Consider the following 144,179-nt stretch of genomic DNA (forward strand, 5'->3'; position numbering starts at 1 on the left):
CAACAGGATAGTATTTCCTAAATGCAGACCTACATGTATATTATACTTAAAGCAACAATGAATATGTTGCACAGTAAAAAAAACCCAAACAATTATATGAAACATTGAATATTCTGAAGAAACCCCCAAAACATTTATTTTCATTCACATACACACGAGTACACCAGATCTGTATTTCCCAGACAAACAGAAATTACCGAAGACCTTAGCATCACAATGAAAATAATTGATAGTCATTCACTACAGGTGGAAACTCCTCCTACAGTAACAAAAGAATTAATCGGTTTTGATGATACATGATTAGCCAAAAGGAAAAACACCCTAAACCTCTGAAAAATCTGTATTTCTCTCATCTGTATTTTCATGTATTCAGAGTATTAAGCTCACAACTGGTTCTCGTTCAAAATATCTAACCGTTCCTCTGCTTTCTTCACTGAAAAGCAGGCATCTTTTATTCCAATCAATGAAGGACTTATACAGTAGCATGTATCTGGCGGTGAAATAAACCTCTCCAAATTGGAAATTCATTAACGGGTACTATATAACACTACAGAATCTGAGCTACTGGTTTTCCAGGCTGATTTTTTTTGTTCTATTTCTGCTATCATGGTCAATTACATGTAAATACTGTACGAATGTTACAGTACGTATTGTTTAAATTGGCTAACTTACTAAGAGTTGATTATCTTAAATCTGTGAAGTAAACAAGAAGAGTGGATATTAAAGACAGTAGCTCCGCATAAAAATGTGATACGCCCTTGAACTTCTAACACTGCAGTAAGCAATTACCTTAAAGAAGCCACCCACACAACAGAACTATGGCTTTGTTCCTTATCTTCAAAGAACAAGCCACTTGCATCTGGATCAAATCCTTTAAACAATACATGAACACTCAACATCAAAGCACTTTCATTTTCCTCAGTTATTTAATTTAATTAGAGCTAATACAGACATGAATTTAGACACTGATTGCTGTGTAGAAAATCCCCAGAAAACATGTTCAAGAAATTAATCAATTTGGTTTTAATTTTATAAAGATTCTTCCCCCAGTACCTGACAGGAGCGCCTCTGCTCTGTGCAGGTTTCAGCAAGACTGTCACAGTGCTGTCAGTTTGATTCAAAGGTGTTTCAAGTTCATATGGTGGCATAGAGGGTGCTAGAATAAGAAAAGAAAAGAGGCAAAATAATCATTATTCCTGTATTTTTTCTTTCAAGAGCTGTAGCTTTATTTGAATAGGTAATTTTAAAAACTTCAAATATAAAGACCATATTATAGGTCTAAGATGCTTTCTGTTACAACACAAGTGTGAGACAACTGTTAAATAACTTCAGCAAGAAAACAAAACAAAACAAAACAAAACAAAGAAATCCCAGCTCACTGCCAATTTCAAGACAGGAAACAGATACCAGGAGGAGGAAGTTTGCAGAAAGTATTGAGAATCCATGACTTGGAAATTAAAAGTTATCTCAAGAAGAGCATCTGCAAAGATGCATGCTGAAGTGCCTACAGGTTTTGAAACTGAGCCCAGCTTTCGCAGTATGTCAGGGGTATTAGGATGCCCTCGCAGAATTTGTCATTCCTGGAATTTGAACTTGTGCTGTAACTGTCCTGGGTCTTTAGTCCACCACAGGCATAATTTACAATAGTGAAGCAGGATTATCACCACAAGAGCTTATCTTAGTTTGAAGCCACACTCCATAGCACTTTTGCAAATTGTGTCTTCATTGAGGAATTACAGTTGTGATTAAAACAAACGATGCCTCAGTTATTGCCTTTGACTATTGCTACTTTTTTCAGTGATATCATCCAGCTCCATTTTTATGATTATACTGGATGGAACGCTGCTCAGTTAATTGGTTGTTTAGCAGTCTGTTGTATCCTTATTGTCCAGTAGTTAATGATGATACATCATTAACAGATTTGAAGGCTACAGAAGCAAAAAGTGGTCACTGCAATGATCTTTTCTGACCACAGGAATAATGCAGGGCAGTGAACTCCCCTAAACTAATTCCTGCTTCAAAAAGAAAATACATTTGGTGGGGGAGAAGATCTTTTCTTTAGCAGGTTCTTCCAATGGCTAATTACACTTCACTTTGAACACGGAGACCTATTTGGCATGCCATTTGTTTAGCTTCATCTTCCAGCCACTGGGTATTTTGTCTACTATACTGACGAAGTTACTCACAGTATATTACAAACAAACTAAATAGCTCCAACAACGTCTTTCTTTAAAGTGCATTTTCCAATCCTTTTCACCTTCCCAGTAGCAGCTGCATCTACTTGAAAGGTATATGAACGTCTCTACTTATCTATATTGCCCTATATAGCCAAGTAAGGATTGCATTAACACTTTTGTCCGCAACTCTTCAGTCTGCTGTGAAAATACTAATGATATCTTCATCGCTTTTCATTGATACTCACCAGTTTCGAAATGCTTTACAAATAAAAAAAAAAATAATCTTCAAAAACCTCCTTGTATGCTGGGAGGCTTTTATTCCATTTACAAATCTGGATGAGGCACAAACATTTAGACTAATCATTTTAAATAATTTGCGAACCCACTTTGAGAAGCTTAAAGGCATAAAATTCCACACCACTTTAAAGATGCAGAGACAATTTTCACATATTTCAGGTTTTCATCCAGAACTTGTTCCCATAATGCCCCATTCTCAAGCTGACCATCCTGAAAATAAGGGAAGCACGGAGTAACTGCATCTCCAAAAAGCTGTATTAATTCCGAACGCTTTTGGAACACTGTGTCATTTCTTGCCCTTGGCCTCCTGCCCACATCTTAACAAGTCTTGTAATTTTCCTAACCTATAAGTCCTAGGTCCCTATTTGCACTCTTTACTGATCTTAGTCTTCCTTCACCAAAATGGTTTTCCTGTCCAGGATATGAGTTTGGTTCTCTCAGTCCCACCTTTTGGTCCTGGCTCCTTTTTCTCTTCTCCGCAGATACCGGGACATTATCTATTCTTACGCTTTTCTCCTGTCTAGGTTAGGACTCTTCCTCCTCCACGCTGCCCACATGTAAAGAAGGAGCTTATCAATACACAGAGGAAACAGGAGCTATTCTTCCTGTTCACAGTTTTTGCAACTGCACACCCTGGTCTTCAGCAGCAGAAAGCTCAGATGCACTAAAAGCTAAGGCCCTTACAGGCTCTATCTGTGTTGGGCCACACTGAGTTGATGAACACTCAGGCAAGGCTCTAAAAGCTTGGAGAACTTAAATCTATTTAGTGAGGGTGTCATCTGTGGTGACGTTCGCTGCTCAGTTCTGTCAAGTTTCCACCATTTGTGTGCAAACTGCAACATTTACAAATTGCCCAAATCTGGACAGATTTTCAGAGTGATGACTCAGAGTAATGTCTCTCTTCTTGCTAAATATTTAAATCCCTGTTTGAAAGCACTTCAGTAATGTATCGGTCACCAGAATTTTCTATGATGTCAGCCACGTTCCTGAAGTGGATGAAATTCTTCTTAATATGAAAGGCAGCATACAAAATTTCAGCCCACACAGCTGACTTTTCACGAAGTTATATGCAACAGAAAACACTCTTCTGATAGAGTGCCCATCAGTTTTGACAGCAGGCCCTGTTACGAGCTCTGCTTTTGGTAATACGTATTTACATACAGATCACTTTACCCATCAGTGCCAATCACACAACTGTAGAATAAAACATGGCAACTATTTACAATACAGAATATCACCCTTAAAAGCGTAAGACAGGAAATTAAGAGTATTTTATTCAAATGAAAATGCAGTCTAGAGTCAGACAAATTAAAATGCAATGACTCAATTCAGAAATTGGTCAGAACGCACTGTTGCCACCTCATCTGTTCTAAAAAATAGTGAAACCTTTTATGCATAAACGTTCAGCATTTTCATTTCACACCTCTCCAAAATGGAGAGCAGTGGGCACATCAAGAGCATCAAAACCTTACAGTGAGACAATGAGATGACAAGCCAATAGCACTGCAAAGAGGGTGCCATATTCAAAAGCTAAAACTTCAGTTGTGATTTTTCAATGGTCCTAAGAAATGTATGCATTCTGCTTTTATTTTAAATTCATCCAGAGATTGGCTTTAACTACCCAAAGACAAGTCATAAACATTCCCTGTTAGTGCAGTAACTAACATGAAGTAATGAGAGAGGGGGCCGCAGACAAGACAGCTTGTAGAACTTCGCCACATGGTAGCTTGGAGGTTAGTCTCATCCCCAAGCATGCCTGCAATATCTGCTCAATGAGTTTTAGTTGGTAGTTGGTGACATATCTACTTTAGAAAAGAATGACAACTTAAGATCCAGCCCTATTCCCAAATGCCCAGAATCTCCTCTGCTTTCAATAGTCTCCTTCCTTCCTCATTCTAATAAGAGCTGATTCTACCATCCTAACTCATATCAAGTCTTGCTACGTCAGAAGTTGATCTCTGACAGAAGAAAGTTTCTGCTCAGTACAGGAAATGGGACGGAAAATGAACCTCATAATTTCTGAAGAGTGTTAATTATGTTTAGACTTTCTATAAAGAAGAATTTTCTAACTTGAAAATTAACAACTCTTTTTTTCTCTACAAACACCTGTATTGGCAATAATTTCCACCTTGCATTAACTGCATTTTCCTATAAAAAGAAAAAAAGAAATTGCTCTATTTCTGATTAATACTTGTGGGGTTTTTTTTTTCATTCCAGTGAGGACAGAAAATGAGTGATGGGGAAAAGTACAAAGAATAAGAGTAAAAGAGAAAGAATATTTTGTACCCAAACGCCTCCCTTTATCATTTCTGAAAAGCAAAGTTGACCACAAATAGCTAAGGTAATTTTCTGTAAATATTATCAAGGGGCCATAGTTCAATTCCCAAGAAGATTGTAGGGAAGTGAAGAGTAAAGGGATTTCAACTGTAACTTTGCAAAACATTTTGTCACCAATTACGTAAGCATTTTCGAGTATGTAATAGTATCGCACCCCATCAGCTAGAGAAATGAAGTGTTCCTCTCTGCCTCTGGGAGGGCTTTAAAATACTGTTCATGGATCTGCAGAAGTGACAGAGTCATGCTGCTGTTATCTGAAAACCACTAGTCCTGATGTTCTTGTCTAATACAGTTTCATATCCACTTCAGTCCACACGCCTGCTAGGAACATACGCGGGCTGGCAGTTAGTTACACTTTCTAAGCGAGTGCTCGACATATAGTATTTCTGCTCTACTCTCAATTGTTCATGGCTCATTAAAGAGATTTTCCAGCACCGTTACTGTACTAATTTAGAATCATGTCAAGGCTGACTAAGCTCTGAATGGAACCCTCATCCTCATGTCCAAAAAGCCCTATGCTAAATGTTGCAATAGCAGCTGGCACTGACTGCAGGCACATAATTCATGGGGTTTCTTGGGGGATAAGTTACAGTTGTGAATAGGAATTTCAAAGTACGAGCTGATACTTAAGCACTTGGAAGTTTTTCAGACGCGTTAATGTACGTCACTTTGACATCTTCAGGGATAAATGTGTATTTTACTTTTTCAATTTACTGATTGTTAAATCCTAAAGAAGAAGTAAACAAGAAAAGAAATACCCATGTCATTATCATAAGCAAAGAACAGTATTCTTTAATCAAGTACCTGATATTTTAGTGGTGAACTGATTTGTGATTGGAGGTCCAAAGCCTTTAGCTGTGCTGGCTCTTATGGTAAAAGAGTAGGTAGTGCCAGGATACAGTCCAAAAAAGAGATAGTGCGTCTCATTTCCTAGCTTTGAGACTCGTCCACTTTGATTGGATAAATCTATTTCTGGGTCAAAGGAACTGACTGCTTTGTAGGTGATCTGCAAAAGAATAAGAAAGTTATAAACTGCCTTGAGCAGATGGACAGAGATTGCATCTTTATCCAGTAAACCCTTCTGATGTATGCGCTGTCAGACATTTTATGATAAGCTATCTTACTCTCATATACTCTTCAAATCCCGAATCCCATGAAGGGACACAGAAACTCAGCCATAACTGGTATGAGTTATTACTTTTATAGATACAGAGACTTAGAGGCAGCTAGATTACAACTCTAAAAGATGGGTTCAGGCTTACATTAATTCTTTCAAGATGCTGGTTTTACCAGTGTCATTTTTTGAATTCATCGTACTGTTGGTTTTGATCAGCAACAATAACAAAACCAAAACAACCAGGTAAAAACAGACAAGCGAATAACAGAAGATGGAGCCCCCAGTTCCAGCTGACTTCACTAAAATTACACTTTGCTCTGAATAAGATTATCCATAAAAGATGATAAGGGCAGCTTAAGGCAAATTTTTCAGAAAGTGGGTAAAGCTCGTATTTTAGTCTGAAGCTTAGCTATTGTAATTGCTAATTTGGAAATTTTCAGGTTGTTATATTGTACCTAGGTCAGATTCTTATTTGGAGGAAAGGAGAGATAAAATGTTAAGTAATATATGCAGACTATATATTGTATCCTCAGTTCCTTTTTTGATCCAAACAGTATTTTTAGTTTTCATTAGAAATGTTAATATAAGTTCACAGTAAAACTTGATCCAGATTTCTTCTATTAATTACTAATTTCCATGCACTGTAATGAGAATTTAAAAATAAGAAATCCATTAAAAAAATGAAAAGTAAAAATGATTCATCCCTCCTTTTTACTTTTAAAGTTTCATTTGTATGCGAATAATTCCAACACTTATTATATAAAGTGATAACTGACATTCTTTTTGCTTTATTTATTCCATATCATTATAATTAAGAAGGCACATAAAACAATACATAGAAACATCTAAGTGTGGGCATTACACATTACCTTAAACACTTGCAATTTCCTAAAACCCCTGACTTAATGAAAATTGATTTTTGTATGACCCATCTAATATAACATCAATAATGTGCTGAAAATTAGTAATAAAAACTTTGATACCATCTAGATAAACACCGAATTTATTGCAGTAGATACAGGCAGATCCTCTACAACTCCTCATATATAAATTGAACTGAAAGTGCTTTAAAAACTGCTCAACCAACTCTCTCCTAATTGTAACAGAAGACGATTACGCTACCAAATACTTGAACTTTTTTCAGTAAAGAAATTAAGGTTACATATTGCCCAAAAGAACCTCCCTTCCTGACAGTAAGTGTTGTTATGTCTGCTTGTGGAAGAGTGGGTCAGAACTTTTTTTGGAAATTTTAAAAGACAGGTTAGACAACTACATCCTAACTATGTTTTATACACAGCTGATCCTGTTTTGCTGCAGATATGTGAATTAAATGACCTCTTGCAGCTCCCTTTAACTCTGTTTTCTACATTTCTATGATTCGTAACTAGGTTTTCCAAAATCTCATAGAATCATAGAATGGTTTAGGTTGGAAAGGACATTGAAGATCATCGAGTTCCAACCCCCCTGCCATAGACAGGGACACCTCCCACTAGACCAGGTTGCCCAAGGCCACGTCCAGCCTGGCCTTGAACACCTCCAGAAATGGGGCCTCAACAACCTCTCTGGGCAACCTGTGCCAGTGCCTCACCACCCTCCAAGTGAAAATTTTCTTCCTAATGTTCAATCTGAACCTGCCCTCTTCTAGTTTAAAGCCATTAAATCTTATTATCTGAAAGCCACATAAATCTTATTGAAAATAATACCAGGCTATTGGAGACGCTGCAGTCGATGTTAAGAGTCTTAAAATTTGGGGGCAGTGTTTAGTTATTAGAAGCTAAGTAGCTGATGTTCTGTAATGAAATAAGTTCTTCCATGGATCATGCAGAACACGTGGAAAAAAAGAAGGGTTTTGCCTGGTTAAAATGAACTTGCACTGTTTCTGTATTTCCCTCCTACCTTTTTTTTTTTTTTTTAAATGATTTCTTATGTCCACCACTGCTAACACCAGTTCAGCTTTACAGTGAATGACAAAAAAAGGGCACGAAGGTCATTTTCTTACTGGATGTTGACTATTTTTATCAAATTTAGATGAAACCTCGCCCAAAGGACTAATCTCTATTCCTACAACTGTGGACCTGTACTGGTTACAGAGGAGCAAAATGGTATAATTTGTCATTATGTCATTTCTTCATCTAAAGGCTTTTTTTCTTTAAATATTGGTAAAATAACTGGATTTGCACTTAATTTGACAATAGCAATACTTGATACTTTAATACTTGATACTTCAACACAGTTTTCCCAGCACATTAAAAGATTGTCTCCTTCAGGCACTAAAAACAAATGCCTGGCCCCTGAAAACAGACCAAGTTACAAGATTTTTAACAACACAGAAAGTTAGGTACTCAGAGCAAGAAATGTTAGACACAGAGGCGACATTGAGCTTTCCCTCTGGGTGCAGGTATGCAGACTCAGGGCTGAACATTAAGTTTATCTGCCTGCTGGGATCATGACCCTGGGACCTCCTGCTGAAAGAAGGTGTCTGCTGTTGTAGTCTTCAGGCTGCCCCTATAAAAAACGTCTATCAGCTGAACTGGAAGGAGCAACCTTGCTCCTAGATCTGACTCAGGCTTACACGCTTGCAGTTTTGCCTCACCTAAGCTGTGTATCTTCAACTCTAGACTAAAGTACCAGCACTGTCATACACACTTTCCTTCTGGCACTACAATTCTTTCACCCCTGGTTGTGTACAGCCCACACTGTAGCAGTACAGTACCCACTGTAGGTGGGTGACTGGTGAACAGAAGGAACATTCAGCCTTTGTTGCGCCTCTGCGCCTGAGTCACTCGCTTGCAGGCAGACCATCATGAACTGGGGAATCCCCCAGGCTGAAATATCCCCTACCTACGCCTGCCCCTTACTAGGTTAGAGCTCATCTGCTAGGCCATTCTCTGTAAGCTGAGTGCTATGAGCACCATAGGTTTCATGAACATACCAAATACGGCATATGTTTGTATAGAAGCAGCTTTAACAGCTATTCTTTTTAGATCAGAATTGTTGACGTACACACAGCCAAGGCTTAGATGCCTCTTTGTCTTAGCTTTTGGCTTGCAACAAGGCATAGGCAGGAGCTAGACACCTCACTTCTCAAGCTTGGGTGATTTGGAGCTGTGCTGGATGCATTACCTTGACCACACAATGATCAGCCAGGGAGGCGCTTACTGAGACATCAGGGATAGTCTAAATCAACCAATAAAACACAGGCACCTAAATTTCATCGAACTTGTCTGGATCTTATCCTGTGAGCTAGTTCAGTTAGCTACAATATACCTGAATTATACTTTCATGTTTCACCTGAAGTACATATTTAAAACAGGCAAAACGTGCCTGTAATTGACTGTGTATATTTGTTGGCCTCCAGGTATTTTACCAGTCATATTTATAAAAACTTTGTGATACATTTTAGGCTTATAAGCAAAGATCAGGGCAGAAAAAGTATTGACAAACACGCTTTCAAGCAACTATGTGTCTGTTCCTATTCAGCCACCTGACTGGACTGGGTTGGCATCTTTAAAACAAGGAATGGTTTGATTGCATCAGTCTGTTGGTATCTTTTATTTAAAAATTAATTAAATCAAGTTTCTGATTTAACTGATTGCCTTGCTGCCTCCATCTCTGCTTTGAGGTGTATTAGACAAACAGTATAAGGAGATATCAGTATTTTCTTTTCTTTTCTTTTCAATATTCTCTTCACTGTTGGAACATTAGGATCTTTTGATGTTCAGAGACTCGCGCAGTCCTGACTACCTTAGAAAGTCTGGCCAACTTATTCTTTTCCATCTCTGAATACATCTGCAAAACTCCCATTACAGCTGATGGAATTTAAGAATGAATGGCATGTATACAGTTGCCGTGGTTTCAGCTGGGATAGAGTGGACTTTCTTACTAGCAGCTGGTATAGTGCTATGTCTTGGATTTGCAAGGAAAATAGTGTTGGTAAAACACTGATGTCTTTGGTTGTTGCTGAGCAGTCGAGGTCTTTTCTGCTCCTCACACCGCCCCTCCAGCGAGTAGGCTGGGGGTGCACAAACAGTTGGGAGGAGACACAGGCGGGACAGCTGTCCCCAACCAGCCAAAGGGCTATTTTATACCATATGATGTCATGCTCAGTCTATAAACATGGGGGAAGAAGAAGGAAGCAGGGGACGTTCGGAGTTATGGCGTTTGTCTTCCCAAGTAGCCATGACACACGACGGAGCCCTGCTTTCCGGGAGATGGCTGAACACCTGCCTGCTGCTGGGAAACAGTGATGAATTCCCTGTTTTGTTTTGCTTGTGTGCACGGCTTTTGTTTTACTTGTTAAACTGTCTTCATCTCAACTGATGAGTTCTTCCTCACTTTTACTCTTCCGATTCTCGCCCTCATCCCAGCTGGGGAGAGCAAGTGGCTGTGTGGTCCTAGTTGCTGGCTGGTGGTAAACCATCGCAACAGTGCATATACTCCTCAGAAATGTAATTAGACATGCATGCATGTTTGTAAGTAGGAAGATGATTCACCACTGTGTGTTCCTATGTACATAAAGCCTAACATCAATAAAAACATTAACATATTAACTAAAACATTCTGATCCCTGAAGATAAGCAACTGTTGAACTAGCTGAAAAGTAGTTAGCTTTATAAAAAACTCAATTCATACTTTTTCATAACATTTTATCCTCTTACAATAAAATAGTTTTCAAAACAGTATCAATAGGTTACCATACAATTTAACTTTTATTTTACACCATGTCTCGTTTAGGTGTGTTTTTTTTTTTTTAAAAAAGAATTTCAATACCAATTTTGTAGTAAGGTCAGGTAAGAAGCTTAACAGTGATTACTGTCTGACAGCTTAATCTGTGCAGTCTTTTGTCAATTTTTCTAAAAGGTATTCAGGCAGAGGTTCCACATGACGAAAAGCAGTGATTTTTAGACGTCTAACAACATACAATTTTATTGAATTTGCATTTAAAAAATGCTAGATTTTTTTTAATTATGCCTGCTTGTTTCTATTACAATAGGCTTCTTGTAATGAGTCTTATCTAAATGTGATGTTGACTGTCACCACTGTGTTATGTCTCCTATTTTTTAAAAAATTCATTAGGATCTGTCTTTTAATCTTTTAAATATTTGATCCACATTACTAGATAGAATGCTATATCACATGGTTCCAAAAATAGCAGTTTTCTTAAATCTGATAACACAGGGACATTTTGGGTCCTGCATTAATTCAATCCTACATTACATATTTGACTTTATTACTTTGCAAGTGCTACTATCTTCAAAAAGAAGATTGTAGCATAAACATAAACTAGAAAAGAAAATTAATTTTCTTGCTAATTATGTGCTTTTAGAAATCAAAACTATACATAAAAATTAAAACATGGCAAAATGCTAGGTACCTCATACAAAGTAATCACACCATATGTTTGCGCTGGCTCTCTCCATTGAAGAAAAATCTTCTCTTCAAAGGTGCTCCCTTGAATGGATTCAAGTGGCACAGCACTTGGGACTAATGGGTAAAAAAAGGGAAAAATGCTGTTTTGAGAAACATTTCAGAAGGAGACACTCACTTAATATTTGCGCTGTTGAGGCATAAAAACCATCCCACTATTATTTCCCCAAGACTGAAGCAAAGGCCAGGGTAGCTCAGGAGGAGAATGGTTTATTTAACGAGATGGTGCCATTAAAGAAACATATATGTCACCTTTGGTGTAAGAAAGAATTAGTAAGCATCGCACTTTTCCCATAAAACACTACTGATGAAAATAAAGGACAAATCAGCTTTTTATAAAGAGTTAGGCAACATCTCAAAGATAAATTCTTGTAAATAAAACCTACTTGTGACACCTACTTATCAATAGTGTTACTGTGCCATAGTGAAAAACATATTAAACATTCATATATGAAAATGGACAATCATTCAATTAAGAAGGTATAGTTTCAACAAACAGAACTACAACTGTTAGCTTGAAGAGATAAGCCACTTGTTGCATAGAACAGCGATGCTCACTGACATTAGGCCTGAAGACCTACAACAGGTTGAGCATAAGGAAATTATGAAGTAGCCAAACTGAAAATACGACATTATTCATTTTTCTTAAAGTCTCTTAATTTATGAGAATGACCTCTGAAGAGCCAGGGATGACAGAAGGTTCTCACAAAAGTATGTCAACCGCTCTCAGGTATCTACTTCTGTTTTCTGTTTGTTCTGCAACAACCACCTTATCCCCAAGCCAACCTCAACGCAGTTTTCAGAGAAGTAAGTATTTAAACAGCACATGGATGTGTATCTGCAATTTTATTTTTGTAACAACACTCGCAATGGAATGTGAAAAGAAAATCCTGAAAAATGCACACAGGACTGTTGTGAGGAAACAGGGGTTGATGGGTTAGCACTCTTCTACAAACCACATGTGAAAATTCAGTAAGAAGATACACTTAATATTTTCCACATGCTAGATAAAGAAGGTGGAAACTACTTGCTGCAGTGGTTGAAATAACTTCTCAGACTCCTTACTGAGATTTACCAGAACGGTTAAAGAATAGGAAGAATTTCAAGCGAGACATCTGGTGACTCCTTCCCATTGCTAGGGCTGGTAGAGCGCTATCCTCCTCCTACTGCTCCATGCTGTTGGTCTGGAACTTTACACAGTTTGAGACTTTCATAATCACCTCTCCATAGCTCTCTGCGGAGTCCATTGCTTTACCAAGGGGAAGCTCCAAGGACACAGGAGATGGTTTCTGAACTGGCTTACCAGTCTTGTATGAACCAGTAAGATTACGCCTTTAGGACAAACTTAAGTTTGGGCACTAAACTTCGTTTCCAAGTAGGAGAGAACTGGCAAAACTCATTTGGAATCATTGGGGTTAATGATTTATGTGTAAAGGGAGAGGAATTAAATATAGTGTAATAAAATGGAAGTATAGCAAAATACTGTGGTAACTCTCTAAAATTATCTGAAGGCCATAAACTGAGCAGTTACGCCATGAGGGAGGTCAAACACTGGCAGAAGTTACCTAGAGAGGTTGTAAGATATCCGTCTTTGGAGATACTCAAAACTCAACTGTCTAAAACCTTGAGCAATCTGCTCTCACTCGATCTGTTCTGAGCAAAAGGTTGGACTAAATGAGCTCTGGAGGTCCTTTGCAACCTACATGACTGTGTGAATTGAAAAATTATGATGGGTCAGTATAATCTGTTGTGATACATCCAGATTTATGCACCTTACTGAAAGGGTATGGTGTACTACAAAATTGTAATTTTTGTCCAAGGTATTCTCTCAACCACTTACGCTGTGTTTTTAATAGATCTTGGAACAATATAAAGTTCCAGAGGGCCAGGAATTTAACTACATAAAATTTTAGATAAAATACATAAACAGCCCAGATAACAACAAGGTCTTTAGCTTTGTCATTCTATAATTGAAATGAATCAAAATTAGAGGATAACAGCAAAATTAATTCTAATTAAACAATTTTTTTGTTAGCTATGCTTTGTCAAATCTGTTGCATTAGCAACTGTATATTCCTAAATTGTTTAATTTACTCCCTCATATATTTTGATTAGATATTAGTACTACACAAAGCAAATACAGCATATAGTCAATTATTTAATAGGTTTAAATGACAGGCTTCAAGTATGTATTATAAGTGGAACTCATCATTGCTGAAGTTTTTTCTAGAAATTTTTCCAACATGTTTGCAGTAAAGCTATCATTGATCTGGAAGAAAATAGAAAGCCATTCCTGTTCAGATTGCAGATGATAAAAATGGGAGGAGGACAGATCTGTTATATAAGGCAATGCCAATCATTTGATATGGTTTCTTTGAACAGTATGCATTTTAAAATGCCTAAAAGCAAGGTTAAAAAAACTAAGGCGCACTTGTAGAGGGCACTAAGGGGCTACACCTCAGCACAGAGTGTTCTGGAAAGATGAAACGGATGCCTGGTTCACGACCAATTCAACAAGGAAGTCCCATTTTGGTATCGTAGGTAACAGAGCTCCAGTAAACTCTCTGCATGTATAATCACAATAACATCATAGAGGACTTAGGAGGATGGTATAACCTTTTCATGCACTACTGTTAGAGCATTATGGAGACACAGCAGCCAATTCTGCTGTCCGTGCTTCAAAAAAGAGACTCACAAGTTACATTAGTGCTCAAAATAAACAAATGAGATCTGAAAACCCCACATTAGCTGAAAATTAATAAAAGGAAGGGAATGTCTATGCATTTCAATGTCTGTATATGGAATATATTGTTCGAATAAGCAACTAACAATGTCCAATGGTTGGAAAGCCAAAGCTAGAGAGATAGAAACTGCAAATCAAGAACAAATATTTAATGTTGAGAATATCACTCAATAGAAAAGCTTCAGGAGGATACTGCGGACAGTCACGTGAAATTTCTTCAAACTGATACTGGAACTTTTAAGAGGAAGAACATAGTTCAAGCACAAGTTATGAGTTTAATGAAGAAATGATTAAATGATGTGTGATGTTATAGGTTATGTAAAAGGTCATTATAACATTTTTAACCAACCCTTTACTGCCTTAAAATTGGTGAAGTTGATGGAAAATCTGTTACAGATTTTAGTGAAAGTAGAACATGCACTTATTTAGGAAAGTGTATTGAGTATCAGGTAGTATGCATGTACAATGTATACGTACATGTAAATACAAAAACTCACCATCTTCATCAGTTTGTACTACAAGTTCTTGGCTTTCTTTTCGTCCTTCGGGATTCATTAGTACTAATTTGATGCTGACATTTGTGTATGGTGATAGATTAGTAATTGTATGCTGAGGATGTGAACTTTCTGTATCCCAGCTTACTTCTTCTCTCACTTGCTCTTGTCCTCCAGCCTGGTAACGGTAATGGACTGTGAGGTTGTATCGATGGCAACGCGTGACATTATATCCAAATGGTTCCCAGCAAATAGTGATTTGTCTAGATTTGATCTCCACAACCTCTAGTTTTCGTGGTCCACGCATTGGATCTGCAAAATTACCAACATAATTCTGGTATGATTATTTATTCATATTATAATAGTAAGTAACATGAGAAACAAGAAGTTATACAGTTCTATAAATATGACATATAAGCAGAAACAGAAATTCATTGTTTTATCTCTTGTAGTGCAAATGACTACAAAAGTATAGGTCTCAAAAATCAGGAAAAAAAGAGTGTGAAAAGGAGAGAGAAGTGTCTTCGATGAAAAATGAAGAGCAAACAAAATACCAGAAGGTTTTTATCCTTAAACTTGAAGTGCATGATACAGTTTAAATGATGCTAATTTTTTTAACTATCTGTTGCTTGCAAAAAATATTTTTTTTTTTTACAAATTAACTTGTGTTAACACTTTTAGAGCAAAAAACTTCACAAAACTAGTATCTAAAAAGAAAAGGTAATTTTAGGAAAAAATTGCAAATACATGGTGATTTTCTCCCAGGACTGTTTATACAAAGAAAAAGTGTCAGGTGGTTCTTCAGCTATTTCTTATTCATTTGTTTTTAAGTTAGACTGAATGCAATTACTCAATCTCTATTTGGCCAGGACATAAAGTTAATACTCCAATTCCTTTAAAATAGTCCATAGGGTTCTTTTCCTAGAAACATTAGTTGCTCATAGCTTCTTTCTTTTTTTTTTTTTCTTTTTTTTTTTTTTTTTAACCACCTCTGAAATAAACAGTCCAAATACCTTATTTTGTAACAGTGGTTTAGCAAAGAATCAAAAGAAACAGACAGGAGGCACATCAGCCTATATCCTACTGCATCTGTGCTTTCCTAGAGATCTCCCAGTTGATAACCAGCCATAAATCCCATCTAATAAAATCATACCCGAGAACTTACGGCTCTATATACCAGAACCAAAGGCTGTGGTTGACGAAGTTAAATTTTCCTACTGGTCCCAGCAATTAAAATAGAAAAGTGAACCTAAATTTCCAACGTACTACAGCAAAACCACTGAGTTGACACACACCCCACATTTTCAAACTAATGTCATTAACAGAGCTATTATACATATTTAGCAATAATCTGGGTTTCTTTCATATTGGAGCCCTCAACAAGATTAAAAACAATGTCTGGTTTTATCCACTGCTTCACTAGTTAAACGCTTAGAAGACTTTTAATGAGCTAGAAGCCTCTTATACGTAAACAAATTAATATGCATCTTCCCTCTTTTATGTTTATTAATCAACATGTCTTCACTAGGAATGTTCTAAACAATTTACAGAGGATTTCATCTTTTTACTTTTTAATAAAATCCCTGCATGCTTGAAATATTTGTTCAAAGATGTTATTCATCTTAACTCCTTGAAGAGAAGGTGTTAAGAAATTGCTTGTTCTCTCTAATGTCTACAAAGCAGGATATTTTTTCCCCTTTCTAATCCTCTAGCTTCTTTTTTTTTTTTTAATTAATTGCCACTACCCAACAGTGTTGATCACCAATATAGAATATTTGCCAATTGGTGACAAAATGGCAATGCAAAACAAATTCATTAACAGATCGAATCCTGGACTCCCTTCTAGTGATTAGACTGGTAAAAATGTCCTCACCGAGGATAAATCGCTATAAACCCATTTACCTGCTTCCACACCCAAATACCCCAGCTAAGAACCATGGTGTTTGGGGTGTTTCAGATATTTTCTATTGCTACAACAATTAAGACTAATGAGAAACAAACCTCAAAGACTGGCAAGTCCTAAGAGGTCCAGGTCTTCCTTAAGCATTTACTTCTATATAATTCAGACATAAATTTAATGAAAATGGAGTTTTCCTTTTTTTTTTTTTTTTTTTTTTTTTGTTCCATACCAGCTTCTAAGCATTTTTTCATTTAGGTGAGACCATGAATAGCAAAGGACATTTGATAGGTATTGTGTAACTGTAATGCTATCTGAATGGGCTAAATAGGACTAGAGAATCAACAAAATTGAGGTGGCCCTGACACACAACATTAAGTAGCTGAACAAAGTTCCCCGCTGCAAGAACATGGAACATCCTGCTTAGTTCTGTAGTAAGCACATCAGAAAATTCACAGGGGAGCTGAGAAATCATTTTATTAGAGACATAAAACTAATTCGTAGCATTTTCAAACTGAAATTGAGTGGCTGTACAAAAAAAAACTGGATCAAAACCTATCCAAGATTTCTGCCCTGGAGGGAGATTTTCTTATGTCATGTTACCTTAATAAAAAGTACAAGTTAGGCCTCTAGTTAAATCTTGAAGTCATTGCTATGAGAATGACAGATACATTTTCACTTCTAACAAAACAGACCAGGGAAAAAAGAGATTAGATTGTAAAAGATGGAGACAAAACAGCTTTTGTTGATATTCACAGAATAAAGCTCATCAGACAAGGCAAATACCCTGGTCGCTTTGGTTCCTGACTTGATTCTGTAATCTACAGTACCAGTCAGCTACGCAGCTCATATCTGGTTTTCTTACCATTCATTCAGAGATTATGCAACTGATAGGGCCCTAATGACCCCTTCCTGGGATAAGTGTAGTATGTCAACCAGTCAACGTGTCAACCAGTCAACGACAATGCTTAGTGAAAAGAAAGGGAGAGGTAGGATATAAAAAACCCTGGGACACAACAAAGACATAGAGAAAAATAAAGCAAGAGCTTATGTGATGCACTAGGTGGGATAACCACTGGTTTACGGGGGATGTCCACTGAGGGATGTCCACTGAGACAGTGAGGTTGAATATTCCAAAGAGGTTCGTCCATGAAATACTCTGAAGATACAGGCCTGTACTCCAAAGAATTTACCCACTTCGTGTCCACAACCTCACTTTAAAATTCTCAACATACACATGGTTATTGGAATAGATGACTCTCATTATTTCTTTCATCAAATAAACCTAATTCCTGAAGTACCACTACTTTTATTTGCTCTATTTTTCTCTCCAATAACACAATTCTTTCATTTACCAGACATAACTTCATTAGAGACCTGAGGATATCACTTCTCATCTGCTCTATATAGTTGAGTTCTCAGTCATAACAGACCTATACGCTTCAAGTACATGACACTTTTTTGGTTAAACTCCGTTAATTCATACAGTAAGCAGGAAAGAGATGACGGGAAACAATGGAATTTTTGGATTAAAAAAAACATGTGGCTCAAAACAGCCATGAAAAATAGCAGTTATTGCAACAAAAGATAGAAAAAGAATTTTCCATTTGATCAAGCTAGCACTGAGCTTCTCTGGAGGTATTGCTCTATACCCCAGAGGAAATATTTAATGTGATATGGTTCTGAGAGCACAGTACATTGCTTTCAATACACTGGAAAGCATATGCTCTTCATCATGAAGGACGCAGGATACTCGGGGAAGAAAACTGTTAACCAACACAAAAAGAATGATAGTTGATGACCATGGTTTAAAAGCGAAAGCTGAATTAATTACCACAGCATGATGACTTCATTTAGTTGATTTTATTTTCTATAGGATCTTTTTATGACTTTCCCAGGGTAAGCTCCCAACTTCAAGTGAAAAAGCAAGCATTCTATAGAGATGCTGCTGTTGTGCTCATGAGACTCGCACAAACTGTTCCCGCAGTACTCGGAGGTCGTCATCCTAGCAATGGTCTGCTGTCGTTACCTTGCATCAGGTAAGTGACAGCCACATAGAGAAGTGTTATTTCACAGTGCTAATCACAACTGAAATCATGTTTTTCAGAGAAGAAGATGATTAAGGAGATTAATATGCCATAACGATTATATTATATGCACCATATACACCTCATACCTCAACATCTATTTGCCGAACCTTTGTTTTTTCCTTACTTGGTGAAGGCCCACCTGCAGAGAGGTTATAGAGCCAGACCTCCCCGCTCACTCTGCAGCGCCCTAGATGAACCGAGCCTCTGCTGTTCCTCTATTCCAGCTATTTTCTTATGCCTCACTGGTACAAATCATGAGGCGAATGGGAGAAATAAGGCCCACCAATTCTTAAGAGAAGAAGTTGTTCCTCCCAAAGGTGCGCGCTGCCTGTCATGCCTGAAGCTTAGCCAGGTAGTTCTTACTAATTCCCCTTGCGGGTTCATGCTGCTCTCCTTCTGCCAGCTTCAGCAGGGTAGCAAGCAGTGAAGCCTGACAGTTGCAGCTCTGACCTGAGGGACCAGCAAGCCCGGTTCTAGCCCCTGGCACTTTAGCATCCCATTTAATCGGTGATCTTGGCTCCTTCTCTGCTCCGCTCTGTTTTCCTGAGAATATGGAGCAGAGACTGACAGGCAGGATCAATTTCCATTGCAGCTGCAATTCACAGCTCATTTCTCTGGAACTTCACACTTTACCTCTTACCACAAGTACAATGCTTTTTCAGAAACTCAATTTCAGAATCACAGAGACATTTAGGGGTATTTTTAGCATCCTGCCATTGATCATCAAAACTTGGGTTTAGAATGAAAACTCAGACTGGAAGTTTTGTCTTTTCTCCACAGACTGCACAGACCTACTGAAATAAGAGATGAAGAAAGGAACGGCACGGTGATTTTCAGCCACTCCATGATACGGCAGGAGCTGCAGACATCTGGCATGTGTTAGGTACCATTTGAAAGACATCTGAACAATAGGAAGGAAGGATGTACTTCTTGTCTAGGCAAACTGTTAGTGTGGTTTAGCTCTGTAATCACAATTTTTCTGATTTAAATTCCAGATTGGACTCTATTGTCCTTCCACAGGAAGCAAAGGACAAACAGAACAAGAAAATGTAAAAATTTAAGATGAAACCAGAATCAACTGAGATTTAAGATATTACCCACTACAGTTCTTTTAAACATAAAATTTAACCAATGATAATTAATGTGCAGGCTTTTCACAGATTGCCTAAGCAGTCTCGTTCAAATTACTTAACATCTTCTCATATCAACTGCCTCTGAGCACAGTGGGAGCCATAGTACTTTCGCATCAGTGTAAGAGGGTGTTGCATATACTTTCATGAACACCTGCAAGGAACTTGCATACTACAGTGAGGGAGACCAAAAGCACATACAAACTTTAGACTTGATTCCACACACTAAATCAGGGCCATATCTGATTCAGCAGACAATTTAAGACATGAGCTTTGTTTCAAGCAAGGCTACTTCTTTGAAAATGTGCTTTAAGAGTTCACCAGCACTGGTAAAAGTGATCAGGCTGTCGGGGCACTTTACTGAATCAGAACTACCTTCCAGGAAAGAACAAAACAGAACAGCTGATGAGAAGACACGGGAAGTTCACTTTTCCCTACTGTCCTGGTTTGAGGTAAAACAGAACCAATTTTGTTCAGTAACTTCGCTTCTTAGCTGGGCCTCTTCTAACTACTGAAATTAACTGCATATTGTGCAGACAGTGTTCACTCTCTCAGAGTGATAAGACGGATGTTTACAGCTGATGCCCAGGCATGGTGTGCAGAGAGGCTCCTGCTTATACCTATTGCTATAACAGCCAAAGGCAACCAACTTTGTCATTTGCCCCATTAGAGGGTTGGAAGCGGAAAAGCATAGTGGGGTCCCACCTGCAGGGAGGAGCAGACAGGACAGGTGACCCAAAATTGACCAACGGGGTATTCCATCCCATCTGCCTCATGCTCAGTACAAAAGCTGAGGGATCAAAGGGTCAGCTCTCTCTTTCTTCAATGGCCAACGTCTGTGGAGGACTCTGTTCATCTGCCTGTGATCCTGATCCTGAATCCAGATCCGGAATCCAGTTCCCGTCCGTCACTGAGTGCAGCCTGGGACTGCCCCAGTGCCAGCTGGTGTCATAACTGTCATCTCAGGAGCTTGATACGGTTTTGTATATATTTCATTTTTTTAAAAATTTTATTATTAATATTAAAGTAGTTCGGTTCCTTCTAAACTCCTAAGTCTCTTTTTCCTCCTCTGCCTCTCTCTTTGAAGAGGGGTGGAGGGGAGCATCTGTTGGTCCCATCTGGGGTCCCCCAGGTCCCCAGGAGCCGATTAGGCCTAAACCACGACACCTACAGAGAAACAACAACATGGAACACTTAAACATTAACAATGGAGACAACAACTCTTAACTGTAAAGACATATATTTACGCACACCCTATTTCATCTGTGTTTCTCCTTACTTGGTAAAACCCCACCTGCAGAGGTTATAAAGCCAGACTTCTCTACTCACTCAACAGTTCTCCAGCTAAACAGATACTCTGCTGCTCCTCAGTAGTCCAGATATTATGTTATACCTCAGGGGCACAGATCATGAGGTAATGAAATATCATTTCATCTATAGGGGGGAAATATAATTTCATGTAATGGGGAACAGACTATATGCCTCGTGAGCCAGCTGCTATCAAAGTAACAATGTTTTGTTTTTAGAAAACAAATCTCAAGATTTGTACATCTATAGTCAATCCCAAACAAGAAAGTAGGTAAAATATTTTACTTATTTGGCTTGTCCTTATTTGATTTGATATCCAGTCTATACATGACTGCAAACAATTTGAGGTTGTTTGCAGACATGGTCAGACAGTTTTGTGAAAGAACACGTTCAACTGTAATGGAGTGATTTTTATACTGTAATTACTCTTCATCTGAGTTCTTCAACAACAGATTGAAGTTCAAAAAGAGCTCCTCTTTGCTCAAAATACCCCAAGATTTATCAAATCTGGTAATACATCAGGGTTTTCTGAATTCCAGTTTACCAAAAAACTGCAGAGAGTAGTGAGGAAAGAAACGATGGGTGGTGTAATTTCACAGCTTTTTAACACATTTTTATTTTGGTCAATAGAAACACCTTGGTTTTACACAGCTGCATCTAAAATCCAAAGGAGCAGTAAAATTTGTTAATATAAAGAACTGCTTTGTAGTTAGGACTAGAAGAAGAAAAGGGGCACTTTACTCTCATGATTTTTCATCCTGTCCATTATTTGGGTTATAAAAAAAAGGAATCAAACAAAGAGAAGGCAAGCAAAGAAACAAAGGGACAAATGACTAATAAATGAGCAAAATCAAAATCCTAATATGATATTGCTGATGTCATTGTCCTGCTGAGTCCACTCATTTTAAAGTGAAACCAAAGACTAAGCTACCAGTGTGCACAAAGCTGTCAAAGATCCAGAAACAACCCTTGGAGTAAAGAGGCGCACATTAGAGGTTGGTCATCTTACATATCTAAGAACACAGCGTGAAGAACACAGCGTGTTGTGGCAGCAAGCAAAAATATTAAAAGTAGCAAAGAACAACAGTAAATCTGTAAAAAACTTGAAACACTGGTTTCATCTGGGATATCTCTACTTCCTTTCATGAACCAGCCATGGAAATTGATAGCAACAGTTACTAAGATTATTTAGATAAAAGTAAATGACCACAGAAGATACCCAGCACCACCTGGAAAGATTTCAAGTGATGGTATTTAAAATTCTTACCGATCTTTCACTGTTACTTGCTAATAGCGTTTCCAAAAGAACATGTCCCTCCTTCTGCAAAAATAGATGCCTCCCACAGAAAAGCAGCACTTCTATCAGTCTTCTAAACGTATTCCCTGACACTTTAAAAAATGTTGGGATGCAAGCCCTGCAGAGCTTCAGTGCTAACGAGAGAAAGAACTATGAGACAGCAAAACTGAAATGATAGTCAATCCAAAAGAGGAAGGAATAATCATTTTTTTAGATATATATACTCATATGCTGAAAACTCGACGATGTCATTTTTTCTTTGAGCAAATTCTGGAAAAATGTATTCTTTTTAATTATATCCTTTTTATTTTTTTAATTATTATTTAGAATTATATTCCTTTAATTATATTCATGTGTCTTCCACAGTCAAAATGCCAGTGAAGGAAGATGAATTCAAGGGCGTAGGCACCCTGAAGTGATCAGGAAGCTACCTTTGAGCAGTACCCTGTGGGGATCCCTTCTGCATCCTTCCAAGTTATTGGAGACTTAAGAGCACTGAGAGGGCAGGAATAAGCTTTCTGCGTACGTTTCCCCCAGCACCTTTCTAACATGATCAGCATCCACAGTGTCACAATGGAGAGAAGGTGTCAACAGGACAAAACTTAAGCATAAAGAAAACACATCTCAGGGCAACCTCACCACAGATAGTTTTCTGTCTCTGGACTAAACCACGTCCCAGCATCTGAGAACTGGAAGACTCTCACTTACAGCATGTGCTCATACTCAGCCTCTTTTTCCTGCCAGAGATGCCAGCAGTCTACCAGGAAAAACAGAAAAGCCAGCATCTCCCAGACTATCCTGTTGTCAGTAAGATTATAGGTAACACCATTGTTCTTCAGCGTGGAACCAGTTGCAAGATCGTGCTTCCGCTGATTTTGTTTTGCCATATACTTCAGAAGTATTGTGTAATTAAACCTTGTGTATCTGTATGAGGTATGACAATAGCATTTTTCCTAGTTTATATGCAAAGAAGCTGAAGCTCAAAAGAAATGAATTATCTGCTGAAGGTTACACAGCATCAGCAAAAGCCGTGGAATCCTTATTCTCAGTCTCATTTCTAACACAGTAGAACATAGCACTCAACAGGTTTTTCTGTACTTTGTGGCCAGAACTGGGTAGTTCCAAAATGTCAGAGCTCAGAAAACAATAAAATACATACTCATAGCACACAGCAGTAAAATGAGCAGGCCAAGTTCTTAAAACAAGCTATTTCGAATCCTCATTCGCTTCTCAAATTCAAATATAAGATATAGCAGAGGTCTACTTTTTCCAGGAAGGATCATAAGTACTAATACCAGCTTATGACTAGGAGAATACTTTTTGTGATATTTCTAGCTGAAACACAAGCTAAGAATATTGTAATTCTTGGGAAAGAACCATGATATTTAGCCAAATATAGAAGATTCATTGAAAGTATATTCTAACAGGCATCCAAAGCATCAGCTCACCGCTTACAAAAAATTAGTGTAGCTGTTGCTTGAAACCAGACGAGGAATTGGATTTAAGCTTTTAGTAACATATTGTTACAAGCACTGGACACGGAAACATGAATGAGTGATATAATCCTGCACGAGACAGCTTCCTTAACTTTTTCATCTCCTGTTCTCCAGTTCATGGCTACACATATCGCATGAGGCCTATGTCTTCAGACTGACATTCACAGTTGCAAAATATATTGGTCTAATCATCAATAACACCCTTTTAATCATCAATAACACCTTTTCAAAGTTAGTAGTATTTTTAACGTATTAGTTTCTATATGTTTTCTTTCATGAGAGAGCTGATAAGAACTTTTCACTTTATAGTAAAATTTAAATCTGAACCAATGCAAATTGAATCTAATATTTATGTTGTTGTCATTTTATAGGTACACTCTGAATGGTGAGTCATTTAAATTCTAATACATTTAAATAAGGAATGAAAGAAAAACAACATTTGATATATTTTTGTCAAATTACCTACATTACATGATTACTCCTCTACAATCAAAATCAGATTTTAAGTATGAATGATACAAACAAGATTACACTCTGAATCTGCAACAGAGATTTTAGCTGCTTGTTTAAAATGACATACCTAGCTATTCAGTAATCACTTTATAATAACCCCTTTCATTTCTAAATCTACTTAGCCATCAGCCACTGGTGAGGAAAATGCTGGCAGTGGTTTTTACAACTACATATTAGTTTTACATTTCGTGACAAGCTAATTCTAGAGACTTCGAAAGACAGACAAGCATGTGTTCTTACGCTTTTCTTTCTTTTGCATGAAGGAAGCACACATCTAACTGAGAAATGAAAAATAAAGAGTGCAGACATATATTTTTCACTTCACACATATGGCAGAGACAGTTTATCCCAACTTCACCCCAGGAACCTCCATGAATATGCAAATCAGCAAGAAATAAAAGGTTGTAGAAAATACCTCTCAGAAGAATTACTGTGGTGAGATGGCAAATAAAGTGGCTATTTCTGGTGGATGCTACCTTTTGGTAGATCTACTTTTGGTAGATACTTGGATCGGAATGATCTTTGAGGAAAAGACGTATGTCACAAATATTGTCTCTCTCAGCGGAATCTATCACAGGTGTTTAACCCTTTTTCTGAGTTGATCACAGGTCTGGTTTACAGTGTCATTATTGTCCCTTCCTATCACATGTCCACCGTACATTAAGAAAGCAGATGCCATTATCTCCCGATCTAATACACAGGCGCATTTAACCAGACATGTACCTCCACACCTGTAGCCCCTTCAGAAGCTGGCACAGGCAGCAGACTTCTAGACCAATTTATACAGCCTGCAGCCCGGATGCCGCTCGTATTTGAGAAGCCTCAGGCAACCCAAAGGAAGCTGGAGGTCTGAGGAATTGCTCTTGTGGCCACCTGAAATACCTCCTTCACACAGTTACCACGCAACAGTATTGTCTTCACCGAACACGAAACCACCTGGTAATACTGGGTCAATACAGAAACTTTCAGATATACTAAGAGATGGTGCACGCGGCTGTGTCATAATTAAGTATATTCATGAGAACAACGGACAGAATTTGACAATGCACCATGAACAGGGGAAACGGCATTAACATAACATACACTTTTCTACTCAGTGGTCAAAAAATGGGACGCCAGGAGAAGAGTATAAACATTTAGAAGTTCTGGTGTGAGGGAAAAATCTTTTTTCTACCGCATTTTCCAGGAAATGGCTGGAATACATCTATGACACTGTAGTATGGCAAACTGTTCTCTTTATAAACTAATACAGTACAGGTATTTTTGTACAGTAAGTGCCCCAGTCACCTTCTAATTGTGACTAATATTAATGGCAAAGTATGCACTGTTTGCTCTGTTGTGTGGCACGTTAGTGTGTTTGAACTCATTAATTTTTATGGTATACCTTCTCGAGTTGCCCCTGAAGTCAACTGGAGAAAAGATAAACCATTGTGTAAATTAGCGAAGGTTTCAGTTGTTCAATACCTGCGACGAAATTAAAAGCCCAGAGACTGTTTATTATGTTGCGCAAAAGAATAAATGGGCAATGTTGTTTCATAGATCAGTCAGAATAAGATGTAGCGACGTGCTCTGCTTATCACCGTGGCCTATTGCTACTGACAAATCACATTAATTCAGAGCTGTTAGGTACAGTGGTGTTAGCTAGATTGGGGATTGAGAACAGGCCTTTATTGAACCTAGATGACAGGACAACATGGTCAATATAAATCTACGTAAAAGAGAAAATGCCACCAATCAATGTTACTCGTCTACAAAGAATATTTACTATTCTTTCTAATCTGACATGTGCAATCAACCTTAACCAAACGATATAGAGTGAGATCGGTTTTGACAAATAACTCTCAAATGCATAAACCCGATATAAATGAATGAGATTCTCTGTAACAACTGGTAAAGGAAACTTTGAACTTACATACATGTCAAAAGGGAAAAGAATATTCCGCCTTCCTACTACACGATCACACGCTAACTCATATTAACACATTAGTACAGTATTAAATGAGAGGCAAGTACTGTAAAGTTGAGAAGATCATCTGTTTAATTTGTGACAAGAGCCTCTTCCCAAAAGAACCTCCTACACAATTCCCAGTCAGTCTGCATACAGCCTTTAACTTTCCTCAGGTTAGGCCCATCCTCAGGATTTTTCCAGGAGCTTCGCACAAGCCTGAGGAGTTACTAGCTACTGAGTAAATGAGGGTGCTTTTTCACTCACCAATCTGAACTACCATCTTTGTCTTTGTACGCTGTCAGTAACTAATAAATTGGGCCTCAATATCAGTTGCATCATTGAACGCTCTGATTCCTGTGTCAAGGTAGCCCAAACGAGAGCAGAACTTTACTCAGACTTTCTTAAAAGAAGGAAAATACAAACTTCTCCCATGCTATCCATGTAACTCATCAAGTTTTGGATGTTTTAATTTAGAATGATATAAGAACTGACACAAATGATATAGGTAAGGTAATTTTTGTTTTCCTGTGTATTGGGCCACCTTATATGAAAGGAATTTCCTGCTGATTATCTTTCCTGTTCAATAACTATACATAACGTCTTTATGCATTAAAGTACTTGAAAAGTACCTACATTAAGAGTATACACTGTTGACTTTGTTGGTTGAATATATTCAGACTATTTTTAATGCTATATCTAGAAAATTTCTTGAAGAACTCCCCCAGATTGCTGCTTCTCTGGCAGATTTCTTTGAATTTTCCTGTGACGGCTGAAGAAGTAATTTGCCACCACTGTTCTCTGCTATACTATTCCCTGTAAAAAGCAAACATAAGAAAATGTGCTTGCTGATGAAGCAAATTTATTCTGTTATACTGTATTATGAAATACAGAGGAAACCAGCCCGTCTCTGCTTCTGACACATTTGTAACAAGGAAAGAAACTTCCATTGGAGGAGGAAGGAGAAGAGCTGGGGAAAAGGGGTGGAGTGGATGGTGAATTGCTTCGAAGTTAATTCTCTTTTCCCTCATAAGATTTAACAGGATCATAAGGTTCCCACAATAATGCATATACCTGGGACTTTGATGTCTGCCTCAGATGCAGAAATATCTGACACTACTGACAAAAAAGGGAGACAAAAGAATAGACAAAAGAATACAAGCACAGAATAAAGGAGAAAATATGAAAATAAACATGCCTCTGTGTAACACGTATCGCAGCTTAGTTAAGTCTGCGTTATTTCCGTTAAGCCACGCTTTATTTCCACACATGGTTTTGAGCCTGCGTTGTTTATTTCCTTTCTCTAGTCATAAAGATTAATCATTTATCAGGACTACATTTCCCTATGTTGCCTGCAGCATCCCCTGCTTTAATAGCTACAGGTCACTTTGCATTTGGTTACGTCCTTCTGCTTCCTTCCCCTCTTCTAAATTTGGTCCTGTCAAATGGATTAAAGAACGCGTTCATTTATGTCAGAACCATAACTGACATGGAAGAACACAAAGCAGCCATCAAATATTCAGGAAAGTGGAGGTTATGGGAGGTTGCTAAAGTACCTGTGATCCTGAGTGAAGGAGAAGGGCCAGGACTAGCTTATAGTTTCACTGGCCAAAGACAGGCAGTTGCTTTACTGTCAAGACATAAGACAGTTCCACAGGTCACTCTGGAGCCCTGGATCACAGTTTTACCACGCAGCTCAAGGAAAACACAGAAGAGGCGGCTGGTAAAAGTCCACCAGAAACGAGCTGGTGTGACAAATTATGGAGCTGCATATGACAGCACTTACATAAATCTGAAAACTGTCTAATTCTATCACCAGTGACCCAGGGCTCAAAGTCCATTAAGCATTGTTTTTTCCAATTGAACTGAACTAATGGAAAATAATTGCTACTCTGAAAAAGGTCATCCTAAAGTAATAAAAACCCAAGTGCTATCCAGTCACTATTTATATGTTGCTCTAATTTGAATTTATAAATTGCTGACATATGCTATAAATCACGCAGTTTTCTTCCAAGTACAGAAGTTTCTCATCGCAGGCTTTCCCCTGTCTCTATCACAAATATGAAAGTAAAAAAATCAGGAGAATAATTTACACGGAGTTTGCAGATATTCACCTTTAAAGGTGCTCTTCACTAACAAAACTGGTACGAGAGTAAAAAGGAAACAAAACTCCCCCCAAAACAAAGGAACAAGAGCCTGTAAGAGCTCAAAATCAGCAGCTCCTAGAGCTTCCAGTCATAGAATAGCCATAGAGGTGCCCTTATTTAAAAATTAAAATAAAGTTTTAAAATATTTTAATTTTAAAAAATAGGAAATATTCAGAAAGATATAAATCACACATTTTAAATACCAAAATTTGCATTTGCTTGATAGGAAATGTAAACTCTTATTTGTAACCCAGAATTGAACCAAACACGAAGTAGAAGAGCTGCTGCTTTTACATTTGCAGAAATGTTTAGGGGTCACCTGTTATAATCTTGAATTATGATGATGCTTATTTTTTTTGTCAGCAATCTACACGCACATAAAAATGGTTTGCTGGATTTACTATACATATGCACACAAAATCCAGAAATATTCATATCATGTATAACCAACTTAAGCTAGCAGTTTCTTGACAAGTGAGCATCTGCTTTGTGCTTAGGTAAGCCTGCCAGCAGCAGAACTGCATTTTAAACTACATTATATTTGTAGGAACAAATAATTTCATTGACTTGTAAATGGAATCGTGATATTCGGAACTCCATTTCCAATACTTAATCTGAAAAACCAGAACACAGCCATTAATAAGATGTTATAAACATGAATTGCTCTTGTTTTACTAGATGGTGCAAACACTCCTGTCAGGTCTTCCTGGCTGGATCTCAAAGGTCAACCATATAGACAAATTGGAAAAAAAAATGACAGAAAGACAGCATGACAAAGACTTGAAGAAAACAAAAGCTCATTTGCTCACTTGCCCCATCCAACCCATCAGCTGAAGTCTGTGTGAATCGGTATTCGCACAGGTGATAGGGCTTAGTGGAAAGATCCCTGTACTGGGGAATTTGAAACCTCAGCTCAATTTCTGGCTTAGGCACTTGTCACTGGAAGATCGTAAAAGTCCCGCTCAACACCTCAGATTTGAATAACTAAATCCTCTGTTTGTAAAGCACTTTGATATTTATGGCTCAGAGGTGTTACATCAAAAGAAGATATGATTTTTTCAGTATGCTCTGAAAGTTGAAAGGAAAGCAACTTGAAAGTCAGGGCGTCTCTAGCTATTCCACTGCTGAGGACACTCACCAGTTCACACAGTGGCGCTGAAGCTGAATGTATGCGGTGGTCTGCTTCACTAATAGATGACTTCAGAAATGCCGACTAACTGATGGCCAGGGAGGGCAAGCGCTTAATTCGAGACAAACAGGTAAGTGAGGATGGTGCATGGGGTGCAGCTGCCCTGGTGCTGGCTCTGTGAGGAGAGGCCGGGGCAGCCCCGTGCCAGACATGGCTGTCTCCAACCAACTCACCGCAGGGCATGGATGTGAAGAGGGGGCATTTTGTTGTTTCGTTTTGTCTTTGTTTCTCCTACCCAAACCTACTTCAACTGTCAATAAATTAAATTAATTTTCCCCGAGTTAGAATCGTTATGGCTGGAAAAGACCTTTAAGATCATCAAGTCCAATTGTTACCTAACTCTATCAGACCCACTGCTAAAACATGTCCCTGAGCACCATTTCGAGACGGCTTTTAAATGCATCCAAGGATGGTGATTCAGCCACTTCCCTGGGCAGCCTGTTCCAGTCTTTGATAACCCTTTCAGTGTAGAGGTTTTTCCCAATGTCTAACCTAAACCTCCCCTGGCGCAACTTGACACCATTTCCTCTTGTCCTATCAGTTGTAACTTGTGAGAAGAGACCAATGCCCACCTCTCTACAACCTCCTTTCAGGTGGTTGTAGACAGCAATAAGGTCTCCCCTCAGCCTCCTTCTCTTCAGACTAAGCAACCTGAAGTACCTCAGCCGCTCCTCATACGACTTGTTCTCAAGACCCTTCACCAGCTTTGTTGCCCTTCTCTGGAAGTTGAGTCTGTTTTGCCTGTGACAGTAATTGGTAAGTGATCTCCCTCTCTTTACCTTGACCCACGAGCTTCTCCATCTTATTTTGTCCCCCTGTCCTGTTGTGGAGGGGGAGTGAGAGAGCAGCTGGGTAGGCATCTGGCAGCCAGAGCCAGCGGAAGTCAACCCACCACAGATGGGTTTGGTGTTTTGAATATTTAGGTCAGATCCAGGTACAAGTGAGCATTTCCTGAATGAAGAATACAGTATCAAGACTTCAATAAACAGCACACTAAAATAGACAAGAAATTTTGCACTATATAATTTTTTTTTGTTTAATTTTTGATGAATTCACAGTGTATTAAGTACTGGAGCAGAAATCAATTGTTTTAAATTGTATCAGCACTAGCAGCATGTAACCATGGTAATTAAAAAAAATATTATTTTTAAAAATTACAGAAGACTACTCAAGACATATAAACATAGTATCCGAGAAAGAACATCTTTCTTCTGATAACCCCATTTCTTAAAGTCTGCAAAATTATTAAAGACACAGACATTTTTTACTCCTGCTAAATAGTCAGTTAGATATGCTACAGAATAATGATCTTAATTAAGAATCAAATTAAACAGGGAGTTTGCATGGACAAAACTTTCAAGAAGTCTTAAAGCACATTACTATTAGACCTCTGAGAGAATATTTTGACCAGGATTTTCCTACTCTTTATTTATATGGAGATTTCACTACCTTCGTTTACAAGTATTCTAATACAGGAGCAGTTCCCAAACGAAAAAAAAAGAACCACCACCAAAACCATAAAAAATTAGTCCTTTTAAAAGTTAAAGCAGAAGGTGTTCACATCACAGACCAGAAGCATTTAAGTCCACTGCAGGCCTTTCACTGAACACTGCATCCAATACTACCTTTAAGAATGTTAGAGAATAGGGGCTGGAGGGACTGGTCCCTCACGATGTCCTTGCTTATGACAGAAGAAAAATCTCAGTAGACAACAGCATGGAACTGCTTAAGTGGTAATTTATATAATAATGTTTAGCATGGTACAAGTGTGTTCTTGATTTAACTTCACTGATCTGAGGCTTCTTCTAACACCCGCTTGTGACAGTAACAAAAAAGATACCACTCCTGGATGTATTACAGATGTTCAATATGGCCACACAACTATCCCTGGAAAAACTCTGCTTTAAATTGTGAGCTAAAATGAGAGAAGAGAAATCCTTCTACAAGCCCAAGAGTAGTTGTTTTCTCTCTGAATTCACGGGTGAATTCAGCCACTCCATAGCCCTACGTGTGGCTGTCACAGCAAATCTTCTGTAGCCCAGTACACTGAGGAAAGACTTGCAAATTCAGAAGACACGTGTCCTTTGCTCTCTCTAGTACGCTGCTGCACAGCAATTCCCCACAGAGTCCTATGGTGCACAGGATCCCTGTAGTGGCTTTCCACCCACAGCAATGGTACCTTAAAAGCTCCCAGCCATACCTAGAGCCCATGCATGAAAGCAGGCTAGGAAAGGCAAGTTTTGCCTTAACAGAACAGGAACGTGGATGAAATACTACTGTAGGTGAATGAGGTAAGACAGACAAGTCTCACGCAGTCTCAACTTTCCCATCAAATATGAAATTGTCACCCAAAGTCAAAATATAACCCTGTTACTAACACCAGGAGATCGGGGCTTATAGGGTTAACCTCCTATCATATTCAGGGAACTTCTCATTCTTCCCGCTTAGGGTTGTGTTTGAACACGCAAATCCCCCAGAAGAGATGGTCACCACAGGACTATCCTGCACCCCTGGGCATGTGCCCAGTATTGCAATTGACATGAAGTCCTATGCTCTGGAAGCATCCCAAGAATTTCCAGCCTTGCTGTCTTCTTTCCTGAGTGACAGGTGTAGTAAAAGCTGCTGGCTCACACAAACAGGAAAACACAGTTTTGGTTTTCTTCACTTCTCTCCATTGCCCTTGGCAAAACTCAGCAAGAAGTGGAGAGCGGAACAAGGCTCCAGCTATTCTCAGCTGCCTCCGGGAACCGTGGGGGGACCCACCACAGAGAGACATGAAACGGGATAATGAGGGAGCTCAAGGATGCTGGAAATAACCAAATAAATAACCAAAGGTTATTCCTACGGCCATGCAGAGATGCTTAGTGAATGCTTCAAGTTAACCAGACTGCCTGATAAGAAGCAAAAGTGCCAAACGTCTCGTTAGAAAGCCTCTTCTTGGTACTAGTTGACAGTTTAATTCAGCAGATTCAGGGCATATGAAAAAACAGCTGAATAAAGACAAGGGCTGTTTATTTAAATTAGGCTTTGGTTCAGAATGCCACCTGTCACTAGAGGGAAGCACTATATGCCAGTGCTACAGGTGAAAGACCAAAACAGGTAGTGTTTATGTGTGTTGCGCAATGCCATGTTAAATATTTGTAAGAGGGCTTTAAAAGGACAAACAAAATGATTGAAAAGCTGAACCTATTATTATGGAGTTTCTGCCTTCCAGTGGAAGAAAGTCTAAAGCTTGGCCATGGCATCTATTTTACAAGTTTATGCCAAATCACCTATGCAAATTTTCCCTAGATAAATTTGCAGTAACAAGTTTAAAAACACATAGAAGAAGTTATTACAAATGGCAGAACAAACCCTAGGAGGCTTCTGGCAGCTTCATAGGCATTAATCACGATCCATATTTAAAAGTACTCCCCATGAATTCACATAAAATAAGGCAATAATTCCATCTACGGTTTCCAATGACATGAACAAATGACTCAAGATTCAATCCTGTTGTTTATGATGTTGCGAGAATCTCTTGATAAAAGTAAAACCTAAAGTTTATAACTATAGACAGATTATTCTTTACAGTATGTTCAGCAGACCATACGATTACCCACATGACTGTATGTCGTTGAAACAATTTTACTCTCAGTACAACTGAAAACCTATTTAAAACTACGATAAATAAACTCACTTGCTTCAGCAGAATTTGCAACTCATTTAAAATTTTTAAAATAAAAATAGTTATCCTAATCTTAATGTAGAGCTATCTCTGAAGTGAAGAGGGGGAAACATATGGACAACAAAATGAATATAGCAATATGATGGAGACAAAAGAAATAGGCGAATTAAGGCTGTTCTCTATATACATGAAAATATTTCATTCTTGCCTAAGGTACTGTCTGGAATGTCCTGGAAGAAAATTCCTATTAGCTGGTCTGAGCCTTCTCCATTTCCTTTAATGAAGAATGAAGGAAGAGTATCTGAAACATTCTGAAGGCAATCTACCAAAACCACTGACTAATACAGAACTCTCTGTATAACACCCAGTAATAATTACAAAGATCACTGTACACAGAAAAATGTCATTACAAAAACATAACCAACAGTTAGAAAAATGCCAGATAGTATCACAGACATCACTGAAAATCCCGAGTTCCTTTTTTTAGTCACAAAAATTAAACAATTTTATTGTTTCTCAATAAAGCTACAGAAGTGCACAAACAATGCTGGTGTTAATCTAAGTGCTCTTGTGGTTATCCTGTGTATGCCTTTAGTAGTACATTTAGAGGTAGGTATAGCTGTTTGTCTTACTAGGAGAGAAATTCAGCAGTGATCTGCAGATATCTCACTCCCATGTAAATATATTTTTATATGCACTTAAGTCTGGCAGTCCATATGGCAACACTAATGATTGCTGTTTCAATGTAAAATACATCTACATACCCAAAATTTAAGTAAGGCAATGTCAGTACATTTTTTTTTCATCTTGAACTCTATTGTTAGGCAATATAAAAAAAGCCATATTTAAAAAATTAATATCATTGGCTGCTTTCCTGAAAATAGACAAAATAGTTCATAAATAGCTTGCTCTTCAGTTGAAATAGAACTGGATCATTATAGTTATGGGAAGAAAGTAAAGAAGAATGACACATTGCATGGAGATGCAAACCAAAAAGCAAAGAAGGACTACTATCAGGACTTAGGTTAGCACAGCAAAAGTCTCTCTTTATTAAAAGCACAATCTCTCAAAACACAGGATTTGGGTTCTTGACTCCCATCAAGTTTACGGCTACCATCTCATACGAGATGTTTACCGGTAAGCACGTGTGGTGAAAAATATTGGGCTGTTCATGTGACAGCTGATCTCTAGAACTGTTGTAAGCCATTGCGGACTGCAGATCACAGCCAGCTTGGTGGTCCAGGCACGACTGCTCAGAACAGCTGCAATAGCGGTAAGATACGTTCCCAAACACTGGGGAGGAAAGGGCGGCTTACGCTACATTGAGCACTTAGAGGTGAGCATCCTTGCTATTGAGCAGAATTTAAATAGTAGCAAAGACAAGGCTGAATTTCAAGGAACGGAAGCTGCCAGCCCGGTTCCAGAGGAGAAAGAAAAGAAACATTTTCTTTACAGAAGGACCATTAAAAAGGAGAAGACAAAGGAAAGAAGAAAAATCTTTAATTACTGACTTTACTTAGCAACTGTTCCAATCGGAGAAGTATATGGATAGCACAATCTATACACTTGCTATGCTGTGAATAGTCATTGCTTTCCACTTTGAGTTTATTTCTGTAAATAAAGTATTTTTTCAGCAATATTGTGGAAGTAGAAAACTTAACTTTTATAATGAAGTATCTGAAGTTGAAGAAGATCGGAAGTCCTTCATATAAATCAAACAGTTATGGCTTGAGGCATACGGCAAAATAAAGCTGGTAATTCTTAAGGTTTCCTTTCCTTTTGCAACTGACTCTGCTTTCTAAAACGTGCGTGTTTCACTTGCATCCAAAATAAAAACAACTTAATCAGATGGCAAATGGCTCACCTTGTGACCACAGGCTAACATCTCAATCTTGTATTATAGTAAAAAACACACTCTGTCATTTTGGTTCAGGCAACCTGATACCTAATATACACATCCAGGGGCAGAATTCAGCCATGTGAGTGCAAAAGAAATAAATCTATCCTTTTGACAAAAGACAAATTACAACCTTAGAAAGCTAAGCCAAGCACATTGCCTAGGGTATCTGCAAAGTGCTTTCAAACTGTTCACCTACTAGTTGTAAAGTAAGAAGACAAAGGACTAGAGGCCTTTGTATCTACAGTAGTACAGTGGACCTGAGGCCCTCGAATCTTCAAAAAAGCAGTACATTCGAAATATTTTGCAGTTCATTTCTCTTTTTTGTTAAGTGCATATTTTCACTTTATGGTTTTCTCTTGCTCTACATGACGGTTCTTTAATCTTTCATACCAATTTCTAGTGTGATAAAACAGTCAGCATCCACTTTCATTAAATATTTGATGATTACTTGGCTCTCACAAGGTGAAAAGTTTCTATGATTTTTATTGTAGGTTTTGAATGTTTTGTAAAATCCTAAAAGTACACCACGGAGTGTTTACGACTTAAAACTTAGCTAGGTATATGCTGTGACACAGAACTGCAATTCTGCATTATATCTGAGAAATGCTTTCATTCAAAATAATGCACGAGCATTTAATATGTGGCAATAGAGTACAGGTTTATCCATTCATTTCAATATCTTCAGGAGTAATACAACCTGACTATGTTATTATGCATCATTGGTTTATTTTATTAACAAAAGTTATGAAGGTATTCCCTATCAAATGAAAGCATTTGCTAGAGTGCCTGTCTCTAGGAATAGTAAGAAGCCTCTGTGAATCTACCCTCCCTTTATTTAAGAAATAACGTTGGCAGTCATTAGTCTGTAAACTCGATCTGGAGACATCTCTGCCTGGGAAAACATTCTCTCCAGTCCTCACAAGCTCTGTTGTCTTTGCTTCTTTGGCAACATAGCCCTGCAAGTTTGTGACTCCTAGCAAATGGATTCGTAGTAGGTTTGGTGATAATGATATTCTGGTCCTGTATATGCTCCCATGTAATCTTTTGATAAGTTTTTTCAGGAAACCACTGTAACCTCAGGGTTTGGGATGGGTGCAGCACAAACCTCAAAAGTTTCTTATGAAGACAGGCTGAGAGAGTTGGGGTTGTTCAGCCTGGACAAGAGAAGGCGCCAGGGGCACCCTATTGCGGCCTTTCAGTACTTAAAGGGGGCTTATAAGAAAGATGGGGACAAACTTTTCAGTAGGGCCTGCAACAACAGGATAAGGGGTAATGGTTTTAAACTAAAAAAGGGTAGATTTAGACCATATACAAGGAAGAATTTTTTTACGATGAGGGTGGTAAGACACCAGAAAGAGATTGCCCAGAGAGGTGGTAGATGCCCCATCCCTGGAAACATTGAAGGCCAGGTTGGATGGGACTCTGAGCAACCTGATCTAGCTGAAGACGTCCCTGTTTATTGCAGGGGGGTTGGACTAGATGACCTTAAAGGTCCCTTCCAACCCAAACTATTCTATGACTCTATAATATGACAACTAGATTGTTGTGATTGTCAAGCAATGAGACTGTCCTACCAGACTGATGACAAATTTAGTCTTGCAATCTGTAATGACATTTTCTGAGAGCAGTTCAATGTCTGTGAACGAGCCAGTTTTGCTTGGTCGTTCTCCTGCAAGGCAGAAGGCCGGCAACTTCCTTTACCAATGAGAAGAACATTTGTTCAGCTCTTAATACGCACTCTGAGATGAAATATCAGATTCGTATTTATCCACTGGGCAAAAGATTTAATCTATGTGAATCATATGGCTTCCACATGTGATAATAGACAAGACATTGAGTTTACAGTTCACCCTACTGGAAAATGAAACAACAACGAACAAAGAATGTTGAAGCCCGAGATTTCATGAGGATTGTCAAGGTTCTCGAGTGAGTCCAAAACCCTAACTGGAGTATCGAAAGGACATTATCACCGCTTGAAGCTAATGTCATAAAGCCACAATAATTGAACCCGGTGTTCATTCCCTATGTGCAATCTTTGCTTTGCTTTCCAGGCATCCAGGAAAATACCATTTCTGGAATACACTGATTTCTTTTTCTAGAAGGCATGGAAATAGAAGTATATACCCTCTGTTCAGTTCATTGTAAACGCTTCCTCAGCAATTCACTGATCAGCTAATGATACCTAGACATATAAGGTGAGAATTGCTTAAAAGACTCATGGCTTTATTTTCAGATGCCTAAGGTACTATTATGAAACAAGGTGAACTGGGTGCCTAATTGGAGGACTGTACCAAAGACACAGCATCTTTAGCAAAAGCTCCTCATTTATTAGCAGTTTTGATGAGGAAAGCAGGCAATAGTTTCAGGTTCATTTAAAAGACAGGTATACCATATCTCCTGCTCCCACACCAGTTCTTTTTCTCAGGTGACGTAGGGTCTCTGGGAGGGAGCAGCTCTGCACGTATTTCATGTGTTTTGCAATAAGAATTGTGCTACAATATCCAGACTTTGTGGTTTAGTCACCATGAAGGTATAATTAGAATTAAAGGTCAAGTATGTCTGCTGCAAAGCACTGCAAGTGTACAGACATGTCAGGTGTAAGCTGGGAGCATGTGACTGACACCTTCTAACTGTTCACAGAGGAACAGCACGATACCATTCTGTTGATATTTCCCACAGTTTGGAGATGGGAGTTGTAGCAGCTGCTGATGCATTTGGCGATACCGGGGGAGCTGGTAGTGACAGAGTGGCTACGGTACATTCCGTTATCACACGAGGAGAGAGGAAGTGAGACTTGTCAAATGATGAAAGAATAGCTCCAAAGATGATAAACTCCCAGCATAACATGACCGGTTGATCTAAAATCACCACCGTTACCTGGTGCCAGATCTGAACTCTCCGCACTACTACAGCTGCAAAGCTTGGAAAGACACTTTTCCGAAATGATGCCATTAGCATAACTATAAACAGTATTTTTCATCAGCCAGTGTGCTTTCAGCATATTATCTAAACTGTTTCCTAAGTATAGGAGTATAACTAATAGCAAAGACATGTTCTATTCAGCCTCTTCCTTTCTGTTAAAATGCCTCCTGGTAGATAGGTAAAATTGCATCAGTACAGAAAAACAGACCGCAGAATCAGAGCTTTCTGACACACTGGAGAAAAGCTTCATATTTCTTAATTTAATACAGCACTCATTTTCATCTTTGATTACAAAACACATTTTTAGAAGAACTTTTATTTTTCTGTTAGTGCTTGTAGATCTGATGAAGAAACGTGTTGGTATTTATCCTCTCTATGTTCTCTTCCTCTGTCCCTCAATGTTTTTTCAATCCTGTATCTGCTTAGAGTTTGCATGACCACATAGCTTTGGTTCTCTTCTGAGCAGGAACTGTTAGGAACACTGAAGCACACTGCACTGCTTTCCTCATGCCATAATTAAACAAAATCAGCTCTCAGAACATAATACTGGGAGACTGACTGAGATAGAGAGCGTGTATTTTGTATTTTGAATTGCAGCTTGAAAGAAAAGAGAGGGAGAAGGGATGTGAGATAAAAACAAGAATAGATGAACGTATTATTGAAGAACTCACGCTCACAAGCGAGAACCAGTGTTTCTAACATTTTCATTAGTTCCTCACATACTGTTTTTGACAGAATTACTGCTATACTTGCTGATGCAATCCGCTGGCCTCCAAACATCATGACAATAATATCCCTGTAAAACCTGACACCTGTTCTTCATTTCCAGACATTGATTCTCCACCTTATAGCCAATGTATTTCATAAGAATAAACTGTTATCATTACCAGGAAATATTGATTAGACTGAAATCCCTACCTGTAAATTTATAGCCTTAATCTCCAGAAGGTTTCATCTGTTACCTCCAAGCAGATGAAGATGTAAGGGAGTCATTAACATGTGTCAAGCAAAATGTTAGCTAGTCTCTCATGTATTTATTAAAGTTTAACAAAAACAACAAATAAATAATTACTTCTATATAATTGGAGAGAAAAAAAAAGAAGACCGAGCACCCGTTTAAGGTCAGACAACAGAAACCCAGAATTACAAGCCACAGACCTTGTTGCTAAGTAATAACATGGGCAGAGGTCTACAAGGAAAGAGTACAACTCTTGCAGTTGCAGAGCAAGAAAGAGGTCAAAGCTCCCACATCAACTCCCTTTAAAATCCCTGTACCTTCAGCCTATTACCAAGGCCAGTTCTCTCTGTCCCCATGGTATTATCAAAACCCAGCTTGCCTTCAGTCCCTGGGTTTCTGAAAGCCTCCATGCCTGAGTGCTATCCTGGATAAACGAAGTCCTCTCTGGCTGCCATATTTCTTGTATTCAACCCGAAACAGCAGAACCGCCTACTGCCATTTGTTGCTTTACCCTGGTATATGTGCTGTTTTCAGTTTGCCATGCATTGCTTTATTATATTTAACCTCCTCATCATGGGGAGATATTAATTTTCCCTACATATTTCCACAATCAAGATCCTCCTAATTCCCTCAGCTTGTACCAGTTATTTTCTTCGTCTTGATTCCTTGCCGTTGGCCCTCGACTGTTCTTTGTGTGGATCAATGTTTTCTCTCCTCTAAGTCTTTTTTGCCACCATTTTCATGTTCTGCCCCCAGCTCTTTTTCCTGTTATTCCTCAGGGCCATGATGCCAGTTAGCTACTGTAGGAAAACTTCACAACACCCTCTTGTAAAATCACTGTGCTTTATCGTTTCAGCAGGTGCCTTATTTTATATGTGCAAGTTGAAAACTTGGACCTGTAACCTTATGATCATTGCAGAGTAGGGTCAGGATTAGCTTCTTAAAATGCAGAGCGCTTTGCCAAAGCAGCCTATGAATAAAAGCTCTTCCAAGTCTTAGACACACACGAGGACACTTTCCACCACACAGAGCACCTCCGAGATGAACATCACCTCTGGGAGATCAAGGGTACTCTTGTTTTCTCACTATCCTTAAAAAAATCATGTTTTGCTCCTTCAGTTACAGATCATCACCATCGGTACATCTGAAGAACAAATGGGGCATTTTCAGCAGGAGCAAAAGGTAAACTGTATTTCTAGAAGTTACACTGTTCTAATTGACTCAAAATACACTTAAGTGACTAAGGATCAGAAGTTTGACTTCTTTTTCACAACAAACCTCTGTTTTTTACTAATTATAGCTGAACAAAAATGCACATAAATGTACACGTTAGTCATGTGAACCTTGTCAGTTGTAAACATGGACAAGTGGACTTATAAGTGGAAATTTATAATGACTCGTAAAGTTATTTTTGTCAAACATATATTCCAGTAGAATCTGCAGTCTCAGTGCCTCATACATGCCAACATTACAAAGGCTCCATTTACTTAGAGGAATACTTTTCTGACAATGTAAACCTAGAAACCTCTTTCTCTGTCTCCTCCCTATAACATGCAATTCCTCTCTTTCTTCTCAATTATTCCTTAAATAAATAAATTATTTTACTTACTCAAAAGAAAAAAAAAACCACTTAAAATTTTTATATCGAAAACATCAATCTAAAATAAATTTATAGAATCTATTTAACAAACTTGTGCTGCTTTCAGTTGCACTGATAATGCTACAGCTAGGAATGAAAATCCCGTATTTTCACACCGCACTTTTCATATTGTAAATAGAATAACTCATTTTTCATTCACTAACCCCATGTTATGACTCACAAGTGTGAAAGAGACAAAATAACTATAAGAAAATAATGCTAAATCTTGGCTATTCATTTTTTTCTAGCTGTACAATATCCTGGAACTCTTTTACCTGGACAGACACAAAAATCTTTGGAACTCAACAGATAATGGTTAGATGACATTTATGTGCTGGAACAGCAAACAGCATAAAATTCAGGAACTATACAGGTTCCTAAGGAAACAAATATATATTTTTTTTTCAAATGGTATGCAAGTAATTTACACTGCTAATGTTGATACGCATTTCAGTGAGAGAAAAATGCACGGTGTTCATTGTGACTGACAGAGTTGTGCCTAAAACCAGGGAGGCAGGTCATTACTCCTTCAATTTACAGTGCATAATACAAATTCTGCAACCTCTAAAAACATTATGCTCTGTTGTGTTCTGCTGTGCTGGTAAAGTAGCTTATGGTTGGTCCGACTGACATTTTTCTTTTGAATAATGCAGAGAATCAATACTCTAATACAGAAGGGGGGGGGAGGATGGATGCAGTGGGGGACTTGCCGAAAAACTGTACTTGGCCTGTGCATATTAAACAAGTCCCAAGAGTCCACAGAATAATACAGGTACCTAAGCAACGAGGCCCAAATCTGCTACGAACTCTTCTATACAGAGACTGGCCAGGGCTGGGGGGTGGGGTGTTGCATTTCTTTCTTTTGTAACCTATGAAATTCTCATAGGCCTCTAAATTTTGAAAAGGAGATTTCATATTCTTTGGAGCAAAGATGATGATCGTTAAGGAGTTACAAAAGTTGTTGCCTGGACATTAATTTTGTCCATCAGAAAATGTGAGAAACTCAAGTGGAAAATTCTCTGTACTTTCAAACCTTACATACAAGAAGGAAGCATATGACAAAATTGGTCAAATCACTAAGTACAGATGCCTGGCCACAAAGACACAAACAGTTCTTCTGCACCCTACTGATTAACTAGCACAGAAGCTGTGGTAAAAAGAATACCAGAGAGACAATTGGTTTGCTATTGAATAAAAAGGAAAAGTATTCAGTATGGACATCGAGGCAACTGAAGTATGTAATGCCCTTTTTGTATTAGTCTCCACTAAAAAAAAAATCAACTATGACCTACTGGTTATCAAAAATACAAATTCAAGGGGTAAAGATCCTAGCCTACAGTAGGGAACAGGCATGCTGAAGGGTACTCAGATACGTTACATATTTTCAGACCTCTAAGCCTGTTGCTCACCCTGTTTACTTGAAAATTGACTGGTGGTATCTTCAATATATTACCATTTATTCTGGGAAAATTGTATACAAGACCTCAAAAAGGCAAAAATAATGCTGTTTGGTTTTTTAAAGGCTATTTCTAAAAACCCTAAAGGAAGATAAATGAAGAATTACAGGCCTATAGAACAACTAAACAGACTACATGCAAGACACAGACCCCCTCTTCACCCCTGCCAAATTAATAGAAAACAGCATAGACTTGCTAAGAACACATCACAGAAAATTACAAATGTTTTCTATGACAAGGCAAAACTACTTTGTTTCCCGAGTTTGGAAACAAAGTAGTAGATACCTATGTCTTCACTTTGCTAAAGCTTTTGATACTCTTTTAGATCACTTTTCCATAGCGTAAAGAATCTAAGGAGAATTAGCCTAAATGAAGTTAATATAATGTGGAGTCAAAAAAAGAACCCACTGGAAGACTGCACTGAAAATTTAGTGATCTGGTACCCCACCAAAGCAAAATGTGGCTAACAGGGATCTGTCTAAGACCTGGTGGTATTCAGAATTTTCACTAATGCTGTGTGCAGCAGCAAAGCTGAGAAGATCTTGGCCATCAAATCTGAAAAAAAAAAAAAAACAAACCAAAAACCAAACCAGAAACAACCCCACCCCACCAACAACCATCAGGACAGTATTCATAATTTAAAATCGCAAGATGTTACAGTGAGGCAGCAACAATGAATTGCACAAACTTTAGACAGGGAATCAGTTCTTTAGCTGAGTTTCTGTAGAAGATGGTCTTGGAGTCAGTATGGTGTTTGCACCGGTAGAGTCAAAGGGAATTGTTCAACATTTTAAAGTCTAACTGATGGCTGGTTAGAAATGGTACTCCTTGGAGGATGATACTGGAGTTGACATTGTTCAGTATATTCACTGAAGATCTGAAGAAAGGGATGGAATGTACCCCCAAGCTTAGAGATGACAAAATTAGGGGAACACTTGCTATGTGGGAAGGCATGACAACATATCAGAGGGATCTCAACCAGCTGAACCTGCAGGAATTGCCCAACTTCATTAAGTTCAACAGAAAGAGACACAAAGTCTTGCACTGAAGACGGAACAACCTCATGTGTCAGGACCAGCTGGGGACCAACGGGCTAGACAGCAGCCCTTCAAACCTAGAGATCCTGCTGCATGGAAAGTCAAACGTGAGACAGGAAATGTGCCCTTGCTAACTACATATGGGACTGCCATAGCATGCCCACATCAAGTAGGTGAAGGACAGTGATTATTCCCCTGTATCAATCACTGATGAGGCTATATGTATGTGTACATGTTGTGGTTCATGAGATTTGACAACAAACTGGAATGGCTCAGAGGGTGAATAAAGTGGCTGGAACGCATTGAACAATGAGGAGAAGCTGAGGGAACGGGGCTTGCTCAGTCAAAGAAGCATTTCTAATTGCTGTATTCCTGTACATGAAGGAAAATTGCAGAGAACAAAGTCTCAGACTCTTGGATGTGCAAAACAAAAGGATGAGAGACAACTCTCATCTTGGAAATTCCAACTTGCTATGAAGAAAAAAATTCTTCTCAGTGGTCAAGCACTGTAACAGCCTGCCCAGAGAGGCTGTGGAATCTCCGTCTTTGGACTTACGACTGAAAAAGCTCTGAGCAAGCTAACCCAGCCTTTTAAGGACTGCTTGGAGATGGAGATTGGACTGGATGACCTCCCCAGACAAAGCCTTGGGATGATTCTTTGATTTTATAATTTAGCAATATCACATGTGAAAAGAACAACGCTGCTGGGACTACTTAGGACCCAACTAGAATACCACGTTCAGGAAGGGAATAACCTTTTGTCTGTGTCTACAGCTGAAAAATAACAGGTTTGTACTGCAGCAAAGATAACTGAGCTTAGAGATTAGGAAAATTTCTAACAGCATCAGCTGCTGGAATAGGTGGGATGAAGAAATTACAAAATTTCATTCCTTTGAGATCTTTCAGAAAGCTAGACAAAAAGATGTCACAAACAAGAGAAATACAGCCTGTATGGCATATAGCATATTTTGGGACAGGAAAGTAACAGAAGGCCTCTAGAGAATCTTTCCATTCTAGGAACCCATGAAAAGCAAACCATGGTGACACACAGAACTGGAAAAAAATACTAAACAATTTATTTACGGGTTTGGGTTTTTTTTGGTTATAGCTTTTACTAAGAAATATTCAAATATTACTATTGCACCATTATTTTGAAACATAGCTCTCAGTTACTAATGTGGTTTGCTTTGGGCGAGCCCCTAGGAAACTCAATTCAACATTGTTCCCTTGAAGAAAGTTTCTTAGTAAAAACCATGAGAAATTCCAAAAAGAAAACAGAGATAGCTGCTTTCTTTCTAAGCAGAAGTTTGCCATTAATTGTTCCCTCCCTTTTGAAATGTAGTGCTATGTATGGACTAAGAATCTGGAGCTTCCAGAAATCTAGACAAAGGAAATCGTAGCTTGCCCACTGGCAATACTCAACATCAGCATTAGAAAGAAAATGTTATGGACTCCTTCAGACTGCAGTACATGATGAATGGAGAAAACGAGAGCTCCAGGCTGACAGCTGGAGTGCAGCAGTTTCTTGTATATTTTGTGACTGTAGCTTCAGAATTCTACCTATAGTCCTGTGCTCCAGAAATCAAGTTTTAATTTTAGCTGTAAAAAAAAAATAAATCCAAATCCACACCATCTTGCATTTGAAGCTTTGAAAACAATCACAATGATGACAATAGCCTGTATACTACACGGTCTTCTTTAATCTGCCAGTAATTTAAAACAATAGCTTCAGGAGACCTAAAAATCCAACTCTGATGTCAATAAATCCTTAATTCTAAAACCTGTCCACTCATCAACATTATTTAAACTCCTTGATCTTGCTGACTGGTTATTCTCCCTTCTTCCCAAGGTGAGGCTGGTGACCACTCTGATGTCAAAATTTGTGATTCAATCTTTCTGAGGGCTTGTGTGTGTGTGCAGGAGAATGCACACAGAGGTGCATGAACTTGGGTGATCATTTACAAATTAGCACTTCTCTCTGCTAAAAGGAGGTAGTTCACTTAGATATTAAACGGCATCCTAGATTTCTCAAGCTGGTATTTTCTTCATCTTCTAAAGAATCTTAAATGGGATGATGTCATGCCAATAAAAGTTTTATTTCTTTTGATAAGTAGGCCAAAGTAGCAGATGTCGAGTTTAGCCTAGAGGAAAAGACATTTAATGGTGTGTGACAAATAGGAAGAAATTAAAAAACAAGCAACATTTCTTCAATAGTACCTACTTTAAAAATGTTACTTTCCTCTATTATTTAGGTTGCACATCCCTACTTACATTGCATTAGAATGATAGTAATAATTTCCCAGTCAAGATGGTATTAAAAACCACCACAGTGACCTTTAACAGGCTTAACAGCTAACTCTTGATTTTATTAAAGTCTTGACCCACTACTCATCTCCTGAATGGCCATCTACCAAGAGTGAAGGAGGATAATGGAGATAAATACAAGGAATCAATTGTATCATTCCTTTCAAGCCCTCCACACACATACTTTGCCAAATCCAGTCGATTCACTTGACCGGTTTAAAATGCAACATTGGTTTCCCAGAGAGGATAAGGGACTAGTGTATAAACAGAGAAGAGGAAAAAAAAAAAAAAAAAAAAAAAGGCAACTCAAGTGACAGAAACCTTCAAGGGAAAAAAAAAATCATCATCTTTTGAAAGGGAACAGACACTTTAGGTACTATATGAATATAGTTTTCAACAGCAGCCTACTATCAAAAACATGACACTTCAAATAATAATTAAAAATAATAACATTATATCATTAAATGATCAACAAACAGACAATAGTCTCCCAGTAGTGCCTAATCAAACACCAATAATAATAACCACTTACATTACCAGTGGGCCTAGAATATATAATTATTTGATATTCCATTGATCTAGGAGCTTAATACATACAAAAATAAATGACAGCACCTGTCCCCTGTTTACAGTCTCAGTAAAATGGAAGATAAAATCAGAGACCACAGAACAGATTCAGATACAGGGATGGCAGAGAAAAAGTGAAAAATCAGATAATATTAGTTACGTATACAACATATACTCTATGCCAGGAAGGAAAAAATCCTACAGTCTATAGCTCTACATATCTCAGACAAATCTCTTGGATAACTGTATCTTATCTGGTACTCATTTATTTTGACGTAGTGGATAAAGGACATACGGATTTAGATATGGAGAGATTCTGATCATCTTGTTTTTCATTCTGGATAGTCCATTAAAAATACTTAGTATTATAAAGAATACAGTTAAAACATATTTCTCACATATTATTGTTTTTCAAATAAAAATTCCCCAGTATGGCTGACTGGACTCTTTAATTCACTTTAATCGAAAAAAGTCGCTGTGCTACTTAGGCAGGGCTCTGGCATATGCTGTGATCTCAGAACAACAGAAGGGAATAGGACACTAGCACAGGCCTGGAAGTGACAATGCTCAGCACCAAATCCTGCCCTCATCAGTCTGTACGTAGGCTACTTTCCCTTTTCATGGGGTATAACATTTAACAAACCTAAATGTGTTTTTCCTACTTTTCACCAAAAGTCAAACAAAATTAGTCTTTCACTGCTCAAATCTTGGCAGGTTTTTACATTTCACAAAAATTCATACTCCAGGTAGATAATTTTGCAAAAATATTCCAGAACTGTACTGAAATTCTGTCTCTTTTCTGAACATTAGAAAGATGTTTGACAGCATTAAAATTAAAATGCTTTCTTTTCTTACAAAATTCAAACTCCAGAAGTCCCTTTGGAGAGCAAGGTAGAAAAGGGGAGATCTTCATTTAGGATGCTCCAGAAGAATCTTTAAGAAATAAGGTTACTCTCCTTTTCTGTTAAGAACGAAATAAGGAAAATAGTAGCAGGTTTTGTGAATAACCTGCTACTCATAATACATTATTTTGACTAGTATGTGTTGTGAATGTTGTGTAAGGCATTCTTTGAAAGCAGTGATTGGGGTCTCTATAGAAAGAACCGTACACGTTGTACTTGTTATTACATACACATTTTATGCCCTTTCATACTGTGATTTAGTCTGCAGTGGACGCTCTAAATAACATGTGTAATTGTAGATTTATTGAAAGGAGACAATTTCAGCAGTTCAGTGAGCTTATCAGAACGACTTTTGCAGATGAAACTGCACAACATTCTCAGAAATGAAACGTGAAGGACAGAGATGAGCAAAGCCCTTTTCTTCAAGGCTCTGGCTGGCTACCAGAGCGTGCAAGTGGATATTGACAATTTTTCTCTGGATTCATAGCAATGCATTACTGGGATGCAACGTAAATGCTGAACAGCCACAGGGAAGGGTGTATATTTTCCACAGTAGAAGGTGGGGTTTTTTTGACAAGATCTACAGACTCGCCTGACTGTAGACTCACACTCCTCATATCTAAAAAGAGTTCCTCACTCAGAACCTACAAGCAAGGAACGGGTTCCCTTCTGTCAAGCTCTCGCCTACTTTTCACATTTCACTTAGCAGTAAACAACTGAGGCATAATGTACCCGTAAGAGGCAATTATCCTCACAGTTCTAATTGCTATGTAATACTTCTGCACTTTAGAGTAATAGAATACAAATGTTTGCCTTCTGCAGAAGGCAATATGAGGATGAAGATGCTACTGCACTAATCTATCAAGATTTCACCCACGCCAGTAACTAGCAAAATCTGAAAATATAAATGCATGCACAACAAATACATCCCCACAATTTATTTGAGCATGACTCAATACAGCGCTTTTGGGTGCAGTTTAGTTGCCTAAACATAGGTGCCTACTGCTACCTGAAACATTCTAGCGTATCTGACTGATCTGTACAAGGACTTCAGATAAGACAGACTCTGTGGGAGACCCCCTGCCCTCCTGGACTGGCAGAGAGACCAGGAGGGACATTACAAGGGATCTCCAAAGATACTCACTAGTTGCTTGTGTTTAGGGAACCGAACCAATCCTTGTGACTTAAGGTAAATAAAGTAAACATGATTAGTTAGTACTTTTTAAATAATCATGCATGAAAAGAACTAAAAGCAACAAGAAAAATATTCAATTAATTATATGTTTGACTGCCCCAGACTGGTATTTCTATTACAACCCAATATATTATCTTTTCTTTTTTAATACTACATGTATCATGGGAATAAAAAATAAAAATAGGAAATTATTATACCAACTGCACACATCAACCTAACACATTGTCATCTGAATAACATTAGTTTTACTTGAGCAAATATATCTGTGGTCTAGCTTGACTAAGTGGACTGAAAGGAGTAGACAAAATGAAGCAAGAGAATCAGGGAAGCAACTCAGATGAAGCAACAAGAGAATCCAGGTTTATTCCTTGGTTTGTGACTGCCTTCTGTATCTACTACTGCTTTATTTCTTTCTTCCATTCTTCATGAGGTCATGAAGGTTAGCTAAGAAAACTAACTACACAATGATGGAAAAGAATTGCTTTAAGTGCTAGTTTTGTTTCAGCCAAGTACAATGCTACATGTCTGTGGCAAGAAAAAAATTCAAGGTGCGAATGTGAAATAAATGCACATGAATTAAGGCACACACTAGCAGAAGTTAGCTTTATATTCCAAAAGTGACAGCGAATTAAGACAAGTGAAAGTAGTAATCAAATTATGTGGCTCTTTCTCAGTCTTCTGTGTAATTAAAAACTGCATTTTACACTGATATCATCAGTATTAAGCTTTGTAAGCAAAGAATAATTTTGATTCCCATCACAATATGTGATTCCACACTGCTGGAGGAAATGCGTTAGGGAACATGCATATTGCCCTTTGCAGGTTATTAACGTGCTTGCCTGCTTGAAAAGCAAAGCTAGAATGACTTACCAAAACATACCTTGCTGCTGTAGCTGTGGGTTTTTTCATCATCATCCCTTTAGCCATTTCCAACAGCATTTAATATGAACCAATAGCTTCTTAATTTTGCTTTTTGGATGCTGATGTTGATACGGTATGAGGCCAAAGGACAAAAGTCTGCTGTCAACTTTCCATGGTGGAGCTTAGAAATGTTGCTCTAGCTGAACGTGCAGGACTCATCTCTGAGTCATCATGCCTCCTTTGGCCCCATGTGTCTGGGCAACACAAGCTGAGGGTCAAGCTTCACAAACTGAACCTGAGAGCACCATCTGCTTTCAGAGCCACATACCTTCATGCAGGCAAAACCAATTTCTACATTCAAGTTTTTCAAGCTTTTGGGCAACATAAAGCCATGAATAGGTACATTAGCAGTTTTGTACAGTGGAACAAGCAGAGAAAGTTCTCCTTGTTTGTCTTAAGGGTAACACCCATTTCCAAAGAAAGGAGTGAAGCTATGAAAAGATCAAGAAGCTATTTTTGTTACTATTACTCCATGGAAAAGACAGCCATCCACTTTGGAAAAGAAAATCATGTGCTTTCTTAAACACCTCATAGAAGGATAGTTAAAAAAAAAAATTGTTTCTCAACACATTCACAATGCAGTATGAAGAGGATTTTCTTTTTCTTTATGGATCTGTTCTAAAAAAATATATACAGACAAAAAGAAAAGGTTTTTTTCCCTCAAAAAAAACTATTTTAAGCTTAACAATGAAACATTTCACCACCTTTCTTCCTCACCCATTAATTTTCCCATAGTGTGTCAGCAGCTGTTTATTGATTTTTTTGACATCTATTTTGCATTGTACAGGACTTCGCTGTCAACCTCCTACTGTACACATCTGAGAGTCTGCAATTTCCATGATATGTAGGAGGACGATCTGATATTGGTAGTTAACATGGCAGCAACATTAGCACCTCGCTAAGTTGGAGAAGACATCTTAGGTAATGTTCCTCTGCTAATTTACCACATATTGAAATCGTAACAGGCTGAAAACTATTCAACTTCATTTTACAGCTCATCTCCATACCAAAATACTTACCGATCCTCTGCAGGGGCCTGTCAGGGCATATGCCATCTTAAAAGTTTGCAATCTGCGTAGCCAGGCATGGATGGTAGATAATTTTGCAAAAATATTCCAGAACTGTACTGAAATTCTGTCTCTTTTCTGAACATTACAAAGATGTTTGACAGCATTAAAATTAAAATGCTTTCTTTTCTTACAAAATTTGCATCACACTTGAGTTAGTATTATTGAGGTTCATCCAAGTAAGGATTTTAGTTTGTTAATATGCCCTAGAGTCACAGCATGCCCCTATTAGTTCAGAAACTATAAAAATTAAAATGCTTTTGGGCATTATCTGACTTTGCCCTTCAACATAACTACTGTAGTTTGTGCATGCAGAACATAATGAATACAGAAATCAGTTTTATTTTCATTTCGTACCCTTCTTGGTTTCTTAACCAAGCACCTCCAGACTGGAGGTAAATCTGACAACGTGATGGAAGAGGTACCGAACAGGCACACAGTTAAATAATACATCTGGTTCTATGGCACTAAATCTGGCAATCCAAAAGCTTCTGCTCAGACCCCTAGAGCAGAAGCTATAATCCTGACACACCGGACCACCATTTAGAGCCTACTCCTCAGGAGGAGAGATATTTGCCAAAGCTCTTTTTTAAACCAAAGAAACCATTTTTGAGAACGGAAAATGTGTGAATATGGCTCTTCCTCAGGACAACAAGCTTTTACAGCTTGAAACAACCCTAGGGACTTGCTCCTTTCTTTGCAGGACTAAATTCAAACCAATGAGTAGGATTTCACAGCTCTCACATGAAACCATGTAAAACCTTAGATTTTGTTTCACTACATTATAAAAGGTTTAACGGAATTAAAATTCAAGTTAGATAGGCCATATTCAAGTGTCCACAGGCATAATGTTCCACCGAACCACCTCAGACTAAGGTTGCGGAAACTACCCCAGGTTACATTTTCTTCTCACAACGGCTGGCTAAGAAGGCAAGAAACATGCCCACCAGCAGCTGGAAAAGACTGGAGCAGTTATACTCGTGATTTCTGAGAAGAAAAAATCCTCACTATAAATAGAGGACTGGCAAGATGCAAACCTTCATTAGTTTGGATAAAACACTCTAGCCCTTTGTCGAAATTTGCTTGAGAATGGCTTGTTTAGCCTAAACCAGTTCCTAGTTACCTTAACATTATCTGAAAATTCTGAGGGCGCACACAGATTTTACTCAGGTTACACCAGGCTCATATATAAAACTGAAATAAGAGCATCTTCTAAGGCACTTCTGTTAAATGTTATGCTAGGCTAACAAAGCTGCACAGCATCTAGACATTGTCTGATTAGCATTTGGCCAACTAGTAGCTCATGACTCAAAAACCAGTCTAAGGCCAGAACTCCAATTAAACTAGTACAGCCTTACAGGCATGTCATAGGCTATAGTGCCAGTCACGTTTGCATGGCTGCGAGCAACTAAAATGAAGATACGATCAATTATCCATTGTTTGGAATAGTGGTGAGATAACTGAGAAAGAACAAAAACTCTCCAGGTGATGCAAAACATTTGTATAAATCAGGCCACTGCAAAGTTGAAATGGAAACGTGCAATACGGGTGTAACGGAGAAAAGACAGACTGTGGAGAACAGGCTCAGGAGGCAATGCCAATTCAGCCTGAGGGCCCCAATGCACAACCTCATTCAAACTCGGCCATGCAGCTTCCAGACCCCAGTTAGCTCAATGGCAGCCAGCTCTGGTCTACATTCATGGCACAACCTACGGTGAAGCTGGATAATCTACCAACGGATAACTGTAAGCTGAGTGCAGCTCAGTTTCGTAGCAAAGTACTTTGTGATGGCAGATCATTGTATACAATTGGAATTGTTGTTGCTAGAAAAATACTAGCTGAGAAATAAGCAACTCACAGCATTAAATACAAAATAAATATTTGGCACTGTGGGCTTCACCTGGAATTCCTTCCTAACCTACATCTCACATAGCATCATACACTTCCTTCAACTTATATAATACAGATACTAATTGTATGTGATACAGCTATAATATAAAGCTAAAAGTATAGTATTAGGTAATAATATAGATAAATATAATATTATAGCAAATATATTTTGTATAATATAGCTACTACTTTAATAATCCATACAAGTACTGTTCAGGGATAATACTACCTTTAGAAACTTGTTTCCTTCCTTAGACTTTGCACTGAATTATTGGTTAATGGGATACTTATGGGATTTAGTTTTGAAGGGTAGTGGGGGGGAACCAACAAACAAAAAACCAAACAAAAAAAAGAAAGATTAGGAAATCATCACATGTCATTTTCTCTACCTGAATTTCTGAAGTTGTGCTATATCTGTAAAGAGTGTCTGAACTCAAGAGGGTTCTGCTTACATAAAAGAATCTGAACCCTTCCAGCACAGGCTTGATGTTTATTGAAAAACTGGAATAGAATAGAATACCACATCCCTAATTAGAATCTTTTAAACTATAAATTATTTGTCTAGAAAGAACAAATTAACAGGGTAAGATACTGGTACACACAAGCATAAGCAAAGCTTTACCTGGGTTCATTATTCAGGAACATAAGTATTCTAGAAAAAGCTGGCTGTACAAGTTTGTAGGACGACTGTATTCCAAGAACTTGAATCTTCAAAAGTTAATGTCTAATTGTCTACAAGTATTGTGAAAGCACCGAGCATTTTCAGGATCCATTCCTTCTACTACAGCAACATTATTCAGCCAGTAAACTTTACGAAGCACGAACACAGTAAAAGTGCATTTTCCAAATTCTCACCTGTTTTTCACAGGTAGTTTCTCTTTTTCCTTGACTAAGTTTTTTGCAGGTTTTTTTCCTTTCTTAAAAGTATTCACAGTAAGTTATCTGATATTCTTTATTGATACCTAGAAACAAGGTATACATTACATTTCATCTTTGAGAACACCTCTTTCTGCTGTCACTAAAAAAACCCCTAGCTTAAAACTGTAAATAAATAAAGCACACCAACAATAATGACATTTCCTTATTCTATCCACAATGTAACCTCTGTTTTGGTATGGTCCAAATTGCATGAAGAATAACCAAAAACATCACAGTGTGAGTACATCTGGATGCTTGTTGCTAATCAAGCTCTACCATATAGAACGTATTTTTTGTGTGCTGAATAATGAATATCAATTATTACCAGCAATTATGGCATACGCTGTTTATCTGAAGTTTAGAAAACTCTTACAACATCCAGATGAGGCAACTTTTTATGTCGAGCTATTTTAGGTACAATAAATTTACTATTATAAATGCTTTACAGTAAATGGAGTAAATATGGCCTAATGTTTGTATCACTATTACCGCAAATCTCTGATCTTAACGACAGTGTCTCGAAACTGAGGCCCTCAGATGAAAAGCCCCGGTCTCTGGTCTCATGCCTTCGTGGGCATGGTTGGGTTTCCCATTACTGGGTGTGAGGTGTCAGCAGACCAGTCTGAGCTTTGAGATCTCCTACGCTTCACCTGAGGTGCTATGATGAAAGTGCAATACAGCACGGCAGCATAGCTTTTCCAAAAAAACACACCGTGTTTTCTAACCTCAGTAACAGAAAAAAGGTGAAGAGGAGTTTTAGCCCAGCTCACAGCCTATAGGCATTTCTCTCTTAGGAACACCTATGAGACCTAATTTGGGTTAACAAAATCCTATCTATCCCCTCTACTCCTAGAACAATGTAATTCCATTTTCTCTGTCTCCCATTATTCTTTAGTCAGCACATGCCTTTAACCCACGCTGTTTAGAATCGAGCATTTGGAGATGGTCAAATGAAAAAGTCTAAGGAGTCTTGTGTCGTACTAAGAAGCTACAAGTGTGGAGAGATATCAGCATTGCTTCCTTTTTATACAGAATTTAGCCCAGGTCTGAACCATCTGTTGGAAAACACACCCTAAGCAACTGAGTAACAATCACACGGATTTACAAAACTTGTTACTCCCAAAATGACACTATCCAATTTAGTCTAGATGACAGTTTACCATAAACACTTCTACAAATCACCAGGATCGGTGTTTCTCAGTTGAGACTTCTGGGGCTCCATCAATTACTTCTTTGTGATCCTCAGCCGGTAACTGAGCAGACCTCTAGTCAATAGGCTTACATGCATTATACAGAGTGCTGTACACAGTAAGGGCACAGCTGTATGGCTGTTAAAATTTTTATGTAGGTCTGCAAATCAAAGGCGGGAGGCGAGGGGGGAATCACTCTACTCTGCTTTACCCAAACAGATGAGTGAATCATTAAACTTTTTGCTTTTTTCCCATTATTTAATCATTCTAAACCTATCTGATTTACCGACACAAAGGAAGTACAAATTAAGAGCTCTAACCTCTACCTTGTCTCAAAGACTAATTGTGAAATTAAAGACTGCATAAGGTTACTAGCCATTGATGGAGGAAATACCAATTAGAAACAAAGTGCTAGTGAAATTACCCCTCTGCCAGCAACTTCACGTAAGAGATGGTTGCTATCACTATCCGCACCCAAGACCAGGCAGTTTTAACACCCATTAAAGATCAGGGCCTGAGTCTTCTCCCGTTTACAGTGATGCTAATTACTCTGGTAACCGCAAAGCTCCTGCAGAGAAGATAAAGCCCCAAGATCTGGACTTTTTGTCTGCAGTCCAGTAGAGCCAGTTCATCACTAACCCAGTATAGCCATGAAAAAGCCAGGAAAGGACCACACAATACGAATTTTTCATACACCTAATGGTTAAAAGGAAACCATGAACTGGTAACAGAATCATGCACAGTAAAATAAAAGCATGAAAAATACAAGAAAAGTAAGATCCCCAACCATGTTACAGATTGATTTTACACACGTTATTACAGTGAAAGTCACATGGTGTAATTAGTTTCTGCATCATTAGCGCTATGGGTTTTGGAACTACACTTAACTACAGCTATCATTAAAGTTAAGGAATTGCTTCTTTTATGAGGAGAGAAACATTTGCAGCTCTACAAACCACAGACTAGCCATCAGGGAAAACATACTAACATCTGAATTTAATCATATGTTCCTTCCGTCTCAACGAACGGACTTCAGAAAAGTTTAGTACCAATGCAGTAATATCAGTGCAAGATGTGGAAAATATTTTTGTGGTTAAAATACACTTGGATGAAATATTTCAGATGGTTTTGTAGTTCGAATTGCCATCTTCGTACGCCAAGCTTCCCTCAGATTAAAGTACGTTCATAAAGAAAATGAAAACACTTTTTCCATCTACTTTCTCTGCCCGTTTTTTTATTTGCTGCTTGTACACATATAAAAGAAAGTTGATTTTGCAATGTGAAATGTTACGGCTTGCAGATTGTGAAAAGGATCATTACATATTTCCACTCATTTTTTTACCTTTGCTATTAACACTTTTCCAAGCAATAGCTCTATTCTGTATAACTGTATCTTGACAGCAGATCTCTACACAAGTCACCATTTATGATATTACCCACGACATTTAAGATTTGCAAGTGCTGTTCCTACCTGATGGTGATCCTGTTACTTATTATAGCACAATCTGGTTCTATAAAAAGTGACCGAATAAATTTGCTAACATTTTCCAAGAAAGGATAAGGTATCACTTCTGTATTTTCAAAAGATCTTTCAATCCATGATGTAAGAGAAATTTCACTATATATCTGCATGGTAATAGGATTTATATAGGCTGCAAATCTCTTATCATCCCCTTTTAGAAATACTGATTTCATGATTCTTTCTTAGAAGACTAGGCACCAAAAATAGCTTTCTCTGAATATCTGAGTTCTCTCAAAATTTGTCTTTCAAAAGCAAAGCAATAAGACTGAATGAAACTGGTCTGTGAAAAAGGAAAGGCCTCCAAGCAAATAACTTGGCTTGCGTCTATCTAATGAAAAAATCTGTGGCTAAATCTACTTGGACGTTCGGTTATTCTCATGATAGTTTGCAGCTCTACATTTCTAGGCAAACCATGGAACTGGTGAAAAAATTACGGGAAAGCATATGTGCTGGGGCCAGAATCCAACCCTTTGGGAAGCCAATACTCCTCCTTATGTTTTTCTGCAAAAATACCAGTTGAAACTAGTCCAGGAACTATTTCCTAAAAGACTTCTCATTACCAGGGACTTTCCTTGCCGATTTAACACTCTCATGTTCCAAGATGCTGAGGCGGTGCTACCTTCTGGCTAATGTTCAAATTCCTAAGCTTACTCCTTTTCTGAATGTGCTCTGAATTCCAGAACGATGCTGTCTGCCAGGGGACCCCTCCTTGCACGTAGGGTCACGCAAGGTTGTCGTCAACTACAATATTACTAAGTAGATCTCAGCTACTCCTTTGCATCCATGCTGAAGTTAGCACTGTTTGAGCAGGTGCAATATCTCTGTGGGGAAAAAAATCGTTAACTCTGAATAATCCAAAAGACGATGCATCTCTGGAAACTCTGGAAATCTGCGCAGAACTACAGCTTTCATTTTTCTAAATCTCATTTCTGAAAGAGCAGCTCTGTCTCTTTTGGTGTTTATCTGAATCCCTGGAGGAGTCAGTGCTCTACTGAAGACGAGATTGCTTTTGCCTAGATTTATTGCAAATCAATGGGTGTTGAGTTCACAATTCACCCTGGTTATATTCTAAATGACTTCGCTCTTGGATGATGGCTTGATGAAAGTGTCATCCAACTAAAGAAAAAAGTTCACCACCAGAAGTTTCTAAAACGCTTTACAAATTCTTGGGATCATAGAGAAGCCAAATGGCACATATGTATCAATGACAGATGTCCTTTCGATGCTGAAACTATAGGTTAAAAAAAATCCTCCCTGGTTTGAGAAAAGATCAAAGAAACTGTCAAGAGTTTTTGGATGAAATTCAGCTCTGAAGTAGCGCTTTATTTTACAAGGAAGATTAACCAGATGATGCAGGACATTCACATTTCTTTGATTCCTTTGACAGTATTCCCTTTGGGCTTCCTCTGATCTGTTTCACAGGGCAATTCTGCTTGAAGCACCTGAGGAGGGCCTATGCCAAATATAATTCCTCCACAGGACAGAAAAGAGCTTCTCCCTTATTTATTGGCATGCCCTTTGGAGACTTCAGCAGACCTTGGTTGGCCAAGGACAATGGATCACAACTGAGAGTCGCTTAGCCAAAGCTTCAGAGAAGTTTCTAGCCCCAAAAGTGGAACCAAGGAGAAATGGAAGTGCTCATAGCACAATCTACAAAATCCCAGCCCCGCTGTCAGGTGTTTAAGTCTGAGAACATTTTTGTGGCCATTGCTATGGCCAAACCTCTTCTATCCTGTGGCAATTCACATCACTTTGAAATTTTTCAAATCCCATATGGATTAGCCCAGATTTTTTTGTTAAACCATTACCTACAGAAATCTGGGGAAGAAAAAGAAATAAAGACCTTGTCCCTCAGATCCTCATCCCTCAGTTGCTTTACTTCTAGCATTTCCATTTCTGGTGGACAGGATATTAAAAGCAAAGCAAACATACGGTCTGCATCTTAAAACAAGATGTATTTTAATATTTTCACTCCATTTGGTCTTACCACACCAAACAGAGTAAAATGGAAGAGCATAAAATTTACCACATTCTTCCAGGTGTGCATATTTACTTCAGGGGGACTTCAGTGTAATGCAATCCTAAATGCCATGCTATAGAGGGAGGGGTTGTCTAAACCAAAAGCAAAATATGCAGCAGAGGAAGGAGAGGGAAAAAAAAGTAAATATTCTAGACAAAATAAGCAGTTACAAGAAGAAATGAAGTGAAAAAGCAGGCAGTAACAGGATGAAGTTCTAAGAATAATGTGATAAACATTCGCAACATGTTTTTAAAAAAATCAAGCATCTCAGATTTGAACCTACTGAACTTCTTATGTATTTTGGAGGAAAGGAGAGGTCTGGCATGCCTTTTTTTTTTTTTCTTCCATTGTGTCCCCTTTTCTTCAGTCCCCTACAGTCTTGTTCAAGTGCCTTCTCCTGTCTCCCCCATCAGGTTTGGAGGGTGAGTGGCTAAAATCAGAGATCTGTTCTTCCAGCTGCCACTTTTGTGTAAAGGAAGTCTTGGTTTGAGCTATCAAAACATCATGAGAACATAAAAAGTAAGTAATATCAGTACATGTACTGTAATTTCTAGTCTATTTTGGCTAGCAGTGATATGTACTTGCAATGCATTTTCACCATTCAGCTGTACTGGGTACAAAACCCCTGTATTCAAGACACACATCGGTGTTTTTTTTTTTTAAAAAAAAGTATGTGGATGTATAGGTAAACTATTGGCATAGTGTAATCTGGTAACTGATTTAGTTATAGCAATGTATTACATATATGTTTAGAAATATAATTTAGTCTTTCTTACTAAATTTGACCAAAAAAGACCATCCAAATAACCACTCCTCTCCATTAACAACTGCTAAAAATATAAAACAAACATATCCCATCTTTCTGACAAAATGATTTTTCCTTTCTTCTAGAACATGAAACTCTGCCAGTAATGCTACTGTTGTCAGCTTATTCTGAAGCAGCACAATTCCCTGGCATCTCTCACAGTACTGCAAATCAGTTGCATAAAATCCATAGCAACTAACTTCAGAAATTGGTCTTTTTTTCTGGTATGGAAATTTCCTTGTTTATATTAGATATTTGGACAACTTCTAGCTCCACTGACATAGTAAATAGTATAATCCTTGAAACAGTCATTGAGGGTGAGCAGAGTCAAAGTTACACTTTAACCTTGGCAATGGCCCATCTAAAAGTGAATGGACAGAGTCTGGAAAATTAAGGAGACGTTTGTCTTCTCTATTCCAAGTAAGAACAAATTCTGCTAAGATTCAGAAGGTCAAAGCACCATCTTATGTTACAACACAGAACTTAATCAACAATGGACTAAAATTGAGGCTTTAAACAAGGTGTTTCTGACCTTATTTTATGAAAATAACTGATTTTAGCCCTTAGCCAATGGATATTAGGACTGACACTTTCACTATACCAATAGCCCAGGCAGGTTTTTCCATATTTTATAGGAGCAGCAAATCTTAACTTTATCCTAGAATGTTTCATTTTTATCTTATGGGTATTTACAAAGATGCAGTAGGTTGGTCTCCCAAGAAGCATTTTATCATCAGTGGAAAGTCGAAAAAATTTAAAAGATTAATTTAAAATATTATTAAAAAAAAGATTAATTTAAAAGATGAATAAGAACACTTTGTTTGGATTCTGGTCTGAATCAGCCTCTTGCAAAGCCTGTCTTTCCATGTTGACTACAGAAGTTATGGAAGATACACATTGATCAGCACAAGCACAGTTCCTGATAGCATATGTAAAAGCTAGAGGTAACTCCTAATTAGCAACCCATACTTCTGCCAAATCTTAGAAAATAAGTTTATGAGAGTAACATTTATTGTTTCCATAGGCACTAAGCTGTCTAAGGAACCACAGTATTTCCTCAAATTACTCACAGCAATTCTGGGCCAAAGTCAGCAGAAAGTTTATTATGAAAATATCGACAAAACCTTTCCAAGTTTGATCACAGAAGGCAAAATTAGTCGAGTCTTACTGGCTTATATTTACTTTCCCCAAAATAAAGTGACTTGAAATAACAGCATGATGGCAGTACAATTATACAGCATAATCAGATTACTTATTAGTACCTTGAAAACAAACATTTCTTTGCTTCTCTGATTACTCCTGATAAATACCACAGACTTCCCTTGGAATTTCTTTTTCAGCACTAGATCATTATTAGTTAAAAAAAAATTCTGATGTTTTTTGAATTATTGCTTTATCAACTGTGCTTTTCAGGATTACGTCTACATAACCCATTGTGTAATATGACTTATACATGAAATGCTACCCCAAACTCATGTCAAAGATGATGAATAAAATGGGGAAGTTAATGAGAAGGAAGAAAGAGTGTTTTTTTCCACAGATATAAGCAAAATAAAATGCTGGAAATAAGCAAAAAATGTGGGCCCAGGTTGTATTGGATTAATGAGCTTCAGCCAACGCAAACGTTTAACTTTGGACAAAGCAAAGGACTCAAAGAGTATCCTGATCCTCATCTAGAAAGTTTCTGTCTGAAATGCGTTTACTCCTTCCCCTCTTCCCTCCTCAATAGGAGACTGATTCCACATTCATGTCTGCTCACCCGAAAAAGCTGTTCTGCTTTTTGCCCGTTTTGTTTCTCTGTATGAAGAGTTAGGATATGGCTGCAAAGAGTGTCAGCTTTTGGAAGTCTTCAGCTCTGAGCAGGTAAAGGCCTACTGACCCATGACAGCTTCTGTACGTTCCTGCAGGCTGTCTCATTCTAGAGCAGTCTCGAGTTGCAGCACAATTCAGCTGCAGTTTTTCACTGGAAAAGGGGATTCCAGTCATAATCTTGAATTTCTCATACCACTGCAACACTGTTGAAGCCTTCTTCCCTCTCCCAAATAGCAAAAATCATAGTTTTTGCAATCCATGGAAACTTAAAACTGAAAATAGGCAAAAATTATTTTTCTTCTACATCATATGCCCTGTACTTTTACTATAGCATGACAAAATTCTGATTTGAATTCATACTCAATTTTGTACTATCCCAGTACAAGACATAACTTCAAGTTTCTTTAAAATGAGTATATGACTAGCATATATCCTTTAACATTTCATACTAAATGAAACCAAAGATATTCACTACTACTTTAGATTATACTCAATATATTTTATTTTAGCCAGGAACAAACCACTGCATATTAAAGTGAAGGAACTAAAAATCTTCTGAATTCATTTGGTAACCTTAAATTTGGTGTTTTGCATGAGAAATAGTGTAAGTAAGTATACACTTACAGACACCAGTGCACATAGCTGTCACACATTTCGTTATCAGTCTCATACCAACTGTTCATGTAACTTTGCCAAATATTAACAATTGAGACTGAAAAGACTACTCTTCCTCTTTCCTCCTGCCAGAAAATTTTAGCAAACATAGTTCAGCTTTTTCTGAGGATGAGTTTAAAATTAGTTTATCTAATGTTACACGTCTTTCCACCATCATTTAATAGCTCCACCATCCCTTTAGGGCCAGAAATAATCTTGTGCAAAAAAATTAAGAAGAAAAAATTAATCGGTTACCTGTGCCCATAAAAATAAACCTAGATTTAGGAGTTGTAAATCTTCGAAATAAATAAGTCACCATTTATGTACAATCTAAGAACTTCATAAAAATTTGCTCCAATCAATTACTCGGCTGTACTAGATATGCCCATTTTTGATCAAGGTACTAAGCTATCCCCTATGAAGAAATAATTAAATGTTTATGAGGATCTGTGATGTACTCATGTTCACAGAATTCTCTGAGGGTTACCTTTTTCTTCTTCATGCATCTTTAAGACACTGCAAAGGCAGAATACTGTGTTGCCCTGCCATTTCAGCATTTCAACTTGTCAAATCAACTGATACTAGACTAGAATTGTTACAGAAGACTTCTAGGGCCATGCCACTTAAAACTTCTCAATAACAGAAGACAGCTCAAAGCTTTTCATTTTAAGGAAAATACTGAGCCACTGGAGAACTGTGCATCTACAAAGCTCCAAATGCAGAATAAAACCTTAAGATCTTATCTAATTGCAATTCATATTGTTCTACCAATCAAGGCATAAACCAGTTTGCAAAGATTAAAACCTGTGGTCTGAACAAAAAAGAAAGAGACATACAAACCGGCCTCAGCAACTTGCAGGAAGCAGCTACTGCAAAGCATGAAAATGAATGCAGAACAGTACCTTTCTGACAGATTTTAAGTTATTAACACTGACTGCTTTCATAAGCAATGCTCCATAAGTCAAAAGACTAGCAGTATAGTGGTAGCACACACAGAAGTAAATTATCACTTTGAATTTTAGTAGACAGTCTCTGAAAATCATCGTTATGAAAATAACCCATTTTCAAGTCAGTTGTTTCAGGAACTCAGTACAATATTGTACAATAACTGCTTAGCAGAGATTGTGTCACTGTAACACAGAATGAAATAAATTAGCATTGGAAGATTCACGCCAAACTACTCTATGATGTTAATAGAGCAGAAATAGATTCACTGTTTTAACAGATTCATAGGTAAGCTGAAAGGCATTTTTACTTAGTAAACAGTCCAACTTTTCTCTGTATGCAAAAATCATATTTTGAGATCAATGGCATATACACTTTGTTTAAATAATGAACAGATAATATAGTAAGAGGATTCAGTGTACAATGTGTCTAATTAACAGTGATAACAAAAGCACACAAAATACTTCTGTATATATGGAGCTTGAGTGAGTTTAGGGAAGAAGCATCACCCATCTGTTAGTTAATTGAGAGTGATTCTGATCTTTGCAGTTGCCTTTGAAAATCTGGTGCCAAAACTTTTAAAAATACTAATCTTTGCCGGAGCTCCCTTTGAAAGATTATGTAGAAATGAATAGGGTAGCCTCATAATGTTTTTATTCATTTCCTTTGAGACCCCAGTATTGGAAAGCAAAGACTCCATCTCAGTCAGTAACTGGAAAGTTTGAAAATCAGAGTATGTTATCACTTTTTGTAGTAGAAACAACTCTGTTCAGGATTAAAGAGAACCTTGATAAGATGGGCTCATAAAGATCCCACTTCTTGATGAACAGTCCTAGATATAGACCGAGACTTAATAAAGAGAAAAACAGACTGAGAAGCCCTTTCTGCATAATATTACTCTGAATTACTGCAAGACTTGATTCAATCCTGAGAATTTTTCACCTCCTTTTACAATAATTGAAATAAATAATGAAAGAATTTTTCGTTTCTTTTTAGAACAACTAACAATGCAATGCTGTTTGTCAGTGAAAGGTTTCTTGACAAAAGAAATGCTTTCATTGATTACCCTGAATTATAAATTATAGTTCTCTAATTCTTCCTCTTATAAATGAATACTCTTCACAATCTAGCCTTACATGTCAGACAAAAAAGATGAAACTTTTATAATGGAAATTTAATTACAGTACAATTTTTGCCAGTTGTCATTCCAAAGTCATCTATAATTATGCTCAGGTCATTAAAAGTTGTTTTTTTTTTTTTCTCATTTACTTGGCCAAACATGCCAGTTACACATCAGGTCATCCTCTCAAATTCAATTCTGTACAACAGCAATTAAGTAAATTATTGAATATTTTCTGGTGGGTTTTTTTTTAAGCTAATTGCAAACAAAACATCTGCAGAAACAGTCAAAACAAAGAGCAACTGACAGACAATTTGTTTTTTGTTTCCAAAGAACATAAATTTTTAGAAATGAAAAGGCACTTCTGTATGTCAAGAGTAAACACTTATTATTGCCTTTTTGCTTTACATGCATTTTCCCATACATATAATAAGTCCACTACAAACATCATTTTCTACTGCAAAATTTCTGGACCAAAACACCTTCAGAGAGTTTTTGGAAAGTTATGAATCATGAATTAATGGATAAAACTGAACTCTCCCTTTAGCAAAAGAAAACCCTCTTTTCTCCTTACCAGGAACTGGATCAAGCTTAACAGAATGTATAAGCATGAACTAAATGCACAGATAGTTTTTAATATATTTAAAATAATAAAACGGATGCTCAAAGAATGGTATATATTGAAAGACAGTTAAATGCAGACATCAGAAGCACAAACTTGAAAACACAATCGGTAAAAGTATTTTAGATGGTTTGTCGTATTTCTCACTCTAAAAAAGACCATCCTATGGATGAAAGAACATGAGTACTGAAATGCAAGAGCCCTAAATCATTAACTTCACTGGCAGTCTTATTTGAATCTCCATTTTATTCTTTTAATACAGTACTTCACGATAATGCTATGCGAAGCGTCTCCCAGTTTGATTTCTTATTTTCTTTTCGATATTTAATGCTTGCTCAATGTCTTCACAGTTAAATGTTTTATTTTCTTTGGGCCAGAATCCACCTAGCCGTGTAGGCACAGAGCAGCAAAAAAGAACCTAGAGCAGCTTTCCTCCCTCAAACGTTTGTTGCCTATGAGTCTGGAAGAATCTCAGTTCCACAGGGATGCCCTTCCCTGCCTAAGCAACACACTCAGCGGTAATTACACGGATTACCAAACAAAACTATTCTTTTAAATCAACAGAAATGGAGGTATAGTACTCTTTGAACTGTCTCAACTTTATTTTTTCTGTAGTTGTAAACAGAAACGTGATGCAGACTTGCTGACCAGAAGAGATCCTTGGACAGCGTTACCTGTTTACAGTACTGCAGGAACCTAGCGCCCTGAAGAGAGAGAGAGAAATGTTTTTCCTCCAAAGTCAGGATATTTCTTCATTGGGACCTGCCCTGATTTCAGGTCTCAAACTAGACACCTAGTTTGTAGTCTAGACTATAAAGTTTTAATTGTATTTTATGGCAAAAGTAGTACCAGAAAAGCCAGAACTCGCAGCACCAGCTCTTCTTACAAGGAACCTTCAGGAGGTTGGACTGGATTCCGCATACTGTTGTATTCTACATTTGGAAACCAAAGAGCTTTGCAAAGCCAAAATGCCTCCCAAGCATTGAGAAAAAATGGAACCACCTGAGTGGTGTCATTGTTCGTTTCCCTTTGAAGTGAGGCAGAATTAATGCACCATTCATTCTGCAAACCTTTGATTTTACTTTTTGGTAAGCAATTTTTCTAAAAAAAGAAAACTAAAAGGTTCAAAACTTAAGTATCTCACTGTTTCTACATAATACCTGGATGTTTCATGCTTCACAGATGCTCCAATAGAATTGTGTGGTTATGTGTTTTTGCAACCGGCCAAAGCTGCTGAGCAAGACAGCACACGGTCCAACAGACTCAAACAAAAGGGTGAGCCTTAAAATAATAGAAGAGGAGCATGCCTGTCTGTTCATCCATTTCCATCTCTCAATACCCTTTAAAACCGTTGACAAATTTCATGCAAATAACTTGTTTCAAATTTAAACGAATTTTACACAGTCCTCCCAGAATTTAATTCCAGAAGATGAGACAGAGCCAAACTAGTGCCCTCATTCAGAAGGCTCAGGGCAGACAAGCAGAAGACTAACATCAAATACTCCATTTGACAGCAGATTCCTGGTTAATTGGGCGCTGCCCCTTGCCTTGCAGGTCTGTCATAAGGGAAAATGGGATTACCATCCTAAGGTGGAAATATTTCGTGGACAAGTTTTTCAGAAATTAGGCTTCCATTGTTTATGGGACATCTTATTTTCCTGGCTCCTAAAACAGATGGCTCAGAAGTTCACTCAACCATTTTTCTTAATTACAAAACCTGTTCTTTAGACCCTAAACCTCCTTTGGTCATAGGGGCGATACATTCATACGTATATATGAAGGAGAAAGAGAACTGGATTGGTGGAGATACGTGTGTATGTATATACACACATCCACACTCTCAGGCACACATGATTAGTTATTCTTTTAGACATACATTGAAGAAGTAAATATACTTTGGCTAATTCAAATGTATAAAAGATTTTGCTTTGGTTTTGGATTAAACCTTCCCCATTGACTAAGTCAGAGGAAAAGCCATCCTTTCCCATCTCATTTGCTAATGTTTTTGCCAAAGGATCAGCATTATTAAAAATGAAGTGAAGTTTGCTTATAACTGGAAGGCTGTATGGCATAACTTGGGTGTGAAAATTGGAATAACTGATGTGAAAACTGCCCTCAGAAGAGGGAGAAAGTGCTCAGCAGAAAGTTGTTAAGGATAAATTCAAGGTACCTGTGGAACTTCACAGGGAAGGCATCTATACCCAAAGCATTCCTTGTCCTGTATTTCTAATTGCTTTTAATAATAGAGTACCAATGCATTCATTTAAATCTGCAGTGAGAACACCTTTGAAAAGAGAGATCCAAAGCATCCATGGAACAGTTCATGTTCAATTTGTTCAGAACAGAGTAATACTAAGGAATGCCCTATCAATATTTTTCACAAGTATACCTAATTTACCACTTCTGTTGAAGGTGCCTATATACCAGTCTTTTGTTTATAACCAGTACACTCCCAACTTGCTGGGTTTTTTCACTCAATACCGAGAAATTCTTTCTGAATTAAAGTCGGATAAAATCATTTTTTAAGAGTGGGGTTTTTGAGCTTTTCCTACAATTAATAAGAGACCGCAAAAAAAAAAAAATAATCTGAAGATGGAGACATGTCATAGGAGAAATCATATTATCTACTTTTTCTCAAGGGTCATTATGTTTTCTTCACATTCCCTTTACCTGGTAGATGTGAAATTAATAATTTTGCCCCTCGGGTTTGCTATAAGATGGTGAAGGTTCATTTGTCTCAAAGAGCAGGTTAATTTCTTCATCCGCAAATGTTTTGAAATGGAAATCTAATAATGTGAAGAACTAAGTCCCCATTTATATGCCTGCTTTTCACGCAACCAAAGACAGTCTTACCTGGCAGTTTCTTTTACAAACACTCAGTTTCCATCTCTATTTAAATCCAGCTATAATTGTCAGCAAGAATCGTAAATGTTTCTCCTTGTTATAATGGGGAGCTTCTCAAAACAAACTGATCTGACAGTCAGGTTTCATACTATGTATCCTTATCACCACTCGAATCTGTCTATGTTCCTTCTACACTCCAGCATACGTGCCAGAAAGAAGGCCAAGAGACCTAGATCTTTGTAGGAGTTTTCCTGTCCTCTTCCTGCCCTTCCCATCAGGTGTTGGGGAGAAAAAATGAGACCTCCGGATGCTGTAACTAAGCAAAAAATATGTATTTAGGGACTTAGGAAGACACAAAAGTGCACGGACTAGTAATTTCTACATAACACCAGCTCGCTTGGTGGCTGATGTTAGGAAAGATGTTTGCGTGCACAAGCAAAGATTCACTGAACGGAGAACCGAGCTGCAACTTCCCCTGCAAAAGAAAGACGCACTTGGGATGAAAGGGCAGATTCCCTGATAATATTTTATTTTCTAAAAGAAAATGTTTATTTTTCCCTATCATTGGCAACCAAAAATCTGAAAAATTATGTGGTGGAATTCAAACTTTTGTTTATGATAAAGAGTCCTTCCATCACATTGTACCTCGCTATTCAAACAGCCCCAGGGAAGGACAGGAATACGGTGGAAAGATCATGATACATCCCTGCTTGTGAAAGCAGAGTCCAGCAGAATTTAATGGACACCATGGTTACAGCTCCTCTTCCCAGAGTTTGACAGAAGCTTATAAACACAGAATGGTTGAGGTAGGAATGGTCCAGTCCATCTGGTCCGACCACCCCCTATCCAACCCTTGCTCAACCAGGGCCAACTAGAGCACACTGCTCAGTACCATGTCCAGACAGCTTTTGAATATCTCCACTGCTCTCACCTCACCTACCAAACCTTTTCATCACAGAGGGCTATCAGGTTCATCAAGCATGACTTCCCCTTTGTGTATCCATGCTGACTTCTCCTGATGACATTTTTGTCCTTTGTGTGCCTGGAAATGGGTTCCAAAATTGGTTGTTCCATCACCGTCCCAGGGATTATGGTGAGACTGACTGGCCTGTAGTTCCCTGGGTATTCCTTCTTGTCCTTGAAGATAGGAATAGCATTTGTTGCAGCTGCATTTGCTGCTGTTTACTGCATTTTTCTGCTTTCATGGACTTAAAGGATTCCCAGAGGGGAATTTTAGACTGAGAGACAAAGAAGAGGAGAATTGGATTGAAAGACATTTTCTATGGGAGGAATTTGGAATATTTTCCTTTTTTCTTTACCCAAAATCTCCAGTTACACAAGGGAAGGCTGTTCTGTAAGACAGCATCAGAGAAATCAGCTCAGTAAGGAACAACCTGGGTGCTTATTTCCAGGAAAGTGGCTGCCAAGGAAGAATTTTCATGTAGTAGTCACAGCCAGACATCATTTGTGTTTTCAGTAGTGCCCTTTCCAAGAAGATACTTTTTTTTTGTTTCCTAATCAGATGTAAGTGACAACTGACATAGACATGGACATACATCCCATTAGGTAATAATTTATTGGAATTCTACTAAAATCTATTAGCTTACCTTCTGCACATCCAAAAGCTGTGATCACCTGCTACACTGCAGAAAATCCAACATGAGTTTTTACCCTTATGAGAAAGTGGACCTTATATGGGAATGATCTCCGTATCAGAAAGGCATTAGGAGAAAGGATCATACAGTTGGTAGTCTTCATTTCAAATTTCTATTAAAATTGTAACTTACTTTCACAATAAAACCATACATAAAAGGTAAGTTCACTGTGGACTTCCTGTTCTGATAAATCAACACAACTTCCTACTAAAGTTTACTACAGCTTCAGGTTTGGAATGGTGACTTTAGAAATACCATTGAACTTTCCCATGGAAGATAAAACGGTGCAATATCTGCAACCCTCCTCCTCAGGGTTCAACCCTCCTTCCTCAGGGTTCCTCATGTCTGTGATCTGAGGTCTAGCTCTGATACAACACAACTGCACAACCTTTGTTCGAACTTCTGAGAAAATTGCCAAGTTCTGAGAAAGAGCTGTAGAAAAGACCCTGCAGTACAGCTTCAAGTTGACATTTTCTTATGATCACAAAACTAAGCGATGTTAAGGCTTCGTTATATGCCTGAAAAAGCCTAAACCTGTTCCCAGGCAGTCCCCCAAATTATAGCAACAAGAAGGAAGAACTTAATTCCCAGTGACACAAAGATCCTTCCTCTTTTCTTGAGACAAAAAGGTCAAAAGATCCAAAGAAGCCTTCAAGGACAGAGAAAGGCAGCCACCATTTCAACCGAGAGATGTCCTTAGGAAGGAACTCATCCTTTGTAATAGTGATATAGAATGGGGAAGGGCATGGAAATAAGCAGTAAGTACCCCTGAGATTCAAGACAGGCTAAGGCATGAACATTGACAAAGGGAGAGGCTAACTACAGAATTAATGACAATGAAGATGGGAGGGTGGACAACGGGGAAGACCAACTGCAAAGATGATTTGAGTATTCAGAATCTCATACATTAGGGGCTGCAGACTGTCCATCTTGTAGGACCTGGCAAGTGCATCATGTCATGGGGCAGGAGGAAAGTGGTGGCATAGAGTACTATCTGGAATACCTGAGCACGTTGAATTTGCATGCAGGGTTCAAGACAGTTGGTAGCCCATATCACCTGCCTGAAGATACTTTTGTCTGTTGCAACCTGATGCAGTTAGACAGTGTATGAGAGCAAAGTACTGTATAATTTGTAGGGACTGTTTGAAATGCGGAGATGGGAAAGACAAAGAGTTTTATACTTTGGCTTTGGATCAGGCTACAATTTTCAACAGAGAACATATGTTGCCTATGTGAACACTGTATTTCCATACTATAGGCCTTATATGCGTATAAGTTATGCATCCCCTTTAGCAATGAAAAGGAGAAAATGGGGAACTTGGGTAACATTCCCAAGTAAAAATGGGGTTGTTGCTCTGATCCACATCTGATCATTTTCAGGATCTGGCAACAGGAGATAAGGTCTTAACTGATCAGAGAGAAGAGGATGCTCATTGCATCGGTGAGCATTTTGGCACATGTAGATTTTTTTCACAATGCCAGTGGCCAGCATAGAACTAGTGAAGTAATTTTGACACCTTGGAAAATTACCCAGCTGAAGCCAAAGCAGTGAGCAAAATTAATAAAATTAAAAAGAATAAACTTTAAGAGTGGGGATTTAAAGAGTTCCTCTATTCTGTTCTTCCAGATTGTAACAAGCCTTCCTTCTAGGGGTAACAGTTTACAACTAACCTGCAGCAGTGATTCAAGAGCTCAATTGTAATGGGAGTAATGGCTTTCCTCCTGACAAGCTCAGGTGATGGGGTAGAAGAGACAGCAAAATGAACTATGTTAATTAAAATGTTCCTGATACTTCCTTGTATGAGGAATGTGTGAACTCTCTGCCTGGAAAATTATTGGTTAAATTGACAGTGATTGTTTTTGCAGGTACTCCAGGGCATTAATTGTGTCTTACCACAGAGAAGTACAGTTCTGACTGTTAAAAAAAACCCACAACTTGGGGATAGTCCATCAGAAGTTTTTTTCATGGCAGTCTTTTTATTTATTTTTTAATTTCTTAAACTCCAATAGAATTTTCTGGTTATGGAAAGGAAAAGAAGGTAATTTTCTAGGATTATTCCAAATGTCACAGTCAAAAAAGAAACATGATGAGAAAAAGGCAACGATTTTCCCTAGAAGGCCTTAAAAATCCCCTCCCTTAGCAGGACAGAGGATTTTGTTTTACTTTTTCTTCCTAAGGTAGCTGGCTTTAAGCTACATCTGTGTCATGGTTTCAGCTGGGATGGAGTTAACTTTCTTGCTAACAGTTGGTTTAAATCACAACAATCTGTTCATCAGCAGATTTAAGAAACAACGTTGTTTAGAAATAACGTTTTATAATAGAGAGGCCATAGCAAAAAAATTTTGCAGTAGCTCACTTAGCAGTTCCAGATTGTCCAGGAGACTTTTAACCTGGGCACTGTCTCACCATCAGAGTGCAGGGACACATACTGGATCGAGATTTGTATCATGCAATGCACATCAAAGACAAAACAAGCTGCAAAGCACTGAAATAAATAATTCCACCCACAGAAATATTGATATGGATAAGAGGAAACTAGAAAATATAGTCTACCTTATTAATCCTTCAACATTCCTACTTAGATTTTACTATGGACAGTTCCACCGGTTTTGGGTCAGATTTAGATAACATTTGATTTTGGACTTTTTCAGGCACCAGAGGATTCTCAATCTACTTCAGTAAGGGATAACAGGGGTTTTTTATAACTATCGACCCTCAGATCCTCAGACTTATTATATCCCATATGGCAGAGCCACTGTTGGTTCTGTGCTTACGTACAAGGTTTCTTTGATCCAAATACTTGTGCAGCTATTTAGCTGCTAGTAATGGTGGGGTGAGCGAGGTCTCTATAGCAGTGGTTGGCATTGCGAGCCTGACACGGAGCGAATAGTCTTATTTCTCAGATAACGGTGTCTGAAGCATGAAGGATTCTGATATCCTGCCCCTAAATAACTCTAATTGTGGGTGACTACTCTGGAATTCTTATTTTACAACTGTACCAGAGTGAAAACGTACATCAGAGTAATTTGACATATACTGTATAATGGAAGTGTTCTGTCATGTATCTCCTGATGAATTTTCTTCCCGTCTCCCTCCACCTCCCTTTGAATGGCAGCACTATTCCAGGTTCCTAACACCGTATGAGACAGCTGTGAGAAGAGGGAGCTTTGAACACAGCAACTGGTGTCAAATTCCAGAGAACCTGAGAAGGCCTCGATTTCAGACCTCAAAATGAGAAAACGCCTTTTTTCTAAGTCTGAGTCAAATGTGGTTCACAATGGCCAAAATCTACTAAATCCCTCTTTCAAACCTGCACTCCACGTTCTAGGTTAAATCTAATGCAGACCTGAATGTAATTCCTTGGCCTTCCTGAACACTACACTGAAAGAGGACTTACATTTATCTTGCATATATTTCATCAAAAGGAACCAAAGCACTTTAGAAAGTATGTAACTGCTCCACTGAGGGTGATGCAGCTGAGTCTGGAGAGATTTTTTTCTTTGCATTCTAATTATAGACGCTTTTATTTACTAAAGTTACAGATAGGACTTGTCTATTAGCAGCCTCTGAAATCTTACTTCGCTAAAATGAAAACATATTTCAAATGCTTTGGAGAACTATTAAGATTATTGAATGTCTAGCATACTGCTTCAAGTCTCCGAGTGGTTCACTAGACCCCTAGGGAACAGGCAAGCAGCATACAATTATCACTGTAATTAAAAAGGTGCAATGACTCTTCTCTTAAAGACTCTTGGTTTATTAATTCTACGGTATGCTTTGGAGACTGGCATTATTTTACTCCTACCCAGCTTAATTATACCGTCATTAGTTTATCAGCATCTCTTTTTAAGCCCTTGGGCCAGTTATTAGCATGTCACTTGCTAACAGTTAACCAATAACCACTACACCTTCAAAGCAGGATCTTCTGCTATAAAAAACCCAATTTGTAGAGACAGATTTAATATCATCATTCAATTTAAATTTTTCAGCCATCACTTTCTGCTTTTAATTTAAGAGGGTTACTGTTTAGCTTAATGAAAACACAAATAATGTTGATGTATTACAAGATGTTACCAGGTAATAAAATACTTCCAGTGCATAGCGGTTTATGAGACTGAATGCACGTTTTAATACTCAACAGCATATACCACTGAACAGACCAGAAAGCAGTTCTTAAATATAACCAAAATTCTGGATTTCTCTCCCTACTGGGTCTGGCTGGGATGGAGTTAATTTCCTTCTTAGCAGCCTGTATGGTGCTCAGTTTTGGATTTGTGACTAGAACAAGGTTGATAACACACCAGTCTTTTGAACTTTGCTGAGCAGTGCTTGCACAGCCTCAAGGCTTTCTCTTTTTCCCACTCTGCGCCCCCAGCAAGTAGACTGGAGGTGGACAAAAGGCACAGTGGGGGACACGGTAGGGACAGCTAACTCCACCTGACCAAAGGGATATTCCATACTATATGATGGCACTGTCAGCAATCAAAGCTCAAGGAAAGGAGGAGGAAGGAGGGAAGTTCACTGTTACGGTATTTGTCTTCTCAAGTAACCGTTATGTGTGCTGAGGCGCTGCTTCCCAGGACGTGGCTCAACATCTGCCCGCCGATGTGAAATAGTGAACAAATTTCTTATTTCGTTTGACGTGTGAGCGCAGCTTTTGCTTCACCTATTAAACTGTCTTCTCAACCCATGAGACTTCTTGCCTTCCTTCTATCTTCTCCCTGTCCCGTGGCAGAGGTGACTGAGTAACGGCTGTGTAGGTACTTTGCTGCTGGCTGGTGTCAACTCACCACACTCTCGAACCCTTTAGTACACACAGGCTCACTTACACAGCACCCAATGTTACCTTATCATATAGACAGATGATCAAACTATGAGAAAAAATGTTTTAATTTTAAAATAACTGAAGTACTTGCGTATTACATACATACTTACTTTGTCTAGACAGATAATTTTACGTTATTATGAAAGGCACAGTGACCCAGAAACCCTCCTGAAGGGAACTGTAATTAATTTTTATACCTCACTTTTGACTAAGCTGAAGTTATCTTAGTCTAGTAAAGAAAATCTTAGAAATACTAAATACTTAACTATTACTATAACGTCACTGTACCGCTTTTTGATATTTTTCATTAAATACTTCTTTCCAGTAATGAGAGGAAGAAACAAACCATAAAGAATGCCAAAGAGTTAGTACTTGTATAAGCTTGCATATTCAAAACATAACACTGGGATTCTGACAGCAACTATATTTCATTCTATGTTTGACATCACACCAATCAGGTCAACTGAAATGCCATTTAGCCACTGACAGGTGGCCAGGTGACTTTACAAAAAGTAGCTTTACTTTCATATGCAATGGAAATACATAATTATTGCTGTTGAAATATGTATTTTCTCCTATTAAAAAGACAAATAACATCAAGCCATTCTTTAAAAGATTCGGATCGATAAGCTAATACCGTTTGCTTAGAGCCATTTCCTCTAGGTACACTTCTGCCTATCTTTTACCAACTTTACAGCAGCAGAAAGAATATTTGAAATATTGGGGGAAAATACTAATGACAAAAAAAAAATCCAGGTCACAATATGCTCTTTTATTTCCTGAGCAGCTGAATCCCAAATTAATATCACTGCCACTCTTCCTGAAAATAACTGTACAATTGCTTTTGTATAATAGGTCTAATTTGTATCTTTTTACAGTCAGAGGTCAGCACTATTAATTATAACATCCAAAACAGGAGCCAAGACTGCTACACAGCACCACAAATCACACTATCTCATTTAATGAAAAGACACGTTATCAGCCACCCAAGAAAGCAGTCCTTTGCTAAACCTCATCCACTAATTGAGACTTAACAGTGCATACTTTTGCTGTTACACAGCACTGTTTCTACTTTATCCACAATATACCCAAGACTGAAAAAAAAAAAACAAACCCAAAAAAGAAACTTCATGCAAAATAAATAAAATTCTTATCAAGCTTGGGATAGTAGCCAAAAAAAAAAAAAAAAAGAAAAGGATGAACTAACCTGACAACCATACACTGGCAAGAGAGGGGTGTAATGAAATGGAGAGGGCTCAGTGCATACCAGATAGTAAAAAACTGTTTATTTTATACAGCACTCCACACTGACCACATTAAGGCATGCAAAGGTATGATTTCATCTACACTCTACAGTGGCACTGAAGGTTGGTTTCAAGGTCATCGTAGCTGGAAAATGCTAATAGCTTATACTTAAAAGCGTTCAGTCTTAATTCCTGCAACCTGCTGGTTTAAAGTAGACAGTTGAAACTGCTAGTGAAATAACTTACGTTTTCAACCCTAGAAAGACGCTTATAATTTTCCGATTACTTTTGAGTACTCACCAGCGCATTTTGTTCTTGTTCTGAGAGCTGGGCCAGGAGATCCGGTTCCTCCTTCACCGGGTCTTGTAAGCAATACACTGATTTCATATTCTGTGTCAGGATCCAGGTGCCCAATCTTATAGCTTGTGGAGTCCACAGGTTGTATGTCATACCAGCTTCCACTTGAAGTTCGATACTCAACTTCCCTTTGAATAATGGGTCCATCCCCATTGATGGAATTGGCATTCAACTGTATCCACAGGTAAGTTGCACCAACTGAAGACAGCTGGGGTGGAGCAATGGGAACTGGTGGCTCTGAAGCACAATAAGTTACAAAGAGCAGCAATCAGTATACTGTCATTTTTTCTGCTTCTACAACATTCAAACAAACAATGGGGTTTGGACTATATTAGAGCTAAATCTTGAATAAAAAATGGATATGAAGAAATCATCACTACAGATTAACTTATTGCCAATAAACTGCAAAATGCAAACTTTTGCTTATGCTTTTGGAGATTTTTAACATGAAGTTTTTGTTTTATACCATGTAACTTCAAACTGGGCGCAACTGCAATTCTATTCACTAGACATTACATGGCAACTTTTATCATCCAATTTAAAAAGAAAGATGACCTCAGGTTTTCTTATCAAAATACAGTTCTTACCGGATGTAAATATAAATCTTACTCAAAACTAACATTTAAAAGCTAAAATTGATATTGTAGTCTATTCGTAGACATAGCCAGAACAGTGATTTCTGCCTGAAAACAAAATGAATTTTTTATTCATTATTTCTCACAGACTGTACTACTCAGCTTTCATATTTTCAGACTTCCATGTAAGCAGAATAAATAGAGTATTTTTTCAAGTCCTATATCCTGGTTGAAAAGAAAGAGCTTCTAAATGAGAGTGGGGGGAATTCTTGAGCCTTTACTATGACTCTATTTCATGTAATGGCTTATTTTCACTACCTACCTCATGGAAACAGTACTTTGTCTCACAGAGTGAGCATGTGTGTGTTCTCCTAATAGTTTGCATTCTAAAGATTTTAAAAGTGAGAAAAAATTTAAAATCATTTGTATTTATCACGTGAGTGGACATCTCATTTTAAATTAGACTGTAAAGAAAAATTGCAGACATTGTCTCTTTTTAAAGGTAAATAACAAATTCATTTTTTTCCTACTGATTAACTAGAAAATTACTCTGTTTCCTGCATAAAATTCACCTTCCCATTAGTTAAATATATTCATGTAGAATGAAACCAGGCCACTGTAATAAGGCAGTGTTTGATCCAATATTCTTAATATATCTATCAGCAAACACTGCCACCTTCTTAAGGCTTCACAGAATACATAATGAACATAGAACATCTGTCTTCCCTAAGCTGTAGATTCAGATTTATCCTCTTCTGCTAACCATTTTCCAACGTGTTGAGATATAGGTAGGCAAACAGAAAAGAAGTTGAATTTATATATTTCATGATTTTCTCAAGGACTTCAAAGTCAGAGTTAGAGCAAAGAACATAAAAGAATGAAGCACAAGGGAGAAAGGAACTCTGAAAATAAGTATGAATCTTTCCTGAGAAATAGCAGAATTGCTATTTTAACAAATGCGTAATTATCCTACATTATGCTACCTTTTTTCATTTAGAGAAAGAGTAGTCAACTCACAGACCACTAAGTACATTGAAGATTAGCTATGCCTCAGATAGACAGTGTTTCTAATTAGCACTGTACACTTGTACATAAGCTTCAATCTGTGCAATCTGTTAGTAATTGCTGAAATATGACACCAGAAAACAGCAAACATAAGCACTGGCATTATATATTTTCATCTTAACAAAACCAATTGATTACTATCATGCAGAACATGATACAGTAGGCAACAATCCAGAATGTCTCCAAAGATGTCTGCTCGTTATTACTGATTGCAATAGACATAAAAATAGCTTATTATATTGGGGTAGATTCCAGTATATAAAGAAAAGAATATTGTTTACATTTTCAAATCACCGGGGAAAGCACTGTTTTCTGTATTGCTACATGTCAGTAGCAATATATGGCAAACTGATGTCATCTTTCTGTTAGACACATACTGCAGTTTTATTGAAATTATTGTTCCTGTAGTATATAAACTATGGCTTCACAGCGGTAGCATGTCTGGAAACAGTTCTGACTTGACTCAAAATGATTTAGCATCAATTTAAATCATTAGGCTGTTTTGTGAACCAAGACACGAAATGGAACTTTTATAGAGCATCCTAAGGCATTTACTTAGCCATGCTGAAAGAACAGTTAATTACTTTCAAGTTTCAAATGCTACCAAAGGCTGTTGAAGTGCCATTCAAAATGCGAACTCAGGAGTTAGGTCACTAAGGTTAGTGGTTACACCAATTCATTCCAAGTATTACAAGTACTTGAAATAGACAGTATTTTATTGTCTTTTTATCCCTCGGGGCATATTTTTCATTCCTTTGTGACCAAAGTGCAAAAGGTTAATGCAAGCTGCATGATTTCAGCAAAGCCTGCATATATTGCAGTTTAATACTAGTAACGTAGTTGAATACTAAAAGTAGTCGTCTTACCAGAGATCGAGGTTACATAAAATGAACCTTTCATTACAAATATGATGCTCATTATTAAGTGACTGGTTAAAAACATGAGACCAGGAGTTAAGCAGACACTTTAATGCAAACAGTGTACTACCAAATATAAGGAGCCGATTTCATGACTAAGGTATGAAAGCTGTTCTTCTTACTTATTCATTTATTCCTCCTTTAGGCAAAATGATTTAAATTCTTTAGGATACTGAGGAGTTTGAATCACTTAATCAGGTAAGTGCCAGACTGCAGCACCGTCTTTCACTAAAAGCAGTTTTACTGGTGGCCACTGGGGTAGTCTCACATAAATACCATGCAAATGATTTTCCGATTAATACCTTTATGAAAATGGTACCATAGACCTGTGATAAAATCTGTGTACTATTCAAGTAAGGAATTTCAACTGATTGCAGCAACAAGTTTGTAGCAGTGGCTATTTAGTATGAGATGGTTTAGCTTAAAGAGGAGTTCTTCCTTGTAGATCTCTCTTGAAACAGAAGTAAAGCTATTCAGCACTGTGAAACCCTTTAGAGATAGGCTTTTAAAATAGCATGTTAACTCAAAAAAAGAAGGTAAGGTTATCCATCATTTCGAATTTAATGCTTTTTGGACAGACAGCTGACCTCTTCTTGAATTTTGTGACAAATGGCGATGGGCATAAATCCCAATGGAAAGAAAATAGTGACCACCTTACAAACCCAGAGGTCTGCAGATGACAGAAAGCTTTAGGCAGATGCTCTAATGTCACCCTAGGTAAATGGATCATTTACAGTAAATATGAGAAAAAGACAAAGCCTTTACGAGGAGTCCCCTTTCTCTTATGCAGACAGTAAAAAAAAATTTAGCCATACATGCACATGAACCATTTATTCTTATGTGCTCCTATATTAACTGGAAACATACATGAAATGGCAACTCCTTCATTTACACTGCTTTGTGTTATAAAAGATACAGAATTTCCAAACATTTTCTACAAGACCATAACATCTTTATGTTTTGCAGTTCTTTTAAAATTTAAATAGGGAGGGGAAAGGATTCACACAGATATGCCAGTGAAGTTAATATAAATCTCTGAGATTTAAGTGAGTTATAGAACACAAAAAAATAGACATTTCTTCTCTGTTGCTCAGAACAGCTAACTTGAAAAATGAAACAACCTATTTTAATAGTAACAATAACATTTTTTGATTTTTCTTTTGAGGTGAGAGACTGAGAGAATGGAGCCATGCTACATTTGTGGAGGAATAAGGAAGAAATGTTTATCCTTCGAGCTTATTTTATTTTAATTAAATAGTAACTGTTAGAAAGACAATGCCACGATAGTCCCACGTGATACTGTTCAGCACATCATGAGTAGGTGAAGTGATAAAAGTAAGGTATCAACAATCTCTCATGCTATATCCACATTAATAATGTCTTAATTATTACAAAACTAATCAAATCATTGTAATTTTATAGTCTTGAAATGAACTAAACAGCTTTAAGAATTTTTTCTTCCATTTTCTTCTTGTTTTTTTATACATACATATATATTATTGTGCTCCTTTTCTGAGCATGCAAATGATTCTATCTCTTTGGAAACAATGGAGAGCAGTGCCATTTTGCAGCCTTTAATCGTGGATAAAGGCCAACAAATACCCCCACTGTTAACAAAAGCCACAGTAACGATTTTGAAACACCACAGTTCCTCATGCAGTATTTCTTTCAAATCAGTCTTTAAACAATTCCTGCCAGAGCATTTAATTATTTAATTAATCAATAACTCTAAACAGTATGATGCCTAACACGTGAGCTAATTTTACACTATTCCTTTACTGAGACCGTTTAGGATGAAAACTTGACCTGACCCAATACCTTAATGTTCTCAAACTGACTTGTAAATTCATCATTTCAAAACACCTCCCAGTTTGCCATACCTTTCGGTCCCAATGCTAACAGCCTCATCCGAGTACGCAGCTACTTGCTCTTGTACCCCTCGCTATCCACATCATGCCTCTCACTATCTCACCCTCAGTGTACAAGGGCTCAGCGAGACGGAGGGCTGTATACTAAAAGCACAGGAATGGCAAGCTCACAGCTTTCAATTCCAGTCCATCCCAGAGGAGCTCAGACCAGTACCCGCATTTAAACTCTGTTCCCTGTATCTAGAATTTGGGGGGAATTTGAGAGTTTAACTTAGAGAAGTCTCTCCATTGTACATATCAGAACAGGGGGCTTGGTGGGTTTTCTCCAGTAGCTTGCAAATTGGCTATACTTGAAAACAGATTTTCACAGGAACTGAAAAACAGTATTCTTGACATAACTATTACCTTCCTGCTTCAAAGCCCGGAGCCTTCAGCACTTTCCTGTGGGAGGTTTGCTAAGATGGCTGAACTATCTCAACTGTTTTGGCTGGAGGTCTTCTCAAAACCTTCAGGCTGAGGCCCACACCCACACTAGAAAATATCAGCCTGAAGTCAGTTTGCCCAAATATGAGCATCCGAAAGCAGGACTTCATGATAGGAATTTTCAGGCAACCATAAAAATAAGTCCTAATACCACCACTACCTGTAAAAAAGGGTATAGACAGACTGATGGATCCAGCATGAAAGGCTAGTTGGCAGAGAGAGAAAACACACGTTAAGTATTTGTATATACTTAATGTATGAGAACAACCGATACAACAGATAAGCAATCTTTAATATTTTCTTACTGTGTCTTGATCTCAAAATGATTTTGCCCTCAAAATAAAAATAATTTTTTTGCTATAGAGGTCCCAAAGAGGTTTGGTTCTGTTCCCGGTCTTAAATCTTCCATTTGGAAAGATGCAGACGTTTAAGCTGCCAGCATTACAGATGGTTACCTTTCTATGCCCATGCTTAAAAACTCAACAAAACTCCTTTTAACCAATCTGACACCTAGGTTTACCTTGTTTGAACTCAATAAGCAGTCTGAACTCTGTAATAATCTGATGTCTGCTCAGACAGGCTCATTCTGTTCGTTTAAATCTAATCTGTGCTGGATCTGCCCACTATTAGAAAAATTTAACCTGGGGACTGTATGTAGAAGTCTAATTTACTTCACCAAATACATTTAATCAATTCCACCCTACTATTTCCCTTTTACTCAATGTTTGATTACTTTTATGTCACCTATTAGATCCGAACTGCTGTTTTTTACAATAAGTGGGTGATCTGACAAGGCCAATTTCATGTCTCCCATTAGATAAAGTGACATTTCAATCCAATTCTCTGACAAACTTAGATGAGGATACTGTGTAGTTTGAGCACGCACAATGACAAGGCACTTGTCTGTTCAGCCATTCCTATCAGAACAAACAATTGAGTAAATTGAAAATCTCCCCTTCAGGATTTATTTAAATAGAGCAATCAATACTTTATTTCACCGTTCTCTAAAAGGCATATAAGATAACACAAATAAGTATTAAAAAAAAAACCTTTTTTTCCTTCTTGTTCAAGACCAGACTAATTGTCCTCTGACAGGCTTTTTACTTATTATCTAGACAATATTCATGTTTACAGTTCTTTAATAAGATAACATTGGATTAACTGACAGCTCTTTAATTGCCCCCTCCCTCCCCCCCGATTAAACCTTGCTATAAACGTATTTCCTCAGGTAAAAAAAAAAAAAAGAGAAAAAAAAAAAAGGAGAAAAAAAAAAGGGGGGAACATTTGGCAGTTTCTTTCATATTTCTCATGTTCAAGATTTGATTCCTATGGCTTTGTGAGTTCAGGTTTGGTTTGCAGCACCTGGCACCAGTGGCCTTTCCACTGACTTCAAAAGTTCTGGCACCCGGTCTCCAGTGCCACACAACATCACGCCACAGCAGCCCTACAAACCTTAAAGAGGTTTACATAAGAAAGTAACTGGAATCTACTTAGCGTAAATTCCTATTTAGTGAAACTATATCTACAATAAGTGGAATGAATGTTGTACAGCCTGTAATCCACTCTACTGTGCAAGTGTCCCCTCTTAAAACCAAAGATATTTTGAAAAAATTCCAACTCCCGTGCAGGATTTACTTATTTGCAAATTGAGTTACAAGTTCAGTAACCAGAATGAAACAGAGGACGATAAATGTGAAGAACTGACTCTCTAACTTACAAATGCTAGGTTTGACTCTCCTGTCATCCTAGCAATGTAATTCCAGGGAAATTCCTCCTAAGTCAGCTTAGTTATACCAGCGTAAATGAGAAGAGAATTAAAGAGTCATTGTTTCCAACAAAGAATGGGGAGTAATTACACCACTGTTTCTACACATACTATTATTAACCCATCAGTAATGCGCAAGTATACTAAGCATTACATGCAATATGGGTAAATGTACATTTTTTTCACGATTTATCGAGGGTAATGTATTAAAAAAAAGATATAGCTGCACTGAAATCAATCCATTATCTCTGGATTCTGCTAACTAACATTGCAGAAAAGCCGCTGAAAAAATTAGGAAATACAATTTCTTAATTATATGCCATCAATAAGAAAGCATATTAACTAATTAGCCCCTAATGCTGCTATTTCAGTATAGTCATCTAAGGTTTTACAGCACAATGTTTAAAACAGGTCTTTTTAGGTCAGAAGGAATGACCTGCAGGTGGTCTCATAAAAGCTCCAATACAGGCAACGGGGATTACCATAATTACTTTGCCACTCTACAAGTAGTTAATGGGATTAGACCCGAAGGCTATACACTTGCTCACAGTGCCCAGTGCAAATTTTCTGAAAGAATCTGGGTAAGCACAAATGCTTTAATGGTACGCTTCCTAATTTCATCTACTGCACCGCAAAAGGATCACTAATAAATTAAAAAACCCTAAATCAAAGAAATTGAAAAAAATCTAACTTCTTTGGCTTTCTGTACCTCCTGTCACTGATGCAGTCAATCTTCCATCTGTCTCCTTCAGGCAGTCTCTGTTCTTCCTTGTTTCCACTGATGTTAGGTCTAAAAGATGCTTCATCGTTCCTGCTGAGGTTCATACTCCACCCTTTCTTGCTCTCTTTGCTGACTACCATACTTTTCCATTTTTGGCAACTCCTTTTATTTTCTTTTCATGCTGTCTTTGCTTGGACTCAAATAACCTTATTTTTTCAACCATGCCTTATAATTATATTCTCATCCCACCTTCTCTATTTGTTTCTTTCTTCATCTGCCCATTCAAATAGCTCATCTAAGTTTTCACACTACAATTTGTTTTGTCATGTTATCTTCATACACTGGTTACTCACAACCTCCTCCTCCTCATCTTGTCCTGCATCTCTCCATTTTCTCTAAAACACATCCACTAAACCCATATTTTTACTTTTGGAAAATGGTTCCTTCTTCTTCACAGCTCTCTTGCATCTTCTACTGGTAACCTTTTATTCCCCAGTCTAACCCGTAGCCCAACTTTACTCCTTTTCAATCAATCCCTGCTCATCTCACAAACACTGTGCTAAACACATCACCTCTCCATTATTCCACTTATAGGAATCCCTTATAGGTTTATAAATATACAAAATAATTAGAGTTAGGAGAAAGAAAAGAGTAAATCCCAGATCAACTAGTAACAAAGCCCCTTATCCAGTCTGCTGTCTGCAACCAGAACTGTACAAACTCTTATACTGCAAGAGGTACTGATTTTTTAATTAGATGACTAAGTCATAAGAAATGTTAATTTATATCTTAACCCAAAAGATAAAGCCTAGAGCAGAGTGACAAGAAGGTGCTGCACAAAAATTAGTTTCTTGCTCCTGTTACTTCTTAGCTTATAAGTTTCATTAATTCTGTTAGAACAGCAATAATGATATCATCTGTGATAATCCAAATGCTACGCCCAAAAGAAAAAAAGTCCTATCCAACGAAGGATACCACACTTTAGGTGCTATAGAATCTGGTTTTGTCCCTGAAAGAACAAAAATAAAATTCTGTTCCTCCAAAATACTAGTATAAAAGTAAGAAGCAATCAAAATGCAATTTAAACATAAAAATGTTAAAAAATTGTTTTAGCGCAGCTTTCTTTAATAATGGTGGACATACCTGTATGCATTCTATTTACATTTAAATGTTTCCTGCTGTTTTTAAAAACATCCCTCCATATGTTGGAATACATGTATTTTATGTGTTCATTTTAATGTAAATCTTTCATATTTTGCAGTAAATATATTTTTAGAATGTAATTTCCCTAAAGGAGGTAAATAGCCAGTATTATGTTCATACCTTAAAAAATATCTTGTAAATATACTCTTAAAGACATATAGTTCTAAACAGTGCATTTTGGGGAATTATTTAAAACAACAATCAACAAGTAACTAGTTAATTAGCCCTGGCTTCTTCTGTCATTCTCTCGTTACAGCTGGATAGACTCTTAAGATTTACATAAACACAGTCTATTTATTGAACCTCTTATCGACTTTAACAGGTTATGGGCGACGTTCTTACTGAATTAGCAATTGCAGGTCCTAATTCCATATACTGAGCATGCAAATACTGATTTTTTTATTGTGAAATACCTTTGACTATCAGTTCTGCATAGTTTGATACGCCAACTCCTCCTTCTGTCCGAATCATGCAGCGATAGTTGCCAGCATCCCGCTTCGTGGCATTTACCACACTAAAAAGAGCTACAAATCGGCGAAAGTTGAACACTTTTATGTCCTTCAAAGGTGCATCCCTTACATAAATACCCTAGGCAAAGAAACAAAAATAAAGAATATTGTTAGTCAGATTTAAAAAAAAAAAAATACTGAAAACCAATTTTATTTCTCTCAAGTTCCCAAAGCGAGGAGGCAAGATAAAAGCAGAAATCTGTATGTCACTTTTACAGATGTTTACGCTATGTGAGACTTTACTGCCTTCCCATGTGAGTTAAACCATTCATCATCAGTAGGTGACCACTCATCTGGAACAGCTGCTTTCAACTCTTGATAGATTAACTAATAGAAAGATTTAAGAGCAATGTAACATGTACTTGCTTGGCTTGCTTTACACCAATATTTAAAGTTACCTCTTTTAAAGAAACATGAAACCCAGCATACGCAGTCCCCGCTTTTTCTTCCCCTCCACATGTGCTACGTGGCATATGCATCTTGCACAGCTTGCACAGAAATGTTAGAGGATGGTTCTCATATAGCACCTACACACGGGTTATCAGCGACTCAGGTGGAAGAGACTCGGCACAGCTTTACCAGGCAAATGACTGACGAGGCGGAAGCTGTCTCCATCACCTACTTCCTCAGCGCGATACTGGGAACTTGGCAGTTTCTACCTCAGTGCAGTGTCTCGCCCTCAATTCAACATATTGCATGCAGAGCAGACGGAAACGAGCTATGTACCAGCCGAAGAGCACAAGGCCCAGTATAAGTCTCATGCTACCGGTCTGTTCCCTCATGTGATCCGGTGCATGGCTGGAGAAGGAAAAAAGCAAGGGTAGCAGACAGAAGAGGGCGGAGACGACATCTTGCCGGGTCCTCTGACACCAAGAGGAGGGGAGAGAGACTTGGCTCTCAGATCCTCATCGGAACTTGTGCTCCATGTGCCCATGAAATAGGATATGTGCACTAAGAACATTCAAAAACCCTCAGAAAATGTATAATCATTGAATTACTAGAGCTGGCTGAAAAAAAAAAAAAAACATATACAAAATCTAGTGACAACATTTACTCAAACAAGAAACATGCAATTTTCACAGAAACACATGCATTTCAACAAACGGAAGGCTATGGCTATTATCAAAACATCAAAAGAAACTACAGAACCCCAACAAGCACCTCCCAAAAGACGCTCTCTCCAGGAAGGCATATGCACAGTCTGATGCCACGTAATGATACTGGTTATTTTGAGTAGGTTTTTCTGACTTCAGGAGCTTCAAGCAGGGCAAGGGTCCTGCACTACCGAGATTCTATCAACCACCAACACATCTAGTGACATCTGTTTTTCTGCCTTAGAGTTTGTAGTTTGTGTAGCAGAATTTAAGACCTATGCAGGAGCTACCGACCTCAGTTTGTTATGGCCTTTACTTGCAACCATACGGAAAGCACCCTTAGAATACCAGTTGTAACCAGAGTTTCAAATACCAGCCTAATAAAATTAAACTCATCCATAAACCACAAACCCAAGTCAAAGTTAATCATTCCATCAGTGCCAAAGAAGCAGTATAATTAATCATAAAACGTTTGCAAGATGCCCAAAAATGAATGTACTATCATGCCTTAAATATTACTCAGTCTTAAATTATTACTTGAGAATTATTCAGACAATTGCCAGCTCCTTAAAATTCTTAGAATCCTGAGCTGCTGATAAACCAGTTTCTCTGACGTGGCATGCCAGTTACCAAAAACAAAACTTGGAAAGAAACATTTCAAAATACTGTTTCAACAGTACTATTTTTCCTAGTTTTGCCTCTGTAGTACCCTTCTAACGTGAATGGCTGCAGATATCAGAAAGCAAACACAGCGGGTTAATTATGATTTTGGAAAATGAGTATTTCTTAAAAGCAACATTATTTTTTACCTAAGACAATAACTGATTAATCCTAATTATCAGAACTGCTGACCAGCCACAAACCACATGGGTTTAAAGTGTGTTTCTGCAGCTTTCAGATTCTTTTAAGGAGTCTGTGCGTAGCCAAGTCATGTGCTTACATTACATCCACCCACGCCAGTTTTTCCTCTTTTCTCGTCGCAACACAGGCTATTTTATCCTGCCAAGAAATAGGGTAAGTTATTCTCTAGGGAACAACATACTGCCACACACTGATTAATTCTAGTACCTAAACTAGCTCAGCTCATTTGGAGTGTGAACAAACCCTGATTCACTCCAGCCTGCACAGTATCCCCAATGCTTCCACACGGGCACCTGCATCCAGAATTTACCAGGACTCATCATGAGTTATAACACAACTGAAGAATCATCTAAGTATTTTAATAATCGTTTCCTCCTGTACCACCCAACCAAAGGCTACAGGACACTGTTAAAGGGAGAAAGAGGTGAAGGGAAAGGACTATGCAATGCCATGAGGCACTAAAATTTCTGCCTTCATCTGCAGCCCGTGAAGACGGGAGACCGTGGAAATGTATGAGGCATGCACAATCCCCGCTGGTCCCACAGAGAGGACCGTCTCCTACCACACCAGCCCCCTCAGACCTCCCAATGGCCAGCACAAATCCTGAACTGCACAGCCTAGGTTGTCATATAAACTGCCAGCAGTCCATGAAGAGAGCTGCTCAAATACCCAGCCCCATAGAACATTTTTCCCATCTTTTTCTATGCATATGTAGAATGAAAATTGGAACTGATGATTGCATTGCAGCATTTATAATAAATTATTATTTCACTGTACTATAATCTTTTTCATCCTCTGCTTGTTCTCAAACATACTAACCTCACCTGATTTCAAATGTCTTAACTGCTGTTCTACAACAGGAAATCTTAGTTTGATCAAATAATCAACTATACGGCCATGCAACACATGCTATCCACTCTCATGAATAATTTCAACTGAAAAAGAGAGCAGTCCAACCACATTTCAAAGGTGCACATCATTTTGCTCAAACGAACAAGCTATATCAGCCTTAAATCTAACTCAGCTTGGCTCCACAGAGGATTTGAGCATTTTTGCCCCCCTACTGAAATCCAGATGTGAAAGGTTATTAAAACAATAAAATTCAGGAAGGAGCTCCAGAATAAAAAGCCTTTATTATTATTATTATAACACACCTGTGAAGTATATGTGAGATTATTATTAATAAAGATTATCTTGACTGACTTCTCTTAAACATTACAAACTCACAGTGGCAAAGTGTAGAGTGTCTAATTATATGTTAGAATTCAGATAGTCCCACAGAAATCACTGGCATGACATTTCCTACTAGAACTCAAAGGAGAAAAAAGCCCAATTTTTTTTCTTTTGTCTCTTCAGGAAAAAAAAAAAAATCAAGAAATACAGTGTTTGGAACAGACAAAGATGAAGAAACACAATTGGTTTACTTTCCACAAGAAAAAAATACAGCTCAAGAGAGCAAGTCTTCCCTCTCTTCTGGGACAACAGCAAATGAGTAGGAGAGCCGCCTAATTGATTTAAGCCTGAGCATAAAGGAATGGTAATGAAGGTAATGAATTCAAGTATAAGAAAAGTTCAATCCACAGAAACTGGAGAAGAGAGTTTAAAAAAAAGGCTGCACAGTAAAAAAACAACCAAACCAAACAAAAAAGCCCAACCAAAAAAAAAACAAAAACCCAAACAACCCACACCTACAACCTCTCTTAAACACTTATTTCAGCAATGGATGAATGGCAAAAGACTATTTTTAGCCTGAAAAAATGCTATTTATAATTTGATATATGAATACAGAATGGCTTCGGTTTTAACTGTACCTGCACAGTCAGCTTCGCTCCCTTTATTTGTGATTCACAACCTTGTTCTCTCTGAGTTACTGCACAGTGTCTTCAGGAAGCTGCACAGGTATGACAGTGGTCACTTCTACGGGTTAGTTAAACCCATTGGAGGAGAATGTCAGTAATATTTTCTTTTCCATATTTAACAGGCCCCTTTAAGCACATTCCATGATAAATTACAAGCTCTCAGCACCAATTGTCAATAGCTATTTCATTTAGAACAGCTAGAAATAACGAACATTCGTTTCTTGAACGTAATATCACATCCTGCTACAATTTTTTATACATAATTATTTTTAGTAGCATTCACAAAAATAAGTTTTTAACACTCACTAATGCAACATTCTGAAGTGCCACAAATAAAAGAGATCACTTACCATCTATTGCTTTACTAATTATAGCCATTAAAACCTTAATCTCACGTCTTTTAAGACAGATTTTGAAATTTACTGATAGGTCTTGCAAACTACAAGTTTTTATGTGGAAGCCTAAGTCTTTACAAATATACTGTATCTTATTGAAAATTACACACACAAAAAAGACAAGTCTGTTATTTACTAATCCTATTCCAGAAAACAGTATAAAATTAATGATTTACAATGCAATGCTGTGGTACTCTGTATTAAAACCCATTAAAACAGGTTGTTGGAGCAACTTTGTAGTGTCCTTCTGGTTTACGGGTGGGTTGTTGATTTTTTTTGTTTTAAATACAATTTAAAGATGAAGATAGTTCTTTTTCTTTTTTTACTTTAGTCCTGCTTTGCCACGTGAAAAAGTGAGGCTCCAGTACAGATTAAGCTTGCTAGCCCTCTCTGCCTCTGGGACTCAGAGAACTGTGTGAACAGGACACTTTATTCTTTGGAAAGAGGAAACTGCCGCGATCATTTAATGCTAGACCTGCTTGGACTACAAAGGCCACGTCCCCGGGGTAGAGCTATTTAGCCTACTCAGAGCAGAAGAATTTTGACCACTAAACAAAGATTGCAAGATGCTGAGATCCAAAAATGAAAATAACAGGTTCCACTGGCTGCTGAGCAACCCGTATGTTTTCAAACGCTCAGAGAAAGCTTTTTAAAAAAGACATACACATCTTCAAAAATGCTATTTAAGCCAACTAATGAAAATATATAACTGGTAAGTCACTTGTAAGAATAAATTTTCTATTAAACAACATGTTATTTAATATATAGGGATATTAAACAAAAGTCTTAATTTAACCTCGGGATATATACAGCTTGAAAACCCATATTCCTAGTACCAGCGTATTAAATTAATACAGAGACAGCTTAAAGCACTTTAAAATGCACATTATTTTTCCATTTTAGGGAAGCTAGAATGAAAAGAAATAGGTTGATGGTTATTTAAATTATACTTACAGTCTCTTTTAGGCTATGAACTAACTCTAAGTCTTCTAAATGAACAGCAATTTAGCAGCAACAAGATATGTATTAAACCTTTCAGAAACACTTTTAACGAAAAAGCAGCAGTAATTCAAAGGGATTGAAGTTCTGGGATGTTATATGCAGCACTACCACTGCATTAATCACTCCCATTGCATGCTTCAACAATCTAGCCAGAAGAGACTTAAAAGGAAACATGGGTCAGTCACCCTCTGTCCATGCAGGTAGATTAAGCAGCTTTTCATACATTTTATAAAAGAAAGGGTTTGCATTATTCCACTTTCAAATACGCACATTTATAAAATTGTGATTAGAGTCATACCAGTGGGATCTCAAATAACACCAGCAGTGCCAGAAGTAATTTTGTTTAAAATATGTATAAAATCTAAATCAAATAGTAATTAATACCTCAACAAAATTGCTTCGCAGAGTTCACATCATTCCAATAATTAAGACAGTTGGCTTTACCTCTGAATTTCTGGAGCTGCTTTCATAACCAAGACAACTGTTTGTCAGTCTAGATTAGAACCACCACAGATCCTGTGATTATCCTGTATTTATTCCATCTGTGTAAGTTAACAAGTGTATTTCACTGAAGTGATGAGGACGTGCTGGAAAAAGATTATTATTGTCCTATTTGGAATTATTCTGCTATGAGCCAGAATTGCACTCTGCAAGTGTAACTAATAGGCATTCAAGCAAATGTTATTATTTTACATTTCAAGAAAAATTTCAGCTTTCAATTTTTTAACGTTTGATAACTGAGCCTTTTCTTCAAATCACGTAGATCTCCATAAATCTCTGTTTATTATGACTGGCTGGAGCTGCCAGCCAATATTGTGAAATATTACTAAAGTTACACATCAAGTTGTCACATTATCAAATATTAAGCAATGACATCTATTTGAAGATACAATTAAACATACAGAAAGTAAGCAAAGACATTATTGCATTTTCTGGAGTTGTTAAACACAGTGTAATTTACCCAAAGCAGTTACTCTGTACTTACATACTGAAATTGTTTTGTATCATTCTGACAGGAGCAAATCTGTTATTACTACAAGGAGATTTTAAAATGAAATAAAAGTCCAAACCCTGCTCAATCTATTTTTTATTTTTACATTAAATTCCAGAGCGACTGAGAAGAGTTAATATTCTCTAACAATTTGTCAGTGCTCACAAAATATGTAAAAATTCAAAATCTTCTTTCCATTCATCTTTAATAGCATACAATAGAATACAAAATGACTTGTAGGGAACTACATCCTCAGAAACATCTGGAGAAAACAGAGCACTATGAAATCTCTCTCCAATGCAGAGTTTTATACTTTCGACAGAAATTATGGCAATGATTCATGTATCGGCTAAGCATTTTGCTGAACCCATCGCCCTGCTTATAAAGTCATTTAATCTAATACTGTATCTTAACTCTTTGAAATACACAACACCAAGTACTTCTCATCATCCTTTTATTTGTATTAAAAACTCCCAGGAGTTAGGATGAACACCTTGCTAACAAATTAAGAGAACGTACATAGGATTTTTAATACTCTGGCTTGGAGTTGTGCAGATGCCAGGCTTAAGGAGAGGCTCGGAAGGAGCAGAGTCATGAAGAGAAAATGTGTAAGATCATTAACATAATTTTCATCCATACACACAATGTAAAATATACTAATGCAGGCATTTGTCTGCCTTTTCTATCCAAGTACATAACAGGACAGTTAAAAACCAGTGTGTTCGTGTCCCACATTCTCTTCACCGGAAAACTGTTTATCTTGTTGGGAAGAAAAGCAGCATGGGACGAAGAAAGTCCAACTTGCAAGTTCTGGGGACAACCTGGAGTCTATTCCAAAGTTATAAACAACCAGAACAGCGGGCAAAACCAAAGCGGTACTGAGTCCTACAAAGCAGGTAAGGAAGGAGTAGCCAAGAAATAAGCACACACATATTTGATGATGATAAAGCAGGGCAGGGCAGCGGCCTCCAAAAAAGATCCTTTCAAGTGGGAGGAATGAAAGGCAAGAAGAGACGCATGCCTACGGTTAAAGCAAGCTAGAGTAAACCTCTCAACAGAGACAGAGCAAATTGTGAATATTGGCAACTAAAGCAGAAATAACCATTAGTAAGTTGGGTACACATTGGTTCATGTAACAGAGAAGCTAATGTAGAGGAGTTTGGCTGAAGGTGTTTCGGTCTTAATTACTGAGTCAGTCACGTAGTTTAACAGTTCCCACCCCCAATACACACCTCCTCCAATGCTCCGTTTCCTTCTTATCATCTTCCCTTTGGGTTTAATTCAATTTAATATTTACTTGGTTCTCCTTGCCTCAAAACAGCTTCAACAGCCCTTGGTCTTATAAAAGAAGCCTCCATTCAACTCCAATTTGAACATGATACCTCCCAGCAGTAAGTTTGTATATTTTAACTACAGTATTCATTGTAAAGGTCACTGGTCCTTTCTCCCAAAGGTACAAAGGCATAGCACAGAAAGCTTATTGAATTTACTTCATTAATTGACTAACTCATACGTGTCCCTAAGTGATTCTACTGCTGCTGAACTGTGCTTCATATCAAGGCAGTCTTCAGGGTCCAGAAATAGGCATACCTAACACACTCTTCAAAAGCAAGCTGAATTTAATCAGCTCCCCGTGGCACAGGTCAACTGTTCCATTAGCTCAGGTTTGCTAACCACCATTTACTATATTATTTAATACTCCAATATAACAGTAAGGTTACCACATCACACTGAGTTTCTTGAAAAGAGGACACTACTTGGGTTGCTCTATTTTCAGATTCAGACAGAGTATCAAAAAGATTAGACAAATAAAGGTAATCCCAGAACAACTTTTCTTATGGATCACTTCATCAAATGAGAATATATATGAGGATGGATAGGGATGGAGGAGAGGGACCAATTTATGCGCATCCTCTCTAACTTGCATACGTCCATAAATGTCTGCAGGTAAGCAAATTTTCTGCAAATCAATTTATGTAGTCAATTCATTAATATCTGGTAGTTTCTGAATACTTGAGAGACTGTTCTAAAACACCAAAAAAGGAAGAAGAAGAAAGAACAACTACTTGTTACCAAAAGCTTTTTGCCTAGAGTCCAAGTTTCATATCACCCTTGCTAAATAAAAATAATAATGGCTCTCTTAGGTATCACTTCTGACTCTAAAGACATAAAGTACAACAGGGCATCTTCAACAAATGAGGAGGATCACAATCTACTAATTTTGCAGATTATTCTCAAACAAAATTTGCCAAGCTGTTTCCAACTGTCTTAAGGTTTTGCACTGTTGACCATAACCAAGGGCCTCGTGAATTTCACAGTTTCCAGTGTACCTCTAAATGCAAAATGTCTACGTTCATGAACTTTTCGGATTAACTTTTTTCCCCAGATCTCTTTTGGTCACAGGAGATAACCAAAGAGACAGAAGATTAAGAGTATATTTTTGTGATAAAAAGGCTTTCGTTAAGACAAAAATTTTAATGCCTACATTAAAAGTTTTCAGACTCCATATTCACTTCGTAAGCAGGAACGGTTGTTATACTAATTGAAAACAAAATGCATATTTCAGTGTCACAAGCACACTCTTGGCAGAGTAGCATCCACCTCTAGTAGACAGGTTGTCGTGGTTTAGGCCTAGGTTTTTTGGTTCTGTTTTACCTCAAACCAGGACACAGGTGCTGACAGAAGGCCTTTGGAGAACACCACCCACTGTCACTCCCTGCAACCTGATGGATGACCGGCACCATTCTAGAGCTAAGTACCTCTCTCCCCTCAACCTAAAGTACTTTTCCTTTCTACTGTAATAAAGGTTGCTTAGTTTTCTTGCATTAAAATCAAATTTGTTCTTGTCCACTAAAACTTTAGTAAGTTTTAGTTTCTTTTTTGGTATTATTACCAGTGCGGTCTGCAGTGCTCATTGATCTGAAGAGTTTCTGATCTAAAGGTTTTGATGTCATAGCACAAAACTTTACAGCAAAACTGCTGTCAGGTATTTTCAGCAGAAATCAAATACTTTGGACAACATTTTAAGCTTCCAAAATGTGTTCTGCATCCACATGACTTAAGAACGGTGGAGCTGGCTCATGAGGTTAGGACTGAAGGTTATTCTTCCATTTATCCTTATCTGCATTTTTTTAATATTGACAACAAAACATGGTCACATTTCTTCATGGTTACCAACATTTGGCTCTTGTGCCGGACAGGGCCGTCGCGGTGGATTAGGAGGCCTACCCTGTAAAGCAACTTTGCTGCCCAGGTTTCTGCAACGTTTCTGAGCGGGAGAACATAAGTCTCATTTTTGTCTCCACTATTACAGTGGCACCATCTCATATAAGTAGTGTAAGGCTACCATATAGATTCAGAGTAGCTATCGCACCGTCAGGCATTTTAGTTTTTTCAGCTGTGCCTTCTGTTGGTCACAGCAGCTCTGTGAGCCCCAGCTGTGCTACACGGGAAACAGGTAGAAGTAACATGTCAGTCTAACATCCATCAGTGACTGCACTGGGGCCCTGACTTAGCAACTTGGCCTATATTTGGGGTTTTTTGATACTTCATTTTTCTAAGGAACATGCAGAAATCCCTTGCAAGAACCAGCCTGGGCAGCACACTGCTGTGGTGGAAAGATTTCCCTGTGCTGAGGTGCAAAAACAGGAGGGTGGCAGGTTGGCGATATTCCCATTTCCAAGACTTCTGACAGTATTCCAGCTCCCTGATTTTCAGAATTTAGTCCTAAAGCACTGTTAGTACTCGGAGAATCATGCCAGTGACAAGAGTGTACAGCACCTGATGTGCCATTCAGCCTTGCTGACACTAAAATATAAAGGAAAAAATGGTGTCCAAGGAGAAAAGTCACCTTTACTGTACATTCCTACCACACTCTAAACACTTTTTGTAAATTCAGCTGCACGTAGTTTACTAATAAAAACACTAGGCTGGATGGTTTCTGATGGTCAGCTCCAAAACTTCACTGAAGTCAAAATACCCCACAGACACATTGGTTTCAAGATGTCTTTCTGTTTCTTGCATGTTTTACAATCCAAAATTAGTTAATTTCTCCTAGTCTCTGGTACCACTAGGAACTGAAAATTCTGTAAGAGAAATCTTAGCATTAGAGAGAGATTAATCACATCTACATAAAGGTAAGAATAAAACTAGTTTAGTCCAAGTAAAAAAAAAGCCTGGCTGGTGTTGTCCCTGATTGGAGATTGCATCCTAACAGAGAGAAGAGAGACAAGGATTGCTCTAAGTGTGATAAACCCTTCAGCCCTACTGCCAGAGGGAAGAGATGTAACTCTTCACAGCTTGTCACATAAGCAATGCATTCATCTTCCTCAAAGGATGAGCATCTAACCTAAAAACTCTTTTGTAACAGGAACCAGTTTGGAAGTTTAGATATACAAGATATAGATATACCACCTCAAGCAGAATTAAAATAAATGCAAACCCAACAAGCTAACCCAATATCGCATGCAGATGTTTATAAAACTGTGCTGCAAAAATTATGTGAGGAGGAACAGGGACACACAGATAACAGCATGCATCGTTCCACAGATGCTTCAGAGTACCTATTCTTTGCCATTTCTTCACTTCACTTTTGTAAATCATATGAAAGAAGCTTCTTTTTGCCACTTCCTATGCTACCGGCATTTTATACAGAGGACTAGACTGCAGCCTCTGCATTAACAGACGATTCTGTGTTTCCCACAGTCCTAGCAATATTACTCCTCCCAAATAAATTGCTGGAATTTGAGTGTGATCAGAGTTTTAATAAGCCAGTGTTCGTTCATTGATAGCCAAAGCCCCATCCCAACTGGTTCGCTGGGTTTCTTCTGTGCGCTCTTACTGCTGAGAATTTCCCTTCTCTTCCTTTATTATTGACAGAAGTAAAGTAAGAAATAAGTGTAAACTGACAGAGAAATTAACAGAAAAGACAGACTAAGAGATTAAAATGAGGAAAAAGAGAAATCCAATCAACTACTGAAAACCACTGTGTGTACACAGGCACACATCTCACCTCACTCAAGAAATTCCATTTCAGTATTTCCTTATCAGTAAAGTTGCTAAATGCTACAGACGAGAATAGCTATTTTTAAATATTATCACAGAAACACAAAATAACTGTGGTTGGAAGGGGTTTCTGGTGATCATAGAGTCCTATCCCCTGCTCAAAGCAAAGCCAACTACAGCAAACTGCTCATGACTGCATCCAGCTGCAATTTCAGTATCTCCAAGGCTGGAGACTCCCTAGCCTCTCCAAGCAACTTCTTCTGGTGTTTGAACACAATATATCTTTTTTCTTATGTTTAAGTGGTATTTCCTGTATTTCAGGTTGTGCCCATTGCCTCTTGTCTTGGCACCAGATACCACCGAGAAGAGTCTGGCTCTGACATCTCTACTCCTTTCAAGATCTCCCCTGATCCTTCTCTTCATGATTCGATGATGATGATTCTCCAGATTAAACAGTCCCAGCTCGCTCCTTGTATGTCAGATCCTCCAGTTCCTTACCATTGTCCAACATGTCCATATCCTTCTTGTACTGGGGAGCCCAGAACTGGACACAGCACTCCATATGTGTCTCCAGAGTGCTGAGCAGAGGGGAAGGATCACCTCCCTTGATTTGCTGGCAACACTCCTCCTAATGCAACCCAGGAGGCTGTTAGTCTTTGTGGCTGCAAGGGCACACAGCTAGTTCATGATCAACTTGTCCCCCACGATCACCAGGTTCTTTGCAAAGCCTATCAGGCCCCAGTGTGTAGTAGTACATGGGATTATCCCTTCCCTGGGACAAGACTTTGCTCTTCCCTTTAATGAATTTCATGAGGTTCCTTTCTGCCCATTTCTCCAGCTTGTCAAGGTCCCTCTGAAAGGCAGCCTGACGCTCTGGTGCATCAGCTGCTCCTCCCAGCTTTGTGTTGTCTGTGAACTCGCAGAGGGTGGACTCTATCATCATCCAGGTCAGTAATAAAGAGGCTACACAGTACCTGTCCCAGTGTCGATTCCTAGGGACTAGTGACTACTAGTGACTTGTCTCTATAATGTGCTATTGTGCACTATAATCAGTATACATGAGTGCTATACATAACTGCTAACATGTGCACAAGTTTTTCTATTAGCCTAATATAAACAAGGTTTTGGTTTTGTTTTGTTCTTTCTTTTTTAGCCTAGTGTAAGGAAATTGGTGAGAATGTTCAGGCCATCCATACATGTGTTACTTTTTCATTTCTCCTCAAAGAACGTAAAACCTCCCAATAAAATCCAGGCAAACTTGAAGGAATGTTCCAGTTCTTACCAAGTACGTAAAATTAAACAACACAGTTCTGCAAGGTTACCCAAAGCATAAGCTAAACTATGTTAACGGCAACAGACAACTCATATTTAAGGCAGAAAATGAAGGAAAAGTTTTCATCACAGATCACAGCTCCTTCAACATCGGGTAGCACAAGCACGACACACATCACAAGCCTCCTATATTCTGCTGTTCATAGAACCTTTTCTGTCATACAGTAAGATTACTATGCAATTAATGAAAAGCAACTAAAACTGATTAAAGACAATTAATGGAGAATATACAATATTGACTGCAAGAAAGGCAGATAGATACCAGAATGGAGAGGGGGACACAAAGAAATTAACATACCAAAACCTGGAAATAATATTACATGGTTACCAGAATTTAAAAAAAAAGCTTTACTTTTATCTATTCAATAACAGGTAGTACCCTTTCCTACAGGGCACTAATTATCCTTCTAATAGTAAAATCATCTCGGGTTATCCCCAAAAAACCCCACGTCAGGATGCACGAGCATCAGGATGTGTGCAGTCTTGGCAAAATCTTTAGTTGATTCATGTCATTAAAACTCTTCTCAAGTGAATGGACTCAAGACAATTTGCTATGCACAAGGTGGCTTGACCTGTCTTGGAAGACTGAGCTATTTATGAGCAAGAGGAAGAATGATCTCCTGCACTCCCGCAGTACACAAATGGATCTACTGATCTACTGATCAAACCCAAACTATTTTTTTTAATAGTCAAAAGAACATCTTCTTTAGGCCTATCTCATTGTACAGTTTACATTAATAGTTCCACCTGTTTGTGTTACTAAGTTGTTACATATATATATGATTTAATTCTAACAGGTAAAACACTGCTTCATTATCTTAGTACTCAAAAAATGGCTGAAACATTTTTTCATCAAGTGCTTCCAGACTTAGCAATAAAAATGGTAATTATGTGAAAGCCTCAGAGTTTACAGCATAACAAAAAATTCTTATGAAACTCTAGGACTTCATTTCACCTTCTGGGATACCTTATGTGATTTACATAAACAAGCACACACACACACAAACTATTTTGTACATCCCACAAATATGTTTTATTTTCATAATTTGCCAGGAGTCTTTACACTGGTTCTACATTCTCACAAGGATGTTTTTGATAGCTCTCATTTGTGTGTGTGTGTTTGTGTGTATGTATTCCTAAGGAAAACAGTTCGCTTTCCAGAACACCCCCTGACACAGGATTGTATCTCTTCCTTTGAATAAATAATAAATAATGCATACGGGTTTTGCAGTTTTGTATGTAGAGGAACAAAATCTTTCATAGTTTTCATATCTTCAGCAAAAGATTACTGAAGATAAAAAAAAAGATACACCGAGTAAGGTGAAAGACAGCTTTCAGGAAAGACAAGAAGAAAAGCCAAATCCCTTATTAACAGGTAATCAACTCTTTCCATAGGGTAGAGAAGACTGGCCATTAGAGCGGCACTGTTCTCAGTTTCTTGGCTGCAAATGAATTAGCATGCATTCTGCATGCATAAACCACAGGTATGAAAGATTTCACCCTCTCCCCTTCTATCAGAGAATACCCATTAGTCTCTTGCCATCGGTAAGTCTGATGCTGCTGCTTACTATAGCTGTCACATATTCTGAGGTCCCATTGTTGTTTGCTTATCTTCAACAAATTTTTACTCTCGGGTCTGTGTTTCTGCAATAAAAGTTATGTGTCTAAGAATTACATTTTGAAATATTTATTTGAATTTCAACCATGTTTTAGAATGAGGCTAGGAAGTATACATTACTTCAGTGAAGTGATGATCTCTCTTTCTCATCAACTGTAGCTTTCCACTGTTTGAGGAAGCTCTCTCAAGAAAGGCTTCCCACACTGAGCCAAGCTACAAGTCTCTGAAAAATGCAATTGCTACATGTTTAATGATGCTACAACAAATCTTTAGAAATAAATATCACAAGGTTGGGTTTGATATTAAAATGGAATGTCATGAGACCTGGGTATCATCTGAACAGCAATTTCCCTGAAGTCATGCTCTAGATCATTCTAAGAACAAGGAGCACATAGAGGGGACTGAATGAACCAGATGCAAATTAGAAGAAGCAGCTGATAGGGTGGGAAAATGAAGAGATGGAGCCAGGCCTGAGAAGCTGAGGAACGAACAAGGCAATTGCCGAATCTGTGTGATTCCATGATTTAACAGACTTGCCTCTGTGACAGAGACCTTATGTCATGTCACTTAAACTTTTCCCAGGACCCTTCTAACTGTATAGTTGATATTCTAGATGCCTAATTTTGGTCTTTGAAGTCAATTCCCCGAAGTACTGGCCACTTACTATTGCAACTAATGTAAGCTAGCCACTGGCCACTTACTATTGCAAATAATGTAAGACACTGATCATGGGAAGTGCTCAGTGCCTTACATGTAGAGAATCAGGTTCAGATGTCTCAGAGACTGTTTCCAAAAGTAAGGGATATGTTTTGCTTTTGTTTCTCAGTGTCTGTCTTCCTCCACTATAAAATGAAGATCATATCAATCCATCCCACAGAAACAACTTAATAAGGTGAAGCACTAATATTAGTAGAAAAGATTTCATTAGAAAATGCATAAACTCGTTCTCAGAATTGATTTGTATAGCATTTAGTAAGATCTAAGTGAAGCTCTAAATATGAAGCTCCTTCACTTGTGTGAAGGAACCCACACATTAAGGAGCTATTCATCAACTGTCCACTATACTAACAAGACAGGGATTCTGCACGAAAAAAAAAAAAGATGTTAGTATGTAGCTTAAAAAAGGTAGGCTCAAGAAGTTCAAAACTTTTAAGGCTGCAGAGGCACAACTTTTCCCGTATTTACTTTGAAACATTTAATATTTCAGCAGTTTTCACTGGAAAACTTTAATTTTAGTTACTATTAAATATAATATTTTGTATATGTAAACATTCAATACATGACAGTTCAAACTTCATACACTTGCAGAGAAGAAAATCTATGTATGTGTGTACCTTGGGTTCTGATTGGAAGAAATTTACCTGTTTTTAAGTAAACCTTTATTTTTCTAAACTTCATTCTAATTTGCAAGCTACAATTTAGATTCCTGGCTCAAAGATGTTGGTGGAAAGCAAATGTTTGCTTTTTCAATGCTCTAGGCTGCACCAAAAGAAGGTTACTTCCAAAAAAAGAATTCTACCTTCTTTTCCCTATAATGTAGATTTTGTTTCTTATGCTAATTTACTAAACACTAATACTAGCACATGCTTTTCAGAGGACTTCGTGTCAGCTGCTTTCACTTGACCATTAACTGCTCCGTATTCCACATGTTAATTTATTTCCAAATTGTAAATGTGGCTCCCACCTACAAATGCTTCTATTTTTTTTTTTCTTAAGTGTATTTCCATTCCTTGGGATTCCCAGCTCCTTTAGTGCCTAGTGCTTTATCTTATGTTTGGTGTTAACTTCTGTAACCTGTCGTTTCAAAGAGGAATTTGTTCAATTCAAAAAGAAAACCACAGCAATTGCTACAGCCCTTACAGTGGGTGCACAGGAAAGAGCACAGGAATGGCGTTTTTGCTCAATCATTCAATGGAACAGAAAGAGTCATCCCATACTGATAACCTGTAGTGTCCACAGATGCAATAAAGAAAATGTAAGCAGATGGGACGCATCTGTTAATTATAAACATTCCTTCATTAGTGTTATCAGATTTATTTTTAAGGTACGTTTACATTTAGAACATAAGGTAATGAGGACATGAATTCATAAATGTACAATCTAGCCAATAACCTTATTAATAGGACACTACTTACAACAACAAAACCAAACTTGTATGATGCTGTGTTGTGTTCTTGAGTCCTTTCATTTGACTTTAACTTGAAATGGTATCACTGAAAATACCCACAAATTGTTGTCAAATTATCTGACAAGCTTGCAATCACAGCACATGCACTGAGGTGCATGGCTGCTGAGCAGGATCAGGAAAAATGGTTTTCTTGCAAAGCACTGCACTATGGAATGGGTAAACAGCTTTCTGTTTTCCCTTTCCCAAAAGAGTAAATACTGATCACAGCATCATGAATCAAATCTCATGGCTCAGCGGTATAATTTGGGCAGCTAACCTATGAATTGTGGTTCCCCCGTCACCCTTTCAATAGCAAAAACTTTTATAGTACTCCAGAAATTAAAAGACCTCATATTCCATAGGGAATAAGAGTGGGACAGGCTTGCCAAAAAAAAAAAAAAAAAAAAAAAAGGAGGGAAATAAAATATGATTTATGGATTTCACTTAGGGCTGCTTCAAGGCCTGGGCATTATTAAACTAAGAACATCGATGCTGTTTCCAACAACTACTCAGCAAAGACAAGAAGACTAAAATAACCAACCAAGTTACAATTATTCATGTGTTTTAAGGAACATATAACCCTCACAGTCTAACAGACTGTAAAAAGTAAAATATTTGTTCCCCAGAAAAATGTGTAGTACTAAAGTCGAAGTATTCTGACGCATACAAGCTGAGAGGTACTATATAAAAGGGATAGAAGTACAGGAGCAAAATCCTGCCACTACTCGAAACAGTCAGAAACGTCACTGAATTCAGTAGGTTTGTGATTTCACCCTGGCAAATTACCTGTAGTTCAGACTAACAAGGTGAATCAGAAAATAAATGACAGGTACTGGAAATCACTTGGGAGCAAATTATCTCACGATATTTTGGAATTGCCAAATCCAAACAGGTTAGGCCTCCTGATATGACTTACATAGCAGAAATGCTGACAAGCCCCTGATAAAATCACACAACTGTATTTATTTATTTATTTATTCATTTATTTACTATGGTTTTCGCTTAAGGTTTTGTAAGTTTAAGGAAACAAACCATCAAACGGGTGGTAGAAAGGGCTTAATATTACTGCTGCACAAACTAGGCATATCAGAGAGATTGCACGACCCATTTGTAGTACCACTAAAACCTGAACCCCTATTACCTGAGTGCTAGCATAAAAGTCACCAGAGAATGGTGCTCATTTTATTCTGGCTCTAGTGTACATAAGAATGTCTTTTATTAAGCTCGTTAGTGCTTGAATATTGGTTCTACTGTTACCAGGAACGAATGGATCTTTAATGTCCATTTAACCACACACAGGACGTAAAAGATACTATGTTTTCTGATGGCTATTACAGATAGCTGCATTGTACTCGTGGTCCAGCGGCAGTGTCATGAGATATCATAAGCAGGCATATACAAAATTCCTTAATATCACACCATGAAACCAGACGGTCTCTGTTGATTGATGGAGAACTGCAAGGTCTGGGGATCTGTTACCCGACAGTGACCCAGCACACTAAAACACAGCTAATCCTTTTGGGAACAGTATCTCATAGCCTTGATTTGCAGCATCCCACACGCGGAGCTGTCTGATCAGTCTTACTGTAAGCTGCAGCAGACATCTGCGGAAACTGGCAAACAAGTACAAAAATAAATCCAAGCTATCCAGGAGATCCTGTCAACTTTTAAAATGTTCTTACACAGAGGCACACCTGGAATTTGCACAACCTTGGACTGATTACCAGAGGGACCGGTACTTATATGGACAAGATAAATAAACAGTGGCCCTGCAGGAAGATGAAATTCCTCAAAAAGTCAATCTGTCATTACTTTCTTACCCTTCATATATGGGAAAAAAAATCCACCTCATAATCATGTATAAACAATGAATCACTTAACTGAGCTCAGCAAAGATATTCTGGAATCGCTACTGCTGTTAAGAAGAATGATTTTATATTACATAAAATCTAGAAGAATATTTTACTTCTAAAATAAAGAAATTATATTGCGGTCTTGCAAAGAGTTTATTTGTCTCCTAAATTCTGTGCAAAAAAGTTAAAGCTGAAATTATCCTGTTCTGAAATCTGTGGAAAAACGGAATGGAATTAGGATTCCCCTATACCGAATTCTACCTTAAATTTTACAAAGGAGCATTATTCAAAAGTGCAAAGGTTCTAGAAAGGTTATCATCGATGAAATAACAACCCATTATTTTCCCATACGTGCTAAACTCTTTTCATGACTGGAAAAATCATTCTTTCAAAAAATCTCAGTGGCTTAGGAAAGACAGGAATCTAATTCAACACTGTAATACCGGCTTTAAAGGGCTGGAGCGTTAAGAGAAATATCAGCCTTATACCAGCACAGAGATTGAAAATAGCCCTGCAAACCCAAATAAAACCAAAGGAGATTTCCATTGCTTTCTACTGTATTTGATCAGGCTCTTTTTGAATAGACATAACAGTTCATCACTCATGTACAGAAAAATATGGGTCTTTGCTTTTCAAGTGGTTTTACTTATTTGTTTGTGTGCTAGTTTTCTTATAACTACCTCAGCTGTTTAACCTGTCACACTTAAATGAATCATTTCCAAAATGCTTGATGAAATTCTGCACCAAGTGCAATGTGAAAGGAAAACTATAGTAAAAGCCTTAAATTATTTAAACAACCACAATTTCATCTGTAAGTCCACCTTGCTTCTATTGCTTCAGTTTCTCCTATCCCTCCTTCTCCATATACTGCAGTTTCATCTGACTGACCTGCTTAGGCACTCCTTTATGCATCTTTATTTCCTTCTCTCAGACAATGTCCCGGTTCTAGCATGTTGTTTTATGGAAAGCATAGAGATCTGCAGGTTGGTATATCCCTAATGCTAAGACAAAATACAGACTTTTGTTTGCTGTAGAGAACAGACAATTCTGGAATGATGGCAGCAAGGTAGTAGTTAAACTTGCGCTCCCGTTACTAAAAGAGATCAAGTGAGATGCATGTTTTTGACACAAGGTTACACATATGGATAAGGGGAGACTGTCTTTACAGAAAGAAAATGAGTTGGAGACAGTCTTTAAATCAAGATCTGACACCTATCTAGAAGCTACATTACTCAATAAGTAAAAAATTATGGACTCAATGAATAAAGGTAAGATTCTTTGGCTCTATAATACAGAAGGTCAGACTTGACTGTCATACTGGTCTTCTCCAGACTTAAAAAGTAATAATGCAATTTTAGCTGAAAATACTAAACAGATAGAGGAAGCCAAGAAAATCATTGTGTGCAATGTTGCAGTTAGCCAGCACAGACATTATGAGAAAGCCCTGTGCTCTTCCTTGGGGATTTAGCCTTTGCTCGTGATCGCCACACGTAACAAAAACACTACCTTTATTTTTAATAAGGCATCCCATTGAAACAAGGGAGCAATATCTTCCAGTATCATCTTCTACAACAGAACACCTGCTACGCAGCAGTTCAAAGGCGCTATAAAACCTAATATTGATGAAATGGACAGCCCTATCATTTTTCATGTTTTACATTCCTTTCAGAGTAATGAAGTCTTCTCCCCCCGGATCTCAGTGCATTAGGATAGAAAGAAATTACCTGTAACCAGAGTCTGTCACCTGAGTCTGTTCCACCATTGGCAGTGCATTGAAAAGTAGCAAATTGTCCTGCATTGACTTCCACACTCTGAAGACGCAAGAAATGGGGAGTTTTTGCTGTTGGAAGAAGATAAAGTATTGAAGTTATGCAACATGGAAGTACTGGCTATGAATAATACACCAAGCAAATTAAATAGCCCTGCTTTAAAAGGTTCAAATCACTGATTACTCATTAGATATTAGGCTGGTTTACTTCTGTACCTGGGAAAGAGCAGAAGTGCTATTTAATTGTTCCTGCTGTGTAAATTATCTTAGCTCAGCATCCCTTGTGCAATAATACTCTATTAATAAAGATTATATTGGAAACTAATTATGTTTTGAACAAAAACTTATTAGATACTTACACTACCACTAGACAAAACAGTAAGAAGTTGAATGATGTTGTCAGGGAAACAGGTTTTTCTTTTTAAACATGTACAGTGCCTATAGAGGAGATGCTTTAGAAACGTAGCACACCAAACAGCTAAAATATTAACATAACACTTCTCACCAACTACAGCTGTGTTCTTTAAATACAACAACACTGCAGAAAAAACAAAACACAATGCATTCTCCATACAAATACTTATTTTTCATTTAGAAAGGGAAAACACTCCCAGTACAAATGAAAGCAATATGGCTACAACCAACCAACCTAATAAATGAAACAGATATTCAAACAAGGACTGTGTCCACTGAAGGACATTTGTTTTACTGGAAAGAGTCAATCATGTGACAGAGAAAACCACAGAAATCTGATACAGAAACATATCCTTGAAAAGGCAGTATCCCCCAATCATTCAAGTCCTACTGCAGGCAAGGAGACTTTTTGCACTGTCTATACTAGCAGACAAGCCAGGCTCTGAACATTGCTTTCAGACATGGAAATGTCAGTACTAGCAATAAGCTGGCAAACTAAAGATACACTTTCTAGCAGAGTATCACAACCATTTAAAGACCTTCTCACTGGGAGACATTGCATTTTTAAGGAAGTTATAAATAACCAGCTACCAGAATTCAAGAAAAAGTTGCTTAAATGCAGTGTAAGGCAGTATAAGAAGGAGGAGATGGAATAAAATAGCCCAAATTAATATCTAAATATGGAAGGAAATGTTTTCATGATAACTGTCCTTACGGCAAATTTATTAGTCACACTGTTTGGTTTTTTTCTTAAACAACTCCCAATCAGGACAGAAAGACTTTAGGCCAAAGTCATCGCCTTCTTTGCCTATCAAACTATTAATGTCTGACTATTGAGTAAAACACTTCAATAGGTTCCCCATTTCTCAGTCACTTTTTTTTTTTTTTTACTTCTGCTTTTACCCCACTTGATTTTTTTCTCAGTCTTCCTAAATTCTGGAAAATTATCTTTTCTGAATTAACAGCTATGGCCTAAGTGGAGAGCAGCATTAGGTTTTAAAAAACAAACACACACACAGAGAAAAACCCCACCCACCACAAGCCATCCCTTTCTACATGCTTACATCTCGCCTTCTGCTTGGTCTTTGTCCATACTACCCAGACAACTGCCTAGCAAATATTTTTCCTATTTGATTTTTTGTTTAAGGAGTTAATCATTTCAAAAGTATTTTTTCTGGCAATATAGAGAAAGAATAGCATTATAAGTCTTGCAAAGTTTTGGACACACAGTAGTTCTATTCCAATCTTCACACTTTTTCAATTTTCTTGTAGACAATGGAACTGGTTTGATGTCTTAATTTCTAACATTTTAATTATTTCATCAAAGAACTTTTCATTAAAGCTTTTGCATTTCAACACTGTCACATTAGAACTCTACGCGCTATGGGGTATTACACAGTCTCCACACTAGCGAGAGCTATTTGCAGGTTTTGAGAATTGATTGGTACAAATGCACAGATCAAACCTCTCAAAATTTGTACAGGAAAATTATTAAGCTGATAAAATGCTTCTTTAGACTAATCCTGCCTGAACCAAAGATATAAATTCAAAATGCAAAAGCACAAATGCTGCCTAACAACATGAGAGCCTGCTGTGTTTATTAGAACTAAGTGATTCAGAAATAACAGCTGCTGATTCTGCATAACTGTCTCCATATTTGAAGAAATGTCTGTCTTCTTGCCACTAACACTAAAATAATTTTTATGAGGTGCTCTCATACTAACTGATAAAGCACTTTTCATTTTAAATCACAGCTCTTACTTATAAGCCACAAGGAACGCTTACAAGTACAACATGGCATAAAAGGAAGGTGAGCAATTACACAGAAGTTGGTGTCTTTTTCCCCATTCAGTCACTTGGTCAATAAGATTACAACCTACAATTCCACATTATGATCTTACTACTTTTTATTTAACAAATACCAAATATGTGAAATAATCGTTTATTTAAGTAGTCTGTTCAATTACATTTGGATTACTATATTAAAGCTTTAATTCCCAAGGTTTTGTTTTGACATCAGTTTTAAAAGAACTGAGGATAGTTTAGCACATATCCTTCATAATGGGACAAGGAACTATCTGAAACAGAAGCAAGTAAAACAGTGCAGAAATTGAGCAATGAACCCAAAGTACAACACCTGGGGAAGTACCCTAAGTAACCTTGCTTAGCAAAGCCTCAGCCAGCTGAGTTTTCTTCCTTCTAAGCCTTGGAAAAAATAATCATATATATTCAGCTCTTACGTTGTTCATCTGCTCTCACTAATGCCTCAGCTTGTGGCTGCACTGAACTTTTGATGCCAACAGAAAAATGGTCAACTTGGTGACTTTTGTTCGGAAGGAGTCATAGGATGGCCCAGTTAGGCTCTGGGGCTTACGCCAAGAGCTGTACACAAGGTGAATATAAGAAATGTGTTTAAAACAATAAGGTGCAAGGGCTCAAATGCTAGCAACTTTTTGTACATACTCAGCCTGTATTTATAGCAGTGAGATTTTTTTCTGACCTTTTTCGTATCTTTTGCTCCACATTTACTGAGACATTCATTTTAGAGGGATGGCTTTAAAATAGCAGACAGGTACTTACTACATGGATGTCCTAAAACTTTCACTTCATCAATAGCCACATATCCTGGATGACCTGAAGTGACCACTTCAAAAACAACCTGAGAAGTGAAAAGAGAATTTCAGTTAGCAGCTTTGAATATAAAAATACCATGTTATGGAAAAATACATCAACTTTTTTAATATGTTGAGAACACCCTGAAACCAAAATACAATCAAAAAAACCTCAGAATATATTGGTTTTATCATTAAATGAACCAGAACTTAAATCACATTTTTATGTGATTTAAAATCACATTTTAATTATACTATTTTTGAAGATTAAAAAATGTGATCACATACAGCTCTGAATGAGAAATAACCAAAACCCCCCAATACTTGGTCTGCCAAAGTAGTTACCTAACAATCATTTTATCTTCAATTCTTTCACTTGCAGGATAAAGTCCTATTTTTATTTAAAAATGACAGTTTTGCAGTATACAGAGATTTGCACAGTATCAGACACAAACATACCTATTTTCATGAATGTATTTTCCATGCTCTTAATCTTCCACCAAATGTAGTGAATTAAGTAAAACAGATCCATTTGCTACGGTTTGTTTAATGGCTATAAATAGGTCACAAAATAAATGGACCGTTCTTGTCGTTTGAATTAAGTACACTCAAAAGTAAACCTCTCCAAACTTAGGCAGCCTTAGCTTTGAACATTCCAAGAATGTTTATGGGGAATAGAAGAAAACACGCCAGTAACATTAGCAGGTATATTTCCAAACCAATGCTCAAGAAGTTCGTGCTCAAATCCAGGTTGTGATCTTTATTTTTTTTTTAATACTTCCCTTTTGCTTGGAAAGTTAACTCTAAGTACCTAGTCTCAGGAAGTACACTGAGGGAGACAAAGGTTAGAAACTACTTTTCACACATATGCTATACCTGACCTTGGAACAGATGCAGAAGGACATTACATACCATATCCTTTACTGCAATTATTTCAGCAGAAAGAGAATGATACAGAATGCAAACGTCACAAGGATTACATACGGCCCTGTAATATTATATCACAGTTTCCTGGTGTTGAATATACAATGGCAGAGCACTGATTCTGATTTTAAAACAAACCTCGACGAGAGCAAAGTCTTCACTGCTGCTTGCCTCTGCCTTCTCCCATCTTTCTCGTTGCTCCATCTGTGGACACTAATCCTGTTCTCTCCCAGATATCATTTTCCTAAATACTGTCCATTTCTCCCTCTCAATCTCACTGGAGTGAAATTGCTGTAAATATGGCTTTAAGTCCATATGGCTGACAAGGAAAAAACTACTTCTCATTCTAGTTCTGTCTCCTGTCCACACAGAGATTTCAACCTACAGTGCCAACGTTGCCCTCAGGTGAATCAGGCAGCAACAAGAAAATATAAGACAGCAATGAGAAAAGGCCAAAAGATACCGAACAAAATTTGCAGAAACAAATTCTGCAAGAAAAGTATTGCTCAGTCACAAGACGCAGCCTGTGGCCTTCTAAATGCCCAACAGCACTCTCATGGCACTTAAAGTTGGTATTGCCAATCCACGCCAGACTGCACAGGGTATGGACTTGGCTCCCAGCATTCAGTAGAGCAACCAGAGCAAGTCCATTCAAAATTTCAAAGCATCTGTTTCCTGCAAAGAAGAAAATCTCCTGGTAGAACCAGTGTCTTAGGAACTACGTTGGGAAGCAGAGGTTCTTGAAGAATAAAGCAGAAATTCTTAAAGAATAACTTGCATTCAAAGACCTGCAAGAGCTTTCCAACCATGATCATTCTTACTCACATCTTCGCAGCCTTGAAATGGAAATAAAGAGAGAGGAGCCGTGCACAAAGTAATCCTAAGTTTTGACGGCAGTGCAGAATGCAGTCCCAGAATGCAGCTCCTGTTTTCACCCTCTGAACTTTGAAAAAAGAACAAGCATTTCTCTCTGTTAACAAATGTGACAAACAGTTGCACTTTCTCATTTTGTGTTACGCTTGCTGAAAAAAATGGTTATGCCGGTGCCCTTGGAGGAAGGAGGAGACTGCTCCATTGCCTGGGGTGCTACCGAGGCTATTCAAAATGGAGAAGGTCGGAAAGACTGCAGGGCATGAGACCCGTAGCATAGCCCTGGGAACCGGCAGTTAATGCAGGGATGTTACAACACGGCGGTGAAGAACAGGGAGCAGACAGCCAGGTTAAACCAGAGCTTATCTACTGGCTCTCCAAGACTACTTCATCATTGCAATACACTCGCAGACAAATGAAGCTTGTAGATTTTAAACACAAACCCGTTTCTTCAGTTCACAGGCAGAAACTACAACCTTGAAATAACTGAATCGGATTTGCTTATGACAACAGACAAAGACTCAATGAGTGATCTAAAATATCCTGCCAAATTTCTAAACATATCAAAAATGTCATTACCACAAATACGCCAGGCAATATATCAAGAAACTGCCAGCTGGACATACTATTAAAATACAATTATTGTCATTAAAGGGAGCATGTTCCAAAGAAAAGTAATATAAATTGAAATATTGTCAGTTTAATCATGCTTCCATTAAAAGAACAGCCAAGAGGATATCAACTTAAATGATTGTTAAGTTTTAGCCTCTTCTGACACAAAATATGCAATTTGTAGTAAATGGAAAGAGACACTATGGTCAGCAGTGACACACCATCAACAAAGAGACATTGCTGATGTGCGTTTCAACTTCATGTATTCAAGAACATGACACTTATTCCAAGTACAGCAATATAATGTCCAATCTGTTCGCAAGCTGTGAAATACTATCAACTGCTGTATCCAAATCCAGTATTTTGTTTTATTTAAATTAATAAATTAAGATTATGGACTAAAATATCTGCTTAACTAAGCATTTTCGCTTTTTACACTAAAAAAAAGAATTTGATCCTACACATGACACGTTTCTGAAACTCCTAGTAAGTGTGCTGCATGCTGTAGGAGGGTGCTCAGGAGTAGACCTAGAAACACTTCTGGTAGCTCATTTATTCATCAAAAACCTTATATTAGAACTGTCAAGACTATTCACAAATCTGGATCAGTTTTGCCAGTAATTTCACTAGAAATGAAACCTAGAAACTTATTTTCATGACCATTTTTTCCATCATTTCACATTTGAAAAGTTGCTTGTCTTCGGAAAGTTAACATTTTTACTCCCGCCTCCAAACTTTGCCTTTCCTCATGGCCGACTGACGCAACACCTGCAGGCAATACAAAAGAGCCCCAGTCAAAAGAGACGACAACACTCCAGCTTATTATGTCAGACTGGGCAGCCCTTGGATTTTTCGCCTATTATCCCGCCACCTTATCAGGCAGGAAACAACCGGTTAAAACACTGAATTCATTCGCTCAGGAAAAACTCTGCCAAATGTTGGCCTGAGAGCTGTTTTACACCATTCTCCCCCTCGCAGGCCTGCCAAACAGGAACCAGGGAAGTGGCTTAGCAATGCACTGTCCCTGATCCTCCCTGCTTCAGTGAAGAGCAAAATTAGCTTTTCATTCCTGCCACTTCCCCTTGCTACGTATGAACAAAGAAAGGGGGGCTGCTCACCAACGTAAATGCTCACTGCTGAAAATGTGCGACTCGAGATAACTTCTCGGTTCCAAAGAACAATAGAAATAAACAGGTTTTGTTGCCACACAACCTCACTCCGTAAATTCCTGCCTTTGTTGTCGCGAAATTGCAACACTTTCAGTCAAAAGGTGGATTGTACCTAATATAAACGCTGTCTGCTTCACATGACTTAAAAATAGCAGAGAGAGAAAGGAGTGCTAAGAAAGTTAGTTAACGCCAGGCTGCAATGCTGCTCCCCAGCACCCCCAGTCAGCGGGCAGTGATGCATGGGGCAGGACCTGCGCTCTCCGCTGACCTTTTGTACCCCTCTGGGTTGAGTTCTTCTCCCCCCTTTTGACTCATCCTAGGACTACCCGATTTATCACCGGGGCACAATCACAGTGCCTGCTGCCTTGTCAAAGCCACGTGGAGGGAGGTTCCTGATCTGGTCCTTGCCAGGCCCCGCCAAAACCCGTCTCAGCTGATTAACTTGGGCTGCCTAAAATGTGGTCAGGCCTCCCTGGCTGGCAATTTGCTTTATGCCGTTTCCCTCCCCACCTCTCACTCCTACACAACTACCATTCGGCACTCACACATAGACTCAAGCCCATTAAACAACGTTTTAGTGGTTGCTGCCAACCCGGGACTCCAAAGAAACCTCTTATGGGTGAGCAACACTGAAGACTGAGCTCTTGACAACAGGGTTTATTAAACCTTATTCTTCTCTTTTTGTTTTTAAACCAGTTGTTGTCTTACATTTCTCTACTGATGGCCAAGGGCCTTTCTTAGTTTAAGAACAAGGGATGGGAGAAAATAAGAGAGCCTTGTGTAAACAACAAAAAGCACGCGCCTCTTTACTGTTGGCCATTTTTAGACTGCGGGGGTTTTTAAATTTAGGTATGCGGTTTGCCCTGGCGTACCTTTCCCAAAATAACTATTCCAAAATCACCCAACTCGATGAAGAAGAGCTATTTAAGACGCCTGACACAGGGTTGTGATTCAAAATGCAATATGTGTTTCAAAGTTTCTTTTGAGTTCAAAGCGCAGTTCAGGAACTATATCCAGGAAGTTGAATGCAACACACAAGACACACGAGAATGTGAGCCTGACCTTTACTGCACAAGAAGCTTAATTCTCTGTCCTAGCTGATGACTTAAGTACATTGCATGAGCCAAACTCCAAGCAAAGCATGTACAAAGCAGGCTATGAAACAAATGAAAGTTTAAGTCCAGATTTGAAAAGCTAGGTTGGATCTCCCGCTTCTTATTCCCTAAACTCCTAATTTACAGGGGAAAGTGTCAGAACGGTAAAGGGTAAATCTCATCTCAGTGTGAAGTGATACCACGTAACTCCTTTGTGCCCTTACTAAAAAGATCAGGAATTACTGCCAGGCTCTCATCCCATTTTCTCATTCCAGCTTCATAGGAATTTATGTTTAAAGAAGGTGCAGTGGCATAGAGAGTAGTGTTACTCCACTGGAAGCTATTTTTAATCCTTTCAATTCCATTTCTGCATTTTAAAACTGCAGTGTTTGTTGTTTTATTTAATCAAGATTTGTTTCAGCTCACTGCTGCCATGCCTGACTCCCAGCAAAGTACAACGCAAGTAATTCAAAATATAAAAACTGATAGGGGGCACGGTGTGTAACTTGCAATGGTGCTGTGCCAAAGTGCTTGCTTGCCGGGTTAGGAGCAGGGAACACAAGCCACTCAGACTCAACCCAGTAGTGGCATTTTGCATGTCGTAAAGTTCCAAAATTGCAATGCTTCAAAAACATAAAATATATTTAAAATACTACTAATTGGTCTGAGGATCACTAACATAAAGAAAAAGGAAAAAAATACTCCCCCACCCCAAACACACAAAACAAGAAAACCCTGAAACCAACAGATTTTCCTCCTGCTAAAAGATCCAAATGAGGGGAAAAAAATCAAATACTAAAGAAAGTAAAAACAACCCCCCCCAAAAAACTTCCCACCCTCTCCTCACTAGAGGAGCAGCCTTTTCAGGACTTACTTGTATCTCCAAGCACCAATTTTAGAGCCTCTCAACCTACTGAGATTGCTCCCCAAGAATCTAAAAACAAGCTCACCACTACCCACAGAAATCTACATATCATTTAATCTTCTTTTTCTGTGTACATCCGAATTCTATTCAAGTAAGGAGGAGGGTGAAGGTCTTAGTAATCATGCAAAGCCTTGTTTTGTTTGCAGGCTGTCTCTAATGGCATGCTAAACTCCTTGATGCTCTTGCTTAAGATGCACCAAGTAGACAATAGCTCTATAAAGCAAACAATATCTCCCGTGACCAATGATAAAAAGAGGAAGCCAATGCTCCCTCAGGGGAGCGCTCCTGAAGGGATTTTATAATACAGAAATAAGACTAGCTCCTGTAGAAATATCCCAGCTACTTCGAAACAAATAGCTCAGAGACCAGGAGGCACAGCAGAAAAGAACAAGCTGTGATTATCTTTGACCCTCAGAAGGTGTTTCGCAGCTTGAACCTATGTTACTGCAACTATACTGTAATCAGTAACTGGACTGCAACATAGACATACCCTAAAGTCAAAGGCAGATGTTAAGCAGTAGCACTTAGAAGAGCGTTAATTATGGAATTAAATATATCTTTAATCACCAGAATACTTGAGAATTCAAGTTTAAATAAGCAGTAATTAAACTACAATTAGTGTTGTTACATGTGGGTTATCATTGAGATTTATATACATAGTACAGCTTTCACATGGGGTGAATCCTGCACAAATAATTACCTAGTAAAAAGAAAAGTGTATACCAAAAGAAATTAATTACTTTGTTCAGAAAATGTATTTCTAAAGAGTCGATTCTAAATAGAAACCCAACATGAAAGGTATTAACAAGCTGGGATAACCGGTGCTACAATAATAAAATACTGTTAATTATTAAATCTTTCGAATGCTTTGCATATATGTGTTAATAATATGTGGTTTAAACAAATAAACCTTTAGAAGTTGGATTAAAATTCACTCCACGCTACACAATCCAATTTGTAGTTGGCTACCATCACTGGGAGTTATTTTGCCTAAGTTTTTCAAGAATCAACAGCAAAACAGACCAACACCACTGTGTTTTTAAGCATCCTGAATTGTATAAATATTATAACACTGAAATGTTATCATAGATAATTTGTCTTCAGAGTTCTGTAGTACATTTTTGTTTCATGTGCAGCTAGACACCTTGTAGGTGTCCTACTAATGGAACAGTATTACAAGGCATTCACAAACATGCAGATGCCTACGTAGATACATGATTTAAAACACAACAAAGAAAATCACACCATTACATTGCTTTGTACCTTCATCTACTAACACTGAGACGTTTCCCAAAGATTACTCATTGGGAAACTACCAACCTTCATATATGAAAAGTTAAAAAGGGCCCTATCATTCCTTAAAAATTTTAATTTCTTAATTTTGTTCAATAAGGTCAGACAGCCTCAGAAAATCCCTGGGAGCAAGTCTTGTACATTTTGGAGGTTATGTGAGAAACACATGGGTTTGTGCCAAAAGAGGTCGGAGTTTTGGAATCAAACGAATAGCGGCTTAGGAAAAAGACCTGTCAGATGGGTCCTCTGCCTTCTCCCTCTACATGCAAATGACATGCAGTCATCTGAGCTCTCACCTAACTTGGACGCACATTCGCACAAGATCCACATATACCCTCTCTCTCCTCTTCCTGCCCTCCTCCCAGCTGCTTGCAGCTGATTTTCTGCCTTCCCCCCAAAACAGACCCTGTGAAGAGGAAAAAGCTTGGAAACAGATGAAAAGAGCTCAGAAACAATGAGAAATTGAAAGTGTCACCAGGCAAGTGAGGAAATTGCATCACAGATTTCTGAGAGGATGGAGGAAACCAAAATGGAGACAATTGACCATAAGCTGTCAAAACGGAGAAATAACTTCTTCAAGAATAAATTAGCTTATCTACAGTGAAAACAGTGAAGTTAAACTATTTTACACTGATTCCTGGGACCGCCACAGATATTACTATAGCATAAGACATTTGGGCACATCAGCTAAACTGCAATACCTAACCAGGTATTATTTCAGACTGCATACAGCAAATGCAAAGAAAATGACTTACTACACTCTGCAGTGAAAGAAAGATTATATAAAAAATTCTGTATTTCCAGAGGGAAAGAGAGCACATGGAATCCATTACAGACAGACTCAGGTGTCTGTTATATATTAATGGATGCACAGTAATTTGCTAAACTGCAGTACCCCATCCAAGCATATAAGGGCTCACCTACGAATAAGGGTGAACAGTCCACATGGCAGGTCTCAAGGAGGAAACGGACTAGAAATGTTATCTTTCTATTTCTATGGCCAAATATCCCTATTACTCAGACATCAGTTAGATGTATCATATTGTTAGAAATCTGGCACAGATTATTACTAATATCAATAACATTTAGAACTGTCAGAGCTTGCCTGTATTTTTATTAACATGCTAATTTGGCTTAAATTTACTAGTCAGAGTCAGGGCTTCTTCTATTAAAATTCCCCTGTCCACATCAGCATTTTGTTTCAGAGCTAGAGTGAGGCTTTGAAGCACAATCCTCACGTTTACTGACTGCTGGTTCACAGAGCAGTTCTGTTGCATAAAGACCAGACTCCTTTCAGAAGACAAGGAATTGGAAGCTCCTCTACTAATTCACTCCAAACCCAGCTCCAGACTTAGGCACAAGCAAGAGTCACACATTCATCCAGTGCCTGCAAAGTGTACGTGCACCACATAACGCTCCTCAACCACCCAGCACGCTCACAAAACCCTCCAGTAGATCCCATGCTACAAACCACACAGAGTTATATCCAATGTCAGCCACAAAATTGTCTGTGGGATGCTCTACACTCCATCCACAATCCACTGGTCCTCATTATTTCAGTCAAGATAGAAAGGCTCTTTGGCATCACTGAAGGGCATTCTCAACGCTGGCATCAGTGGGGACCACAGTCTTACAGTAAGGCCATAGAATCATGGAATATCTCGAGTTAGAAGGGACTCATAAGGATCATCAAGTCCAACTCCCTGCTCCTCGCAGGACCATCTACAACTAAACGATATAACTAAGAGTGTCGTCCAAGCACTCCTTTAACTCTGACAAGCAACAGAACACGCATTGCCCTTTCACCCTCAGAGATGTAAAGGTATGGCTATACCAAGCTTGGACTCTGTGATCACAATACAGCCTCATGCTTCAAAAAGGCAGGTAGTACACACCTTCTCCCACAACGCTGAGGTGAACCTCAACACTTCTAATACGCCTGCCCTTCTGTACAAGGTGCCAGTACTCCCTCATTGAGCCCGCAGCCAGTTACAGGAGATCCATACCACGAGTCCTCCCAGTGAAGTTTGCTCAGATGTCCATAAACTTATGCTGAATCCTCTCCAGGAAGCCCTGATGATGCAGCTGTAGCAATTCCTAGCCACCTTGGGCAGAACACTGGGTGAAAATGTGGACCCTGTCAATACTCCCTACACAACTTAGGAACACAGTATCAGAGGCAAGAAGAAATGAATGAGTGTGCTCTTTCGGGTCTGTGAGTATTGCACCCACCGCCAGGTATCCCTGTTCCACAAACAAGATGGTCCTGGCACTCCAAACTCATCTGTCGGACCAGGACTTTCTGTCAATTGTGGGTGAGTGAAACAATCACAGAGGGAAAGACTCCAGAAAGTTCTTCGGCTTGTTTTTTTCCTTAGAGTAAAAAGGGTTCAAAAGGAATGGCTTTAGTTCACTCGAGACATCCTCACAGATCAGCTGTTGCAGCCACACAAAGAAGTCCACTATAAGTCCCTTGCACTGAACATTGCCAAACTCATGAGAATTTGATGGGGCACATGTAGGAACAGAAGCAAGGTTCTGCTACATGCGATACTAGTAGTTGGGGCACTGACATAGGAATTAAGATGTTGTCACCCCCTGGAAAGACACTATGGAATGACAATATTGTAATTCCTAGGGAGGACTGCAGTCAAAGAATCCCCATCTTTGGGACAGGTCTTCTTCAGAAAGTTTCAAACCATAGGTATGGTGACAACGTTAAGCACTGGGGACCAAATCAAATCCAAACCAAACCTTCCAAACCACAAGTGAAGATGAGAGGAGCCTCAATAACATCTTTGATCTACTGGTCTGCTCTTATTACACCAAATTACTTCCTTGTGGAGACATAGACTGTATTTTCACGGGAAGGAGAAAAACTGTTGAACGACTACAGAACAGTAAATAACTGTATAATCTGTAAAATTTCCTGCAGAAAAGCAGCACCCTAAGGAACGGGCAAGTGAAATTCTCCCTAAATCTTTAGGATGTAATCAGAAGCCCATTCCTACGAGAGCTACTTTTATACATATGTTTACTACTGGACAGAACAACTAGATACTGCATTTAAACTAAAGACTCAAACTGAGGATTCAAAGGATTCTGTTGATTCTAAAGCAACAAGTATTGCTGATCTAAATGATACTTGAAGACTCTACTGGAATAAAATCTATTGGCATTCAATTCCAGCATCCCTAATGAACTGAAAGAATGAGTGAATTTATTATAGAGAAACAGAGGTAATTGACTGAAATCAATGGCAAAATTTCTAAATTGTTTCAATTTAATTACTTCATCCACATTTAAAACATATGTATGTGTGCATACATTTCATACACTTCTATAAATATATGTAAACATATAAACACAGACATACATATGTAAAACCAAACATTTAGCATCATCTACAAAAATATAATTAAGATAAAGATCAACAAAACATACCAAAAGATATTTTGATTTAAAGTCAAAATGATGATTAAGAACCAGGTGACTATTATGGGAAACAAAGTTTCACTAAAAGTAAAACATACCTGATAAAAATTGGGCCAGAAAGTGCTAATTGCCAGTTCTGCTCTGTTCCAAGTAGCAGTGATAGATGTGTTCCAGATCGGGTTACCAATAGGACCATCATTAACTTTCACATATATATTCAAAGTGCCAGGGCTAGGTCCACTCTTGCTTGAAACATAATAGTGGAAATCAATACAATGTGTATCGTTTTCTTTCAGATGGGGCAGCAGGAGGTGAGCCTTCTGTCCCGCAAATCTCCCAGATGTATTCACCAACATGAAAGAACCTGCAAAAGAAAGTTACTAGTTCAATTTCTTCTTTATTTTTTTTTCCTCTCCTTAATATGGTGATCTGTAATTAAAGTATCATTAAAAAAAATAATCATTTTGCTTTGCTTCTACTAACGTAACAGTAATTTGTATTTGGTAGGTATTTAATCTCAAATTAATTTTGAGAATCTCAAGATTCTTTTCCAAAGCCAGTAAATAATATTAAAATCCTTATTTTACATCTGGAGAAAGAAAGAGACCAAAAAAAAACCCAAAACCCACTGAAGAAGTGATCTGCACTGCATGAATCTACAGATGTTAGAAGAGAAGCAATTGTAGGTCCCAACCTTCTGAGTATTTCTGTATGCAGTCTGTATTGGTTTTGCATGGGTAGGTTTTGTAGGGGGGGGGAACCACAAGGGTGGCTTCTGTGAGAAGCTGCTAGAAGCTTCCCCTATGTCTCACAGAGCCAATACCAGCCGGCTCCAAGATGGACCCGCCACTGGACGAGCCCATCAGTGATGGTGGTAGTGCCTATATGATAACATACTTAAGAAGGGGGAAAAGTTGCTGCACAACAGCAACAGCAGCCAGAAAGAGGAGTGAGAACACATGAGAGAAACAACTCTGCAGACACGAAGGTCAGAGAAGAAGGAGGGGGAGGAGGTACTTCAGGCGCTGGAGCAGAGATTCCCCTGCAGCCCATGGTGAAAACCATGATGACGCAGGCTGTCCCCCTGCAGCCCACAGAGGTCCACGGTGGAACGGATATCCACCTGCAGCCCATGAAGGACCCTACGCTGGAGCAGGTGGATGCCTGAAGGAGGCTGTGACTCTGTGGAGAGCCCAGGCTGGAACAGGCTTCTGGTAGGACCTGCAACCAATGGAGAGTGGAGCCCATGCTGGAGCAGGTTTGCTGGCAGGACATGTGACCCCATGGCAGACCCATGCTGGAGTAGTCTGTTCCTGAAGGGACCCATGCTGGAGCAGTTCGTGAAGAACTGCAGCCCATGGAAGGACTCACATTAGAGAACTGTCTCCCATGGAAAGGACCCCACACTGGAGTAGGGGAAGAGTGTGAGGAGTCCTCTCCCTGAGGAGGAAGGAGCAGCAAAGACAATGTGTGATGAACTGACCACATTCCTCATTCCATGTCCCCCTGTGCCACCTCGGGGGAGGACGTAGAGAAATCAGGAATGAAGTTGAGCCCAGGAAGAAGGGAGGGGTGAGGGAAGGTGTTTTAAGATTTAGTTTTTATTTCTTATTATCCTACTCTGATTTGATTGGTGATAAATTAAATTATTTTCCCCAAATCAAGTCTGTTTTGACTGTGACGGTAATTGCTGAGTGATCTCCCTACCCTTATTTCAACCCATGAGGTTTTTGTCATGTTTTCTCTCCTGTCCAGTTGAGGAGGGGGATGATAAGAGTGGCTTTGATTGGCACCTGGAGTCCAGCCAGGGGCAACCCATCATGAGAGTTGCAAGGAAAATGAAATTATCTATGCTTAGACTGTGGGATGCGGTATATGATGCAGATGGAGTCTAACACGTTTTCAGTTCTTTTAACCTTACTCTAGCTTATCACCAGCTATGCTCTTGACTGATTAAGCACAACAATTGTCTCCTGGCGTCAAGAGCTGAGAAAAGAAGGAACAAATGAAATACCCAGCAAATTAGTAAGCTTTACAGAAGGAAAAAAAAAAAAAAGGAGGGACTGTGTGAATTTTACACTATGGTCCCAACTTAAACAACAAATAAGAAATGTAAAGGTATAGTTCAAATAAAGTTACGTTCAAACACTCTCACATGAACAGCTAGTCAGTTTTTCAGTGCCTATTAATGTGTTTCATTGAAGAGTACCTTCAAAATAATCATGTTACAGAACAGGTGTGCAGCTAAAGAATTTGAATGACTGTATAGACATTCCATTACAAAAATACAACATGATTTTCAAGACATTCATATTTCTGGGTTGAACAAACCCAAAGGGCAGAATTCTATTAATACATATGCTATGATATCATGGAAGGAAATAAAATTCAATGCAATGTCTACTTTGGAAAGAAAACATATCAATAAAATACATGAGGTAATTTAAACCCTGCATTTTTCATAAAAGTCAAGAAATGGGTATGTTATAGTTGCATGCTATAAATGCATAGCTAAGTGCTCTTATACAAATATAAGCACACACATTTCTCAAACAGCTATTAGAAAACTATTTCTAAATTTTTTTCTTATTTTTACTTTGATGGGTGATGATACCTTGGAATTTCAATGAGATGCAACCTCACGAGTAATTTCTTGAAACAGAGTGTAAGCATTTAAGAGAATCTTGGTCCAGACTGCACTTTTATCGTAAATAGGTTTAACTGTTCAATAACAACAGTTTTACAGTTACTTCAAGTTATTTATCAAGCATAATTTCTCATTAATTTTCATTCTAGACAAAATAACTGAGTTTGTAAAGTTGACAAAAATGGAACTTAATTGTGATACAAAGGAATATAAATATTTTACTTCCTAAAAGCCATTGCTCTGTACTACATTTATGGACTGTTACTTACTACAACCTATTGAGACAAATCCTTATTCATTAGTAACGTAAGTAGGAGTCACCGAATGTTTTTTCCATACTCTCCTACAGAAAACTTTTTATTTTTAATTTAGCAGAAGGAAAGAAGGCAGGAAGGCATGATTCACATGCTTTTCCACGCAAGGACTGACTGGCTTCTATGAGTTTCTGATTACACTATACTCAAATCTATAGTACGCACATCTGCAACATTTTATTTCTTGCTGTATTTCAGTAATCTAAAATGTAAGAAGGCCATAATTGAGGAAAAAAAAAAAAGACACACATCCCACACACACACTATTCTAGATGGAGCAAGCCAAGAGGTGGCATCCTTGCTTATAACCTACTGACACAAAGACAGGAAGGAGTACTTTTTATTACTACTTTTCACCGTGCTCACCCTGTTTCACCCTGTCACAACAGTCCACCATTTTAATACAGACTGCCTATGTGTTTTTGACTTGTAATACAAACACCTTCAAATACTCCAATGCAGAGAGAATGAAATTTACTTCTACGAAGACATATTAAGAAGAAGCCTGTTTTTATCTTCTACAGAGGAGACTAACAAAGTTAGCATTCTTGGGTCTTTCCAATACTTTCTTCAGTATGATGGTTCCTGTGTTGTTCGTGGTCTTGGGTTGATCAAAGGATAAAATTCCCCTGTATTGTAGTTTTTGACCCTGCTGTTCAGTGATTAACTAAGATACTGAAGGATGAAGAATGAATAAAGACACAGCTAGAACAAGATTTAGTCCTGCTATATTACTTACAACGTATTTCCCCATCTTTATAACACAATAAAGAGTTAAATATAAAACTCATAAAAATATATTTGGGTACAAAAAGGAATAATAGATTTTGAATTTAGCCTCATGGATCTTTGCTTAAAACAGGCAGGAATGAAACAAGTAATCCTTGCATCACTTAGTACATGCCCTGCTGTTCAAATTGTTTGTTTAAATTTAAAATGTAAACTCCGTAAAATATTGCTAATTTATCAAAACTACACTTAAAGCATTCATGAGTTCACTGAAAATTAACTGGCAAGGTTGTGGTTTTTTAATTCTTACCACCGAGAATGCCATAGAGAAATGTCCACCTTTTCTTAGCCACTTTAAAATTTCAAAGCAGTATCTTCCTGATAACCCAACCAATTTTATGTTCAGTGCTGCTAAGAATCCTACAGTCCTTGACAGAATTATATTTTTAAGAACAATTTCACTTATAGCATCCTGATTAATGTAGTATGTATTGCACAACTGAACCATGTGAAAAATTATCAGTGGCTTAAGAAAAGGAATATTGTCAGCCTGTTTTGAAAATCTGTCTGTAACTCCTTTGTTGAGAGTGACAAAGTACAGAAGAATGTCACTGTAAACACAATAAATCCTACTTTCCTTTTTGTAAGAAAAGGGAATCTTTAAAGAGAACTAAATTAAGCAGCAGCATGTCATTCAGATGTGCTGTTTTAGTTTTTCCGCTAGAAAGTATCTGGTAAGCTCTTCTCAGTTCATGAGGCAAGCCGTAGGACATAAATGCATCCTTTTTAATTGTGTGACTAAACTATCACCTGAATCTCAGGAAATAAGACACCTAGCAGTGCCACAACAAGTAAACTACATCACATAGGTCTTTGGGGACAATTTGATTTCCCACTTGTGAAGGTCTCATCAACCAGCGCATTCAGAAGCTGAAGTTTCTTCTGTTCCAGCACACGCAGAGCAGCACCTTCACTCATATAACTTTGTTGACAGAGTTGAAAACCAAAAGGACTTTCAGCCATCTACTGTGACCTCCTAAACCCAAAGTTGATTAAGTAATGTAATAGCTTGTTGTATCAAACAGTAACTTCTATTCTAGCCTAAACATATCCTCTAGACAGTATTTAAAGAATACTTCCCTGAAGCGAGTAGGCATCTAGACGATGGATCCAGGAACACCTGATTATAAGAGCCCGGTTTCAGAAGAGAACAGATTTCTTGCACCAGGCACGGGCCATGACTTGTGTGTGCGAGAATGAAATCGCAAATTGCCTGTACATTAAGCTATCTAAAATCAGCCCATTTAATGCAGAGCCATTTCAAGCCAGTCAATGAAGAAAAGCTAAATATAGACACATCTGCAATACTACTCATGTTTGAAATCGTGTGCTTTGCTGGAGGTACAAGAATGCGCTCTGTCTGTCTAGAATAACTAGCACTGCTTTTTTGAAGCTAAATGCTTAGGTCTCTTCTTTCAGTGGGACAGATGAGCATGAAATGCACACGCATGAAGTCGCAGGTACACACAACCACCAGCACATGGGCAAATCTAAAGTTCAGACGTAAGCCATCAACATTCTGGGGTTTTGACTAAGGTCAAGCAAAAAGAAAACACAGATAATAACTTTCATGGAAGCCCCCAGTCAGTGCCTTAAACCTTTATTAGCCCTTGTCTTTGAAAGTCTGCTATCTCATGAAGGAATTCAATATTTTGTTTGACAGTACCTGTTTTTTCCAGGCATGGGAATTCTGATAAAGAACAACTCAGCTTCTACACCTAGTTTTAACTATGGATCTCCCCACAAGAAAAAAAAACTAATATGTACTAAAATATGCTTATGTACTAAATATGTACTAAATGTGTATGTGTATGTACTTAATATGTACTAAAATGCTTATAAATACTTAAAGGGTGGGTGCCAGGAGGATGGAGCCAGGCTCTTTTTGGTGGTGCCCAGTGACAGGACAAGAGGTAACGGGCACAAACTTGAGTATAGGAAGTTCCACCTAAACATGAGGAGGAACTTCTTTACCTTGAGGGTGGCAGAGCACTGGCACAGGCTGCCCAGGGAGGTGGTGGAGTCTCCCACTCTGGAGACATTCAAAACCCCTGTGGACATGTTCCTGTGCAACCTGCTCTAAGGTGGCCCTGCTCTGGCAGGGGTTTGGACTAGACGATCTCCAGAGGTCCCTTCCAACCCTATGATTCTATGATTCTAAAATGAAATGCCATAATCATTAGACAGAAAATATTATATATATTCTACTTAAAGCAACACATTGTGTGTAATGAAAAGAAAAAAGTGAATTGAATGCATTAAAACCTTTCTTACAATTTTTTTTTGTTTTCAAATCTAGTCATCTTATCTTCAGTGTTAAGTAATGTAGACATTTTCTCTTTCAACTTTTACTATTGTCATATGTTAAACGGATTGCTGAAATAACACTATGCCAGATGGTTATATAAATCTAAAGCATGTGGATAAATTCAATACACAAATAAACACTTAACTTTGACAAAAAAAAAGAAAAAACAGGAGGGGGGGGGGGTGTCTCAGTCATGAAAAAGGGAAAAAAAAAAAAAACCAAACCACGCACAGCATACTTTCTTACAGTGGATCAGTTCTCCAGGATCATTTTTCACATATTTAGGTACAAAAAATAACTGCAACTTTTCACTGCTATATCTACTAGGAAAGAGTTATCTGCCAGGAAATAAGGATTCAACAAGAAAACGTATAAAATTATAATCAATTCAGTACTCATTCATAAGAAGAGACAGCAAGTGCACATATTACTATAAACATGTACCTTCTCAAGTGACTAATTTCCTAGATGTGCTTTCATGTTTAAACACATGGATGATGATAGTTTCCTCAGTCAAAAAGTTTAAATAGGATTTACATGGGTTCGGTGCTTAAGTCTATGTTTAGGCACTACAAGCAATTTAATAGTTTGAAAGTACACACTGAAATCAAACTGAGAATAAATCTAAGGTAGCTGATGGTGCTCAGCATCCATTAAATTCAAGCTTCTTTAATCCACAAACTTGCTAAATCATCCATATTTCATCATTTTACCCAGAGGGTTTAAATCAACAAACTGGTGAATTTGCTACAGTTGCTGTTGTTGTTTACAACTCCTCACTGCAAAATGTTTCAGCAGTAATTCAGCAAATATTTGGTTCATTAAAATATTAATTCTAAGAAGATGCAATACTTGAAAAAGAAATATAGACTAGAGTTGCTCTAGAGTAAATGGGCAACCGAACATTCCAGTAATTCTCATCAATGGAAATTTTATGTGAAGTAAGCATAGAAGAAAATGAAATTTTGTAGACAAAAAGATGCCCAAAAGATAGAGTGATGCAAGAACTGAAAAAAAAAAAGTATTCGTTTAAAAAGAAAAATATCTGACAACCGGAAAAGCAATGTACTGTCCTACAAAAATGATGGAAATGGCACAGGAGAGATTTTCCAGTCACTTCTGCAAGTTTTCACCATGTCACATCACCTTGTTAAGAGACACTTTTTATACTTGGAATGTCAAATGCAATGAAACTGAATGCAGTATCATTTTTCATGCATGAAGAAAATGTGACTAGTGAGCAAAGAAAGTTACTTTGTTGATTTTTCACCAGTCTTATACACGGTTAAGGACAAATTATTAGTTTTCCTTCCAGACTGTAACAACAGACATGACCTATACAGGTTATATTTGCAATCCTATTGTGTTTTCATTGATACAATAATAAATATAAGCAAAAAAGTACCGGCGTTTAACTTATTTAGGCACCAGTATTGGTTGATTTTGCTGCTCAGTATCTGAAAAATGTGCTAAATGAAGGAAAGCAGAAAGTCTGATTTTAAGAACAGATATTCTATGTATTACCTTATTAACAAAACACCCTTCAGGTGCAGAAACATCTTTTTCTAAGGCTGAAAGGTATCAAAAACACCTTTTACCAAAAATGCTGTGATTAGATAGATACAAAGGGTTACTTTTTATTAACAAAACATCATTCCCTAAATGCCAGACAAGCCTGCTGCCATCACTCAAAAAGGGCGGCTGTCTTTCACCAATAAAATACCACTGACTGACTACTGTGAGTGCCCAAGCCTAAGTATGTGACTGTCCAAGATACTTGAACTGCTGTGCATATGCAGATGAATTGCAAGGCTCAAGAGTAATGAGTCCTACTTTCAGACAATGCAAAGTCAATATATCATGTTCTTTTATTTACTATACTTTATAAACATGTGTACGGACCATGTTGGAAGTATTACAGAAAGCAGGAGACCTGAATTTAGTAACAGCCAGCCTTGGACATTAATTCCCAAAGCTATTAAACAGAAGAGTTTTTGTCTTCAGTATTTTTTTTTCCTTTTTTTCCTGCTATTTACTAATTTTACAGATAAAGGAAAACAAGTTTTTAGGTAATATTTGAAAATAATGGAGCTGCTGTAATTTGAGAAACCTCTCAAAGCATGAGTAGCACTACCTAATGAAGCCAGAACTTCTGCTCAGATGCACCACTTCCAGATGCCATGCAGTAGGTAAATGCAACTAAACATCAGTGCCACTTGCATCCCTGAATTGGCATAATGAGGTGTGCCAAAATACATCAGTTGAGAGTCTTCCCTTTAGTGCTTCAACTAGGATCCATCAGTTCTGCTTGTTAACTTACAAACCATTATTGTCCCAGGTGTATTTTAAGCCTTCTTTTGAGCAATATTTACTCATATTAAATTTCCTCTGATAATTTTAAGCATTATTTATTACCCATCCTAAAAAAATCATGAATCATCTCAACTTTCAAATTGTTTATCTTACAAATTTTCAACTGCTAAAGGTCTTGGAAAAAATCCGTTAAACTATTCCACCATAAATCCTGTGTATTGCTTGAAAAGATCAATCCACTTCTACCCATAATGCCATCTTAATTTTCACAGAGCAACTAATAAGCCTAATAAGTCTTATAATTCTTTCACCAAATTCAATTCTTCAAATTCTTCCTCATCTCATATGCATAGACACATCTTCCATTATTTTGTTAGAAACTGTTTTGATCAAACACAAACATGAAATCACGTATTTCTGAATCATGTATTTCTGCAGTCCCTTTTCCAATAGCCAGTAATATCTAAATGAACAGGTTTTGGATGAATGCTGTTTGTTTTTCAATCCTTTTCAATATTTAAAGAATTTCAATATTTAATGACTTTCACTATTCATCCTAGAATCTTTGTTCTGTTTCCTTTATGACTCTTCTACATTTTCAAACACAGTATTGACATATTGAAGGACGTTTCTTATATAACTATTACCACTCTGCAAAAAGCAAGCAATATATAGAGAGTCCATAGACACAAAGTTCACAAACCATTAGAGAAAAGAACAGCGTGTGGACAAATTTTGAGAGATTTGTCTGAAGTTTCAGAGTCAATTTCTGAACCAACCATTGTATTTTAGAAAAAATAAAAAGCAAAGTAAGAAAAGGTAAATTATCCATATGTTGGAGTACACCATGTGTTCATCAATGAAAATAAAAATGTCCTCTGGTGAAGAGCTAACTTGAAATAAAAATATGAAAGTTATAGGTGAAGAAAAGGAAATTAAGTGAGGGAGGATGGGATGGAACGTGTTCGGGAAAACGTATCATGTGAAGATTCATGACTCCAGGACGGGCAAACCCAGATCCAGTGAGACTTTTAAAACACAAAGCTATCCAGCAGCATCTCCCCATGTATTCTAGAGCAGGGAGCAGGTAAATACTCCAAATGATCATTTTCAATTAATTGAAATAAGAGGACAATGTGGATCTTACCAAAGTTTCCTTTTCGTATTACTTTATGGGAAGGAGTTGGACTTATTTCTACCCTCAAGCTTGAAGAGAGACAGCCTTTAACAGATGGGATTCAGCACTTCTGAGATGAAGGTGTAAAGTGTTGACCCATATGAGACTGTCACAGTGAACACCACTAATCCATTTTCAAATCAGTACAGCTCCAGAATAAGAACAAAGATCATTCTTTGAATATATACGTCTAAACTGTAAGAAACTATATATTGCTAAGTACTTCCTCCGTCTTTTGTTGTTGATAGTTTATGTAAAAAAAAAAAATAAAAAAAGCCAACAGCATTGTCCTACAGCTGGATGGTTGGGTTGGTATGCAGAAGATGATGAGTCTCTGTATTGTGAACCATATGTGCACTTAAAGAAAGAACACTGAAGAGAACATATGCATCCGCATTAAAAATACCATGCAGAGTATTAATGGAAGGGACAACTAAAGCTCAAAGGTTTGGATGTTACCTGCAGTTAAAGATCCTGTAAATACGACATATCACAAGCTTCTCTGGGTTCAAAGTTGTGGGTGTAGAATATTGTCGATTTGGAACAAAGACAAGTTAATGCCAGGTTTGTATAAAATCTTCTGAAAGGTTCGCATTTGACCTGCAATTCCACTTATGAAGGCAACCGGAAAGATTTATTTATTTTTTTTACCAGGAAACCTGACTTGCCTGAATACAAGGCAAATGCAATTGCAAGGTTAACTCTCGCTCTGTTTTCTAAGGGGAGCCGTGTACAGCACGAGCAACAAAGTCTCCAAAGAGTAGTGCCATTCCTTTTGCCCCTGGAGGGCCACCCTAGATGCAACCCAGCCCCAAGGCAGTAAAGCAGTCCCACCACAGGCAGGAGGTTTCCTTACCAGCCCTAGTTACTCAGAAAATTCATAGGCAGCTAACTAGCCAAGGGAGAGGTTTTTGTTTGTTTGTTTGTCTTTAAAAGGATCCGTGCTGCAATTGGGCTTCAATAGACAAGTTTGGTGCAGGACAACATTCTTGTTTAATTTCTGTAAGATCCCTCCTGCCATGTTTGGCATAACACAATATGCTCTGGCAGCTCCATCAGTAGCTTCTACAGCCAGAGAGAACTGTGCTACAAACTGTTAAAACAGCATATCAATTTATAAAACACACTCAGAATAGACAACTCCCCAGAAATCACGGAATCACAGAATTTTCAGAGTTGGAAGGGACCTCTAGAGATCATCTAGTCCAACTCCCCTGCCAAAGCAGGATTGCCCAGAGCACATTACTCAGGACTGCATCCAGGCGGGTCTTGAAAATCTCCAGAGAAGGGGACTCCACCACCTCCCTGGGCAGCCTGTGCCAGTGCTCTGTCACCCTCACCGTAAAGAAGTTTTTCCGTGTATTCGAACGGAACTTCCTGTGTTCTAACTTGTGCCCATTACCCCTCGTCCTGTTACTGGGAACCATTGAAAAGAGCCTGGCTCCATCCTCCTTCAACCCACCCTTTAGATACTTGTGAACAATAATAAGGTCTCCCCTCACCCTTCTCTTCTCCGGGCTAAAGTCCCGGCTCTCTCAGCCTTTCCTCATAAGGCAGATGCTCCAATCCCTTAATTATCTTAGTTACCCTTCACTGGACTCGCTCCAGCAGTTCCCTGTCCCTCTTGAACTGGGGAGCCCAAAACTGGACACAGTATTCCAGTTGTGGCCTCACCAGTGCAGAGTAGAGGGGGAGAATGACCTCCCTCGACCTCCTGGCCACACTCTTCCCTATGCAGCCCAGGATTCCATTGGCCTTTTTGGCAACAAGGGCACATTGCTGGGCCATGGATAATTTACTGTCTACCACAACCCCCAGATCCTTCTCCTCCAAGCTGCTTCCCAGCAGGTCCGCCCCTAACCTGTACTGGTGCCTAGCATTCTTCCTCCCCAGGTGCAGGACCTTGCACTTGGTTTTGTTGAACCTCATTAGGTTCTTCTCTGCCCAGCTCTCCAGCCTGTCCATGTCACGCTGGATGGCAGCACGGCCCTCTGGGGTGTCAGCCACCCCACCCAGTTTGGTATCATCAGCAAACTTGCTGAGGATACACTCTGTCCCCTCATCCAGGTCATTAATGAATATATTAAACAAAATTGGACCAAGTATTGACTCCTGGGGGACACCACTGGTTACAGGCCTCCAACTAGACTCTGTGCCGCTGATCACAACCCTCTGAGTTCTGTCACACAGCCACATGGTACACAAAGTTTTCTTCAAATTCTCTCAAGAGTCCTCATGATGCAGTCAGCTGGATTTCTTTAAAGCCGGCTTAATACCTTTTACCAGCTATAACGTTTTTTAACTTTTATGCTATGACTGGATCTCAAACATGCCAGAGCTTTGAGACAGACCTGTCTGCACCTTTTCTTTAAAGTGAACACACCAAAAAATACCAGAAGGGCTTTGAAGAAGCAGTGTTTTTATTATAACATAAACTTGAACAAACTCTCTTCTGTCTGAAAACCCAGATTCTTTTGGGTAAAAGAGATAAAACACAGCCATTTGAAAACAAATACCTTTTCTGCCCAACTGTGTCTTTGCAACAAGGGCCCTTTTCCTCCAGACCTGCTTTTCACACTAGCAACTTTCAATAGCCTCTCTGGTTTCAAGGAACTCGACTTGTTCTCCTCTGGGTCAACAGAAAAATCTCCCCTCTTTTCATCATCTCTGGCCTGGTTTTATGTCTCTTCCCCATTATTCTAAGAAAACTCCCGAAGTGCAAACTCTCCAGTCAGCACATTTATTACTGCCTGCCCTGTTCTTCCCTGGCCAGGGGAAGCTTCTCCCATGGCCAGGTGCTCTCAAAGCAGAAATCCTCTCCTCCTCTCCTCTCCTCCAAAGAACTGCCCCTGGCTAAAAAGCATGCAGTTACCAACCATGGACTTATAACAGCATACAATGTGCATACAAAAAATAATTTTAAAAGACACCTTGAACTGCTGTCTCATTTGTCCCAAACAGAATGGCAATATGCGCATGAAGAATTTTTTGCATGTCCCTTTTATTTTCAAGGAAATAAGATGAAGTTTCCAACCTCACAAACAGAATAAAACTTGTTTCGCACAAAAGCTCTTTCCCTGTCACCAAGGGCTACGCTCCCAGATGCTTCCTTGCCCTGTCTGTTCCTAAAATGGCACAGCTCCACCAGTTGATTCTTCAGCCTGTGGACCTATAGTGAGATTGGAAGAAGAGGTCTGCCAGACACATCTGCTAAATCTATCCTAAACAAAATAAGGAAATTCAAAGTATAGGATTCAGTAAATAACTGATTAAAGGACAGGAATAGAAATAATAACAATCAACATGGTAACAGACAAACAGGTCTTGCTAAAAAAAAAAAAAAAAAAAAAGGTTTTACAGTTGGAGGAGATTGCAAGTACTGCTGAAAAAGATAGCAGCTAAAGATACAAAAGACTTCTGTGAAGTGCTTAACATAGTAAACAAACTGATTAGAGCAGCATGACAGAACACATCAAATGTATTAAAAGCTGAATAACTGAACCAACTGTTAATGAAGATATCCCAGCAAAGAAGGGATGAGGTTCTGCTAGCGGGATTCTCTTTGGATCACCCTAAACTAGATGCTATTTAACTTCTTTAACAAGAACATAACAACAGATGTAAAATTGTTTCTGGGAAAAAACGTAATGGATACAAACACTGGCAAAACAACACAAAGTATCTGAGCAGCCAAATCTAAGCTACTCTTAGGACCCAGGGTGAGTCCTCCTTCTCCCAGCTTGACACACAGAGAGTTGCTGCAGTTCCAAGTCCCCAGATCCAGCCGGTGGTGAGGCTTCCCAACACAGACAGACATACACACTGAGACAGACAGCCTCACACATCAAATACAGACAGAAAAACAGTGCCTTTACTAGCACCCCCTTAAAAACACAGAGAGCTCGCGCGTACAGCATGAACAGCCCCCACCCTGTTCCTCCTCTCCAGCTAAGGGAATTTCAGTCTGCTAGTGGAACCCTCACCCCTGCTCCTCCCCATGGTCCCACATCAGCTGCTGGCACTCAAATCTTTTCTACTACTCTCTGGTTAGCTTGGTTTGAAGTTCATGAGCACTGAACACACATACTGAAAATGAGAGCGCACCCACACACAAGACGGTGTGAAATAGGATTTAATAAGAACAAGAGGCAACAGGCACAAACTTGAACATAGGAAGTTTCATCTCAACATGAGGAGGAACTTCTTTACTCTGAGGGTGGCAGAGCACTGGCACAGGCTGCCCAGAGAGGTTGTGGAGTCTCCCACTCTGGAGACATTCAAAACACGCCTGGACGCCGTCCTGTGCAACCTGCTGTAGGTGGCCCTGCTCTGGCGGGGGGGTTGGACTAGATGATCTCCAGAGGTCCCTTCCAACCCTGACCTTTCTGTGATTCTGTGAAGAACATAGGATAGACTGCGGTGATCAAGCAATCAGGCAGAGTCACACCAGCATACTGAGTGGTCAGCTGTTTACAGTTGATGAGCCTCTTTTGTCCCTTCATCCCTCTATTTTTCCCATGCTTCCTCCTTCCCAATCCAACTTCACTCCTGCCTTTGGCTCCCACATTAGCAGTCACAGATGCAGTGAGGGTAGCAAGGAAAATTGCAGGCCACATTTTCCAATGAGTCGCTTACGTATCAATTTGTATTTTATTATAACTTGGCATTCAAAGCATGAGACGGTTGTTTTGTCACTGAAGATAACTATTTGTAAAACTAACCAGCACATGCCAACAATTAATGCTGTAGCCCAGAAAGTCTCCCTTCTTTTCTAAGCACATTCTTTTTGCTGCACCACCAATAACATTAGACTTTATTTTTGTAAACCATTCAACCATGTAATTCAGCATTTAAGAAACAATACTCAGGAGGTAAGCAGAAATCAGCTCTAACATGTTTCAGGGGAGCTCCTGGGGTAAACCAGTTGGACTTCAGGTAAAAGCTTTGAGGAAGCAAATATAATAAGGCGGGGTGTGGGGGAACATCAGTTGATCCTGCATGTTATCCTTATTGAAAAGGGCCATCTCCAAGAACAGGGTTAAGTGCTATTAGTGCTCTTCTCCCTTCCCAATGACAGGCTGAAAGGTTTGTTAAACACAAAGGTTAATATAAAAAGCTTCTCGAGGCCCAAGACAGTGAGCTTTACGATTTTTATAGAAATTCAATTTTGTTTCAGCTTTAGGTTGCTAGGTTAATCTTTGGCTAACAATCATACCTATGTATACTCTTCCAAATTTTAGATCACCCCAGTAATAAGTTACTTTCCATTTAAAAGCAGACTGTCATTGCACTTTCTGCATACAGTATTCTCCAGAAAGAATACTGCCACATGGCCGATTACCAATTTCCTAACTACCGATAAAGGCAAATTGTCATCGTTATACTACCAGGTGTGTAAACTAGTACTAAGGTGTTGCACAAATTGGTAATCTGCAGTAACAAAGCACATGCAAATGACATCCGTCTTTTGAATTCCACTCAAATGTATGATAGTTTGTCACAGACCTGTAAGACAGAAAACAAAACACTACTTTATTGCCTATGGAACTAAATCCCACAACAATACAGAGCCTTCTGAAATCTTGTTTGACATATCAGTAATTTTAGAAGCATATTGGCCTCAAGGGCCATTCTGTTACTGGAGTAATTTACTCTTGGTTTTATGAGTGTGAACAAAGATAACTCACAAGAAATCTACCTTATCTATCAAAGGGTAGGGTAGAATAAAACCAAACCAAAACAATTCCACAGATCTACAGCAGACTACAATGTAGTGTTTAAGCTACTCTTTTGAATCAAAGCAACCATCTTTTTTCTCATCTGTTTAATACGTTCATCTGAAACCTCCCTTAGCGTGGACCATATATAGCCTCAATTCTTCTACTTCCACATAAAAAATCCTGCTTAGTGATTAGAAGCTTGCTAGTGTAAGTACAATCACAGACACTTCCCTGAAAGACACTTTTATATCTTGTTTGTTTGTTTTTCTGAACTGAATCACTAGTTGAAACTACAAAACTCAAGTAGTGGGCTTTTCCCCCAGTTAAACTATGAATTATTTTAGATTAGCATTTACAGCATTTTTCCTCCATGGAAACACCGAAGAGACCTTAGGTATGACTTCCTGAGTAAAATTTTAAGCATATCAAGACCCGTGTTTAGCTGATGAGCATCTATCTGGATGGCTCAGGACCTTTCATCTTGAGCCTCTGTCCCCACAGGAAAGAACTATGTTATGCCAGCATAAAGGCACTCACCTGCCCCACGGCAACTACATGATAGTTCAAGCTTTAATGGATAAGCTATCACACTTTCCACAGGCTAAGTTATACACTTTAGATATCTACCTTTTATTGTCTCATAGCAAATTATAACAATATTAAAACTGATGTAATAGCATATGCAATTGGGGCTGTTATTTCAATCTTAAAAAAAAACAACAAAACAACAAAACAAACCCACCACCATTAATTCAAAATCTGCTTTTAAAATGGAATTTAACTCCAGTCTACACCAAGATTTATATAGGTGTGTGTATATATATCTGCTTGAAATAATGCATTAGTTGGACTTACTCTGTACAGGAATTAGAGATCCATTACATCTCCATTCCTGGATTTCTTGATTTCTTTCTCTCTTTTTAATGCACTCATGCCTTTGCCACAGAAGCAGCTCACAGCACTTTCTACAAACTGGTATATAAAGCCTTATTTCACTTAGGTTTTCTTGTCTTAGGGATCCCGCTACACATAGCAAGGATAGAGAGATGAGCGACATATCTTAAGAGTTCAGATTTCTTTTTACCTACACGATTAAACCCCATGCATCAGTACAGGTTGGGGGCTGACCTCCTGGATAGCAGTTCTGTGGAAAGGGACCTGGGAATCCTGGTGGACAACAGGATGACCATGAGCCAGCAATGTGCCCTGGTGGCCAAGAGGGCAAATGGCATCCTGGGGTGCACTAAAAAGAGCAGGTCGAGGGAGGTCATCCTTCCCCTCTACTCTGCCCTGATGAGGCCACATCTGGAGTATTGTGTCCAGTTCTGGGCTCCTCAGTTCAAGAAGGACAGGGAACTGATGGAGAGGGTCCAGCATAGGGCTACGAAGATGATTAGAGGATTAGAACATCTTTCTTATGAGGAAAGACTGAGGGACTTGGGTCTTTTTAGTCTAGAGAAAAGAAGACTGAGGGGGGAATCTTATTAATGCTTAGAAATATTTAAAGGGATGGTGCCAGGGGGATAGGAACCGTCTTTTTTCAGTGGTGTCCAGTGATAGGACAAGAGGTAACAGGCACAAACTTGAATATAGGAAGTTCCACTTTAACATGAGGAGGTGTTACTTTGAGGGTGGCGGAGCACTGGAACAGGCTGCCCAGAGAGTTGGTGGAATTTTTGACTCTGAAGACATTCAAAACACGCCTGGACGCCATCCTGTGCAACCTGCTGTAGGTGACCCTGCTGTGGCAGGGGGGTTGGACTAGATGATCTCCTGAGGTCCCTTCCAACCCTGAGCATTCTGTGATTCTGTGATTTCCAAACTCTAAAGCAAGTAAAAATAGTTATTTGTTATCCTGGATCCAAGTTATACAACAGGGTTACATGAAAGGGTTTCAGTACGTGACAAATGAGAAAAAAAAAAAAAAAAGGGATAAGGATTGAATTTGCTTAAAGAACATATTTCACTATTAGTTCCATAAATTTGAAATCTCACCTCCAAAATAACACTCTCTTTGAAAAAAAACGCCTTCTTGGCATTCCAGGAAGAAAAAATACTTACTGTCAGCTATTTTATTCTAGACATTTTAACCACTACAGTACAATCTATCTTTAAAGGCTCTTATCTAAAAGAGATTACATCACAGACTGCATCACAAATAATGAATACCGTGTAGGTTGCCAATTTATCTGTGTTTATTCATGCAATAATTTCCTTCACTGTGGCAACAGGCAGACTTTCCAAAGCCATCTGCACACTGATAAAGTGGGAATTTCATTTCTCATTCTTTTAAAGAGACTTTTTCCAAGCTTCAGAAGGAATTGGTTTTAAGTCTTGTACTACTATGGCTATTTGCTATATCCTAGTTAGTCGCAACGTGGATCCACCTTAAATATTGCAGGAAATATCCCTAAATCATTTAACCGGTATACCTAATGAAGTTAACATACTTAGCCCATGGAACTATACATCGTTTTTTTCCTGTGCGGTCTCATGGAGGGTACTGTTTGATATACCTGCTTTCAGGTTCTAGTCTGCTAGAGATGCATTAAAGATATTAATTTGGGCCTGATTCATCACTAAAATAAGCCCTCCAGTTTCCATGATTCACTATCCCAGGAACTAGATTGTCACACTCAAGAGAACAAAAGGGTCGGGTTTTTTTCCAAGAAGAAAAGCATAAGATTCCAATTACAATAAGGGCTTAATGATGTGCTTAAGAACCATTCAGGAAAGCACTTAGATACTACTTAATTTGGCTTCAATAGGATTAAAAATTGAGAAGGTAAATACATAATGTTGCTGCATGGTGCTTTCTGGTCTTCTGAGTTCCTGGTATTGCAGGAACGTGACATTTCAGAGCTTATTTTAAAAATGTTAATTGAAATACCATTGTATTCACAGATACCATTTTCAAAATATCTAAGTGATACAGAAATACTAGAGTTGATTTCATGAGAGCTAATTTGTCAAAAAAGTACATTAGCTAAAGACAGCAATTTAGGAGCTGCAAGCTGTAAAATTATATTGGCACATATATATACTGTGCATATTAGTAGAGCATCTGAACTAACCTTTGCTCTGGGAAGGAAGTGCTAATTAATTCAGCAAAGCTCAGACTCTGAAGTCCTGAAACTACTTTTTCCAACAATATTTAGGCATTTCTCAGCAGACTTGTAATTCCCAAATTGCTTAGAGCAAATGAGACATGCAGAACCATATTCAGCACCATTCAGGACTGTGTTTTCAGTTAAATTTTATATTAAGAGTGGCTGGTGGTCCACAAGAAAAGTGAAAGCTTGGTAGCAGTGCTCAAGGCAAAAGAGTTTGGACAACACTAACTTAAACTCTTGAAATTGTTTTTCAAGCCAGAATTTAATCCAGATGTTAAATATTAAGGCATTTGAGTGACTCTGAAGGGGAAAGAGGGATAAATATGTGGTTTTTACTGCTGTGAAAGGGGAATATGTATTTACACATATTTAAAGTCTGCCACAGGATAAAGCAGAATCAAAGAGAAACCAAACTAAAAGATAACAATCTCCAGAGGTCCCTTCCAACCCTGACCATTCTGTGATTCTGTGAAATGCTCCACACTTTTCTTCTTCCTTAACTTTGTCTTACCTTTAAAGCTTCTAGGTTGAAATTTGGGCAGGATACCAGAATCCCCCAGATTTCATTACATACTAGCCAAACAAAAACTCGGGAACTAAAATGACGTTTTTTAGATCACGTCACCTTTTTTTTTCAGGCAGTCATTTTAGCCTGTTATCCTCACGACCCATTCTTCTTCTCCATGCTCCCCATGGAAACGTGCCTCTCCTCTCCACAGCCTTCAGGGATGACTTCCCCAGCCAACCCCAGGCTACCATTTGCAGCCCCTGCTCTGTCCTTTCTCTGCTGGGCCCAGCTGGCAGGAGGGGGACAGAAATGACTCCCGACCAGGGCCGTACCCCCCCAACAACAGAAAGAGTGAACACCCAGCAGTCCAAGGCAGGCACAAACTCCCACCAAAGGGAGGAAGAGAGCACAGGGTCCTCCTGCGGGAGGACCGATCCTGACCCTCGGGCCTTCAGGGAAGGAAGCGGGACACCAGCCAAGCCCGTCCATTGTGCCCACGGGGCCTGCAGCCCACGGCTCAGACTGGCAAAGATGGCAACATTACACATGGCACATTCACTGCCTTCCCCACTGCTTTCAAGTAATGGTTGTTGCGATGCTGCTGAGCAGCGTGAAACGTCCCTTACCGGCCCTCCACCAGAGCAACCCGTCCCTGTTGCAATGCTCTCTGCAGCAGGGAGGTGAAGGCTGACCACAGCAATGATGGCCACAGCAGTGTTTTACTACAAATATGCCTTAATGCTTCCACCTGTCACTCATCATTAACGTGTTTCACATCAACAGCTTCTTACTTCTGCCCCCCTAATATTAAGAGCAAATTGCTATGTACGTGCAGGCAGTCTTAAGCTGAGCCTTGTATCTAGGTAACCGCAAATGCAAGCGGTGTAGGCAATAGTTTAGATGTAAGTATGCCAAACCACTCACGAAGTAACAGTTCTGCATTTTTAACATTCAATAAAAAAAATTAGTTTCCAAGCTGACTCTATTTATTATGTCTGGCTGTAGTTTAGCTCAAGTTTGACTAAAATACGATTTGAAGTCTCAGTTCCATTAAAGCTCCTTTCCTTGTCTGTAAACATGAACATTTGAATGTATCTTTGGAAGTACTAAGACCTTTTTTGTTGTTATTTTCAAAGCCTGTTTCACATAACCAAATAAGCTATACTTCAACAGCATTTTATGAGACAAAAAACTTCAGAAATATTATGAAACGTTATTATAATGAAACAGATTACATTAAAATATTAAATAAAAATGAAAATCCTAAACTGAATAATTGCTAGAGTCCATTACCCTTTACAATATAATAAATACTTTAGTTTTCATTGACTACAACTTGGTGTCAAAAGCAGGAACGCAAAGCATAGTGACATAAATTCATTTTTAGGCAAGCAACAGAATCACTTGGCTTTACTGGAGACATTAGCATTTGTTTTCCCTTCTTTCATCTCACTTGTTGCCGCCTTATTTTGCCTAATGTAATTATTTTACTTAACATCATTTTGGTTTCATTTACTAAAACCAAATTTGCAACACCACAGTTCCTTCTCCTGGAATTTTTGCTGTGATCCCTTGAAGCCTGGCTACCTTATTTTTGCAAGTATTTTCAAGTGTTTTAGTGGTGAAGTTTCAAATAAACGAAATGTGTACCAAATTTTAAAGATGTATACAATCAGCTCAGGAATAATTTGCCAAGGAAATCATACCAGTAGGAGAACATACTCAAGCTAAAAACTTCATTTATAGCTCAGGTATATTTCTTTAATTGGCTACTTTTGAAGTAGTGCCCACAAATCTAGTACTTAGCCAAGATAAAAATAATATAGGCCCCACTTTCCAGTGTCCTTTGTGTGTGTATAGACAGAACATCCAGTAAAAAAAATAATTGGTAGTAGGTATGATACTGTAAATACACTTTTTTAAAATTACTTTGGAAGTTGATTTGTTTTGAAATAGATGCCTGCTCTTCCAGCTTCCTCAAGAATCCCAAGTCCCCTCTTCAGAAAAGTTAGAAAATAAATGATAAATAAAACCACCCCTTACAAAACACCCACTCTCTGAAGCACAGTAAGAAGCCCAGATCTCCATCCAAACCGGATTGTTTGCTAAATCTGTTGGATTAATCTGAAGAAGGAGCACTGCTCACTCGCTCATTGCTCTCTTTGTTACACTAGTATTTTTCCAAGTCATCTGTCTTCTATACCTTCTTATCACCTGCTGAACACAAGAGGAAAGTTGAGAGTAGTCTACTAAAACGTGAATGCACACTTAGCAGATGCCAGCAATCTTTTTCACATGTTGCACAATTACGGATTTACAAATTCAGAGATCAAGACTTAAGAACACACTGAAAACATTTGAAATAAAATACTTGTAGACATATTCCTTGAAGTGTGGGGATATTTTAAACAAATATTCTGAAATGCCTGCTGAGACACAGAAGTTGCTATGTGAAGCATAATAAACAGCTATGTACTGAATGCCGTTTATGCATAGAATGAATTATTTGTCATGCTAAAGAAGCTGTGCACTGCTGTTTGCATTTTTTTTTATAAAGTTTGCACTAACTACTGTAACTACAAAAGTCTGTTGAAAATTAATCCTCTCTTTACTCTCTGATGTAAGTCTCTGGAGATAGAGAGGGTTTTTTTTAATCATCTGAAATGTACTTATTTTAAAAAGAAAACGTTTCAGGCAGCAGCAACATCATCCATTTCATAACACTCAAGCTTGATTTTTCATGCAGACTGTAACTTGACAGACTTCGTTGTATTATGAACAATTAATAGACAAATGCATCTAGGCTATTCCTGCTCTTTGCTCATCATTTTGATAAGGTTTGTCATGATATAGGAGGTAAAACTCACTAAGCTTTAACAGACTGTAAGTTAATTTCCTGATAGAATAATGTAAGGGAGATTTTTATTAAATCCTAATTACTTCTACTTCACTATCACTTCAGTAGGTGGATTGGCTGATATCATTATTGTAATGGAGGTCAGCGAGAATGAATCAGTCCAGTCTTACAAATATACTGCTTCCTCTCATCTTTTTATAATAGTCTGTCACCTTTTCTCGTATTTCAGTAATAAAATTCACAGAGGTCATGCCGGAAAAGTGAAAAAGCAACGACTGAAAAGTATCAACGGTAGACAAGCTTTTACTGCCTTTTTCAAAAAACCTTCATGCAGAACTTCCTCCAGTTTTAGGGGCTGGCAATATTGCTATTTTGAAATAATTCAACTTTCAGCCTGGTTTGGCAGATGAGAAGAATGTGTTATGAATCTCCGTGTTTTGTCAAAAGTCAGGGGCAAAATTTCTGGAATATATTCTGACAATGGCCACTTCAGGAGTGACCTATGGCTTCGCAAGTCTAGCTCATGCAAGTAGACAGGAATAATCTTGAACTTCTGTCTTCTCTAGAATCTGCTTTTACCCTCCGATAAATATTTTAAAACACAACAAGATCAATACTAAAATTAACTTAAATGATTACAATTTATAAGGCTGTTACACTGATTTAAAAGTCTTTACACTTGATTATAAAAATTGCTGTCTTGATACCCCCTGAGTAAACTTCATCAACAGTAGTCCATAACTATTGTTTCCCAGTCCTTCAGAATAAAAAGCAAAGGAGGAAACAAAGGCCTAGGAAAATAATAAAATCCTATAAAAACTAATTCCTTTAAGAACTAGAGTCTGTAAAAACTGACATATATAAAAAAAATATACTTTAATATATTTTATTAAAAGCTATGATTCCTAATAAAGGATGGTTTTTTGAGTGTAGCTAGTTCACTATTTTGTTATTAATAAGTACTGCTATTTATTTCACACCTACAAAAACTAGTTTAAGAATCTCACAGCTTACATGCCTAATTCTTTAAATTTCTGGAGTTTCTTGTCCTGCCACACTCTACCTAACTTCTCTGCTCCATCAGGGATGCCAGCTTCGTCAACCTCTGGTTTCCTCCTGACCATTTCCCTGTGTACCTTCCTTCTAACCCCCTTCCACAACCCACCCCCTTTCTTTCTTCAACTAAATCAGTTTGGAAGGGCAGTCAATATAGTAACAGTCCAAAGAAGTTAACTGATTAATTTTGCTGTTTCCTCTGCCTTGAATCCTGATTCCTTAATTTTTGTTAATGGGGGCCACAGCTATCATAATTTCTAAAACCATAGGTGGATTGTACACATAAGCATTTATAACACCTGGTTTGTCCTGACCTGACTGCATGGGTACCAAGAAGATTGCTACAAGATAGATGGAGCCTTTTAACTTGATTAGAAGTAAGTGAAACTATGCAAACAGCAATGTATACCTGATCTAAACACACAATCAGTGTCATAAAGCTACAGAAAGCATTTCCGTCCTTACATCCATCAGTTATCTATCGACCAATTATGTGTGCTAAACTGCATGTGAAAAGCACTCTTTGGATGAACTAATTTTAATCCTGTATTAAACAACAAAAATAGTATTTCATACCTTTAAAACCTCAAATTATTTTTTAACAGGTGGAAAAACAGTGGTTAGACACAACACCAGCACTTCAGTTTTTCTCTGTAGCATTCCTGTTATTTCCTGGCAGCTAAAAAGATTTCTTTTTTTTCCTCTTCTTTTTCTTCTAGAGTAATACACTAGTTCAGTCAATTAAAAAAGAAAAAAAAAAAGGAAAGAAAAAGAAAAAATTTGAAAACACTGAAGATTTTCAGAGACACTAGTAAAAATGTTGCTTAAGGGTTCTCAAAATGCAGCAAGTCATTAGCAGAAAATTACTTTTTAATCAAGCATGAGAAGGAAAGTAGAAAGTATTTTATTCCCTACAACAATATAGCACATACTTAAACAGTTAGAAAACAGTTTTTGCACTTCAAGAGAGATCATATCCCCAGAAATAACTAAAAATATCTAATATTTAGCTTATATCCACAGTGAGACTGAAACTCATATTTTCCCATAGTTCACCTTTCCTTACAAATTTCTAGCATAAAACACGTAGTCACTCTGCTATTATTTATGATTTTCCCTCTGTCTCAGCTAGGACAGCAATTATAGACTAGCTATTTTTCCTTTTACATTATTCAACTGCAGTTGGTAAGGTTACTAAGACCTAGAGAGAAACCTGCAATCCTCAATCCTCCCCCATCTTTCTTTTATTTTTTAATTGTCTGAGGATAAGGAAGAAAGGATACTTAGTACTGTAATTACTTAATAATGGGTCTGATACTTAAGTAGCACAGATAAGTAGTATTTTATGGTTGGATGTGTCACGAAAGCTCAGATAATATGATAATAGAGTAATATAAACATTCTGTATTTTTAAAAAAATAGTTGGCATTTTAATAGAAAAGCCAGTGGAAATAATTCTGCTGAACAGTCTCCTAAAAGCTCTATAATTTATATGTTTTTACTTATCCTTCTGCTTTGTTTTTCCACAGTTCTTCACAAAAACATTTTGCAGCTTTTAGCCTCAAAATGGTCAAATCAATCCTAGGTAAGAAGAGATTCTCAAGTCTTGCAAATCATCGCCAAAGATGCTGAAAAGCATGACTAGTGCCCATGTACACCTGCACGGTGACTCAGTCTCTAAAATCAAAGACTTAGAAATGGAAAAAGACATTTCAATTGCCAAAGATATCCCTAGCCCTTCCAAAGCAATCTGCATCACAAATCTACATCACCTGATAATACTTCAAAATTAAAAAAATAAAAATAATATTTAGTACAGTTGGCAAATAATATCAGAATACTAACGTTTATGTGTGACTGCAATGTAAAATGAATCTGGAGAGAAACCCTGAAATTTAGAGCACTTGACACAATGCTCTGTCTCTGGGTAAAGGCTGAAAAGGTGTAGCTCCGGCTTTCTGAAACAGAATTCCTTAAAGAATAAGAAGGACCTTTGCCAGCATTGCACTAATATAAAGAGAAATTTTACCTGAGTCATCTGAGAGCTGGAGCTCACTGGAGTAACAAACACAGGCAAATTTCAAAGTCAAATCAACATCTGTCATCTCATGTAGGGATACCTGCATTGCTTCTAGTGCATTTCTTTAATTACCCAGTGCTGAGCACAAACACCCATTATAAAAAGTTTGTATTTTACGAATGCCTCTTTTATTTAGGTTCTTCTTTTATTTCAGTGAAAGTTTGAGTTAAAGGTGGATTGCAGAATTTGAGTCAGCATAGGTGTTTTAAGAGTGGAAAGCAAATTTGGATGTCCTCTTTTACAAATCATGAACTAGTGTAAGTACCTCTTAGCTTTATTTCACATTCTGCCACTGACTCATTATCTCAAGTGAGTCACTTAACCTGCATAGGTCAACTAGGTTGTCTGTAAATTATGGAGGATACCACACAGCCTCATGATTGTTATGAGGTGTTACTCATTTCTGGAAGAACATTTCACATTCTTGGATAAATAAGAGTGTAAATTTTATTACTGCCAGCTAAAGAGAAATTAGCTTATAAGGCAGCCATGGTATGTGCCATTTGCAGTTATTTTGCATGATAAGTAATTCTTCCAAATAGTCATCAGTGGTGGATGTCAATTTTCTCAATCCCTGCCACGTTTTTCATGTTTACTAGCCTTTGCACTAGGTATGTGTAAGACAGGCATGAAACAAGGACAGTAATTGTCAGTTCACATAGAACTGAAACAAATATGGGGACACAGCATCCACAAAATAGAGATATAGCATTCACTTTGTTCTAGAAAGTAAAACAAATAGTAACATTTTAGTCATGATTACTATATCCTTGATTAATTTTCTCATTTCCTGAAAAGTAGAACCATACTCCCTATGTAATATTGAGTCCAAATACTTAGTTTACAGAGTACTTTTATTTGACAGGTACATCAAAACTAAGCCTGTTAAGCTGTTTATATGTGGTTTATCATTTTATTATTATTACCTGAAGCCAGAAGCAGAAAGACTGTTTACTACACAGCAATAAGCAATATTTGGCATTAGCAGGCATAAGAGATACAGAGGTCATCAACTTGTGGTGAGGGAATACACTTTTATTAGTTGACTCATTGGAAACATCTTGTTCCTAACACCTTCTTCCGGGCTCCCCCCCCCAACTTGTTTTAATTAAAACAGGAATAAACTGTTTTCCAGTTTTGCTAAACAAACAGAAAAAAAGATCATGCCAACAGACGGAAGAAAAGGTCTTTCCTCAGGAGACATTTCTTAAATGCATAACCTTCAATAACCTTTAGTTTCTCTAGTTATAGTCAAATGCAATTGTTTCTGAAACGGGCAAAGGATTGTTTCAACTATTATTGATACACCATCTGTTACGCAATCTATCAGGTAGAAACTCAGAAGTTAGGCTAGGAAGCATTTCAAGGCCTACCACTGTAGCCAAAATTGCTGTTTAAGCCACTACAGACCAGTACTGCTACTGAAAGTGGTCCACACATTTCTGCTGTGCCTTCCTCCTTATGTCCTATAAGGCTATACAGTAAATCAAATCAAGGACCCAACTGATTTTCTGTTTTCTCTGATGTTTTTTTTTTTACTGCTGGGGATGTGGGAGAAGGTAGTATCAGGTCGCCAAGGGCACTACCAGGCCATGCTGTCCCACCTGCCACCCTGCCCCTGCGGCCCCATTTCAGGTCAGTCCTGGGCCGTAAGTCCCTGCCCCAGAGATGCTGGAGGAGTGTCCGTCTCCAGCCTTGTCTCCGCTCCCTTCTCCTATGGCTCCCTACTTGGACCCTGGACCTGGGGATTCCTTGGATTACATTTTAAACGTCTGCAAGTATAACAGCTGGAGAATCACTTCTTCATGAATTTAAGTGAGAAAACTGATGAAGAAATCTATCCCTACACTGACAACCGCTGATCCTTTATCATCTTAAGTAAAACCATTATGGCCTTCCTAGATCTCATGCTAATGATAGACAAAGAAAATTGACTGGGATAAACAGATAACGTCTTCCTCCAAAACAGAAAACAGCAGTCATGTGGCCCATTACATTTCTTTCTAAGGATGATCTTGTAGCACAGGAAAATAGGAGCTGAAAGCATAGCATGATCTTGAAAGGCTTCTAAAAGCAGGAGCTATTCCACTCAATTTCCAAATGCTAAAGGAAGTGTTTCACGATTAGGAAGGTGGGTTCTTTTGACAGAATCCAGGAAGGCCTTATTTCAACTCTAAATGGCTTTAAAAAAAAAAAACTGCTGGAAAATACCAAAAAGATCTGCTCAGGGAATTTTAATATGCAGTAGAGTTGAATGAATGTTAGCATACAGTCCTCCAACATCATATTGGATGTTTTATTTTTGAAACATCTCTTGCCCTCCAAATTGTTCCAG

General features: G+C 38.1%; 1 protein-coding gene across 1 annotated transcript; it reads right to left on the reverse strand.

The window, feature by feature from the left end:
• Positions 1-13,996: 13,996 nt before the first annotated feature.
• LOC309686509 (receptor-type tyrosine-protein phosphatase mu-like) lies at positions 13,997-84,431 on the reverse strand (the record flags this gene model as incomplete). The annotated part of the gene is made up of 5 exons (XM_082499217.1): positions 13,997-14,031; positions 14,596-14,904; positions 74,508-74,801; positions 83,575-83,749; positions 84,330-84,431. The coding sequence occupies 5 exons, from the start codon at positions 84,429-84,431 to the stop codon at positions 13,997-13,999; spliced, it is 915 nt and encodes a 304-aa protein (XP_082355343.1).
• Positions 84,432-144,179: the final 59,748 nt, after the last annotated feature.

The sequence above is a fragment of the Vanellus vanellus genome (genome assembly GCF_965231255.1).
Source record: "Vanellus vanellus genome assembly, chromosome: 2".
NCBI classification, from domain to species: domain Eukaryota; kingdom Metazoa; phylum Chordata; class Aves; order Charadriiformes; family Charadriidae; genus Vanellus; species Vanellus vanellus.